General features: G+C 47.3%; 3 protein-coding genes, 1 non-coding gene and 1 pseudogene across 5 annotated transcripts; 3 read left to right on the forward strand and 2 right to left on the reverse strand.

Moving 5' to 3' along the window:
• Nucleotides 1–15,553: 15,553 nt before the first annotated feature.
• On the forward strand, nt 15,554–77,331 carry BUB1B (BUB1 mitotic checkpoint serine/threonine kinase B). Its single transcript, XM_049785006.1, has 23 exons — nt 15,554–15,585; nt 18,908–19,054; nt 25,375–25,434; nt 26,430–26,574; nt 30,404–30,600; nt 39,220–39,389; nt 40,379–40,593; nt 40,772–40,863; nt 42,314–42,540; nt 46,457–46,566; nt 47,694–47,806; nt 49,305–49,354; nt 51,044–51,104; nt 51,225–51,327; nt 54,584–54,840; nt 58,597–58,727; nt 59,777–59,917; nt 60,389–60,489; nt 63,187–63,336; nt 66,996–67,138; nt 72,368–72,539; nt 73,379–73,485; nt 77,094–77,331. The coding sequence occupies exons 1-23, from the start codon at nt 15,554–15,556 to the stop codon at nt 77,329–77,331; spliced, it is 3,162 nt and encodes a 1,053-aa protein (XP_049640963.1).
• On the forward strand, nt 71,075–71,194 carry LOC126025428 (small Cajal body-specific RNA 15). The gene has a single exon (XR_007501433.1). It is a non-coding gene; the product is annotated as a small Cajal body-specific RNA 15 (non-coding RNA).
• A 4,843-nt stretch (nt 77,332–82,174) lies between the features above and the next one.
• On the reverse strand, nt 82,175–82,292 carry LOC126025073 (uncharacterized; annotated as a pseudogene).
• A 21,475-nt stretch (nt 82,293–103,767) lies between these two features.
• PAK6 (p21 (RAC1) activated kinase 6) lies at nt 103,768–129,741 on the forward strand. 2 transcript variants are annotated; one of them, XM_049785175.1, is made up of 9 exons: nt 103,768–103,909; nt 119,362–119,570; nt 120,316–120,948; nt 124,165–124,650; nt 124,777–124,910; nt 125,255–125,381; nt 125,532–125,657; nt 126,194–126,328; nt 128,410–129,741. In XM_049785175.1, the coding sequence occupies exons 2-9, from the start codon at nt 119,367–119,369 to the stop codon at nt 128,575–128,577; spliced, it is 2,013 nt and encodes a 670-aa protein (XP_049641132.1). In that variant the 5' UTR covers nt 103,768–103,909; nt 119,362–119,366; the 3' UTR covers nt 128,578–129,741. The 2 variants fall into 2 exon arrangements, with proteins under 2 accessions (XP_049641132.1, XP_049641133.1); XM_049785176.1 differs by having other exon boundaries at nt 103,806–103,889.
• A 4,609-nt stretch (nt 129,742–134,350) lies between these two features.
• ANKRD63 (ankyrin repeat domain 63) lies at nt 134,351–135,603 on the reverse strand. The gene is given in 3 exon segments (XM_049785188.1): nt 134,351–134,602; nt 134,604–134,865; nt 134,867–135,603. Coding segments are annotated over 3 exon segments (1,251 nt in total).
• Nucleotides 135,604–141,832: the final 6,229 nt, after the last annotated feature.

Here is a 141,832-nt window from a genome sequence, read left to right on the forward strand (position 1 = left end):
CTGGGACGTGGAGTTGCAACCAGGAATCAAGCATCTTCATTGTGGAACGAAGTCACCAAGCCCTGAATGGCCTGTCTGCCTCCCAACAGTAGTTATGAGAGAAATAGCTTCTCTCTTGTTGAAGTTGTGGTTAGTTTGTATATCTGTTAGCCACAGCGCAACCTAATCCAGACAGAAGTATGTGAAGGCTTCTGTTCACACTCCACTTATTTCCAAAAATAATTTGAGACAACTTTAAAGACAAAGAACAAGTGTGAGAGAGAGAGAAAAAAAATCAAGCAAAGAGAAATGAATAGGAGGCCTAGAATAAAAATGGAAAGACAGTTCCCCCGCCCCCGAAAATGAGCATTAGGGTAATTACTGTAACAGCAAGCTATATTACTTCCTGGCAGCTGACTGAAAACTACTTGGTAACTGCAAGTCCCCTCATTATCAGTGTGGGTGGTCAAGAGAAAAAGGTTTTTCCAGGATGACCCCTGGACACAGTACACCCCTGAAATACTACAACGCAAACTGTTCTCAACAGCATTACCCACAGTGGGTTGAGATGAGGAAGAAGCACTGAATGGGGTGCTGCATCATCTTCTATGTGTCCCACCAGACCTCTCTTCCACTCATTCCCTAATTCTCTTGCCCTATCACTTCCTTTGGTGGGGCCATGGGGTGGCTCTGATGGCTGGTCAAAAGATGGAAGGAGAGGCTGGAACATTTGTCCTTCTTCGGGGCTGAGCTTTTGGAGCTCTATGTTCAGCTAGATCTTTCATCAGACTCTCAGTTTGGGACCTGTAGAAACAATGCCCAATAGAACTGGGACTCCTAGCATCCCGCTATCACTAGTTCCTAAATGTCTTTTTTTTTTTTTTTTTTTGGTTTTTTTTGGGTCACACCCGGCGTTGCTCAGAGGTTACTCCTGGCTGTCTGCTCAGAAATAGCTCCTGGCAGGCACCGGGGACCATATGGGACACCGGGATTCGAACCAACTACCTTTGGTCCTGGATCGGCTGCTTGCAAGGCAAACACCGCTGCGCTATCTCTCCGGGCCCGTTCCTAAATGTCTTTACCCCTGTGCTTACCATTATGAATCATTCTCCTCAGGGATGCAGACAGACTTAAGAGTCATCTATGCCAATGTGCCTTTTATCTGCGTACATCTGGATAGAGTGATCTAGAGTCAAAGAAATGGCTACAGAATCATTACTACACTTCAATTTAAATGTTACCAAATTAAGTCTGGACAGATAGTAAGGCAGATAAGGCACTTGCCCTGCAAGCAACTGTCCTAGGTGATATCTCCATTAGCTCATATGGTTCCTGCAAACACCACCAGCAATGAGTCCTGAGCACCACTGAGTGTGGCCCCAAAACTAAAGAATAAAACAAAACAAAAAGCAGGGGACTGAAGAAATAGTACAGCAGGTCAAGTGCTTCTCTTGCATGGCTCTGATGTGGGTTCAATCCCCAAAACCACATACGGTCACCTGAGCCCCAGTGGGAATGATTCCTGAGCACAGAATCAGGAGTAAGCCCTGAGCACCTGCTGGTTATAGCCCCCAAGCCAAAAAGGAATAAAATAGAATGAGTCCTAGGCATGTGGCTCAGTGGTCAGACATCTGTCTCTTAGGCTCGAGACTGCTGAGTTAAAGCCCTCATGCAGGGATCACCATGGCACTGTCATTTGGGATCCCCAGTGCCACAGGACACCAGCAGAAAGTGCCTCATCACAACAACAAAAAGGGAAGGGATAGGGAAACCACCAGCTTCTCTCAGAAGTGATTTGAGAAAGGGAACAGAAGAGGCAAGATTTGCTATGGGCAGCAAAGAAAGTTTGAACAAGTGTGTTGGCCAGGTACTCCAAACAGGTATTCTGAGCCAATATTCTGAGTAGTTTCTGACCATGTGGGATTAATTGAGATAACTGAGACAGAGAGGGAGCAGGGAGCCTGGGAAATTGGGACAGAGGACTTATGGGGACATTGAGGGGCACACAAAGTTGTCAAAGAGAAGGCCATTGATTGCCAGTTTCTATCAAGTGAGTGGAATAGCCAGGTAGGAGGAGTTAGGCTGTGGTAGGCCAAGGCAAAGCCAGGACTGTGTGTCCAGCTCAGGAGGACAGGCTGCTGTGCATCTGCGAGAGACTCTTCAAGGCTGCAGGGGATCCAGAGTGGCCTGCAGTCACAGGCTTTCACCGTGCTAGCCCCCGGACAGCCCTGCTTCCCTGTGTGACTGAACAGAAGGCATGAGAGCAGGGGCTGGAGCAATAGCGCAGCAGTAGGACACTTGCCTTGCACGCGGCTGATCCAGTATGGATGTGGGTTCAATCCTCAGCGTCGCATATGGTCCCGCAAGCCAGGAGTGATTTTTGAGGGCATAGCCAGGAGTAACTCGAGAGTCACTGGGTATGGCCCCCAAACAAACAAACAAAGCAAAACAAAACAAAACAAAAAAGAAGGCATGAGAGCAGAGTTTCTCTCTTCTGCCTTCCGGTCCCCACTTACTCTGGCATATGCAGGGAGCATCCTTCTCAACTCCTGAGGTGTTCTTCCCACGGTGCCTACTTGAGTCTTTTTGCAGAGCCTGTCACATTCTTCCCCCTCATAGATATTTTTGCCACGAGTATGATGGCATTGCTATAATATTAGGCAATCACCCTAAAATTCTTTTTTTGTATTACCCCCAGGATGTTAGAGTTATTACAATCCTAAATCCAATGCTGTCTTTACTCACCCAGGGTAGTCTATGTTGTGTTTATTTAGATTTAATTCGTTATTTACTTCTCAAAATAACAGAAATAACCCAGGAACACCCAACAGTAGAAATAAATAAAAGAGTAAGTGTGCCTGCATACCCTTAATCTAGCCCAGCTATTTTCATTGGAGGCTATGTGAGTCTATATGAGCCCCTAGCACAGGGGTGGCGAACAAGTTCGACACAAGAGCCAAAATTTTAAACTGTGAGTGTCAGAGAGCCACACCACACAGTGACTTGACAGAACAGACAAACACTCACACACAAAAGCATCTAATTTTAACAATAATCTATTCAACACATATTGCATTTTGCCATTTTGAGTGAGGGTCAATATCCTGCAGTGACGGTGAGGGTGTGCTGCGTCCTCCACACTGAGAACTAACGGCCAGATGTGACCCAACATGTGCCACACGGGTCCCCCGCTCACTGGCCCGTGCAGTTGTTTCCGAGGGATGGGAGACGGGAGGACGCAGCCTTGGGTGGGACTGCACGCTCAGAGATCTCTCCTCAGAAGCAGCAGAACAAAAGCCAAACTTGGCAAAGAGCCACAGTATACAAAATACTGCGAAGAGGCAAAGAGCCGCATTCATTTTGGCCGGGAGCCGCCTGTGGCTCAAGAGCCGCGTGTTCGCGCCACCCCTGCCCTAGCATATTCCAAAGGAGCCCTTGGTTAAAAGCAATGGGGGGAGAGGTGTCCTAGTACAAGACTGGGTGGCCAAATGGTAAGAGGGAAACAAGGTCGGGAAAAGGTTGAGAAACTCTGATTTAATTTCCTAGCAGCTCTCTATACATTTTTGGGGGGAAAGGGAGTCTCATTCAACATTGCACTGGGGTCCATTTATTTTTCTTTCTTTCATCCTTCCTTCTTTCCTTCTTTCTTCCTCTCTCTTCCCTTCTTCCTCTCTTCCTTCATTCTCTTTCCTTCCTTCCTCTTTTTTCTTTCTTTCTCTTTTTCTTCTTTCTTTTCTATTTCTTTCTTATTTCTTTCTCTTTCCTCCTTCCTTCTTCTCTCCCTCCCTCCTTCCTTCCTTCCTTTCTTTTTCTTTCTTTCTTTCTCCTTTTCTTTCCTTCCTCCCTCCCTTCCTCCATCTCTTTTCTTTCTTTCTTTCTTTCTTTCTTTCTTTCTTTCTTTCTTTCTTTCTTTCTTTCTTTCTTTCTTTCTTTCTTTCTTTCTTTCTCCTTTTCTTTCTTTCCTCCCTCCCTCCCTCCCTCTGTCTTTCTTTCTTTCTCTCTCTCTTTCTCTTTCTTTCTTTCTTTCTTTCTTTCTTTCTTTCTTTCTTTCTTTCTTTCTTTCTTTCTTTCTTTCTTTCTCCTTTTCTTTCTTTCCTTCCTCCCTCCCTCCATCTCTCTTTCTTTTTCTTTCTTTCTTTCTTTCTTTCTTTCTTTCTTTCTTTCTTTCTTTCTTTCTTTCTTTCTTTCTTTCTTTCTTTCTTTCTTTCTTTCTTCTTTCTTTCTTTCTTCCTTCCTTCCTTCCTTCCTTCCTTCCTTCCTTCCTTCCGTCCTTCCTTCCTTCCTTCCTTCCTTCCTTTCTTTCTTTCTTTCTTTCTTTCTTTCTCCTCCCTTTCATTTCTTTCTTTCCTGTGTTGGGCTACACTTGATGACACTCTCACAGAAACTACTCTTGGCAGGTTCAGGTGATGATAAGGGATGCTGAGGCTCAAACTTGGTTTGGCAGCATGCCAGTCAAACACCTTATCCACTATGCTATCTCTGGCCACAGGGGGTCACTTCTTTTTCTTCTTCTTCTTCTTCTTCTTCTTCTTCTTCTTCTTCTTCTTCTTCTTCTTCTTCTTCTTCTTCTTTTTTTGGTTTTATAGGTCACACCGGCAGCGCTCAGATGTTACTCTTGCTCCTGCACTCAGAAATCTCTCCTGGCAGGGTCGGGGATCATCGGAGAAACTGGGGATAGAACCCAGGTTCGTCCTGGGTCAGCCACATGCAAGGCAAACACCCTACCGCTGTGCTATATCACTCCAGTCCCTGCTAGAAAGATTAAGGCACTTGCCTTGCACAGAGCTAACCCAGGTTTGATCCTCAGGGCTGCATATAGTGCTTGAGCACTGCCGGGAGTGACACCTGAGAAAAGAGCAAAGAGAAAGTTCTGAGTACCACTGGGTGTGGCCCAAAAACTAAAAAGAAATAAAAAGAAAAGTGAAAGAAGAATGTTGGTTAACTCTAGAAGGACTGATGACTCCAAACAAAGCAGAAAAGGAGGGTAGAGGTGGGAACAGAGGCCACGGGATTTGTTGCCTTCTTCAGTTCTTCTCTGTCGTTGCTCACATTTAGCCACGATCAGCTTTGCACTGTGTGAGCCAAATATTTCCGTGCTTGAGTCCCTGACGAGCCAAATGACGTTGTTTCCAATCGTCCCAGTGGGGATGACCTCTGGTGGTTTCTTGGAAGACAAGATGCACAGTCCAGCTCTACAGGAATGCTGCCACAGCTGAGCCCCTCAGAATGTCAGAGGCCAGCTTTCCACAGTCTGCACTGGCCAGGAAGTCATCATCTGAATAGCATCTCTTGTGAAGATGGTGAGCCCTAAGACTCCCTTGCCCCACATCAACTGTCAACATTGGGGGGAGGGGAGCTCTTCTCTGAGCCATCCCAGGGCTGCTCATCAACCACCGCCTCTCCCCTGGGAACCCACCAATCTAACTTCTTTTCTTAGACGTCAACACAGAATGGCTGCATCCAGACATGGACTGAGAATAACCAGGCTCATCCATAAGTCCTCTGGGCCCAGGGCCACCCACATATAGTGCACATATATGTGTGGATCTGAAAAAGAACCCCCTGGGCAGATGAATGGCAAACAGAATTGTGCGTAGACATGTGTGAGTGTGGTGTCAGGGTTCAAACCTGGGACCTTTCACTTGCAAGGCATCTACTACTACTAAGTTGAGGGGTGGGGTGCAACAGTACTAGAAGCCTAGATGGCCACACTCAGCCATATTCGGCCAAAGTGTGACCTGAGCAGTGTTCAGATCCAGCAGTGCTGATAAGAAGGGAGGTAAACAGAGCCACAATCAGAGGGACTTGGGGGTAGGGCAAGGTATACAGAACTAGGGATCCAACTCCCGGCCTGCACTCACTCTCTACCCATCCAGATAAACTTCTAAAGGTGCCTCTCTGAGTGGACAAAACAGAAAGTTTCCCCAATTCATGCCAGGAGCTTTGGGCATAGGATCATTTGTATACTACCTTGACTCAGCTTGCTTTTTCCAGTCTCCTCAGGCAGTCTGCAGTGTTTTCCCCAACTCTAGTGTTTATCATTCCATGCTGTTCACAGGCAACTTCCCAGCTTTTATTTTTCTCTGTAGTTCCCTGAGTGGCACCTCTCTCTGAGTCTCCTGCAGATTCTGCTGCAAGGATACTGTTGTCTAGGTCTGGGACAGGCTTCCCAGCACTCTTAGAATGACCAATTCTTGAAATGTTGGTATTAGCCCTACCCTCAAAATTTGCTGGAAACAAGCCTCATGCAGAACCAACATTCTCAGCCTCTGCCTGCAAGTCCAGGACTCCTAGAGGTCAGGCCAAGGCAGAACTGCTGGTTTAAGTGGAACATAGCAACTCTCCAAGATCCCTGGCAAACCCTCCCTCTTCATCAGCTCCCTTCCACCAAAGCAGCCAATTGGGCTGTGGAGATCCTGCCAGTCCACTCCAGGGAAGTACCTACAAGTTGAAATAAGAGAAGTTTCTTTCTAGATATGATGTTGAGATCCTTAATCTTATCCCACTCAGAAGTGAAAATATACTAAACATTAGAACATTGAAGTCCTTAGTTGCGTGCGTGCGCGTGTGTTGTGTGTGTTGTGTGTGTGTGTGTGTGTGTGTGTGTGTGTGTGTGTGATGGTTGTGGTGCCAGGATATGGTGAAGAGCTGGCAGCAGCTCCTCCTCCTGGAGATTCTCTCACAATTGTTTTACTCTAAGGACTTGGGTCTCCTCAGATGTAGATTGAGCAGTGATGAATCCTTGGGGACTCTTGATTTACCCAGACACTTCTCAAGAACAAAACTTTGCTCAGGATTATGTAAACCAGTTTAATTTTGCACTTCCTACCAGATACATTGCATGTTTAGGCTTACATGGTACCTTGTTTTTAATGTCCTGCCTTAGGAACACTTCTGAATTCAGTTTGAGGAGCTGGAGATGATGTGGCTCAGTGGCAGAGCAAAATACTGTGTTGTAGAAGGCCCTGGTTAGATTCCTGACATTGATCACTAAAAAGAAAAAGTAATACATCAATTTAATGAGCTGGGATAGTTCAGCAGTAGTGTGCTTACCTTGCTGAATTTGATTCCCAACAGTACAAACATATTAGAAGTTAGAAAATGGGGCCGGCATGGTGGCGCTAGAGGTAAGGTGCCTGCCTTGCCTGCGCTAGCCTAGGATGGACCACGGTTCGATCCCCTGGTGTCCCATATGGTCCCTCAAGCCAGGAGCGACTGACTTCTGAGCGCATAGCCAGGAGTAACCCCTGAGCGTCACCGGGTGTGGCACAAAATCAAAAAAAAAAAAAAAAAAAAAAAAGAAAAGAAAAGAAGTTAGAAAATAAGTAAAACAAATTCTTTCCAGATTATGGTCCATTACAATTGTCCTTTCTCTTCCTTCCTTCCTTCCTTCCTTCCTTCCTTCCTTCCTTCCTTCCTTCCTTCCTTCCTTCTTTCTTTTTCTTTCTTTCGTTCCTTTCTTTCTCTCTCTTCCCTCCCTCCCTCCCCCTCTCTCTCTTTATTTCTTTATTTCTCTTTCTTTCTGTCCAATGCAGAAGTAGCTGGTAATTCCTCATTTAGTGCTTTTATATATTTGCATGCATCATGTGGAAATTCTGAGTGACTCAGGCTATTTCCAATGGCTTGAGAAGATTCATGGAAAGAAGTGTACTACTGTAGAAAAGAAAAAGAAAGAATGAATGAAAGAAAGAAGAGAGAAAGAAAGAGGGAAAGAAGGAAGGAAGGTAGGAAGGAAGGAAGGAAGGAAGGAAGGTGTGGTGTACCCTAAGACCCACCCATTTCTGGGAGGGGTCTGAACCGGATAGTAGGTGTAACTTTACCTGCAAGCCCCTCCCATTCCTGGGAGGGGTTTGGAAAAAGGTAGATAAGGCTGGGACCAAGGGAATTCGGCCCTTTTGGCTCTTTGCCCTTTTTGCCGTTTCTCTCTTGGCCCGGCTTGGCTTCCTGGCTTTTGGATCTTTGGGCCGCATGGAGCCCAAAGGGAAGATGGCTAACAGGAGATAAGATGCAGGGCTAGCAAAATATAGCTGAATGCTTAAAAGGTTGACATAGGCCACACACCTGTGGTGGCTAGGGCATAAATAAAGATGATTCTTCCTGAAGCATGCATGTGAGTGAGTCTTGATTACGCCAACTACCTGGGCCTGGAACTGGCCAGCTGGATGGGGGATGAAGCCACGTGGCTGGGGCCTAAGCACAAAGGCCTCCATCCACCGCCATCCAGCCCCATCGTTAATTATTGGAAGGAAGGAAGGAAGGAAGGAAGGAAGGAAGGAAGGAAGGAAGGAAGGAAGGAAGGAAGCATGGTTCCCAAAGGAGTTTCCATAGAATCAGAGAGAAACCCATATCTTTGAACGGTTCCCTGAAACACTGTCAGCTACAACTGTCGGCGATATCTGCAATTGGCACCCACCAGCAACAAGCAGCTCAACCGTGGATGAATGTAGGGCTTCACGTACATTATCTCCCTTCCTCCTGGCCACATAAAATGATTTGGATGAACACGTTCCCTTCCCCTCACCTGGTTCCTCCCTCCTCCTGCAGCCACAGTCAACCAGCAACTCCATCCAAAAGTTCTCCGGAGACCAAGAGCTTTTCAGAACCTCGCTGTGTTTGTCTAGACCGCTAGAGTAGGACTGGGTATGAACTTGTGGCAGTCCAGGACCTGGGAAGCAAACAGACGTTTTTCTTTTCCTGCAGATTGAGAGAAAAATCACAATCATTGTGGAGGGAGATTTGGGGTATTGGTGACGGGAATGTGGCCCTGGTGAAGGGGGTGTTCTTTACATGACCGGAAGCCAAGCACAATCATGGTCGTGATCAAGGTGTTCATCTGACGATAGTGATCAAGAAGAAAGACAGTTGTGATTGGGACCTGAGCTAGTAGCGCCCAGAGCCCAGGGCCGTGTGGCCCAGAAACTCCTGGGGCCGGTCTTCCTTGCAGGTGGAAGCCCAGAGCCCGAGACCTGTGAAGCCCGGGCTGGAACGGGGCTGGCGGGGAGCGCGCGCGAGGCCGGGCGCGCGGGGCGGGAAGCCTCGGGCGTCGCTCGCCGGCTCCGTCCGTCCGGCTGGGGTCGGCGGGGCCGGGCGCGTGGCGTGGCGTGGCGTGGCGTGGCGTGGCGTGGCGTGCGTCGCCATGGACGCCAAGCAGCCTGCGGCCTCGGCCAAGGAGCTGGCGCGGCGGGTGGAGCAGCGGCGCGAGCAGGCCCAGCAGCCCTGGCCGGGAGCCCCGTCCGACGTGCGCGGCCGGTCCCCGGACCTCGCGGGCTGCTCGGCCTGGGCGGCCTCTTCCCTCTTCCCGGCGCCCGCCCGGTGGCGGCGGCGACGCTCCCCGTCCCCGAGCGCGTCGGCCTCCCGCGCGGCCCCCGCGAGAGCCGCCGGGGGACGCGGGCGGGCGGACGGCTGCCCGACGAGTGCCCGCGCGAGGACGCCGACCCCTTCGTTGGACCGCCGGGCGCTCGCCGCGCGTCCACGGCCGCGGCCTCTCTCTCCGATCTCTCTCTCTCTCTCTCTCTCTCTCTCTCTCTCTCTCTCTCTCTCTCTCTCTCTCTCTCTCTCTCTCTCTCCTCTCCTCTCTCTCTCTCTCTCTCTCTCTCTCTCTCTCTCTCTCTCTCTCCTCCTCTCTCTCTCTCTCTCTCTCTCTCTCTCTCTCTCTCTCTCTCTCTCTCTCTCTCTCTCTCTCTCTCTCGCCGTCCGCCCACGCGCTCCACCGCATCCGCGTCCCGCCCCCCCCCCCCGGCCCCGCGTGCGCCCTGCGCCGGGACGACCCCGACGGCCTCGCCGTGTCCGAGGCTTCCACCGCGCCGACGGCCTCGCCCTGCCCGCGCGCGCCCCAGCCGCCGACGGACGGCCACGCGGCCCCGTCTTGGGCGCGCCACGCCCGCGACCGCTGCGGACAGCGGGCCGCCGTCGTGGAGCGGGCCGACGCGCGCCAGGCTCCTCCCTGCGCTCCCACCCGGCGCCCCCGGACCGCGCCCTCGAGCCTCTCCTCGGGAACGGAGAGCGCCTGCCTTCGTCGGTGCGAGGACAGGGGGCTTCAAAACGTAGACTTGTACTTGAAAAGAAAAGCGAGAAAGGCCACAGCAGCGTGCCTTTGTACGTGGAAGGAGATTGCTTTCTAAGAGACATGTCATCAGAAAGAAAACCAAAAAGCGATACTAACGTGCCTTTGTATGTGGAAGGAGACTGGGCTTTAAAATACACATATATTAAAAAGAAAACCGAGAAAAGCTATAGTAACGTGCCTTTGTGTGCAGAAGGAGATTGGTTTTTTAAAAATACATATAATTAAAAAGAAAACCGAGAAAAGCCATAGCAACGTGCCTTTGTATGCGGAAGGAGATTGGGCTTTAACAAAATACATACTTTTAAAAAGAAATCAAAAAGCAACAGTCCCCCGTTTCTGTAACAAACTGGGGTCTATGTCGGCGTCATGACGACCACATCATATACCAAAATGTGCCATTCTTATGGATGAGCTGGAGACTGAAATGAGTCCCGTGTGTTCTAGATCAGTCTTGATGGTCTTACTCTAGATCAGATCTTAATCGTTTGCCTGCTATTTGTAGTCACTATTTTCTTCTGGACCGTTCCAACAACAACAATAAGGGGGTAGCTAACTCCTTCATTTCCTCTTGAACTCACTTGGCAGTTTTAGTGGATAGTGTTTAATTGGCAAGGATTGATAGAGTTGGACTTTTATTTTTAAGGAAAACTCACAGGATGACCCATTTAATTTATTACCCTTGATTTTATTGAAATTATAACTAACTGAAGAGAAGATTCTTTTGGGGGGTATATTGTCATAATATTTAAAGAGATTTTCCTTCATTCTAAATTAAATTACTGATTTATTTTAATTTACCTATCTCTGTATATTTGTCCTGATAGTGCTTGTTGTAGCTATCCTATTTGGTGTACCAAACAAATAAATCTTCCATTGTAAACAAACGAACAAAAAGAATATCGAGAGAAGACTATCAACAAGCAATCTCCCTAGCAGTGGACTTTGGGCGTTCTTTTATAAAAACGATATATAACTAGTTTGGCAGAGCAAAAAAAAAGTTGTGCATTTGACTGCATCTCTGCCTGAGACATGTATTTTCTTTCTTTTATCTGAGGGTGCATGTGCCTGCCTCTCCCCCTGAGAAGTATACCATATTATCTGAAGACTGCTTTCCCCAGCATCCCTCTTATGGATGTGTACTTTGCTCTTTCCATTCTGGAGAAGCCCATGTTCTTCCTGGAGCATGTACCTTATTCCCTTTCTCACCCCTTCCTCAATAAACTTATTTTACTTCATTATTCATCATTTCCTGGGAGGGAACGGAAGTGGACCTGGACAGCCTGGGTAAGATTTAGGTCTGACTTATGGTACATTTTCTGCAAAGAGCAATTCCTCTCTTCAGCCTGAGTTCCATGACTCCCCAAGAAATTGAGTGATAAGGATAATCTCTCCTGCCATGTACAACAAGTGGGATTTGGGAGCAGTTGGATGACCACTTGGAGGAGCTGGTGACACATCAGATGTGTATCATGCAGGCTCTCATCAGCCTTAGATTTAGATTTAGATTTCTCCAGGCACTCCCAGGCACCTGAGGTGGATTGAGAGAGAAATAGTAAATGTTGCCACCTATTTCTTCCCCGCTTCACATAAGCCTCTTGGGGAACCCCACTCCTTCTGATGGAGGTCTTGTCTCTCACGGGTAACACTGTAAAGTCAAAGTTATGGGAAAACAATTTCTACACAAGCAAGAACACCTACATCTCCACAGGACCAAACTAGAGGATACACATTATCTGCTTCCAGAATTTCTCTAAAAGTCACCGGTACAACAAAGTATGGTTCTTCCTATAAAGCAAATGAGTGGAACTGAAGAGCTGGCTAGTCTCCAATTACGACCAGTTGCTAATGTGCCTGAAATTTCACCATTAAGATTTATTCCAAGGACTGGAGCAATAGCAAAGCAGGTAGGGCATTTTCCTTGCACATGGCCAACCTGGGACTGACCTAGATTCAATTCCCTAGCATCCCACATGGTCCCTCCCCTGAGCCTGCCAGGAGTGATTTCTGAGTGCAGAGCTAGGAGTAACCCCTGAGTGCCACTGGGTGTGGCCTCCAAATCTAACTAACTAACTAACTAAATGTTAAAAAAAAAAAAAAGAAAATTTATTCCATTAGGGGCCCAAGCAATAGTATAGCAGATAAGGTGCCAACATAGGTTTGATCCCTGAAACACCATGAGGCCTCCTAAGAACTGGCAGGAGTAATTATTGAGTACAGATTCAGGTGTAACTCCTGAGAATCAATGTGTATAGACTCACCCTCAAAATCCACAAACAAGATCTATTTCTTTAGTTTCTTCTGGTTTACTTAACAGAGCCCAACGTTCATTCTGGGAGATAAATGTATGAAGACATTTCTTTAAGGTAAAGAACGTTCAGAGACAGCAATGCATTTTAGTATAAGTGTGTGTATGAATAATACCCCCTCTCAATGTCCGTGTCTTAATCTACAGATTCTGTCAACATGATACTATATGTGGCAAAAGGACTTAGCAGGGGTTGGAGAGACAGTACAGACTACCTGAGTTCATTCTCCAGCAACACCATATGGTCTTCTGAGCCCTGCCAGGGGTGACCCTGAGTGCAGAACCAGAAGTAAGCCCTGAATATTTCTCGTTGTGACCCCAAAACAAAAAGGAACAGATGTGACAGATATGATTAGGGTTTAAGTTTCCTTAGACTATATTTGTGTGGGGGGGGCTTGCTCAGGGCTTCTTCCTGGCTTTATATTCAATGCTCAGACCATTATGTTTTCTCTCTGGCCCAGCATAGGTAAGTTTTTTTGTTGTGTGTGTTTTATATTTTTAATTGATTAATTGAGGTTCAGTGATTTACAATACTGTTAATGATGGTTTCCCATGTACATAATTCCACTGTCATTCCTTCCCATCACCAGTGTTAACTCCTTCTTCTCCCAACTGCCCTAATGCTCCTCACTTTCAATCCCCACCCCTCTATCCACCCAATTGTATTGTCTTTGACCATCTCTTTCTGCTATTTGTGGTGTAAGTCACACAATAGTGAGGTCATTCTAATTCCCTTTCCTTTGCTAACTGACTTCACTCTACCTGTAGACTCTAGCATAGAAAGGCAGGCAATGTTATCACCACATAGAAAACTTAAGGTCAGAGAGATAATGTTGCTTGACCTAAGGTTGTACACTTGATATATTTGTGTGGGTATGAGCTTGTGTGTTGTGTGAAGCAAGATAGTTTTTAAAGAACAAAACTTACTTAGATTGAGAAACAATTTTTTTTCTTTTTTCCTTTTGTCTTTTATTTTTGGGCCATGCCCAGCACCACTACACAGGGATTACTCCTGGCTCTGCACTCAGAAATTACTCCTGGCAGGCTTGGGGGACCATTTGTGATTCTGGGGATTAAACCTGGGCCAGCCCCATGCAAGGTAAATGCTCTTATCTGCTGTGCTATTGCTCTGGCCCCACTTATCAGTAGTTCAATGGGAACTATAGGCATGGTGAAATGGTAGGGTGTTTGCCTTGTATGAGGCTGTCCTAGCACAGACCTTGGTTCGTTTTCCAGGATCCCATATGGTCTCCTTAGCCAGAAGCTATTTTTTTTTGTTTGTTTGTTTTTGTTTTTGGGCCACACCCTGTGACGCTCAGGGGTTACTCCTGGCTATGTGCTCAGAAGTTGCTCCTGGCTTCTTGGGGGACCATATGGGACGCCGGGGGATCGAACCGCGGTCCGTCCTAGGCTAGCACAGGCAAGGCAGGCACCTTACCTCCAGCGCCACCGCCCGGCCCCTGAAGCTATTTTTTTATTAATTTTTTTATTTTGAATTATGGGAACAAAAGATGCAAAGAAAGAGGACAAGGTAAAGTTACAGTGGAAGGACAATCACCCATAACATAATTCTCAGAAGAAGTCCCCTTGCTGATATCTTAACTTTGAACTTTCAGCCAAAGAACGTTAAGATAAAATAAAACAGAATCCATGTGTGATTATTTTGTCCCTTGAGTCCCCAGATTGTAGCACATTATAATATTTCTTAACAGCACACAAAGCAATCTAAAGCCATCAAACTTACGTAACTCCTTTAACATTAGAGGAATAGTATTTTTTACATTTTCATGTACATGAATATTAGCTTAAATTAACCTCAAATTTTAAGTGGGTGCGTTTTAAGGATTAGAGTCAAAGGAGCACAGTAAAAACGTTGTTAGAGTGGCAATTGTTGTTTGCATAGGCCCACCAAAATATGAGAGGCATGGAAAGGAATAACCTTGGCCTAAATACAAAGAGATCCTACCCCTGAAGTTTCCTGGCATAAGACCAGCTCTAGGCTTCAGGCAAGTTATCGTCCGATCCAAGACATTGTCCGTAGTGCTAACACACTTTTCACACAGTCTCTGTTGTTGGTATCATGTTTCTGTATTAAAGATTCTGGAATCTGTATGTCCTACATTGAAGTCATGATGTGGAGTGTCTTCTCGTTTCACCTCACCATGAAAGGGCAATGCAGGAAGCCCTTTCCTGTAAGCAGGTTGTTGTTGTTGTTACGTCTTCTCAGTGTTAAGGGAAGTCTCTTTTGAGCAGGACGATGTCTGAGCAGTGGTAGGGTCTTCCGTGGTAGAGGATTGCTTCCAGGTGATGTTATAGACAAACCTCACCATTAAGGGGCAATACAGCAAGCCCTGTCCAGTAAGCAGGTCATTGTTCTTGTTGTCTTCTCAGTGAGAAACAATTTTTAACAAAAATTATAAACAAAATTTACTTAGAAAGAGGAATATGTGTTTAACAAAGAGCATGTGCTTCTCCAGACGGAAAAAAAAAGTAAAGAAACAAATATGTGTTTAAGGAAGAAAATGCCCTTGGGAGAGCAAACCTATATAGTATTTTAAGCCATAACTTAATTTTACTAAATTTTCTTTTATAGGGGCCAAACCCCAGTGGTGCTGGAAGTGGGGGTTCAGAGAATTTAGTACCAGGATTGAACTCTGGTTATCCATTATGGTGGGAAGAGTGCCTACCATTTTGAACTACATTAACGACTTCAATGTAACATTTTATACACATTCCAGCTTTTTTTTTTTTTTTTAAGATCCAGAGGTTAGGCAGTAAACCGTTGGATAAAAAAACAAAAAACAAAACCGAAATACTCAAATTCAGTGCAAGACTTGGAGACATAGATGGGGATCATGGTCAATTGTCCTAGAAAAGTCAGGCCAGATAAATAAATGCTAGCGACAGATAGGGAGCTATACTAAAAAACATGAAAGAAATGCTAGTGCCTAAGGCTCCCTGATTAGGTTTGGAAAATGGCCTTAAGCCCGAAGGACTGGGAGTAGGTACACCTGGAGTGAAGTCACAGTCCTGACGACTACAACTCCCACCCTGCACCACTACTTCCTAGAGGAGACGCGATGCAGGGGAAACTACAAGTCCCAGAATGCCTTGCGCGGGCCGCGCACGCGCGGAGGAGCGAGGAGGTGGAGCCCCGTCGTCCGCGCGGGACCGTTAAATTTGAACTCGGCGGCGATTGCACCATGGCTGCTGCGAGCGAGGAAGGTGCGCCCAGGTAGGTGCAAGGAAATGGCCCCGGGAGCTGGGCCGGCTCGGGTGCGAGTCCAGGGTCCCCCCGCAGAGCAGGGTCAGGGGCTGGAGGCGTGCTGGCCACGGTGACTTCTACCTGGGGCAGTGGAACCACAGGGGTGGGAGGCGTGCAAGAGCCTGGATCTCACACTCACCTGCTTGGGGACAGACGTGGGCAGGTCCCGTTGCCAGCAGCTTTTGAAAATGCAAAGGACTGAAACCCAATGATAATCATATTTGTAATCCAGGGGTTTAAATAAAGATATTAATTAAAAATGTAAATTAAAATAAATAAATTGAACGGAAGAGAAAAAATAAAAAAGAAAATGCAAAGGAGAGAGAGACCCAGAGTTTGAAATCTGCAGTGTTGGCCCCAGCTATTCATTTGCTTTCTGACCTTGGGCACGTCTTTATAGGAGAAAAGGTTATTTTTGTGTGTAAATTTACCACCTCCAAAGGAAGGCTCCAAAAATAAAATGCAGGTGATGTTATTCATGTCCCCTTAAGGAATTGGAATCTTAGAAATATCATGCATAGCTTGCCTTTTTAAATTTTTATTGTATAAGACGGTATCGAGTATTGGGTTGGAATTCTGTTTCCATTTTGAGGCCTACAGACCTTAGGTAAATGCTCTATACAACTTTTCTTTTCTTGGGGTGGGGTGGGGGCATACCCGGTGGTGCTCAGGGGTTCCTCCTGGTTATATGCTCAGAAATCGCTCCTGGCAGGCTCCGGGGACCCTATGGGATAACAGGATTCGAATCACCGTCCTTCTGCATGCAAGCCAAATGCCCTACATCTATGCTATCTCTACTGTCCCTGCCCCACATGACTTTTAAATTTATGTCACAAATCTTTATTGATCACCTGCTGATTCTTCAGTGCAGTTAATAAAATCAAAACCCCCTCTACTCGTGAGCCTACTGAAGCCTACTTAAGTTAAAGTTAGGCTGGGGTCCAGGTGGGTCTAAACTGAAATAGAGCAGGAAAAACTGAAATTCTTTAGATGATAGTCAATTCATAAAATAGACCACGTAGGAATAGTCCTGTAAAGCGGTTTGCACTTTTGCAATTTTGAACTGGGGTCTTTACTACAGAGTTGTCCTTTGGGTCAAGATTTGAAGGAAACGGAGGCATCTGCTTGGGGTATTATGAAGGCTGGGAAGGATGAAGCACCTGACAAGTTGCTGAGAGAAGCAAGTGAAGAAGTGGAGTGAAACTAATACAAGCATTGTTAAGGACCTGCCTTTTACTCTGTTCAAAAGTCTTGGGCAGGTTTTTAAGTGAAACAGACTTGATCTGGCATAGATTTAAGTGATCCTTTGGCTACAGGGCTGAAAAAAATTGAAGGCAGAACAGAATGGAAGCAGAAAGACCAGTTTGTAAAGGGATCCAGGCACCAGAAGGAGTCACACTGGGAGCGAGGTTGGTTTTTAACTGTATTTTGAAGGCAGAAACAATTGTATTTGCCAGCGAAAGGGTGGAAGAATGAAATTACCTGGTATTTATTTGGAGGATTGAAGACTGGAGGGAGGGAGCCAGCTGCAGTTGACTTTAGGGCATTCAGTTGAGATCATGGGTTGTTTCCCTCCTGCCTTCCCCTCCTGCCCTCTCCCCTGCCTGCCTTCTGTGACCAACGTTTTTCTAAGCTTGCCACAAATAGTGGGGGAGTGCAGTTAGGCACAGAGGGACCACTATGACAGTGATAGTTGGAAATGATCACTCTGGACAAGAACCAAATGCTGAAAGGAGATTGATGTGCCTGACACCATATTTTGGGTGGATCACACTCAGCAGAGCTCAGGGTTTACTTCTCTGCTTAGGGATCAATTCTGACAGGCTGGGGGCACTATATGAAGTGCCAGGTATTTAACCCAGATTGGCTGTGGCAATACAAGTGCCTTACCCACTGTATCCAGCCCCTATGTAATGTGATGTTCTTTGGGAGTTGGGTTGAGGTTCCCAGAAAGGAAAGGGATATCCCATACCCCCTATCCAGGGAGAATAGGAGAAGCTGGTTCGGTAACAGTTCTCTGCAATAAGTATTCCACAGATATGGAGGATATAGCAGACAAGAAAACTCACACTGCAAGCTATTCACCCACAAGCCAGTTGCTCCAACACACAGAACCTCAAGCCTAGATGACAGCCCCAGCTAAGCTTTTCTGCCTTCCATTTATTAAAATCCAAATTCAAGTCCCTCCCCAAGGGGAGGGGAAAAAACCAGATGAAAGGCAATGGGAAAACAAGACCAAAAGAAAATAATTGAGACACAAATGAGAAATATTTGACGCACATGGGAACTATTTCAAAGGCCTCAATTTACCTCAAACCCCTATAGAAAACAGTTTTTGTTTTTCACCACACCTGTCATGTTCAGGGGTTATTCCTGGCTCTGGGCACAGGAATTACTACTAATGGGGCTCATGGGACCATATTGGAGATCGAGGATCTAACTCAGGTCTGCTGCATGCAATGCCAAGTGTCCTACTTGTTGTACTGTCTCTCCAGCTCCATAAAAGTTTTAAGTCATCAGGGGCCAGAGTGGTAACATAATGGGTAGGGAGTTTGCTTTGCATGCAGCCAACCTGGTTCAATCCCTGGCATCCCATATGATCCCCTGAGCCCCCTGGAGTAATTTCTGAATCCAGAACCAGAAGTAACCCCTGAGTGTAGCCTGGTGTAGCCTCAAAACAAAAACAAGTAAAAAGTTTTAAGTCATCATCTGAAAGAGTGTTGGTCTGACCAACAGTTTTCTAGTTTGTTTTTGTTTGGTTTTGGTTTTTGGGCCACGCACGGTGGTGCTCAGGGGTTACTCCTGGCTATGAGCTCAGAAATCGCTCCTGGCTTGGTGGGGGGGGGGGGCTATATGGGATGCTGGGGATCGAACCGCGGTCCATCCTGGGTCAGCCACACGCAAGGCAAATACTGTACCGCTACGCTATGGCTCCGGTCCGTTTTCTAATTTTTAATTCAATATGATGTGTTCAGTGATAGGTATAAAATTATTGCCTGTTCCTTTGTTATTGCCAAATGTGTTTTCCCACTTTTATGACAATGCTTATTCTTATTAGAACATTAGGCCCAGTACCCTCACCACATTTCTTTTCCATTACGTAATATGATAGGCACACACGTAGAAATGCAAACCAGGTCACAGTGTCTAGAAGCTCGGGAATAATACTAAAGCGCCAGCCTACCATTTTCAACCCGAGATCACGAATTATTATGTACTCAGACCACTGCCAATAAGCTGGTGATATAATAATGTTGTATTGCTATGACATTTACTTTTGTTCTCTTCTCAGTGAAGCCGTGTCACTGGAGGGAGATGAATGGGAGCTGAGTAAGGAAAATGTCCAACCCTTACGGCAGGGGCGCATCATGTCCACACTCCAGGGAGTTTTGGCACAGCAAGAATCTGCTTGTAACACTACTCTTCAGCGCCAGAAACGGTTTGATTTGATTTCCCCTTCCTTCACTCCTGTGGGTTGCACGTAACCGGGTTGTGATACTTGTTGAGAATTCCTGGGGACCGGACACCGGGTTGTGGTATCAGGGCTCCTGATCACAGAGCTTCAGTAGCTAGGCATATGTGGGTGGCATCAGGGGTGGGACTCGCAACCTCATGCAGGCGGTTTTCTGTGGCAGGAGCATCCCTGGGCTCCCCGTTGAATTCGTGGCGTGCTGGGGGAGGGAGGACTGACCAGTGTGGAGCCTCCTGTGGTGCCAGAACCCAACCTCCTCCGAGGCCTTCTGCAGGCAAAGCATATGATCCAGTCATCAGCGCATCATCATTTCGATTTGTTTGGTTATGGGATCACTGCAGACTCAGTGCCCAGAGCGATTGAGACTGATTTGGGAGGGTGAAGGGAACCGCGTGCAGCGCGGGCAGATCCTGGGCTCCCATGCAGAGCGCGTGCTCCAAAACATCCAACGTTACCGTTTTCTTTCAGAGATACCCTGAGCTTTTCTTCCTAGCTTTTGTGGCATTTATTGTTCTAGCTTCCCACTTCTCTGACTGAGCTTCCTTACGGTATCTCGTACACTCAGTCTCTGTTCTTTTACCGTTCTTTGTACTTACATGGTCAAATTTTCCCTGGTCGTTTAGAACTAGATACTATTTTAAGTGTCTTTTTCTAGACCTGCCACATGTAACTAGGGAAAATGTTCATGTAATGAATAGTACATTTCTGCTCATACGTTACCTTCCTTTCTCTATTCCACCAAGTTTAATAGTATCTCAATTCATGTGAAGAACGTACTGCCTACACTTAATTTAGTGAGTTAGAACTTGACTCTCCCATTGGCCTACATCCCCTGCCTTGAATTTGTTTCGGTTTGTTTGACAGCCACACCTGGTGATGCTCAGTGCTTGCTTTGGCCCTGTTCTTCTCACAGGGCTAGAGGGAAATATATAGTATCAGAGTTGGAACCCAGGTCGGCCATATCATGAGGTCCCACTCAGCTAGCTGATTTTCAGTTATAATTGAAAAAACTTATAGTGCAGTGCCTTTCACTCATAGGCACCAAGTTTCAAGTTTGGCCCATTGGGGCGGGTTTAATACTTCCTAGGAGCTGTAAACTGGAACCTAGATTTCTTTTTACTTTATTGAAAGAAAATGCATCACATGTATTGACCATAATACATTTGTTTCCAGATAAGTGAAAGCAAAGTTATTGAAAATAAAATAGAACAAAAAGGGAGAGAAGTTCAAAACTAAAACTAAAAAATAAAAAGTATATCTGTGGAAAAGTATTGTATCTCCAATGAGGTCATTAATACAGTGTCAGGTTTAGTAAGCTCTGTCCATTCTGTTAAATTGGAATGTTGCTAGAGGGATGATGACATCAAATAAGTGAAGTTCAGAAATTCAAAGCATTACTACTGACACTTTTAGGGGTGTGTAGTCAGCTGCCGGGCCTCCTAGAAGAAGGAAGATGGGGTGCAGGTGGGGGGGCACCTCACTTGTTCCAAAAAGCTTTGTGATATCAACCCCAAAACTGGCATCCCTGAGGTTGGGTCAGATTGCTGCTCCCAAAGAAATCATAGAGTGGTGATAAGGCAGGGCCAATGAAAACCAGTGAAAACCATGATTCTGAGTGATGGAGGAAGCGGGTATGACCTCTGCAGGGTAGTGTCTTGGCCAACCCTCTCCTCCAGAGATAGCCAGCTTTCTGTAGGCCAGTGTCCCCATGATCTTTCATGGCTTGGTTTATATCTTGTGATCTTGTGTGAGAAAAGAATGAGTCTATGGGGCTGGCCTGGTTTGAACATGGCTGTAAGTCAGTTACTTTTATAAATCACGGTTTTTCAGCATATTTTGGTATCCTTTTTATGTTGTGCATATCAGTAATACCTGTTCATTTTTCAGTGGTGTTTTGTCTATTCACCAATTGCTGGCCTATTTAGATTCTTTTTGTTGCTACATTCTTGTACATGACTGTTTTGTGTGGTGCTGGGAATAGAACTCATATGTCCTGGGATTGGGGCATGAAGCTGCCGCTTTACCTGGCACCCAGACAGACATACAAATCCATTCTAGCTTTTGATGTTATCAGTCGTTTTCCAATTCAGTCATTTTAGTGGGCATGAAATAGTATTTCGTTATTCATTTGCATCCTATTTTCCTGGTGACTTATGATGGTGAGACTTTTTTGTTTGTTTTTGTTTGGGGGCCACCTTGCTATGCTCAGGTATTACTCCTGGCAGTGCTCAACTGCATGCAAAAATGCCTTACGCCTTACTCCCAATGCTAACCCAATGGTGACACTTTTACACATGCTTATTGACATTTTTAAAAATAGCTTATGTAGTGTAGTGATGTATTTGGGTTTTGATTTGGGGCGGGGGCGATCACACCTGGCAGCGCTCAGGGATTACTTCTGGTTTTGTGCTCAGAAGTCACCCCTGGCAGGCTGGAGGGACCAGATGGGATGCTGGGATTCAAACCAGTTGGCTGTGTGCAAGGCAAACACCTAACCTGCTGTGCTATCACTCCAGCCCCGTTTTTTTTGTTGTTGTATTTTGTTTTGTTTTGGGTCACACCCGGTGGCGTTCAGGGGTTACTCCTGGCTCTGTGCTCTGAAGTCGCACCTGGCAGGCTCGGGGGAATCTTATGGAATTCCGGGAATCGACCCATTGTCCATCCTGCTCCGGCCCAGATGTATTTATTTAGATATCTTGCTCAGTTTTTAAATTAGATTATAGGAGGTCTTTGAATAGTCTGTTTACTTTATCAACTGAATGTCTTTGAAATATTTTCTCCAACTCAAGTACTCTTATTTTCTTTGTGGTATTTTCCTTTGTTTTTACTTTGACCCACACCTGGTGGTATTTGTTCTTGTCCTGTTCTTTCTTTCTCTTTCTTTCTTTCTTTCTTTCTTTCTTTCTTTCTTTCTTTCTTTCTTTCTTTCTTTCTTTCTTTCTTTCTTTCTTTCTTTCTTTCTTTCTTTCTTTCTTTCTTTCTTTCTTTCTTTCTTCTCTCTCTTTCTCTCTTTCTCTCTCTCTTTCTTTCTTTCTTTCTTTCTTTCTTTCTTTCTTTCTTTCTTTCTTTCTTTCTTTCTTTCTTTCTTTCTTTCTTTCTTTCTTTCTTTCTTTCTTTCTTTCTTCCTTCCTTCCTTCCTTCCTTCCTTTCTTTCTCTCTTCCTCCCTCTCTTCCTTCCTCCCTCTCTTCCTTCCTCCCTCTCTCCCTCCCTCCCTCCCTCCCTCCCTCCCTTCCTTCCTTCCTTCCTTCCTTCCTTCCTTCCTTCCTTCCTTCCTTCCTTCCTTCCTTCCTTCCTTCCTTCCTTCCTTTCTTCCTTCCTTCCTTTCGTCCTTTTCTTTCTTTTTTTTGCATTTTGGGCCATACCTGTCAGCACTCGGGGGTTACTCTTGGTTCTCAGAAATTACGGGGCTGGGAAGGTGGCGCTAGAGGTAAGGTGTCTGCCTTGCAAGCGCTAGCGTAGGATGGACCACGGTTCGATCCCCCAGCGTCCCATATGGTCCCCCCAAGCCAGAGGCGATTTCTGAGCGCATAAATCACATAGCCAGGAGTAACCCCTGAGTGTCAAACGGGTGTGGCCCAAAAACCAAAAAAAAAAAAAAAAAAAAGAATTTCTCCTGGTCTACAGGAGGGGACTACATGGGATGCTGGAAACTACATGGGATGCTGAACTCAGTTCCTTTTGTGCAAAACAAATGCCCTACCCACTCTGCTATTGCTCCAATCATTCATCTTTTTTTTTTTTTTTTTTTTTTTGGTTTTTGGTTTTTGGGCCACACCTGGTGATGCTCAGGGGTTACTCCTGGCTATGTGCCCAGAAATCGCTCCTGGCTTGGCGGACCATATGGGCCGCCACGTGCAAGGCAAATGCCCTATCGCTTGTGCCACCTCTCCGGCCCCTCATCTTCATTTTTTACTTGTTGCCTTTGCTGCATTTTTTTGTTGGAATAATGTGGGCAGCACCAGGGATTGATCTTGCAGTTTCATGCATTTAAACCAGGGACTTTTGGGGGCCAGAGTGTTTGTTGGACAGGTTGGGGGTAGGGCAGCAATCCCAAAGAACAGTGCCATGTCACTGGGATCAGTTAGTCATGTGGAACTGTAACTAGAGATCTGACTCAACACCTCCCAGTTACCAGGCAGACACTCCCTCCAAGCTCTCCCTGGATCCTTCTGTTTATCTCCCACCACCAAGTTTATATCTGATTATCCTACCTCCTTTTGTAGAGATTTTTTTTTCCTTTTGCTTTCATTACTGAATTGTTTCAAGACCCTTGTCACATAGGCTTACTGCATACAAGTAGATTGTTCTGGATTTTATTCTGTTTGTTTGATCTAATTGTTTTTCCTTTTGCCAATAGCACATTTTGATTACCTTAATGCAGTAAGTCTTGAAATTAGAGTGAGTTCTCCAATTTTTGGTTCTTTTGAAATTGGTTTAGGCTATTTTCAAAATCTATTTGCCTTTCCAAAAATTTTTTTTGAACTATCTTGTCTTATTTTACTATTATTAATTTATCTTGTCTTATTTTACTATTAATAATATTATTAAAATAAGATAACTATTTTATCTTATTATTTTGTAGACATAATGCTGAAGTTTTGGTTGGATTGCATTGAATCTATAGATAAATCTGGAAGGTTGCTGATCTTTATCTGGAATGTCTTAGATTCATTTCTTTTTTTGACATTTCTGCACTTAAGCCCCCATTATTTTGTACTTAAATTACCATATGTTTCATAACTGATTTCTCTTTCCTATTGTAAGCTTGCTTGATACTCTTCAATTAAAGTACTAATAATGAGGACCAGGGAGATAACTAGCAGAGCTCATGCACAGCATGTCCATCCCTTAATTCGATCCCTGGCACTGCCTGGTCCCTTGAGTACCAGTGCCCTGAGCATTGAACTGTCATGTCAGGCTGATACTGCTAGCTTAAGTACTGCTGAGTGTGGCTCCTGGCTTAGAGGACCATGTGGAATGTCAGAGATCTAACCCAGGTTGGCTGTGTGCAAGGCAAATGCCTTACCCACGGTACTACCACTTTAGTCCTGAATAAAATAAATTTAATGTAAGAAAAAGGTTCAGCAATGTCACTCAGCAGTAGGGTTTAAATCCCTTTGTCAGGAACTTCTTTTTTTTTTTTTTGAGAGGGCTACACCTGACTATGCTTGAGCTGTTCCTGGCTCTATATTCAGAAATGATCCATGGTGGTGCTCAGGGGACCAGGTATTAGGGATTTGAACTAGGGTTGGCTTATGCAGGCAGCAACTTACCTCCTGTACTATCTCCAGCCTTGAGATTTTATTCTTTATATCAAACATAATCTCTTATTTAGTCTTTTTGACTCTTTAATCTAAATTATAGTTTTTTTACCCAATATTTTTCCTGCTTTCTAACTAGTCAGGGGTTACTCCTGGCTCTGCACTCAGAAATCACTGCCGGGGGTGGGGGCAGAAAAAAAAAAAAGAAATCACTCTTGGCAGGCATGAGGGACTATATGGGATATTGGAATTCGAACCACCATCTATCCTGGATCGGCTGCATGCAAGGATGCAAGGCAAATGCCCTACCACTGTGCTATCTCTCCGGCCCCCATTTTGTATTGTTTTTGTTTGTTTTTTGAGGAATCATTTCTGCTGGGAGTGGAGACCATAAGGGATGTCAAACCCAGGTCAGCCATGTGCAAAGCAAATGCCCTACCCACTGTACTACCATTCTGGCCACTCTTTAGTACTCTTAAACCTAATAAGATAGGTACAAATATTATTTCAAAGATATGTACTATTACTCTACTTTTCAGATGATCAAACTGAAATCGATTTGTCCTTCAGACAGTGCATTGACTTAGATCTAGATTTGAGCCGTAGGGAACTTTGTTTCAGAGCTTTAAACTGCTTATTGATTTTGGTTTAGGGGACACACCTGGCAGTACTCCAGGCTTATTCCTGGCTCTGCACTCAGGGTGCAGTATGTGATGCTGTGGATTGAATCCATATCTGCTGCTTACAAGGCAAACACCTTATCTCTTGTATTACCTCTCTAGCCTAAACTGCTATATAATATTGCTTTTCTATGTATTACCTTGAAACTTCTTTCTCTAGTTTCGACAGGCTTTATTTCCTCTGTTGCCAGCAGAAGCTAATTATTTGTAAGTTTTTTGTTTGTTAAACCAATTAACAACTGAATCAACTAGGTTTGCTAATTTACTTAATAAAAGAGAGATAAGACTTATTTACTTGACTGTGATCACTGTTGCTAATGCCATCATTTTCTGTTTCAATTTCAGGGCCTTTGAATCTGAAATTCGATTTTACACTGGAAATGACCCTCTGGATGTTTGGGATAGGTGGGTCTTTTTTATTACTGACATAACTACAACTTATCAGTTAAGTTTTGAGGCAATGCTCCTCAAGGGGGTTAATGAGCAGTATGTCACAGAAAAAAATGACATTGTGGGGACATAGAAAGCCAAAAAAATTACAGTGTGTCTTTCTGAGGTGCTCAGGACAGAAAACTGAACTACCATATTTTCCAGCATATAAGATGCCTTTTGAAACGGAAAAAAAGTCAACCAAAAATCAGGGGTCGTCTTATACACCTAGTATATTGCCATGAAACGAATTTTCCAGGTCAGCCATGTGCTGACCTGCACCAGTCACTGCAAGGCTGCTCGGACCACTTCTCTAACTCAGCCAATCCAAGCAGGCTTTGGATGCATGCAAATTAGACAATGTTCTGTACTGAATCTACACTGTCAAAAGCCTGCTCAGATGGGCCAGAGTCAGGAAGTCTATTCTGGGCCTGGAGAGATAGCACAGCGGCGTTTGCCTTGCAAGCAGCCAATCCAGGACCAAAGGTGGTTGGTTCGAATCCCGGTGTCCCATATGGTCCCTGCCAGGAGCTATTTCTGAGCAGACAGCCTGGAGTAACCCCTGAGCACTGCCGGGTGTGACCCAAAAACCAAAAAAAAAAAAAAAGGAAGTCTATTCCAGTATAACCTTCGAACCTTTGCTTGTTGGGATTGGCTCACTTTGGTACATACAGCGAATATAGGCCTAAACCTCTGTTTTAACTGTAAAATTAGGGGTCGTCTTAATATGCCCAGTCGTCTTATACTCTGGAAAATACGGTACACACCTCTAATCCCCATTGCCATTTTTCCCCAGAGATGTCTTAGAGATGTTTGGAAAAAGTTTGAGGGTCATAGATTGAGGGCATGTCATTGAGAGCCTCGAAATAGACAATCAGTAGATTAGCTATTTCTGTGTAAAGATATCCAGAATGGGACTTAGAGCAAAAGTACCTGTTAAACTGAAAATTTTTGTTTGTTTGTTTCCTCAGGTATATTAACTGGACAGAGCAGAATTACCCTCAAGGTGGGAAGGAGAGTAACATGTCAACATTATTAGAAAGAGCTATGGAAGCACTACAAGGAGAAAAGCGGTACTATAATGATCCTCGATTTCTCAGTCTCTGGCTTAAATTGGTAAGTCTTTTTCTCAAGTACCTTTTGAGTTTAAAATATTAAGCATGGGGGTGGGGAGTGAGAGCTCAGTGTTAGAGCTGGAATGTCTGAAGCCCTGAGTTCAGTTCCTGGATCTGCAGGGCCACACATTGAACTGTCAGATCCTTACCACACAAGCCTCGCCTTGCATTGTTGAGAGTGGACCCCATTTTTCAAAAGTATGTATTAAATAAATACTTTGTCTAGAAGTATGTAGTGCATCAGAAATACCAAAACCGGAGAAGCCCAGTAGATACTACACATGTAATAGGTATTTAGTATTTGTTAAACTAAGTCTGCTTAAATACTTTATTCAGAGGAACCAGTCTTGTAAAGTTACCAAAGGCCATAGAGATGATATCATCCCTTGCACACATCCAGCCTCGGTCTATCCCCAGACCCACCAGGAGTGATCCCAGAGCCTGTGCACAGAGCCAGGAGTAGGCCTTGAGGACTGCTGGGGGTGGTTCTGAAAGAACAAAAGATTGATCACAAGGCCTCCTTTTCTCTCAATGGGAATAGGCTATTTTTTAAAAATATAATTGGGTCATGGAACTATTGAAGGAGCCTGCACAGAGCAGTTGCTGTACAGTTATTTGGGGAAAAGCTTTTACAAGTGTCTCTGTATTTTTCCTCTGTTGGAATGTCACCATCAAAAAGTGATGTGGTTAGAGATCCTGGTTTCTGTACAGATCCTATATTGAAGTCAGGGTGATGCAGAAAGTCTTCTGGTTTCGTCTCACCATTAGGTGGCAATGTAGAAAACCCTGCCCTGAAAGCATATTGTTGCTGTTACCAAGTCATCAGGGTGACATATGAACCTACTCTGGAGCAAGTTGATGCAGGGCAGCATTAAGGCCTTCCCTGGTAGGAGTCTGGTTACTGGTACTGGTGTAGAAAACCGTGCTAGTTCCATACATAGATAGGATCCAAGGTTCAGGGGTGAATGGCCAGTGTCCGGTCTTTTGAAGCCTAAGCCAAGTCGCTATGACATGTGCTTAGGGTGTAAGGCCCCACTGCAATATACAATTTACGTGTTCCTATCCCTATTAGGTAAGAACTTGTTTGCACACGTAAGATTTTTCCATTTTAATGTGCCTATGCAAAAAGGAACAATGCACATGGTACTACTGGTACATGTGGGGGTAAAAATAACAAGCTAATCATAATGACCTGGTTCTAACATGAAGTTGGAACACTAGAGAAATTTATTTACTAGAATTTTTTACTAAATAGATCCAATAAAAAGAATGGGGAAAAGAAGATAGACAATGAGTTATACCTATTAAAGAAACACATCTAAAGAAATATTCAAAAGAGATAGACACGGGGCCGGAGAGATAGCATGGAGGTAAGGCGTTTGCCTTTCATGTAGAAGGTCATTGGTTTGAATCCCGGCATCCCATGTGGTCCCCCGAGACTGCCAGGAGCGATTTCTGAGCATGGAGCCAGGAGGAACCCCTGAGTGCTACCGGGTGTGACCCAAAAACCAAAAAAAAAAAAAAACAAAAAGGAGATAGACACGTCCCCTTTAAGTCTTTTGAAATAGCCTAGAAACCTGACCGCAACAACCATGATTGTGAAGACCTTTTACTGAGACCACAGCGAAAGACTTTGGGTTAGACAACTTATGCCTAGTCTTATAAGTATGAGAAAAGATGGGGAAGGAAGATTTTAAAGAAGTCTTTTTTTTTTTTTTTTTTTTTTGGAGGGGAGCCCACATCCGGTGATGCTGAGGGATTACTCCTGGCTATGTGCTCAGAAATCGCTCCTGACTTGGGGGACCATACAGGTACTTATCTAGTCTTCTAAGTATGCCCAGAGCCTGTAGTTGGTCTTATACCAGGATGCTTCATAGATAAGGTCTCCCTGGTTTTAGGCCAAAGGTTTTTCCTTTATATTTTCCCCTTATTTTGTTGTGCCTATGCAAAACAAAACTGCCACACACATACCGTTTTTATTGTACTTTATTTTAATCTCATCTTTTAAATTGAGGCTCCCACCTTTTTCTTAGAACCATGGACACAATTACTTTATTTTACCACATATTCCTACATTTTTCTATAGAACTAAAAGGAAAGGTGTTGGTGTACGTACCTGAGACCCTGGATCTGGGTGTAGCTACCTGAGACCCACCCATTTCTGGGAGGGGTTTTGGGAACTGAATATTAGGTGTTACCTTACTTGCAGGACCCCGCCCATTCCTGGGAGGGGTCTTGGAAAAGTTAGATAAGCCTTGGACCGAGGGAATTCGCCCCTTTCGGCCTGAGCTGAGCTGAGGCGTTCCCTCGCCGCTTTTCCCCTCTGGGCGGCACTTAGCAAGCAAGTTTTCGGCCACACCTTTACAGGGCGCTTTTGGATGTTCAGAGTTGTAAAAGTTCAGTCCGAAGTTTTTAAAGTCGAAATCCAAATTCAAGCCAAAGGTTATTTTTAGAAAACCAGTTCATTTTCAAGTCTTTTTTTTCTCCTCCGTTTCCAATTTAGACTTTTAATCAGTGTTTGAGGAGGCCGAGGTTTTTGTTTATTGTAACAAAGTTTTAGTTTTAGGCCTGGGCCTGGATGGGAGTGATACAAGTTTTCAACTCCCCTGTATTACTGAAATTTCAGCTGGGGGCCAGGGGCCAAGAGGTCTTGAATGCATTGGCGGGGAAATAAATAAGGACAACTAAATATGGGTCTGCTACAGTAGCACAGTGGGTAGGGTGCTTGCTTTGCATGCAGCCAACCTAGGTCTGAGCCCTGGTACCCCATATGGTCCCCTAAGCACCACCAGGAGTGATTCCTGAGCACAGAGCCAGAAATAAGTCCTGAGCATTGTTGTGGGTGTGAATCAAAAACAAAAAGGAATGATAAAAATATCTTGAGTAAATAAACGCTGAGGAAAATATGTCATACTGTTATGCGGGTTTATTATTATATCTGAGCGCATTCTTTTTCATTTTCTATTTCTTACAATAATTATCTATATTGTATCTAGTCATATAAATTTCTCTAAAATATAGATTTGACCAGGCCATTCCTTTGCTTAATAGTTTCCCTACGCAACACTCAAGACATTGACTGCTATGTAATTGAAAATAGATTAGCTTAGTTTTTAAGATTTTTTCCCCCAATCTCCTATGTGAACTTTAACCCCTGCACCTTTATAGTCTTCTCTTCTTTTGCACATGTTGTTTCTCTGTCTAGAGTGCCTTTTCTTTCTCTTCTGAGATACTGATACTCGTCCTTTAAAGCCTTACTCAGATGCTATACTTCTTTATTTTGGGGTGGGAGGAAGGAGGTTGGGGCATACCTGGTCTGGCAGAACTTCAGGGTTATTCCTGGATCTGCGCTCAGGAATTACTCATGGATGCTAGGGATCAAACCTTGGTTAGCTGCATGCAAGGCAAGTGCCCACCTGCTGTACTGTCAAGACTTCTTTAAGGAGCCGGAGCGATGGCGCAGCGGTAGGGTGTTTGCCTTGCACGCGGCTGACCCAGGCCAGATTGCAGTTTGATCCCCCCAGCATCCCTGTATGGTCCCCCAAGCCAGGAGCAATTTCTGAGTGCATAGCCAGGAGTAACCTTCAACATGACCGGATGTGGGCTCCCCCACAAAAAAAAAAAGACTTCTTTAAAATCTTCCTTCCCCCTCTTTTCTCAAAAATACTTCTCTTTTATTTTGGCCTGCTTTTGTTTTCTTAGATATTTTGCAGTAAATCTGTATAACATTGTGTTGTAATTTTCAGTGGAAGTATTATACGTTGGGGACTCCTGTTAGCCACTCGGTGACTAGAAATTGTTTGACTGTTAAAACTTTTCATCTGTTCCAGGGACATTTGTGTAACGAGCCTTTGGAAATGTACAGTTATTTACACAACCAAGGGATTGGCATTTTACTTGCTCAGTTCTATATTTCATGGGCCGAAGAATATGAAAATCGAGAAAATTTTAAGAAAGCAGATATGGTGTTTCAAGAGGGGATTCAGCGGAAGGCTGAGCCACTGGAAAGGCTGCAGTCCCAGCACCGGTAAGTTGCTTCTCTGGGGCTTGTTCCAGTTCTTAAAACGAATAGCTAAAGAGGTGGGTGGGGGGTGTATAGTACAGGTGGTCAGCCACTTGCCTTCCTGATGGCTGACTTCGCTTCAGATCCACTATATCACATATGAGCACAGCCAAGAATAGCTTCTGAGCACAGCAAAAAAGAATAAGAGAAAAAAAAGAAAATTTACTAGATATAAACGGTCACTTTTACATGTGAATAAAGTGCTCTCCATGGATTAGTAGTTTACTTCATCATCATTACATTTTAGAAGGCATATTACATTTTAATAAAATAAAATTTACTCTTTGGTATGTGTTCTTTAAATTTGCACAAATAGAAGTGTAGCTAGTCACATGATCACTATAAAGACTAGCAATAAAAGAAAGACTAGTTCTATCACTTGGTAGAATGTGATTTTTGGGGTCACAACCACTCGTGCTGATCTTACTAGTACTTCCAGGGTCTTGGGGAATGAAGATTGAAAGCAAATAACTTGAGAGGCAGTGGCCCAATTCAGTAGGAACTTTATTTGAAGAATGGAAGGGAAGGGTGGAGAGGCTGGAGTCTTCTTAAGATGCCAGGGAGGGGAGGAGGGTGGGCAGATGTCTGGCTTCCGGTTCTCTACCAAATCCTTTTTGGTTCTGGAGGCTAGCTCTTGCCAGGCATGGGGTTTGGGGAGGCCCCAGGCCGGAGGCTTTTTCCCTAGCTTGGGGGGTGCTGGGGGCTTGGCAGGCCCCCAGCCGTCCCCCTTTTTCTCCCTTGGACTCCAGGCCTTCCCTGGGTGCTGGCCCAGGTGACCAGAGAGGTCTGTGCCAGGTGGACTCTATACGGGCCCCAGGCCTCTCCCCCCTCCCTACACAAGGGGGGAGGGGCACAGGGAGGAGGGCAGGCAAAAAAAAAAAAAGATGCCAGGGAAAGGTGACGAATCCTCTTAACATTTTCTTTCCTTTTGGGGGGACTTTTGGGGCACATGCTGCAATGCTTAGGGTTATTCCTGGCTCAGAAATTAATTCTGGTGGTCTTGGGAACCATATGAGATGCCAGAGATCAATCCCAGGTTAGCCAGTTCAAGGCAAGCTCCCTGTCTACTGTATTTTATATTTCTCTTTGGTCCTTTCTTACTTTTTTTAACTAGAGGTTTAGTTGAGCTCTTTGCATTGGGTTTAAGGCACACAAGGTGATGAGACAGAAGTGTCAGGGAAGAGCAGGATGTTTGAAAGAATCATCTTCTGTAGATCTTGGGCTCATTCTCCTGACTTTCCACCTCCTGGAATTTTTCCTCTGGGGATATTCTCATCAACCCCTACCTATTTCTCTACTGTCCCTCTTGCACTGTATCTTTGGGGAGGGGACTGGATATTATATCATTGCTTGGAGGTTCACTTTGAGCAGTGTTACTGGATGCGGGGATCGAGTTGGGGCCTCTAGCATGCGGAGCATGTATTCCAGCCTATGGGCCTATCTCTGTGGCCCAAGAATAATATGTGTAACTTGATAGTAAGTCTGGAAATCAACAAATATGAGGCCTTTAACAGTGTTTTTGTTTTTGTTTGTTTGGGGCCAAATTTAGTAGAACCTTTATTTGAGGAAAGGAAGGGAAACTGGGCAATGGGGTATCCTTATTTAGGAAATCTCTGTGTTTTTGGATTTGTTTTTAAGCCACACCTGCCAATATCCAGAGGTGACTCCCATTCTGCACTTAAGAGTTACTTCTGGCAGGGCACGTGGAACCATATGGGATGCTGAGGAATCAAACCCAGGCAAGAATCCAATCACGGTGCCATTGTTTTGGCTCCCGCTTTGTTTTTAAAAGCTGACTTTCTCTATAAATTTTAGAGTTAGTTTTCTGGGCCTTTAATTAGTATTGTTCATAAACATGATATATTTCTCAATTATGATATATTATGTGTTCACATAATATATTTTCTCTATTACAATATATTGTCTATTATTTTCAAGAATTCCCTTCAGGGTCCGAAGAGATATCATGGAGGTAAGGCATTTGCCTTTCATGCAGGAGGTCAGTGGTTTGAATCCTGGCATCCCATATGGTCCCCTGAGTCTGCCAAGAGCAGTTTCTGAGCATAGAGCCAGGTGTGACCCAAAAACTCAAAAAAAAAAAAAATCCCTTCAAGTTTAATATTAGAGTTATTTATAGTTTTTATTTTTATCATTATTAAAAATAATCATTAGGGCCCAAAGCAGTGGTACAAGCAGTAGGATGTCTGCCTTGCATGTTCTAGCCGAGGACGGACTGTGGTTCGAACCTCTGGCGTCCCATATGGTCCCCCAAGCCAAGAGCAACTTCTGAGTGCATAGCCAGGAGTAACCCCTGAGCATCACCGGGTGTGGCCTCCCAGAAACAAAACAAAGAATAATCATTAACTTTTAATGTACATTTAGCAATTCTGGGACATTTTCACATAGTGAGTTCCCTCCATTTTGAGGGGATGGAGTTAGGGAGGGGTACTTGGAATCCATCCCAGGGCCTCAAGTGCGCAAGGCAAATACTCTCCAGCTCTGCCACTTCCCCTGCTCCCCCACTGACCTGCCTTCTTACTGATATTGATAATTTGTGTCATTTTTTAATTTTATTTTGGGGCCACATCTGGCTCTGCACAGGTCTTAGTTATTCCTGACTCTTTTTCAGGGTTCACTCCAGTTAGGACTTGGGGGGTTATATTGAGTTCTTTTGAATTGGCATACATACTGTTGGGTACGTATGAATTTAGATTTGATACCTATATCATTATATAACGTTCATCTTGATTCTTGATTCATACCCATTCTGGTGTATTTGGGTTTGTCTTTTTTTTATGTTCTGTTTGGACCACAGTTAGATTATACCTTATTTTACTCAAAGCAAAGATCATCCCTGGTTCCTTTCTATTTGTTTGCAGCTTGGTTTTACCCAACACAGAGATGTTTTATATGTAAACCTGGGTGGGACTGACTCAGGATAGTTTGAGCTATCTGCCCTCACTCTGTTCTGACTCCCCCACCTGGGAGTGGACGTTGTACTCAATAAAAGCGACAGTTCTGGCAGGCAGCTGGCTCTCCTTACCAGGGAGAAGTTGCCAGACTACCTGTGTTTCACCCTCAGCCTGGTTTGGATTATTACATGTGCAACCCTGCTTCAGATCTGTCTGGAGTTGAAGATACGGTGTGTGGGGGTTAACTCGCAATTCATGGGCTTTTATTTTACAGACCTGTCTGGCATTACTCAGGCCCCTTGTTTTGTGCTCAGGAACCACACTTCTGGTAGTGCTCAGGGGGCATTTGGGATGCTGATTTGGGTTGGCCACTTGCAAGGCAAATATCTTACCTGCTGAACTATTGCTATGGCCCCATTCTTCGTCTATTTCTTTTTGTTTTTTGTTTTGTTTTGGTTTTTGGGCTACACTCAGTGACGCTCAGGGGTTACTCCTGGCTACGCGCTCAGAAATTGCTCCTGGCTTGGGAGATCATACGGGACACCGGGTGATCGAACCCACGGTCCATCCTAAGCTAGTGCGGGCAAGGTAGATGCCTTACTGCTTGCACCATGGCTCCAGCTCCTTCTTTTTGTTTTTTAGTGGTTAAAAAAAAAAGTATATTTAGAATTAGCATTCTGAACTCACTTTAGATGATCCCAGTTTTGTTGACAGCATGCAAACATCATCAGGTCTGAACAGGGTACTGACTGTGGCCACATCAGTGCCAGAAATTCTTCATAGCCTGCTTAGTCTGCTGCCTGTGGGCCTTGGCCTCCACTGTGATCACTGTTGTTTTCTATCTCTTCATGGCTAATGCAGGGGTAAGATGGAAGTTGACCGTACAGTGCTCAAATATCTTCAGAGGATATTTGGGCCACTTTCAGAGCAGCAGAAGCTTTGATGGTTTGGAGGTGCTGAGGTGAAGGTCTTCAGTTTATTTTTGTTGACCCCATTCAGCCTTGCTTCACTGGCTTTCCAAATTTTGCTTTGGCTTCAGCTTTGGGAGAAGGGACTTGGGTTTGCTTCTCTGTTTTTACTGCCACCTCCCTGAAAGGCTGGCTTGGTCTATTTTTTTTTATTAAATATATTTTTTTATTTAAGTAACATGATCATATTTGGGTTACAGTCATAACCAGAATACTCCCCTTCACCAGTGCAACATTACCCCCTCCCCCCTTCCCACCCCCTGCCTGTATTCGAGACAGGCATTCTACTACAGTAATTTGTTTTTAAGATCAGTAAGTTGTATTTTTTTTCCTTAAAGGATAAGAGTAAAAAAATATAGTAAAGGTGTAATAGTGGCAATCGCCAATGTTTGCATAGGTCCAGAAAAATGGAGAAAATGGAAAAAAAAAATCCTTGACCTGATTACAAAAAGGCCTCACCCCAGAAGTTTATTGGCATAAGACAGACTCTGGGTTCCAGGCATTCTCAAGGTCCCAGTAAAACTTTTTCACACTTTAGCTATAGTTGGTACAGACTTTTATATTTAAAGACTCTGGATTCTGTGCATTTCTTTCGTCGATGTCAGGCTGATGTGGAGCATCCTCTAGTTTCAGCATATCATTAAATGCAGAGCGATCTGCCCTGCATGCAGACAGTTGCTGAGTCGCCTGGGTGTTGGGAGTACTCTTTGGAGTCAGTCAATGCCAAAGCAGTGATAGGTCTTCTCTGGTAGAGGCTTGGATCCTGGGAATGTTAAAGACAATTGTGGTTGTTTCCATAGTTCAGGTGTGTGTGGGCGGTGCCTATTCTTCAGAGGCCTGAGCCAAATCATTTTGCCAATGTTCAGGGTAAAAGGCCTAATTACATTACCAAATTTGTGTTCCCATCTCTATTAGATAAGAACTTGTTTGCATGTATATTATTTTCCCATTTTAATGTGCCTATGCAAAAGAGAAGCAATGCCACAAGATATTGTTGGTGCATTTGGGGGCCAACGAATAAAGTCCAACATTTCCCGTAACTTGGTATAAACGTGAAATTTGTACAGAGTTACTCTTCTACCAGTATTGCTTATAAAACAGATCTCACAGGGGGAAAATCAAACAATCAAATAACTAATCTAGTGGGCAAAATTGTCACTATATGAGGATATTTGAAAAGAGTTATAGATGTTAAGGGAATACATCTGAGATATACAAAAGAGATACATGTGACCCTTTTATGTTTTAAAAAGAAAAAAAAAAAGAAAGAAAACAAGGGTATTTGAAGACAACAGGTGATAGTTGAGCTTGAGACATGTTTTGCGGCATTACGGAACCCTAATTGTCCTTGAACTAGGGGTTATGCTGAAGGTGATTCCGGTATCATGCAACAGTCCATAGTTTGATCGGGGCATGAGGGGCCACCAAGCATGGGTCAACAGGCGTGTTGGTTGCAGTTGTTTGTATAGGCATGAGCTGGGGACCGAGAGGGTGTCATTCAATGAGGAGCTGGATGGTGGTGTTGGAGCAGAAGGTCAGTCTTGGTGTCTACCCAATTAGGAACTGAGGATAAGGAGGGTTGAATAAGGGGAAGATAATGGTTCAGGGTTTGGGTATGAGGAGGTAGGAGAGACAAAGGGGTGAGGGGAGAGGCAATACATAAAAGACTAGACAATAAAGGTCAATTTGAGCTTTTTATCAGAATCTTGGGCATCCTGATTCTGTTCCTAGGAACAGTCTAGGATCAGGAACGTTTTTGGATAATGCTTAAAACGTATATTTGGTTTATTCTTAATTCAGCGACTTCAACTTTCTTGTATATCTTTTCCATTTTGGTTTGGTTTTGTTTTGGTTTTTGGGCAATGCTCAGGGGTTATTCCTGGCTCTCGAATCACTCCTGGAAGGCTTGAGGACCATATGGGATGCCAGGGGTTGAATCCAGGTCAGCTGTGTACAAGTCAGACGCCCTTTTGTGCTATCGCTGTGGCTATTGCTGTGCTATTGCTCTGGCCCCTTTTCCCTTCCCTTTTCAAATAGCTTTTAAATTGTGCGACCATCGCTGCAATCTAATTTTAGAACATTTGAACACCAAAAATGAACCCTGTACTCATTAGCATTCACTCCCTGTTGATACTCACCCCAGTTCCAGGAAGCCCTTAGTCTGCTTTCTGCTAGGTGAGAATCGCAACCACTCAGTCATTCATATACCTAATCTGCTTTAAGTCTCTGGATTTTACTGTTCTTGATATATCACTTACATGGAATTTTACATTGGAATTGCTTTTTACATGCCTTTTGCACCTACTGCTTTATCTTTTCTTCTAGGACTCCAGTTATACAACTTTTTTTTTTTAAACACCACAGTTATTTATTTTGGATTTTTGGTTTGTTTGTTTATTTTGGGGGGTGTATGTGTTTACACCCAGCGGTGCTCAGGCTTTATTCCTAGTTCTGTGCTCAGAAATCACTCGTGGAAGGCTTAGGGAACCGTATGGGATGCCAGGAATCGAACCAGGGTCTGTCCTGTGTTGGCCGCATGCAAGGCAAAAACACTCTACTGCTGTGCTATTGCTCTGGCCTCTACAACTTTTTAATATTGTATCACAGGTCCCCCTCCTTTATGTTCTATTCCTTTTAAAATTTACAAAATTACTCTCTATTCTTCAGAGTGGCCAATTGTTACTACCCTGTCTTCATTTACTTTTTTCATTTTCATTACATTTCCCTGGTTCATTTCCTTTTTCCTTTACTTACATTCTGATTTTGTCATACAGCAAATGTTTGATGTTGTCCTACAGTAAATATTTTTCTTTTTTCTTTTTGTTTTTGGGTTGATTTTTGTGCTTCCTCCTGGTGGTACACAGGAATATATGAGATACCAGGGATTGAAGCATGGTCAGCTGCATAAAAGGCATCTCTTTAGTCCCTGTACTGTCTCTTGGCTTGTTTTTAGTTCAGATACTATTTTTATGGGTGTAGAATCTCTATTTCTTTTTTTTTTTTTATAGTTTCTATCTCTGCAAAGAAGAGAAAATCTGTTTGTTTCGAATTATTTTTACCGGTTCTCACTTTGGCAGCACATATACAATTTATTTTTACCCGTGTATCATGGAGTACAAGTATAATAACTGCTCTAAGATACTTCTCTCTGACTTTTGGGTAAAAATGATATGTTGCTAGTTGATCATTTTCTTTTTGAAAATTGGTCACATTTTCCTGGTTCCTCAGTAGTACCAGAATTTTGGGTTCTATTTTGAACATTCGTCCTGTTAACTATGTCGATCTAGTACAGTATGGGTCCTATAGCTTGACACTCTCTGGGGAATGTTCTAGATCTCCAAGGCAGTCAGTCTCTTGATAAAAGTTCTTTTTCATTTTCTGTGAGTGTTGGATCGATCCAGTATTGGTGCAGTTTTCAGGATGTTTGGTATCTTCCACCTATATCTGGGGTCCAGGCAATTTTCTATCCCATAACTCAATTCTCAGAATCCTTTTAGTGCTATATAGTTCAAAATTGAGGCCAGATTTAGTGCCAATTCATGTATAAAGTTGGGAAAATCCTCTTTTTCAATTCATCCTTGAGTATTTCTCCAGTTATCATGGACTCTTAGAGTTCCCTTTCCCAGACCCCTGGCCCCAAAATTAGCAATTGCTTCTGGGAGTTTCAGCTTCCCACATCACTGTTTAATTTTAAACAAATCATCAGAGAAAAGAGAAGACGAAATAAAACAGGAACAGCATTGTATGAGTTGTTTCAAGTTTGACTCCTGTTAACAGTTCACTTGTTTTTAATTACTTTTGAGAAAGTTTGGTGTTTTTTTTTTTTTTAAATATATATTGGGTAGAATTTTTTAATTCCAATCAGTAAGAGAGGCTATCCTGGACGTTTTACATTTTAACTACCACTTTGAGTTTATTCAGGATTCTTACCCTTTTGATAATACTTAAATCTGTGGCAGCTTTGCTTACGTAAAATGTGTTAGGTGGAATTTAATTTGTATTTTGAAAAAGTGCAGGTGAATAGTATGTGTAGAAAGACATAATGATTAGATGTATAAGATATTAACAATTGTTAATCATATATGTTCACAAGTTCTACTTCTGGTATTATATATATTTTAATTTTTTTAATAGTAAGTTGGTGGAAATATAACACAGTTCTTAATAAACTTTGAAGGCTTAGCCTTAAGTCTCCTCCATCTGGCATTTTTTGGGGTTTTTGTTGTTGTTTTGTTTGTTTGTTTTTTGTGTTTGGGGTTTTTTTGGGGAGGGGGTCAGTTTGTTATTTTTTGGTTTGGTTTTTGGGCCACACCCAGTGGTGCTTAGGGCTTATTCCTGGCTCTGTTCTTAGGGATCATTCCTTGCAAACTTGAGGGACCATATGGGAGATGGGGATTGAATCCAGGCCAGTTGTAGTCAAGGCAAGTACACTACCTGCTGTACTATATTGCTCTGGCCCCCTTCATCATCTCCATTTCTTATTCAGCCTAATGTAGAACTTGAGAGTAATTTTTTATTGATCAAATGTGGATATTTAAGGTATATGGGGGAGGTTCTAACTCAATCCAGACAAAACCTTCTCTAATCTTTTATGTTTGCATTTCTCCCACAGTATTCTTCCTCGTTATGTTAACAAGATAAATTGTAATCTGGTGGCTAATGCTTATCACAATAAAAGTCAATTGTCCCTTCTCTTACTGTAGGCAATTCCAAGCCCGAGTGTCTAGGCAAACTATGTTGGCACTCGGGCAAGAAGAGGAAGATGAAGTTTCTGGATCTTCTGTACCTCAAAGAAGCACGCTGGCTGAACTGAAGAGTAAAGGGAAAAAGATAGCAAGAGCTCCAGTCAGCCGTGTAGGAAGTGTTCTCAAGGGTAACTGCTCATTGTTATTATGAGAAACTTAGTCTCCTGGGGTAGGCAAATTATGTAAGGATCTAATGTATAAATATATATGGGGACACTGTCCTAGTTTTCTAAGTAGTCTGTAGATGTGAAGAAAGTCCAAGGAGAGATGAGATCAGAGTGTGCAGTAAAATGGAAATGTCAGCAACTTTATGTCTTAATTAAGAAAATCTTAATATAGAAAGCATCAGGATTTTCTGAGTCTGGGTTGTTAGTGGGAAGGTGATAGGCAATAGATATAGTGTATTATCCCAAGGTTTCAGAGTTTTAATTAAATGTTCTTCAGCCTTTTGGGGCCAGAAATTGGATTCTCTATTTACCTAAAGATGATTAACAATAACCTTTTAATATCCATTCTGTATGGACTGCCAGATATTAAACCTGGGTTAGCTCCATGCAAGGAAAGCACCCTACCCATTGTACAATCTCTGTAGCTTCATACCATCAAATTTTTTGAAAATTAGGGCCAGAGAGATTGCAGGAGGTAAGGGCTTGCTTGCCTTGTATACATCCTTGCAATGACCCCAGTTCTGTTCCAAGCATTCCATGTGGTCCCCTGAATACCTCCATGGGTCACTACTGAGCACAGAGCCCGGAATAGTCCAGGAGCTCCATTCTGCATGGCCCACCCCACCCCTAAAAATATTAGTCTTTCAAAATTTTTGTCGTAATGGTAGAAGTACTTGACCCTGTGGGAGAAGTAATCTCACTGATATGAGGAATTAAGTGTAGCATACATTATTGGATGTTTAATTTTAGTTTGTTTGCTTTGGGGCTGCACCCAGCTTTGCTCAAGGGTTCGGGTTCTGCACTCAGGAATTACCCTCGGAACTTAGGGGACCACATGGAATGCCGGGGATTGAACTCAGTCTTCCATGTGCGAGGCAAACACCCTACCCATTGTACTATCGCTCCGACCAGAATACATTGTTGATGAAGTCTTTTTGTTTTTCCCCTAGCTCAGAGCCATAGTCGAGTAATCCAAAATCCACTTACTCAGCAGATGCAAAGTAATTCTAGAATTACTGTTTTTGATGAAAATGCTGATGAGACCTGTAGCGCAGAGTTGGCTGTGCCTACACTTGAGCCATGGATTGCATGCCCTGTGTCCAGGGCCAAAGAGAATGAATTGCAAGCAGGTCCTTGGAATACAGGCAGGCCTTTGGATGCCAGGGTAAGAACTTTGGTTTCAACCTCTCTGTACGGGGTAAGAACTCTTCCATCCATTGGATACGCCCACATGAACAGATTTCCAATTTAGAGCAAAGCATGTTCTGAACACCTCTTAAGTCCTCCTGAATGATCAGGCCTGGCTGTATAAGTACGATCATACTAGTTTTCTTCATCACCAGCCTCGTCGCAATGTAGCTTCTGTGTCCACTGAACCACCCAGGCTTCCCAGCTTTACTCCATATGTGGAAGAGACTGCACAACAGCCAGCTATGTGAGTTTTATTTCCAGATATTTTGAATTGGGAATTATTAGAGGCTAAGGGCATTTGTCTAGATCCCCCAAATATTGTCTTCTTTGTGAGGAGAGGAGAAAATAAACAAAGTTAGGCGGGGGAGATAATAGTTCCAAGGGGCGGGTCCCCCAAGCCAGGAGCAATTTCTGAGCTCATAGCCAAGAGTAACCCCTGAGCATCACCGGGTGTGGCCCAAAAACCAAAAAAAAAAAAAAAAAAGGTACATAAGAGAGGGCTGGAGAGACAACACAGTCAACAGTTGCCTTGCACATGGGTGACCCAGGTTAGATCCCCAGCATCCTAAATGGTCCCCAGAGTCCTCTAACACCCAAGCATCACCAGGTGGCACACCCCCCCCCACAAAAGCTACATAAGAAAATAAAAGATGAATCTGAAATGTAATCCAGGCCAGAGAGAGTACAGGAGGAAAGACGTTTACCTAGAATCTATCTTCAGCGCCACTCAGGGTCCCTAGGCACTGTCAGGAGTGATCTCTAAACATAAGCCAGGAATCAGCCCTAAGTGCAGCCAGGTGTGGCCCCAAAACAAGAAAATAAATTTTTTTTTTTTTTTTTTTAAGAAAATAAATTTGGGGGCCGGGTAGGTGGCGCTGGAGGTAAGGTGTCTGCCTTGCAAGCGCTAGCCAAGGAAGGACCTCGGTTCGATCCCCCGGCGTCCCATATGGTCCACCCAAGCCAGGGGCGATTTCTGAGCACATAGCCAGGAGTAACCCCTGAGCGTCAAACGGGTGTGGCCCAAAAACCAAAAAAAAAAAAAAAAAAAAAAGAAAATAAATTTGACCCACAGCCAGGATTGAGAACATCTGCCCTACCCTGACTGAGGTGCTTTATGTTTCATTCATTTCAAACCTATAAGACCTTTCATCTTCTCTTCAGCTGAGAACCCTGAACCCTGAGGAGTCCCCTTTATACGATACGAATGCCAGTTCTTTTGAGTGCTGTGCCACGAGAAATGAACTGTATCATCTAGGTTAATTTTCTTTAAGTTTAGTTAAGATGTGATGTTAAGATTTATTTTCACTTAAAAGGAATATAAATTATTTTATGGCTAATTTCCTTCCTCAGAGGAGATTAGTAGTCATTCACAGCATAATCAGTGATGACCCATCTGAATTACTTTTCAGCTGCTTATTCCATAGTCTTGTTTTTGTCTTTGAAATTTGCTACCATACCATCTTTGTAATGGTGTCCTTGTCTTGTAAAAACATGAAAATGGGCCAGAGAGATGATAGAGATAAGGCCCTTGTCTTGCACGGGGCCTACTCCAGTTTGATCCCTGCTGCCACATTGGCTCCCTGAGCCCAGAGCCCTCAACTCTGTTAGGTATTCCCCACTTTAATGGGGGGGGGGGGCACAGACACGAAAAAGGACTTATTTGGACTATATGGCAAATCGTTTTTCTCTTTTAGGACTCCATGTAAAATTGAACCCAGTATCAATCATATTCTAAGCACAAGAAAACCTGGAAAGGAGGAAGCAGATCTCATGCAAAGAGTTCAAAACCATCATCAAGACTCTGGGGAGAAGGTGAAGGTGATGTATTGCAAGGAGAAGATTTATGCAGGGGTGGGCGAGTTTTCTTTTGAAGAGATCCGGGCTGAAGCTTTCCGGAAGAAATTAAAAGAGCAAAGGGAAGGTACGTATAGATTTGTCAAATAATTTATGAATTATTTTACAAAATTATAAAAAAGTTCACAAAGTAAGTGAAAAATAACTTACACATTTTTTTTAAAAAAATTGTAAAAATAATTTAACTTAATTGCCAGAAGGTTGAACTAATAGATAGATGATGAAGATTGCCCCTTGTACCTTTCCAGGTTTCTCCTATTTCGGTATATTTGTTTCTTTGTCGATTTTCTTTGGGCCACAGCTAATGGTGCTCAAAGATCTGTTAAATGCTGGGGATAGAACCCAGCACTCTTGTATACAATAAATCCCAGCCTCATGATTGATATTTTCCCTTTTAGTAGGCCGCATCTGGCTGTGCTCAGGACTTACTCTTGGTTCTGCACTCAGTAATCACTCCTGCTGGACATGAGGGACCATAGGACCATATTGGGTGTGGGGGATTGAACCTAACAAGGCAAGCACCTTTCTGCCCCCTTCCCCACACCCATCTTATTTCTCTGGCTCCATCTTTCTTCTTTCCTCCTAGCGATAAGGGGGACGGGGGATTGAACCTGAGTTGGCCACATGCAAGGCAAGAACCTTACCCTGCATACTATCTTTCCGGTCCCAACTTTCTTCCTTCTTTTCTTCCTTGTCACATCAGCTGTGTTCATGGCTTACTTCTGGCTCTGTACATAGGGGTCACTCCTGGAGGAACTTAGGGGTTGCCAGGATCAGACCTGGGTGGCTGCATGCAAGGCAAAGTGCCTTACCCATTGTACTCTCACTTCAGTTCTAATGTTCTTCTTTTCTCATTTGTTCATTGTTTTTGTTTTGTTTTATATTGTTTGTTTTGGGGCCACTCCCTGTGGCACTCAGGGTTCACTTCTGGCTCTGCCCTCGAATTTACTCCTAGCAGGCTCAGGGGACCATATGGGATGCCAGGGATTAAAGTCAGGTTGGCCATGTGCAAGGCAAATGCCCTATTCACTATGTTATCACTCCAGCCCCTACTTTGTTATTGCTGGTTTTTTGTTTTGTTTGTTTGTTTGGGGGCCATACCCGGCAGCGCTCAGGGGTTACTTCTGGCTCTGTGCTCAGAAATTGTTCCTGGCAGGCTCAGGGTACCATGTGGGATGCCAGGGATCGGATCATGAGTGCAAAGCAAATGCTCTAACTGCTGTGATATCGCTCTGCCTCGTGCTTATTTTTTATTGTTTCTCTGTTTAAGCTGAAACCCCATAAATGTTTTTCATTAAAAACAAACACACAACTTATGTTATTCAAAAGTAAAGAAACAGCTCTCAAAAAAAAAAAAAGCAGTTCTGAATTAAAGGGACATTCCTATTTCCCAGCATTCTAGGCAGCTACTATGATTTCTCTTGAATGCAGAACATAGATGGCTTCCCTTTTAATTAAGTCTCTTTTCTATTACTGCCTGAAATATTTCACTTTATTTTCAATACTCTGCCTATAAATTTCTCAAAGTGCTTATTTAGGTTAACATCCAATATCACACCTCATGTCACTTAAGTGTTAGTTATTTGTATCGCTTTTTAAAGCATCTTTCTAAATTGAAGAACGTGCTTTTACTATAAATGGAGCAACTGAGAAGATGGAAGGAATGTAATTTTCTTCCACCAAATCAACCATATCTGAAATTTGTGTGTACCTATATTTTCTTTTTTTTTTTTTTTTTTTTTGGTTTTTGGTTTTTGGGTCACACCTGGCAGTGCTCAGGGGTTATTCCTGGTTCCAGGCTCAGAAATTGCTCCTGGCAGGCACGGGGGACCATATGGGGCACTGGGATTCGAACCGATGATCTCCTGCATGAAAGGCAAACGCCTTACCTCCTCTCTGGCCCCAGAAATCATTATTTTCATAGTCTCTTGTTCCTCGCTGCCCCTTCTTTCCAAGCAAAGTGCTCTGGTTGTGGTTACTAGAAATCACCTTTTGGCCAAATTAAGTTGCCATTTCTGTGTTTTGTTTTGTTTTTGTTTTTTGGGTCACACACGGCAGCTCTCAGGGGTTACTCCTGACTCTATGCTCAGAAATCGCTCCTGGCAGGCTAAGGGGACCATGTGGGATGCCGGGATTCAAACCACCAACCTTCTGCACGCAAGGCAAACGCCTTACTTCCATGCTATCTCTCCGGCCCCAAGTTGCCATTTCTGATCTTAACATTTATGGACCTTATGACAGCTTTATTCAGCATAGGCAGTGAAATGCTTCTGGATAAAATCCCCTTCTTGGCTATTTCCTTGATGTGTGTTTCTTCATCATGTCCTTTATAAACAGCTTTTCTTATCCAGGAGCCCTTCCTGACACTGGGATAAGAGCCCTAGAATATCCCAGTCATCTTTTCTTTCAACAGTTATCTATCTCTAAGTATTACTGTATACCAGGGACTCTCAAGTTTATATCCACAGCCCTAGCATTTCTTCAGAACCTCAAGTCCATATTCAATGCATGCATCCCTTATGCTTCTATCCTAACAGGCATTTAATTCAAGACAACCAAAACAAATACTAATTTCTGTACAAACCACATCCCAAAACACATGTATTGTAGGCTTTCCCATCTCAATAAAAAGCATCACCATACAGACACCTAGTTGTTCAAACCAACAAAATCTAGAATTAATTCTTTGTGTGTGTGTAGGGGTGGGGAGGGTTTGAGTCACACTCAGTCATGCTTTTTCCTGGTTCTGTTCTCGGGGCCACTTCTGCACAGAGTGATGGCGAACCAGGTGCTGGAGAGTAAACCCTTCCCAGCCCCTTAGATGGGACCTTTGGTCCTCCTTTATCGTTCTCATCCAAATGAACTACAGATATAATAAATAACTCACTTTACTAACACAAAAATTTCCCCCAATTTTAATTTATCATTATTTCTATTATCCTTTAAGGCGTAACTTTTAGCTAGACTATTACCACTTGATTTTCTGCCTTCATTCTGGTTTGGGCCTGAAGGGTGGGTTCTGCCATATCAGTTCTGTGGTTAGGAATCATTCCTGCCATTGCTCATGGAACCACATGTGGTGCTGGGGATTGAACCTGGGGTTTGTGTGCCTGCAAATTAAGTGCCCTGCCTGCTCTTCTCTTTGGTGTGACTGTAATCAGTTTCTCTTACAGCACTGTTTTGTTTTGTTGTATTTTGTTTAGAGGGACGTGGTTTGGGCCACACTTAATGCTCATGCTCTCTTTCTGACTGTATGCTCAGGCTTCATTCCCTACAATTCTCTGGGGACCATATGGTATTGGGGATCCAGTCAGAGTCATCAATATGCAAGACAAGTGTTTTAACTCCCATGTGCTGACCAGCCCCCAGTCCTTTTGGTTTTTAGCTGCAGGACCTCTCTTAGTATTTTAAAGGCCCACCAACCTATTTATGACTGTCCTTAGAGGCCACGATCACATTTGTGTACATAATAGAATAAAATGATAGACTGTGGGGCCAGAGCAATAGCATAGCAGTAGGGCATTTGCCCTGCACACAGCAACCCGGAATGAACCCGGTTCAATTCCCGCTATCCCATCTGTCCCCTGAGCACCCCAGGATATGGCCCCAAAACAACAACAACAAAATGATAGCCTAGTTCTCAAATTGAGGACTTTATTTATTTATCATTTTTATCTTTAATATTAATATATATTCATTGATGTGATACATACAATCACCAAAACAGCTTTTGACAAAATAAATTGCTAAAATGGCGGGGGGGGGGGCACGGAGTAGTAACACAGTGGTAGGTCATTTGCCTTGCACATAGCTGACCGAGACAGACCCAGGTTCTATCCTCTGGATCCCAAATGGTTCCCCGAGCCTGCCAGGAATGATTTCTGAGCACAGAGCCAGAGTAACCCCCGAGCGCCACCAGGTGCGTCCCAAAAAGCGAAAAGAAGAAAATAAATAACTTGCTTAACTAGCTTTATTGTTAGTAGCTGAGCTGCTGACCAGCTCAAAGAAGAGAGCAGAAATGCAGAGACAGATCGAAGAGATGGAGAAGAAGCTAAAAGAAATCCAAGCTACTCGACAAGAAGAAGCTTGTGAGGTCATTGCTCTTTATTATTGGCGTGTGTTTTGTTTGGGGCCACACCCAGTGATGCTCAGGACCTACTCCTGGCTCTGCACTAAGGAATTACCCATGGCAGGGGTCAGGTGACTATGTATGATGCCAAGAACCAAACTTGAGTCTGCCACGTGTAAGACAACACGCCCTGACTAATGTACTATAGCTCTCACCCTTACTTCTCTCTTTAATACAGAAAACTGATTCTTACTGAAACATTTAAAATTATAAAATCATGAGTTACGTCTTCCTAACCGCTCGTTCAGAGGGTTTTGTACTTTCTTAGCGATTAGTACAAACTGAATTGAGCAGACAGTAAATTAGCAGGCAGTTTCAAAAGGGTTTGTCAGACAATCGATGCCATTTATGGACTAGTTAAACACTCAAAACTATTTTTCTGTTACTTTTGACTTAAGTTGTTCATTCTTGGGCTGGGAGAGATAGCACAGCGGCGTTTGCCTTGCAAGCAGCCGATCCAGAACCAAAGGTGGTTGGTTCGAATCCCGGTGTCCCATATGGTCCCACGTGCCTGCCAGGAGCTATTTCTGAGCAGACAGCCAGGAGTAACCCCTGAGCCCCGCCGGGTGTGGCCCAAAAACCAAAAAAAAAAAAAGTTGTTCATTTTTTTTTTTTTTCGGGCCACACCCGTTTGATGCTCAGGGGTTACTCCTGGCTGTCTGCTCAGAAATCGCTCCTGGCAGGCACGGGGGACCATATGGGATGCGGGGGATCGAACCGCGGTTGCAATCTTTCCTTGGCTAGCGCTTGCAAGGCAGACACCTTACCTCTAGCGCCACCAAGTTGTTCATTCTTGTTGTGACAAAATAAATTGTCACAAAATAAATTGACAAAAAAGAATGTCACTTAGAAGGATCCAAATGTAAATAGAGATTGAGTATATGTTTGGCATTGCTCATCTGAGAATAACAATATCAGTTTAGACTAGAAATTTAAGTGACTGAAAAGATACTTGGCTGGTAAGACATGATATATGGTTAGTGGATATGTAGAGGAAGAATAAGGTATGGCTAATTTGAGAGTAAAATCTTGAAAATAACAGTTTCTAAATCGGAGGGACACATTGACCTTTATTTATTTCCTGCAAATAGAAAGAAGAGGAGATGCCTACAAAGGAGATAGATGGCCTGGGAATAGCTTCTGTGCCTCAAGGAGCAACAGGCACAAGTCTGTCCAGAACTGAATGTCCAGTAAACCTGACCAGGTAGGATCACATTGGTGGGTGGATAATGCTTGTAGGGGCATCACTGGAAACCAGCCCTCGACAGCCCAGTGATCTGTGTCTTCTTGACTTTTACATTATCAGACATTGGTTATTGCAAGTCTCCCTCACAGCATAAGATTTGCCTTTAAGAGAGGATGGGATACTAATTTCTTTTCAGATAAAAAAAAATGTTTATTATAAAGAAAATGGAATAATTCTCTTAACTCATTAAATTTTCCACTACGATGACTATTATAGCATAGGTACATTTCTCCTTATGTTTGTTTTGATTAAAATTTTTATTTTCGGGGCCAGAGTGATAGCAAAGCAGTAGGGCATTTGCCTTTGCACATGGTCAACCTGGGACAGATCTGGTTTTGATCCCTCGTATCCCATATGGTGTCCCGAGCCTGCCAGGAATGGTTTCTAAGTGCAGAGCCAAAAGTGATGCCTAAGTGCCACCTGGTGTGGCCTCCAAAAATAAACTTCCCCCAAAATTAAAATTTATTTTAGATGCCATGATTTACAGTATTATCAATAGACATGCATACATTCATACATGTTTTTTTTTTTTTTTTTGTCACATCCAGCAGCACTCAGGGGTTGCTCCTGGCTCTACACTCATAAATCGCTCCTAGCAGGTTCAGGGGACCATATGGAATGCTGGGATTCGAACTACCATCCTTCTGCATGCAAGGCAAATGCCCTACCTCCAAAGCATTCCATATTTTAATATCAGACCTCCTACCAGAGCACTGTCCCACTCCTCTATATCTATCCCATTCCCATTTTGCTTTTTAAAATTGAGAGCTTAATATTTTATAATAGCTTGCATGTTAATACAGCTCATCAGATAGACATTTATAAAATTTTAATGACTGATCCATCTTTAAAATTTTATATTGGTGGCCCGGAGAGATAGCACAGCGGCATTTGCCTTGCAAGCAGCCGATCCAGGACCAAAGGTGGTTGGTTCGAATCCCGGTGTCCCATATGGTCCCCCATGCCTGCCAGGAGCTATTTATCTGAGCAGACAGCCAGGAGTATCCTCTGAGCACCGCCGTGTGTGGCCCAAAAACCAAAAAAAAAATTTTTTATATTGGTAAAATATAAAATAAAACAAAATTTTATATTGGTGTTATTAGAATATTTTCTTTATGCGATTTTTTTTTTTTTTGTGGTTTTTGGGTCCCACCCAGCAGTGCTCAGGGGTTATTCCTGGCTCCATGCTCAGAAATTGCTCCTGGCAGGCATGGGGGACCCTATGGGATGCCGGGATTCGAACTGATGACCTCCCGTATGAAAGGCAAACGCCTTACCTCCATGCTATCTCTCCAGCCCCTTCTTTATGCAATTTTAAGAATTCAGTGTAACATGGGCCAGAGTGGTGGTGCAAGTGGTAGGGTGTCTGCCTGAGCATCACCGGGTGTGACCCAAAAACCAAAAAAAAAAAAAAAAAATTAGTGAACAATATATGTTTTAAAACATTTCTTCACAGGGAAACTACTTCAACAGAAAACATTTGTCAGGACCAGCCTCCTTGTAAAAGTGAGTCGCATTTGACAATCTTACGTAGAAACAGATTGTAAGGACTGCTAACTACTTTTCTTTGTCATGTTTTAAATTGTCTCTTCCAGAATTAAGAATGAGGTGCTGAAGAGGTAGTACAGAGGTTAAGGCAACTTGTCTTGTACGCAGCCTCATTTATTCAATACCTGGTACTAAAACACTATCAGGAGTGAACCTAAGCAGGCACAGAAGCAGGAATAAGCTTTGAGCACTGCTAGGTGTAGACACACACACAAGAGTAGAAAAGGAAGCTGAGGTATTCTAGTTATAATGGAATTTAATTATAAATATGATTGTGCTAGAGTAAAAATTATTTTTTAAGATTCTTCTGTGCTTTGATATCCTGAGTTTTAATTTAATTTCACAGTGCCAAGTAACTTTGCATTTACCTGCTGTCAGCTGAATGAGACATTTAAGCCACTAAGCCAGGGAAGTGGGTTTTAGGGGAAAAATGCTCGGAACAAGAGTTATTTTGCATTCAAGTTGGTTTGCTTTCTTTTCATTCAGAGGTGATTGGGGAGGGAGGTAGAGCGATAGAACAGTGGGTTAGGTGCTTGCTTGCCTTGCATACAGCCAACCCAAGTTCAGTCTCCAGCATCCTATCTGGTCCCTAAAGCACTGCCAGGAGTAACCCCTGAGCATCACCAGGTGTGACCTTCCCCCCACCCGAAAAAGTGATGGGGGAGCCAGACCAATATTACAGTGGATAAGGTACTTGCCTTGGATGTTGGATACCTGAGTTGGATCCTAGCACCCCAGGTGGTCTCCCAAGCCTGCCAGGAGTGAGTCCTGAGCACCACTGGGTATGACATCTCTCCCCGCCCACAAGAGAAAGAAATGTTAAAAGTAGTGAAACCAAGGGCGGGAGCGGTGGCGCCAGTGGTAAGGCATCTGCCTTGCACACACTTACCTAGGACAGACCTCAGTTTGCTCCCGGAGTCCCATACGGTGCCCTGAGCCAGGAGCAACTTCTGAGCGCATAGCCAGGAGTAACCCCTGAGCGTCACTGGGTGTGGCCCGAAAAGCAAAACAAAAAAAAAAAGATAAAAGTAGTGAAACCATTAATATCCACCTCTTTTTTTTTTTTTTTTTTTTTTTTGGTTTTTGGGCCACACACGGCAGTGCTCAGGGGTTACTCCTGGCTGTCTGCTCAGAAATAGCTCCTGGCAGGCACGGGGGACCCTATGGGACACCGGGATTCGAACCAACCACCTTAGGTCCTGGATCGGCTGCTTGCAAGGCAAACGCCGCTGTGCTATCTCTCCGGGCCCATATCCACCTCTTTTTAAGTTTTGTTTCTTTATTCTGGTTGTTGTTTTCAAGGAAGTGCAAGACAGGGAAATGTATTAACACAGAAAGTGATGAGTACCTTTTATCAGTGAAATGATAAAGGTGTCTTGAGATTTTGCTTCAGAATAACTTAAGAGTTGGTTTGAAGTTTGAGAGTGATAGTGATGGGGGAACAAAGATGAAACAAGCTATATAGAAAATAAAAAAATAAATATATGTAGATAATTAAGTTATTAAATATCTTCAATTTTTGTGTTTAAATCTTTGTCCTAGAAAGATCAGATTGCCTTTCTGCTTTCCAGTAACAAAACATTCAGCGAGTTGCTGAAGAATGATCATTTATTCCTCAATTTACAAAGCTGATCTCTTTACCTGTAGGTCCCAGTGTACCATTCACCATTTTTGATGAGTTTCTTCCGTCAGAGAAAAAGAATATCAGGTCTGAAGCTTCTGTCGTTACACCAGAGAAGCTTTTTGCTGTTATAAGTGGGAATGAGTTTGGGGCTCCCTCCCGCTCTGCACAGGGAATACGGATGCTACCTCGAATGTCTTTTTCCAGTCCTGCAGGTTCTACGTGGGCTTCAAGCCAACGAAGACCCCTTTCCATTCTCAAGACTTCAGAAAACGCCGCCTCGCATGAGGATGTGTCTCCAGATGTTTGTGTAAGAATCACTGTCCCTGCATTTATAGACACAAAGCGTGGATTTCGTTGATCAGATCTCACAAAAGTTCACAGTTAAAATCACAGGTTGAAATGACACATGTAGATGAGTGCATCATCCTCTGAGAATGCAGGTCAGCGTCACAAAGAGAAACTTTACACCCACCGGATGGCCAAAAAAAGAGTCAGCTGGGGCTGGAGCGGTGGTGCAGCGAGTAGGGCGTTTGCCTTGCTGACCTAGGACGGACCAAGGTTCGACCCCCCCGCGTCCCATATGGTCCCCCAAGCCAGGAGTAACCCCTGAGCATCGCCTGGTGTGGCCCCCCCCAAAAAAACACCAAGAGTTAACAAGTGTTGGTGGGGGTTTGAAGAAATTAAGAGTCCTTTTATATTGCCAGAACTAAATAAAAGCACAAGCGGCATTGGAATTTGGTGGTTTCTTAAAATGTTGCCATTTTATGGTAACATAGTTACCATATAATTTAGCAAGTTTTGTATATTTATGATCCATCCATGTCTAGAAATTTAACATTTTAATTTTATATTTCTAGAATGGAATAGACTTGATATGTATCTAGAATATAATTTATTTTCTATGTTTTATGTCGTTTTATTTTCTAAATATGCTTTATTTCCTTATCTATCTAGGACATAATGTATTTAGAGAATGAGACTGGTGCATAGATAGCAAGATGTTATTTATGCATTCGTTGGACTATTATTTGACTTTAACAGGAATGAAAATACTTCACTAAATAAATGAAACCAAACACCAAAGACCACATACTGTATGATTCCATTTATCTTAAATGTCCAGAATAGGCACCTATATAAAGACAACATAGATTAGGGATATTCAGGAAGTTACGAAAAGAGAGGGATGGAAAGTGACTGCTAGTGGGGTGATGAAAATGTTCTGGAATGAGATGGTGGTAATGATTGAACAACTTATTGGTTTGCTAAGTGCTATATTGTAGGATAATGAATAGTGAGTGGGTGAATCTTTGGTACATGAGTTGCATACATGTCTTTTAGTTGGGATATAATCATCATCTCAAGACTTAAATTTTGTAGCAAAGGGTTCTTATTACAGCAAATTCCTGTGATGACAGAAAAAATATGTAGGCTTTTAAAATATTATTTGATTGTAGATGCTAGGGACTAATGACAGGATAAGTGGTAATAAAACCCTGCATACACTTGCAAGTCCATGTAAATAACCTTAATTGTTGACATTTTAAGGAAGGAAATCATCTCTCTTCAAACCAGTGTCTTGAAATTTGAAGTTGAAGAAAGCTGAATATTTAACGAACCCTCCCCTTTTTTTTAAATCTTGCTGGACAATGATGGAATCCAGAGCCCTAGTAAACTACATCCACCACCTTCAGGAATACCTGAAGGACTTTTTTGCCTCAGGGGTCCATGCAGTAGTGAAGATCAAACTTGGAGCCTTGTGCATACGAAGTTTGCATTCCACCCCTTTAAAATACTTCCCAGCTTTTTTAAGAATATGAATAGTTCATCTGAAGACTTTTTTGGGGGGGTCACATCTGGCAGCACTCAGGAGTTACTCCTGGTTCTATGCTGAGAAGTTGCTCCTGGCAGGCTCGGGGGACCATATGGGATACCAGGATTCAAACCAGGGTTCGTTCGTCCTGTGTTGGCTGCATGCAAGGCAAATGCCTTACTGCTGTGCTATTGCTCCAGCCCCTAATTTGAAGATTTTTTGTTTGTGTGTTTGGCTTTGGGCCACACCCGGTGACGTTCAGGGCTTACTCTTGGCTCTTCGCTCGGACATCACTCCTGGCCTGGAGGACCGTATGGGACACTGGGGATCCAAACTGAGGTCTGTCCTGGGTCAGCTGTGTGCAAGGCAAGCGCCCTACCACTGTGCTACTGCTCCAGCCCTGTAATCTGAAGACTTTTAAAAGAGGAAAATTAAGTTACAGAATAACTTACAACAGTGTATTTTTCATATTTTAGTGAATGATTCCCCCAGTAAAACATTTGTAAATAAGTTACTTGTTAGTTAGTTAATTTTGGGCATGTCTAGTTGTGGTCAGGGCTTACTCCTGGCTCTGCACTCAGGGATCATTCCTGGTAGGTCTAAGGGAACAAATATGGTGCTTGGGAATTGAACCTCTTCAGCTGCATATAAGGCAAGTAAGTGCCATACCAACAATATTATCACTCTGGCCTCAACATGTTCTTAAATTTCTGTTCATTAAACTACACAAATATAATTGTATAGCTAGATCTTTTTCTTTTCTTATTTTTTTAAAACAAAATCCTCATTTTGCTTTAATACCCTCTACCTTTTCTCCTGTTGTCCACTCAGGAAATCTTAGTTCAGAGTTCACTATGTTTTTTTATTTAATTTTATCTGTTCATAAATGTATCTGCTTTTATTGTACACATTGGCCAATTTCTTCAATACCTGTCTTTTCAATTTACCTTTGATAATCCCTTGAGTTTATTTTAATTTGCTTAAATGGCATATTCCGTCTTTTATCATAGCTGGATAGTAGTATTCCATTATGTTTATGTACTTTATGCAGTCACTTACCCACAGCCACTTCCGTTTAACTATTATAAATATTATTTCAGGGGCCGGAGCAGTAATCTGCCTTGCCCACGCTAGCCTAGGGCAGATCACGGTTCGATTCCCCGGCATCCCATATGGTCCCCCAAGCCAGGGGTGACTTCTGAACCCATAGCCAGGAGTAACCCAAGGAGTGTCACCGGGCGTGGCCCAAAAGCCAAAAAATAAAATATTATTTCAGTAAGCATTGCAGGAATAGCCCCCAATTTGAGTATATAGCACCTCATGAGCAGCACTTCGTGTAACTCAAAATAATTTAGAAAGTGCCCTAGAATGTCTCTTTTCTTTGAAGAACCATTATATTTGGGGAGTCAAATAACTTGTTTTCAATAATGTGAAAGCTCTTTCTTCAGACGTTATGATGTTATTTTGAAAGTTGTCCTTGGAGCCAGAGAGACAGTGTAAGAAGCAGGTCATTTGTCTTACACACAACTGACCGTTCCATCCCCAGCATGCCATCTGGCCTCCCGAGCAGAGTCAGGAGTAGCCCCTTGAACATCGCCAGATGTGGTCCAAAATCACAAAAAAAAAAGGTCCACTCCTATAGATTCAGATGTTTTTGAAAATCTTATGTTGTCTAATGTGTGGCTAAGTAAAAATAAAGTATTCACATTCTTTGAAATGTTTTAAAACATTTATGTGGTTTTTATTTCAGGACGAATTGAGTGAGGAGCCTATTATCACGGGTTTCAGGAATGTCACCATTTGTCCCAATCCAGAAGACACTTGTGACTTTGCGAGAGCAACTCGTTTTGTTTCCACTCCTTCCCATGAGATAGTGCCCTTGAAGGATCTCTCTCCCGATTCTGAGAGACTATTGCAAGAAGAGGATCTAGACGTGAAGACCTGTGAGGACCAGCAGATCACTTGTGTCTCTAGCTACCATCCACCTCTGAGCACCAAGAAGCTGAGGTATGTGGTGGCTCCGGATGGGAAATGTGCCAGTGCTAAGTCCTATGCTAAGTGCATATGTAACAGTCAGGTTACCATTGAAGGCTGTGGCCCTGCTTCCTCCTGGCAACGCTCGGGATGGCCTTTATCCCAAGAAATCACATTAGATCAAAACATTACATGCCAACTATTAAGGGGGAAAATACACAAACATTTTAATATTAGAGAATGATGATGTGAACCAGAGTGATAATACAGTGGGTAACATGCTTTGCACATGGCTGACATTGTTTGATCCCCGACATCCCATATGGTCCCCAAACCCACCAGGAGTGATCTCTGAGCACACAGTCAGGAGTAACCCCTGATACGGCCAGATGTGGCCAATGATTTCTTTAAAGTAATGGTAGTATGCTTGATACTCATTTCAAGTAGGCAGCAAGTAACATCTTTCAAGAGTTGTTGCTAGAATGAGAGGGAAATGAATTATGTATAGGTTTGAGGGAATGGCATGGAAAGTTCGGCGCCAAGCCTTGTGACCTATCCATATTAAAAGTAGGCTAATGGAAACAAATTCTAGTTTTAGGGATTAGTTGGGATATGAGAGAGGGTTGTTTCGTGTTGTGATTTTGTTGTCATTTTTGTTTGTTGTTTAGTTGGTTTGGTTGGGGTCCACATATGGAAGTGCTCAGGGAGACCTTATAGGATGCCAGAAATTGAACTCAGGTTGGCCACATACATACAGAGCAAACGTTCTACCACTGTACTGTCTCTCTGGCCCCAATAGGGTGTGTTTAAAAAAAAAAACAAAAACTGATTTCATAGGGGCTGGAGCAGTAGTGCAGGTGGTAGGGCGTTTGCCTTGCAATGTGCTAACTTGGGACGGGCCACGGTTCGATCCCCAGTGTCCCAAGCCAGGAGCCGTTTCTGAGTGCATAGCCAGGAGGAACCCCTCTGAATATCACCGGATGTGATTAAAAAAAAAACTGATTCATAATACAGTTATTTCACCGTCACTAATCTCACCATCAGTTATCTTTCCTTCCATCATTGTCCCTAGGTGTCTCTGTCTGTCTGACACACACACACACACACACACACACACACACACACACACACACACACACACACCCCTCTGCAATGGCTAATGGAATTACTGAAAAATACTTCAATAAAAGGGGAATTTGTGAAAGTTATATCTCACAGTGGGTCCATTAAAGTCCTTGATGGTTTCCTAAGCTGTTTGTTGCTAGTTGAACCTTCAGTGCTACTGTTTTTGTTTACTGAGCGTCTTTGGTTTCTATGCTACTTTGCCAGCATTTGGTTTACTCCTACTTGGCTGTCAGTGTAGTGGAATTTGGCGGTCCATGAACTCCAGGATCTCTAGAACTGGGCCAGTGAGTTTCTGGGTCTTGGCTTGCATCTCCTCCGAGATCAGTCATGAAGCTGGGCCCTGCTTACGTGGTGGCTCTTGTGAGATGTGGGTATGGCTGCCCACCTTCATTTGAGAAGATGGAGAGTTCTCAGCTTCACCTCCCTGCAGAGATTAGTCATGAAGCGGTGAAGTTATGCCCTTTACTTGTGTATGTGGAGTTCTCAGCTTCACCTCCCTGCAGAGATCAGTCAGGAAGCGGTGAAGTCATGCCCTTTGCATGGTGGCAGCTTTGGGGTGGGTATGGCTGCCTGGACTGGGCAGGGCGGGACTGGGCCCTCCCCCACTCAAGAGCACCCCAGACTTTTCACCCAAAGAGTCATTTTGTTTGTTTTTTGTTTGGGGGCCACACCCAGTTACGCTCAGGGGTGACTCCTGGCTGTGCGCTCAGAAATGGCTCCTGGCTTGGGGGACCAATTTGGACGCCAGGGGACCGAACCGCGGTCTGTCCTAGATCATCGTGTGCAAGGCAAACACCGTACTGCTTGAGCACCACTCCGGCCCCTGTACCCATGAGTTTTAGCAGCTCGGTTTGCATCTCCTCCAAGATCAGTGGTGAAGCTGTGAAGTTGGGTTGTTACATGGCTGCAGCTGTGGGACGTCAGGAATTAGTTTTAATTTGGCAAATTGTGATTTTTTTTTTGATTGCCTTTTTTAGGAGTAGAAAAGATAATGCAGTGGATAGGCACTTGCCTTGCAAGCACTTGACCTGAGTTTAATCCCTGGTACCCATATGGTGCCTTGATCCTGCCAGGGGTGATTCCTGAGCACAAAACCAGGACTAATCCCTGCCAGAACTGATCTCTGAGTGCAGAGCCAGGAGTCAACCCTGAGCACTGCCAGGTATGGCCCCAAAGCCAAAAAAGTTTTAAAAAATTCACTTTTTTCGTGTTTTACATGTGAGAGGCCCTGAGTTTAATACCCAGCGCCAAAGGAAAAACAAATTTCCCTTTCAAAGTTTTATTTATAAGTAGGGCCAGAGAGATGGCACAGTGGTAGGGCATTTGCCTTACACGCAGTCAACCTAGGACCAACGGTGGTTCGAATCCCGGCATCCCGTATGGTCCCCTGTGCCTGCCAGGAGTGATTTATAAGCGCAGAGTCAGGAGTAACACCTGAGCGCCACTGAGTGTGCCCCAAACCAAAAAAAAATTTTTTTATAAGTAAAACAGGGTTTATTCAGAGATACTGAAGAAGAAAGGGAAAGACTGACACTCAAGAAAGCAAGGCTTCTCCAAAGGCAGAGAACCCCAGAGAGCCCCTACCCAGCATGAGTAGGAAAGTCCACATCTCAAGAGGGGAGATGTGGGCAACCTGTGCATGAGGGAGCCAAGTTCATGGACCCAAGGAGCACCGCATATACTCCCCTTTCAACATTTTTCTCTAACTTTTTAATTTTATTTTTTGGGGGGTCACACCCGGCGGTGCTTAGAGGTCATCTTTGGCAGGCACGGGGACCATGTGGGATGCCGGGATTCGAACCACCATTGGTCTTAGGTTGACTGCGTGCAAGGCAAACGCCCTACCACTGTGCTACCTCTCTGGCCCCCAACTTTATTTAAAATTTTTTTTTAATTTATTGATTGGTTTTCGGGCCACACCCAGCAGCGCTCAGGGGTCGCTCCTGGCTCTGCACTCAGTAATTGTCCTTGGCAGGCTGGGGGACCTTATGGGATCCCGGGTTGGTCACATGTAAAGCAAACACCCCACCGCTGTGCTAGCTCTCTAGTCCCATTTTTTCTCTAACTTTTAATCACATTCCCCAGCATGTGTTCATGCTAAGTGATTTTACATATTTTTTTCTTGATATTTTCTTCCGCAGGCTACTGCAGACCAAATCTAGAGCTTTGTGCACTGCTGCTTTGTTCCATCCCTGGCTGATCTTTTCTTAATGAAGGATTAAAAAGGAATATTCAAAGACAAGGAATAAAGAGAAAGTCAGTGTTGGAGCCAGGGCAGTAGAACAATGGGTCGGGCATTTGTCTTGCACATGGCTGACCCAGGTTCGATCCCCAGCATCTCATAATGTCCTGGAGCCCACCAGGAGTAATTTCGGAATATAAAGCCAGGAGTAATCCCAGACCACCTGGGGTGTCGCCTAAATAAACAATAAATAAATAAAATAATAAGTTTAAAATAAAAAAAGGAAAGTGTCTTTTTTTAAATTTCCATATAGTTTAGAATGGATGTGTAGCATTTACTGTAAATTAAGTTCAAGAGTTTAGTGCTGGGAATTGCTTGTTAATCAGGGTACAGTTATGTAGATCCTGATCATGGATTTTACAGAGAGTCGAAGATCAAATGAAGTTTCTCCCTACGAGGAGTGACGTTTGTGTTTCTTTCAGCCCGATCATCGAAGACAGCCGAGAAGCCACACACTCCTCCGGGTTCTCTGGCTCTTCCACCTCAGGTGCAAGTACCTCCTCCAAGTGTCTCCAAATTCTTGAGAAACTGGAGCTTACCAGTGATAATTCAGGTAAACTCTTAGGCACTCGAACTTTTTTGGGGGGAGGGGGGGGGTTGCGCTACACCCGGTAATGCTAAGGGGTTACTCCTGGCTATGTGCTCAGAAATCACTCCAGGCTTGGGGGACCATATGGCACTCTGGGGGCTCAAACTGCGGTTCGTCCTAGGCTAGTGCAGGCAAGGCAGATGCTGTACCGCTTGTGTCATGGCTCTGGCCCCTGCACTCTTACTTCTTAAACTGGCTTAATGGAGAGATTGCAAGAAATTTGTTTTTAGATAAGCATATGGCTTATTGCCAATAAATGTTCGATTTATATCGTCTTTTTATACTTGGGGTCTCATAAAAGGTTCTTGGTCCAAATTGGGTCTCTAGTAGAAAAGTAGGAAGCCTTGATCTGTCACTTAGAAATATGCATCCTTGCCCAGTGATCACATAGCAAATTGGAACATAGGGTTTTCCTTCTCCCTTTTTATCATAGTTTAGGTAACTACAGTTGCAGTAGTGTTCACATTTATGGTTTTAATGTAGATAGATAGTTACTGCACCTTCACCACCCAGAGTGTCCAAGATCCTCCACCGAAGTGCTTATATCACTTCTAGATCACTGAAATATATTTTCTTCTCTAGAAAAGTTGCTATAGGGCAGCAGTATGGCTCGGCAGTCAAGTTGCTTGTCTCGGACACATGTAAGACTCTGGATTTATTTCCTAGCGTGCAAAAAAAGGGCAGGGGTTTGACAGTTATTTGGGCCAGGGACAGAGCTCAAAGGACTGGAGTGAATGCAGTATATACAGGAGCTCAGGTTCAGTCTCTTGGAGCATCAGTTCTCCGGGCCTCACAGGTATGCCTACCTGCAAAGGAAGAATTGCCACAAAATGTGAAGTTTCTAAACCAACAGGACTTACTAAACCTAATGTCATAAAGACGAGATATATCATTATTGTCAAATTAACCCTGTTAATTGTGCATTTTACGTTTTCTGCCTCTTGCCGCTCTGTTTGTTATAATACCCATTTTGGAATTTTGAGTGATTTTTTTTCCCACTTTCCCCGCTCTAGACAGCCCCATTCAATCACCTTGGTGTTCACAGTATCGAAGACAACTTCTAAAATCACTTCCAGGTTGGTGTGCCTCAGCAGAGTTTTTTGTAGAAGACAGACCAATGCCTAAGTTGGAAATAGAGGGGGAAATTGAATTAGGTAAGTGATTATTTGTACTTTGTTGGGGGGAGGTTTGATCACATCTGGCAGTGGCGGCACTCAGGTTACTCCTGGCTCTGTGCTCAGAAATCACCCCTGGCAGGTTCGGGGGACCATATGGGATGCCAGGATTCGAACTGCCATCCATCCGTGTTGGTTGCGTGCAAGGCAAAGGCCTTACTGCTGTTCTATCACTCCGGCCCCGATTATTTGTACTTTTGATGAGTGCTTGAGCACTCTATTTTTTAGAAGCCTATAAGAAACAATAACTGGAAGTTGACATATTGATGAGTTCATATCTGAGTTACAATAGGAATTCTTTCAGTTTTTAACAGATGATTTTGAAAAGTATTTTAAATGCTACTAATGGGCAAAGATAAAGTGCCTATAAGCCCTAAAATAGGAGGTTGATAAAGCTTGGGGACTACATGTATTTATGTGAGTTTTATCTGGAATTTAACCTTTCAACAGGTAATGATGACTATGCCATTAAACAAGAATATCTGATATATGGGGATCACAAATTATTTTGGGTGTCACCTAGAAACTCCGAGGAATTAACTATAATAAAGGTGAGACTGATTCTTTTGTCATTTTAATTAGCGTATATTCCTATACGTGATTGGTTCCGTAGCTGTGGTCCTGTGATGTACTTAGGGCTTTCTAATCCTCTGCAAACTTCCTTCCAGGGAAAGTCAGGGATGCCTCAAGAATCCTCACCATCATAGGCCAGCATTGAATATCCTTGTGAGGTGTTACAGTAAAACCTCTCGTATTTCCAGGGTCTTTATTATCAGTCTTAATGTTTAGAGGAAATCTAGAAAAGTCTAGCTTCTGCAATCTGGACATAGTATCATCTAAGTTTCACACGTATGTGCAGGCACCTTGGAATTTCCAACGAACTGTCATCCTAGGGTTTGACAGTGACTCTTTTGCCTGTCCAGTTTCCTGGATCTCATTTTGAGGGGGTGATGCCCTGTGACTTAGGTGGTGGTGGTTTGATACAATTTAGGATTATACAGTGTTAATGAGCCCACGTTCCTCATATTTCATTAGCTTCCTAAGAGAAGATGTATAGACTACATTTTTGGAAACCATGTAGATAAACATTTCTTTTTTTTTTTTTTTTTGTGGTTTTGGGTCACTCGGGTTTCGCTCAGGGGTTACTCCTGGCTACATGCTCAGAAATTGCTCCTGGTAGGCACAGGGGACCCTATGGGACGCCGGGATTCGAACCGATGACCTTCTGCATGAAAGGCAAACGCCTTCCCTCCAGCCCCAGATCAACATTTCTTATTCCACATCTTTATTTGATAATTTTGCTTAGTGTTCACATCCTCAGTTCAGGACCTCTTTCCTTTTAATTTTGAAGCTGAACATTATTTTCTTTTGACTTCTAATCTTGCTTTTGAAGTCTTGCTATTCTTTATGTGAGACTATTTTTACCTTTTTAATCTTATGTTTGTCCCCATTTGTCTGAAATTTCACAACTTCTTGGTTTGGTAAAATTCTCCTAATCTTTTTTTTTTTTTTTTTTTTTGGTTTTTGGGTCACACCCGGTAACGCTCAGGGGTTACTCCTGGCTATGTGCTCAGAAGTTGCTCCTGGCTTGGGGGACCATATGGGACACCGGGGGATCGAACCGCTGTCCGTCCAAGGCTAGCGCAGGCAAGGCAGGCACCTTACCTTTAGCGCCACCGCCCAGCCCCTCTCCTAATCTTTTAATATAAAATCAGTAAACATTTCAGCCTAGAAACTTCTTCTGTTCTGAGATATTTTCTTCAGGGAAAACAATTGTTTTTGTCTTCTCTGTTTCTCACATTTTTGAAGTTTTTTCATTAGGACATGAAGTCTTCCAGGTAGGGTAGATCCTTTGAAAAGTTTACCTTTTTGCTGAGAGTCAGAGTGATAGCCACAATGGTAGGGTTTTTGCCTTGCACACAGCTGACCCAGGACAGACCTAGGTTCAATCCCCAGCATCCCATATGGTCCTCCAAGCCTGCCAGAGCAATTTCTGAGCACAGCCAAGAGTAATCCCTAAGTGCTGCTGGGTGTGACCCCAAAACAACCCCCAAACAAGTACCTTTTTTCTCTTATGTTCTTTTTTTTTTTTTGGTTTGTTTGTTTTTTTGTTTTTGTTTTTGTTTTTGGGTCACACCCGGCAGTGCTCAGGGGATACTCCTGGCTGTCTGCTCAGATATAGCTCCTGGCAGGCACGGGGGACCATATGGCACACCGGGATTCGAACCAACCACCTTTGGTCCTGGATCTTGGCTGCTTATAAGGCAAACGCCACTGTGCTATCTCTTCGGGCCCCTTTTCTCTTATATTCTGTCTCTATCATTTCTCTTTTTGGAATGTTTTGCCAACTTTATTGTTTGTCTTTTTGTAAGCTTGGTGGGGGCAGAATGTCCTTTCATGTGGTCTGCAAGGGGTTCTGGGAACAATCCCAGCAATAGCTATTCAGGCTAGTGCTATGCTCTAGGCCTCGTGAATTCATTGCTGGAGTCCTCCAGGGCCACATTCAGTGATGCTGGGAGGGGAGGGGAGGGCAGGGGCTATGACAGCTCCAACCCTAATCCTGGCACTGTCTTCCTGGCCCCAGTAGTGAGTTGTTTTGATTTGGTTTGGGCGCTTGGCCAAACCTTTTTATTGGAAATTGGCCTTTTTATTGGAAATACCTTCTCCCCCCAACCCCACTGATCCAATCTCTCAGAGAAAACTTTTTTAATTTCCTGCCTGGATCTTCAAAGCAGGTTGCTAGGTTTCTGAAAACTGAATGAGGAAATGAGTCTGGAGAGTAGAAGGGGGAACGAGGGCAGTACTACATGTTAACATTGAAGTGTAAGCTTTTTATTTTCTTCTTTTCCACTCTGGTATTAACACTCTTGTCCACAATCTCCATAGTTCTTCTCTTTTATACTCCTTTACAATGAACAGTCTGTTTTTTGGAGGAGGCCATTGGGAGGCTGGACGCAACCTTCCCCTTTTCAGAGTTTTCCCTTTACCCTCCTATCGTTATCAGTACTGCCAGTTTCATACTCTTGAGAAACCATTTTGTAGTATAAACTTGCTTGCTCTCAGCTTCCCTTGAATTGGCTAGGTGGGTTGTTGACTCATTGTTCTTTTCAGCTCCTTGTTGCTGTTGTGTCTTCAAGTATAGACACTCTTTCTGTCAGGCATTAGAAGGACTAGAGAGGACGTTTTCAATCAACCTGTCACAGCTATAGATTCTGATTGCTCCATTTCTTAAATGTAATTTGTTACAGGTATTGTCTCAGCCCATCCCATGGGATTTTTATATCAGCCTCAAGTTAAAGGAACGTTTAAATGAGGAATCTGAACATTTCTGCAACTGTTATCAGTATCAAGATGGCTGCATTATTTGGTACCAGTATATAAACTGCCTCACGCTACAGGTTTGCAAGAATCTAAACACGTTAAAGTCTTTAAGTAGAGAAATTTGTGATTTATTCAACAAAGGAATTTAGTACAAAATTTCTATTACTCTTCCAGAAATAGAATAATTAAGTTGAAATTAAGGAATTGATCATTTCTTTTCCCAAGTATTTTCTCACCAAGACTCTGTTGTCTTATTTTTGTTTTCCCCCTAAACCTGGTAGTGCTCAGGGGCTACTCTTTTCTTTGTACTCAGGAAATACTCCTGACAACGCCTGGATAATTGGACAATTGAATAGGGGACCATAGAGGATGGTAGGAATCAAACCCTGGTTGGCCCCTTGCAGGACAAGTTCCCTGCCCTCTTCTATCTCTCTGGCACTTACATTTTTATTATAATGTATTAGAATTTAATTCTTTTTTGGACCTCTCCAATAGTGCTCAGAATTCCAGGGAATTCTCCTGATGACACAATGCTGTTCATCCTAGCTGTATTAGAGACCAATGCTTTTAGTTTGTTTTGTTTTGTTTTGTTGTTGTTTTTTTTTTTTATTTTTATATTGGGGGACACATCTAGCAGCACTCAGAAATTATTTCTGGCAGGTTCACGGGACCATGTGGGCTACCGAGGATTGAATCCAGATTGACCGTGTGCAAGGCAAACACCCTACCTGCTATGCTATCGCTGGAGTTGTTTTGTTGTTGTTGTTGTTGCTTTTAATTATTGGTTTTTGGGTCACACCCAGAGCTCAGGGGTTACTCCTGGCTCTACGCTCAGAAGTCGCTCCTGGCAGGCTCGGGGGACCATATGGAATGCTGGGATTTGAACCATCGTCCTTCTGTATGCAAGGCAAACACCCTACCTCCATGCTGTTTCTCCGGCCCCTGTTGTTTTTAAGTGATATATCGGCTATTAAACATAACAAAAACAGGGTCCTGAGTGATGGCACAGCTGTAGGGCATTTACCTTGCACGTGGCTGACCCAGGATGGACCACAGTTTGATTCCCTGTTGTCCCATATGGTCCCCCAAGCCAGGAGCGATTTCTGAGCGCATAGCCAGGAGTAACCCCTGAGCATCACTGGTAGGCCCAAAATAAAACAAAATAAAATAAACATAACAAAAACAGAATTATATGATGATCTTATCACCTAATTTATAATTAACTGTTTAACCTAGTCTGATTGTTGCAGCTCCTTGTTTTGGTTGGTTCTGATACATGCTCTGTCTCTTCAGATTGTGTTTTTTGTCTTTTAGTATGCCTTGATGCCTTGTAGTATTTTTCTTAATAGCTCGATATGGGATGCTGATTAGAGTAGCTGTGGTAATGTGCCTGAGCAGGGTGTACGGGGGAGAGAGGACCCTTGTGGTCCGATGACTCACAGAAACTCTGCTCCTAAGGACTGTGAATGTCTCGAGTATTTCTCGGTTGTGTTCCTATTTGCCTTGTGACAGGAGGACTAGACCAATTGTAGGTGATTTCAGTTCTCCAGATTGGATCAGCAGTGATAAAACCCCAGAAGCAACTGCTGTTTCCCCGGTGGTAGACCTTGACAGAACAGAGTTGCTGTGGACTGGAGCCATAGTCCAGTGAGTGAGTGGGGCTGGAGCTTGCCGGTCTTGCAGCTGACTCAGGTCGATCCCCTGAGCCAGCTGGGAGCGAATCCTGAGTGCAGAGCGTAGCTGGGTTTGTCCCTACCCCAAGCAAAACCAGCACAAGAACAGAGTTGGTGCAGCACATTCCAAAATAAGTCCTCCTGCTAAGGGAGATGGTTCTCTGATGCTTGCTTAAGAGACCCTGTCCTCTGCTTGCAGGACCTGCCTTCCTCTCCTTCTCCTCTTTCTCCTCCTTTCCTTCTTTTCTTCCTCCTCTTCTCCTCCTCCATCTCCCTCTCCTCCTTTTTCTTCCTCCTGTTTCTCCTCCTTTCCTTCCTTTTTCTCTGTTCCATCTTCCTCTCCTTTTTCTTTTTTTTTCTTTTTTTTTTTTTTTTTTTTGGTTTTTGGGCCACACCCGGCGGGGCTCAGGGGTTACTCCTGGCTGTCTGCTCAGAAATAGCTCCTGGCAGGCACGGGGGACCATATGGGACACCGGGATTCGAACCAACCACCTTTGGTCCTGGATCGGCTGCTTGCAAGGCAAACGCCACTGTGCTATATCTCCGGGCCCTTCCTCTCCTTTTTCTTCCTCCTCTTTCTCCTCTTTCTTTCCTTCCTTTCCTCCTCCTCTTCTCCTCCTGCATCTCCCTCTCCTCCTCTTTTTCTTCTTTTTCTCCTCCTTTCCTTCCTCTCCTCTTTCTCTTCTCCTCCATCTCCCTCTCCTTTTTCTTTCTCCTCTTTCTCCTCCCTTCCTTCCTCTCTTCTTCATCTCCCTCTCCTTTTTCTTTCTCCTCTTTCCTTCCTTTCCTCCTTCTCCTCCTCCTGCATCTCCCTCTCCTCCTCCTCTTTTTCTTCCTCCTCTTTCTCCTCCTTTTCTCCTCCTCTTTTCTTCCTCTTTTCAAAAAAACAAAGAAGAAGATAATTAAAAAAAAAAAAAAAGGAAGAGATCCTGTCCTGCACATGGAGTGAACTTAAGGGAAGGGTGCCTTTCTCCCTCTTTCCCCTCCTAATTTCACACTCAGTTCTCACCCCTGTCTCCACACCCCCAATCATTTGTCAGGTAGAGTCCAGCAGTTACTCTGGCACTGTTCCCCCAGCAGTGTGTGCTCAGAGTGTGCCAGTGAGCCAGGGCTCTATCCGTTTGCCTTCTTTCTGATCTTGGCGCCGGTTTGCCCTTTGTCCTCATTGTTCTGTGGACTCTAGAAATACCGTCTCATCTACCTTTTTCATGTGAGTGGTTACATCCCAGTTTCTTCTATAAGGAATGGAAACTGGAGAGCTACAGGTCTCTTTTTTGTATCTCTTATCTTTCTCTTTCTCTCTTTTCTTTCTCTTTCTCTCTCTCTTTCTTTTCTTTATCTGATTTCTTCCATACCTAGCAGTGCTCAGGGGTTGGTTACTCCTGACTCTGCACTCTGAAATCATTCCTGGCTGGCTCAGGGAACCATATTGGATGCTAGGAATTAAACCCGGGTCAGCTGCTTGCAAGGCAACTTGTGTTGTTGCTCCAGCCCCTCTCTTGTCTTTCTGTGCTACTTCCCCCATTGGATGATTTTTAGAGCTCAAGCACAATATCATACTTCAAATTTCCGGGGGTGGGGGGTATGGGTTGGGCTTTGGGGCCATAATGTCCAAGGGACCATATGGTATGCCAGAAATTGAAACCATGTTGGCTCTATAAGACAAGCACCCTGCCCAGTGCACTATCCTTCTGGCCCTCATTTGAAATATTCTTAAAGCGGTTTTACCACACATCTAAGAATAATATATATTTTCTGAAATGATGGGAATGTTAGTGTATTAAAGCTACCATGTATAGAGCCATATTCTAAGCTCATTATTGATGCTTGTGTGTGTTGGGGGCTTCTTCTGGTTTACTAAATGCTTGTTATCCATTATTCTGTAATGTTTTTACAGTTTTGTAGAAGAGCAGTGCTGAAACAAGGTTAAAGTATTAACCTACAAAGAAGCCCACAATCCAGTAGAGAATAAGGAAGGCTCCTAAACAAGATAGGAGCATATGAAATACCGGTCACCTCAAAGTCAAAGATAAGGATTAGTGAGTTTTGTTTTCTATTTCCAGGATCTTCTTCAGCACCGTGAATTTCTTACTCATGAAATAGTAGTGTTCATTACTTATAATCTTTTGACGATAGTAGAGGAACTACACACAGCAGAAATAGTCCATGGGGATCTGAGTCCACGAAGTCTGGTTCTTAGAAACAGGTGGGTGGATTCTTGCCATCTTTTGAAATTTTTGGCTTTCTCTTAGAATATATATAAAATGTCATTTTCTTTTGATAGTTGATAAATACTACAGTGATAAACACAGCATATTAAGAAAATATGTACTAGCTAAAAGTTATTGATGAGGGCCAGAGAGATAGCACAGCAGTAGGGCATTTGCCTTGCATGCAGCCGACCAAGGATGGATGTAAGTTTGATTTCTGGCACCCCATATGTCCCCCAAGTCTACCAGGAGTGATTTCTGATCACAAAGCCAGGAGTGATCCCTGAATGCTGCCGGGTGTGGCCCAAACTCTCCCCCCCCCCCCCAAATAATAATAAAAATAAAAAATAAGAGTTATTGACAGTAGTTTAAAAGAATAAAAAGAGCAGGCTGGAGAGAGAGTGCAGAGATTAAGGCACTTGCCTTGCTTGCATCCTATTGTGGTATCCCTGGTACTACATGTGGTCTCCAGGCACCACCAGGACTAGCCCTGAGAACCACTGGGTTTGGCCCAAAAAACTTAGAAATAAGTGAAGAAATCTATAATGCATTTTCTAAAGTATTCAAAGAAAAAAATAATATATTGATTGTAATTTAGACGCGCAAAAAAATTCACCTATTATATATATATATCCTGTTAAGATACTTGAATTGGAAAATATAGACGCCAGTCAGATTGCTGACCCTTTCTTTGAGTTGAGCCAGGACAGATCCAGCAAAGATGTTAATAAAAACCCTAAACATTACTTGGTTTCTCATACTGAAACTTAAGTCAGACTAGCTTGGAGTAATTTCCTAAAGAAGTAGGTAGAACAAGATTGTGTCCAGATTGTGCCACGAAATGGGACTTAAGTGTTCAAATTAAATCCAGTGGAGCCATCATATTCAAGGAATAAATCAAAAGTAGGAAATAATGAAGCCCAAATTCTAAGAACCAAGCGGGGGAAAAAAATTGAAGCATCAACCAAGCACAGACATTCTGTGATTTATCTCTTTCTTGAAAAGGACAAGAAAACAGCACATCCTTTTAGTGTCATTCAGGTCCCTGGTGCTTTCATAGAGCCACATTAAGAAATGCTTTGTTCGGGCCCGGAGAGATAGCACAGCGGTGTTTGCCTTGCAAGCAGCCAATCCAGGACCAAAGGTGGTTGGTTTGAATCCCGGTGTCCCATATGGTCCCCCGTGCCTACCAGGAGCTATTTCTGAGCAGACAGCCAGGAGTAACCCCTGAGCACCGCCCGGTGTGGCCCAAAAACCAAAAAAAAAAAAAAAAAGAAATGCTTTGTTCCAACACTGGATTTTAGGGTCACATTTTTGATGTGTTTCTTCAGGTATAACCAAACACTTAGAGGCGGGGAGGGTTCCACCTTCTTCCCTAAAAGTTTTTCCAGGCATAACTCAGCAAGGTTTCTTTTGTTTTGTCTTGAGGCCACCCCCAGTGGAACTCAGGGATGACTCCTGCCTCTCTGTTCAAGCAGCACTCCTGGTGATAGGCTTGGGAGACCATCTGGGGTGCCAGGAATCGAAGACAAGGCAGCCATATGCAGGACAAGCGCCCTACCTGCTGTCCTATCACACCAGGCCCTTAGTAACGTTTCTTTATCCAGGCCACTGTAGGTATTTTGGTTGAGACTTCATGTGGATTTGTTTAAGCCTTTCAGGATCATCAACCTGCTGATGACTCCTCCCCATTCAGTTAAGTTAAATTACATAGCATATTTCCCACCATTGTGGCCACCAAAAATTCCTCTATGTGGAAATTCCTGGTAAAGGGTTGATTTTTATTTCTCTTGCACATGGAAAATTCTAGGATAGTTCTAGATTTTGAAAAGTGCAGCCAAAGACTTTGTCTGACCCTTTTAAGCTGGTCAATGAACTGGGGCCAGAGTGATAGCACAGTGGTTAGGTTGTTTGCCTTGCACACGGCTGACCCAGGATGGACCTGGGTTCAATTCCCGATGTCCCATATGGTTCCCCCAAGCCAGGAGCAATTTCTGAATACATAGCCAGGAGTAAACCCTAAGCATCACCGGGTGTGTCCCAAAAGCAAAAAAAAAGTCAATATACTGATATATATTCAGATATTTCTTCTTTTTTATGGGGAGGAAGTCACACAGTGCTCAGCGGTTACTCCTAGCTCTGTGCTCAGAAGTTCCTCCTGGCAGGCTCGGGGGACCATATGTGATACCGGAAATTGAACCAGGATCCGTCTGTTGGCCATGTTTAAGGCAAACGCCCTACTGCTGAGCTATCGCTCCAGCCCCTCAGATAATTTCTTCTTAAGTCACCTGAGGACTCTAGGAAAGAACATGGCTTAAAGAAATATTGCCTTCACCTTTATGATTTAGAAAATGAAATAAATAAATTTCGGGGGCCAGAGCAGTGGCGCTAGAGGTTCCTTGCAAATGCTAGCCTAGGATGAGCTGCAGTTTGATCCCCCAGTGTCCCATATGGTCCCCCAAGCCAGGAGCAATTTCTGAGCGCATAGCTAGGAGTAACCCCTGAGCGTTAACAGTGTGGCCCCAAAACAAAAGAAAACAAACAAACAAAAGATTTCCAATAAATTAAGAAGCCTTTTTGGGGGCCAGTGAGGTGGCGCTAGAGGTAAGGTGTCTGTCTTGCAAGCGCTAGCCAAGGAAGGACCGCGGTTTGATCCCCCGGCATCCCATATGGTCCCCCCAAGCCAGGGACAATCTCTGAGCGCTTAGCCAGGAGTAACCCCTGAGCATCAAACGGGTTGTGACCCGAAAAAAAAAACCTGTTAAAATTAAGAAGCCTTTTAAAATCATTTAAGGCAATTTCTAATATTTCTTGTTGGAGAAATGAGTTCCAAAATAAAGGAATGTTGGGGCCAAAGCAATAGTACAGTGGGTAGGCTATTTGCCTTGCATGCAACTGAATCCAGGTTCAATCCCTGGCATCCCATATGGTCTCCCAAGCACCAACCAGGAGTGGTCTTGAGTGCAAAGCCAGGAGTAACCCTGCTGGATATGGCCCAAAACCAAAAAGAAAAGAAACATTGGTACATCTACATGGAATATTATGCAGTTGTTAGGAAAAATGAGGTCAGAAAAGTTGCTTCTGAACGAATATGAAGAGTATTATGCTGAGCAAAATGAGTCAAGGAGAACAGGCAGAATGATTGTACTCACTTGTGGAATATTAAAGTAGTGGGGGATATTATGGTAATCATACCCCAAAACAAGAGAGACTAAAAAAGGCCAGTAGGACCAGTTCATGGTAGGAAGCGTGCCACAAATAGTGGGGTTGCAGTTAGGGCAGAGAAGGGACAAGAAGTGGAGGCTGAAAGGAGATAAAGTAATATGAATGATAACCCCTTCAGTAGCAGTATTGGAAACCACAGTGTCTAAAAGGAAGAGCTAGACATGAAAATGTCTGCCATAGAAGCAGGCGGGGTGGGGGAGGAAAACAGGGTTATTGGTGACGGAAATGTGCACTGGTGAAACGTGTTGGACATTGTATGACTAAAGCTCAATCATATAGAACTTTGTAACTATTGCGGAGATCAATAAAGAATTTGTTTTTGGAGACTGTAGGCATTTGCCAGGCACATAACTGGCTTAGATTTCTTTTCTTTCTTTTTTTTTTTTTTTTTTGGTTTTTGGGTCACACACAGCTGCGCTCAGGGGTTATTCCTGGCTCTATGCTCAGAAATTGCTTCTGGCAGGCTCGAGGGACCATATGGGATGCCGGGATTCAAACCACTGACCTTCTGATTGCAAGGCAAATGCCTTACCTGCGTGCTATCTCTTCGGCCCCCTGGCTTAGATTTCAATCCCTTGCATCCCATATGGTCCCCCGAGCTTGCCAGGACTAATTGCAGAGCCAGGAGTAACCCCAGAGCCCCGCTGGTGTGGCCCAAAAGCAAAGAAATAAAAAGAATTTATAATTTTTTAAAAGTTGGAATAACTCTTGAGACCAAGCACATGGAGTCCTTGAAGTCAAGTTACTCTGCTACGAGCCTCCAAAATGAACAGGTAGATTGGACAGGTCTTGTGTGCACAGTAACACCTACTGATCTACCTACAACACAGGGTGGGGCGGGTTGGGGTTGGAGTAGCAGATAAAGGACAATGTGCTTTAATCTAATCAGGGATTATAATACAGATGACAACTGTACCTAAGAAAATAGACCATGTATTGTTTCAATTAAATTCTGGGGTGAAGGAATGTGAGCATTTTGAAAGCCTAATCTCAAATAATAATCCTATGCTACTTGTAAAACATAATTGCCTTCCTCACTGTTTTTATCAAAGTTTAAATCTTGGCTCTTCATTACATGTATTGAATATAGAGTACAAGGCAGAGAGGCCTGCTTTTTACTACCAGTTCTTTATGCAATATGGATATGTGAGGACTGGTGTATCTTGACCCTTGAACAACACAGGAGTTATGGATACTGATAGCTTTTATTTCTTAGCTGGAGAGCATGTGTTAAGTTTTTGCACCCAAAACTGAGTTGTTAAGGTTGAAAAGAGGGGCCAGATGGATAGTACAGTGGGAAGGTTGCTTGCTTTTCACTCAGCCCACTTTCTATCCCCAGCTTCCCATTTGGTCCACCGCCGGGAATAACAACTAAGCATTGCGAGGTGTGCCCTCTCCCCAAAATAAAAAGGAATAAAATGAAGTAGATCAGAAAATTGACATAGTTGATTAACACGTCATTATTATATGTATTGTTTGCTGTATTCTTTCAGTAAAAAAGTAAGGGTAATAGTAAAAAGCTTAGGGTAATAAGAACAAAAAAGATCAGGGGCCAAAGAGATAGTACAATGGGTAAGACACTTTCCTTGTACATAGCCAACCTGGGATAAACCCCTAGAACCCCACATGATGCCCTGAGTACTGCCATATATGGCCCCCAAATCAAAAGGAAAGTGCATTAATTTGATTAATAATGTATTTGTCCATCCTGTAAGTTTACGTTGGGAAGCATCTGTAAACAGGTGGACCATTTGTCAGTGCCTGAGGTGTCTAACATGACAAAACACTGTCGGTATTTTGTGTATGACTGACACTCATAAATCTGCTTAATTTCCTGAGGCAACTTCATTTGGCGGGAATAAACTGCATTGCCAATCCCCCTTAGATGAAGCGGCCACTCCTCGTAGTCAACCACCAGAGGGAGCCATCAGCACAGCTAAAATACCTGCAGCTTCTTTCATGGCCTACTTTTGTTCTCTTTCTCTCCAATCTGGGCGCAGAATCCATGACCCCTATGATTTAAATAAGCGCAATGAAGCTGTGAAAATAGTGGACTTCTCCTACAGCGTCGACCTTAGAACACAGCCAGACATCTGCACCCTGAGTGGCTTTCGGACTGTGCAGATCCTGGAAGGACAAAAGATCCTGGCTAACTGTTCTTCTCCCTACCAGGTAAGTGTGAGACACGCCTGAGCAAGCAGGGCCGCTTAACCCCTGCCTCGCCTAAATTAGTGGTGGAAGCTTGAATTCACTCAAAGCGTCTCTCATTTTCCGACATCACCACGTTGAGCAAAATGTGCCATTCTTCGGTCACAGCACTGAAGCAGACAGACACACGTGCAGGCTCCTGGCTAACTCAGTCCTTGATGTCAGGGCCATCTCTGTCACTTCACCATGTAGCCTTTGAGGAGTCATTTTCTGTGCTCTCCAAAAATTCAGAATAGCAATCTGCTTGTATGGGTCACAATTGTGAGTATTAAGTGAAACATTGGTGTAGAAAGAACACAAGAAACAGAGGAAGTGTTCTGTACAGTGGCATTCTGTGCAAAAATTCCTTCTGACTCAGTGTTGGACATCTGGTATTTACTGCTGAACCCAACTTAGTCGTGTAGACCACATTTAGATCACAGCTGGAGTTCATACAAATTTAGCGAGTCTGCAAATTCAGATTTGACAATAGAAAATAATTTTGTCGTTGTTCTTAAGGCTGATTCTTAGTTGGTGCTACTTAAAGGATGTCTCCCTTTCCTGTAAGAATAAGGAACAGCTTACCAACAAGTATGTCAAAAGATAAACTTGCTTGGGACCAGAGCAGGGAGAACCCTTTCTTGCATTCAGCTGACCTGGCTTCTGTCCTCAGCACCCCATGTGGTTCCCTGATCACTGCTGGGTGTGGACCCCCTCCCCCCAAAAAAAGAAGCATTAGCTAGCCATTTCAATTTCCTGTGCAAATAAACTGCTAGTATAGTAATGGAGAATTATTTAGCTGATGGTGTTTTTTGTGATTTCAGGTAGATCTGTTTGGTATAGCAGATTTAGCACATTTACTGTTGTTCAAGGAACACCTAGAGGTCATCTGGGATGGGTCTCTCTGGAAACTTAGCCAAAATATCTCTGAGTAAGTATTGGTGATTTCAGGGGTTTTGTCTAGCCATATTATTTTCTCTTTATTGGGTGTCTTCTCTGCTTTGACAGGCTTAGTTTCTCTGAAAATGTCATGATTCCATTAACTTCAACCCGTTTTTGTCAGAGTATGCCTAGTGCAGGACAAATACATTGCTGATTAAAAATAAGAAACTACTCAGATTCTCAAGTTATATTTTTGAATCTAGATTGTATCCTATAGACCAAATGTGTACGAAAGCATCTCTTTTTTTAGAAACATTAATAGAGGATGGCATCCAGAGAGAGATAGTACAGTGGTACTTGCCTTTCCAGCAGCCAACCCAGATTCAATCTCAGGCATCCCATATGGTCCCCCAGGTACTGCCGAGTGTAACTCAAAACTAAAAAATCAATAAAAGTGTTCATAGAAACACTTTGAGAATAATTTCCTAATGAACTGGTATTAGTCTGATGGTCATTTTTAATAACTATTGTTATTAAAAAGTGATTGAGCATTTAAAGAGTTAAATTTCTAAATTATACAATAATTTGTGCCATTTATTTGTTTGTTTTTTGGGTTTTTGGGGGGGGGCCACACCCGTTTGATGCTCAGGGGTTACTCCTGGCTAAGCGCTCAGAAATCGCCCCTGGCTTAGGGGTACCATATGGGAAGCCGGGGTATTGAACCGTGGACCTTCCTTGGCTAGCACTTGCAAGGCAAACACCTCACCTCTAGCGCCACCTCTCTGGCCCCCTTGTGCCATTTATTTAATGAATAGGTGGAACCAAAGAGAACTGACTTTTAGTGAAGAAGTAAAATGCTTTCAGGGCTGGAGAGAGAGTGCACTAGGTACGATGCTTGCCTTACATGTCGTCAACCTGGGTTCAATCCCCGAGCACTGTATGGTTCCCCGGCTTTATTAGAAGTGATCCCTGAGCACATAGCCAGGAGTAGCCCTGAACATTGCCAGGTGTGACCTCCAATAAAAGAAATAAATGTTTGCTTAGAAAAACATTCTGCGGGCCAAAGAGATAGCACAGCAGTAGGGTGTTTGACTTGCACACAGCCAATCCAGGCTGGATGGTGATTTGAATCCCAGCTTCCCTTATGGTCCCCTTTGCCTGCCAGGAGTAATTTCCAAGCACAGAGCCAGTAATAACCCCTGAGACTTCCAGGTTGCCCCCCTCCAATAAAAATCCATATCAATATGAGATAATAAGCTTATCCTGACAAATTTTAAATATGTAAAGTTAAGGTAGAAGCTAAGATAGGAGCAGGCTTGATGGGATCCAGGATTTCAGATCAAGCAGAATTGGAGGGGGAGGCACGTCACACCCGGTGGCACTCAAGGGTTACTCCTGGCTCTGTGCTCCGAAATCATTCCTGGCAGGCTTGGGGGACCACATGGGACGCCAGGGATAGAACCCAGGTCTATCCCAGGTCAGCAGCATACAAGGCAAATGCCCCACTGCTATGTTATCTCTCCGGCCCCTGCTATGGGTATTTTTTGTTGTTGTTATTATTTGTTTTGTTTTGGGGTTATCTCTGATGTTTTTGGGCTTTCTCCTGGCTCTGTTCTCTGGAATCACTCCTGGCAGGCTCAGGGGACCATATTAGGTACCGAGAATCAAACCTGTGTGAATCGTGTGCAAGATAAGTGTCCTACCTGCTGTACTAGCTATCTGGACCCTTATTGGTATGTTTTTAAAGCAGTCATTGTCAAAGATTTTTTGTCTTGTTTTGGGGCCACACACAGCTGTGCTGAGGGCTTACTCCTGGCTCTGCACTCAGGAATCACTCCTGGTGGGTTCTGGGATTATAATGGGTATTGAAGATTGAACTCAAGTCAACTGTGTGCAAGGTAAGTACCTTGCTCACTGTACTCTCCAGTCCATCAATGTGAAAATGTAATTTTCTGCTCCTCCCTCCCAACAGTTAAATCATGGGAGGTTTAAGCATTTGCCTTGGACATGCAGACTCTAGTTTGATCCCCAACACTGCATATAGTTCCCCCAAATCTGCACAGAGTCAGAAGTGAGGCCTGAATACTGATGGGTATGAACCAAAAACAATGAATAGAAAACAAAATTAGGGGCTGGAGAAATAACACAGCGGTAGAGCATTTGCCTTGCATGCGGCTGACCCGGGAGGGACCTGATTCGATTCCCGGCATCCCATATGGTGCCCTGAGCCTGACGGGCAATATCTGAGCAGAGAATAGAGCCGAGAATAACCCTTGAGCACTGCTGGGTGTGATCCAAAAACCAAAAAAATAAATAAATAAAATAAAATTAGGCATAAGATAATTTTAAGCATTAAACTAAGCCCTTCAGTTAATTTCCGGGCTCTCCTGTTGGTTATAGTCATAGGTGGATCTAAAACCAACAACAGAAACAGGTGCATCCACGTAAGTTCTAGCATCTCTAGTCAATTTAGATGACACTTTACTTTGCGTGCTTTTGTATTGACTTTTCCAAATATGATAGTTCTTCTTTTCCTTTTTTTTTTCCACCTGTTTCTGTATCTAATTTTCTTTTTTTTCTTTATTTAAACATCTTGATTACATAAATGATTGTGATTAGGTTTCAGTCATGTAAAGAACACCCCCCTTCACCAGTGCAACGTTCCCACCACCAATGTCTCCAATCTCCCTCCATCCCACCCCACCCCCACCTGTACTCCAGACAGGCTTTCCAGTTCCCTCATTCATTCACTTGATTGTGGTAGTTCTCTGTGTAGTTATTTCTATAGCTGCACTCACCACTCTTTGTGGTGAGCTTCATGGAGTGAGCTGGAAGTTCCAGCCCTCCTCTCATTGTCTCTGAGGATTGTTGCAAAAATGACTTATTTTTCTTAAAACCCATAGATGAGTAAGACTATTCTGCGTCTCTCTCTCTCTCTCTCTCTCTCTCTCTCTCTCTCTCTCTCTCTCTCTCTCTCTCTCTCTCTCCCTCTCCCTCTGACTTACTTCACTCAACATAATAGAATCCATGTACATCCATGTATAGGAAAATTTCATGACTTCATCTCTCCTGACGGCTGCATATATTCCATTGTGTATATGTACCACATTTTCTTTAGCCATTCGTCTGTTGAAGGGCATCTTGGTTGTTTCCAGAACCTGGCTATTATGAATAGTGCTGCAATAAATATAGGTGTGAGGAAGGGGTTTTTGTATTGTGTTCTTGTGTTCTTAGGGTATATCCATAGGAGTGGAATAGCTGGGTCGAATGGGAGCTCAATTTCCAGATTTTGGAGGAATCTCCATATCACTTTCCATAGAGGTTGGACTAGACGGCATTCCCATCAGCAGTGGATAAGAGTTCCTTTCTCTCCACATCCCTGCCAGCACTGATTGTTCTCATTCTTTGTGATGTGCACCAATCTCTGTTTCTCTTCAGATGACATAAATCTTTCGCTTTTACTTCTTTCCCTTTTTTATATTTCTTTCTTCACTCTGGGCTTTCAAAGGTTTTACTTGAGTGATCTCTAATCTTAGAGGTCAGGGCATTATTACTTTAAATCGTCTTGATGTACAAATGTGCCACTAAGTTAAGTGTAGAAATAAGTCTAACTTTGGCATACCTTAACTCGATGGAAATGATTTTGTATATTTTTAGGCTAAAAGATGGTGACCTGTGGAATAAATTCTTTGTGCGGATTCTGAATGCCCGTGATGAGTCCACAGTATTTGTTCTGAAGGAACTTGCAGCACAAATGAACAGGGTGTTTGATACCACATTCCAAGGTCATCTGAACAAAGCTTTATGGAAGGTGGGGAAGCTATTCGGACCTGTGACTGCTCTCCCCAGCGAGAAAGACAAGCAAATCTCTTCAATTTCTAAGACAAATGGTTGAATTTTTGGAATAACATACCTATCTAAGCAATAGTTTTATGTAGATACATTTAGATACACTATCAATACATTTTCCTCTACTCTTCTATAAAGGGGTATTTCCAGATTTCTGGCATTTGTACACAGCAGTGTGGTCTTTAATAATTTTGACAATGAGCTGTTTTTGTAGTTGGACTCCTTGTTTTTTAATGTCTCCTCCCTTTTGAATTTGTCACTTGATCCCTCATATTCACTTTGTATTTTGTAAATAATAAAGAATATTAAATATTTTTTGCTTCTAACATTTTATTTGCTTTTTCAAAATTAAATTAGCAAATGATTTGATTTTGTCGGTGGAAGCAACCATAGAAATCTGTGTCAACTTAACATGGCACTCTTAGGATCGGAAGAAGACAGAAAAGCCAACCATTTCTTTGTGCTCCTTATCACTGTCGGTGGTCTAGACTGAAAACTAGATGAAGTGACTAAGTACACGTGTTCTTAACAGCAACTTTTCACTTGAAATGCTCTTGGTCTGCTTCATCTAATGGTGGTGTGCGGCAGAGTTTCTGCATGTGGCTGTCAGAAAGGAAAAGAATCATTTTCGTGGGGTTTGACAATCTTCCCAACCATTCCGTTACATGCAGAATGTCTTAGTGAAGACACAGATTATTGAAGAGAAATCAAAAGATGAGGTTGAGGGGATGGAGTGACAACATTGGGGAAGGCACTTGCCTTGCACATAGCCAGCCCGAATTCCATCCCCAGAACCACCTATGTTCCCCTGAGCACAGAGCCTGGAGTAAGCCCTAGACAACACTAGGTGGGCCCAAAAGCCAAAGGGGGCAAGGGGTTGACCCAGGTTTGAGAGAGAGGACAGAGGGTGAGATGTCTGCTTGCCTTCATATAGCACACAAAAAATTCAACCACAGTACCATTGAGAGCTTATTTGGAGGTTCTGGCAGGAACATAGACCCTCAACAAAAGAACGGTGTGTACCTCTTCAGGGAAGGCTATCCTCTGACCAAGTAAGCACACAGCTTTCGGAGGGTCTTGCATGGAGCAGTGAGGGAGGAAGGAGACTCCCGCCTCAAAAGCCAGACCAGCTGAACCAACCTTGGCAAGCAGATGGGGTGGCAGATGTTGCCCTCACATTCTAAACCACTTAACTTTGAAACAGAGAACAATCAGAGAGAAGATCCGGGTGAAGTGTTCAGCTAACAATCAGAGGCAGGAATTACACCTGACTTTGAACATAGTTTTCCGCCAATTTTCTTCCCTATCTATATCATATATAAATATCAAATTACCCCTTTATTGTCTCCATGCTGGTTCTTAATTTTTCATTCTAGTTGTCACTATTACTGCTCTAATAAAGCAGAAAATTATATCACAATTAAAAATATCAGTGTTTATATACATATATGTGTGTGTGTGTGTGTGTGTGTGAATATATATCGTTGAAGCACTGAATGTGACTAAGAACTGAAAGATAATCAACTTGGGAAATTTTCCTTTTAACCCAAATACAAATTTTCAGATATGTTTGCAGAATGATACTGCAGTGGGTAGGTTGTTTGCTTAGCACACAGATGGCCCAGGTTCAATCCCTGACATCCCATCTGGACCTGAAGCATTGCCAGAAGTAATCACTGAGTACTACTGGTGTGGTCCCAAAACAGGACAAAACAAAATAAAATCATGTTTATGGGCCAAGGTAGATTGCTTGACTTTTATTTGTGAAGTCTTTAGTTTGATCCTCAACACAGCAAGGAAAAAGAGAAAGAAAAGAAAACACAAATAATATACCTGGCTTTTTGTTCGGTTTTTTTTTTTTTTTCCCCCCTTTGGTGGCATTCAGAGGTTACTCCTGGCTCTGCACTCAGAAATTGCTCCTGTCAGGCTCAGGGGACTATATGGTATTCCTGGAATCAAACCTGTGTTCGTCCTGGGTCAGCCCCATGCAAGGTAAACACTCTAGCTGTGCTATATCTCCAGCCCCTAGACCTGCTTTAAATACAACTTAGAAAGCTAAAGATCAGTTTTCCAGTTTGGGCAGGGACCAACCAAGTTATTTTGGGGTATTTGGGGGGGGGTTACACCTGGCTCTGCACTCAGGAATCACTTCTGATAGGCTTTGGGGGGACCTTATGGGATTCTTGGTTCAAACCTGGGTTGGCTATGGTGCAAGGCAAGTGCCCTACCTGCTGTACAATCACTGATGCCCCAAGTTAGTGTTTCAGAGGAATTCTACACATTTTTAGCTCATGTTTGGGGACCAGGAGAGAATGTGGGCCTCAGAGATGTAGCTTAAAGGGCTGGGCGGGAGTACATGCTGCTTTGTGGGAAAGTGAGATAGTCCTAGCACTACTGATCCTCTGAACACCACTGGGAGTAGCCCATGATCACCACTGGATGTGCGTCCCTCTTCCCCCCAATTAAAAAGCTGAAGGGAAAAGCTCCTTTGAGAGCTTTCTACTTTTTTGTTGTTGCTGTTTTTTGTTTTGGGGGCCACACCCAGTGACACTCAGGGGTCACTCCTGGCTTTGTACTCAGAAATCATTGCTCCTGTCTTGAGGGACCATATGTAATGCCGGGGATCAAACCCAGGTCCATCCATGGTCATCTGCGTGCAAAACAAACCCCCTACCTCTGTGCTATCACTCCGGCCCTATCCTTTCTACTTTTGTACATTTCTAAACAGTGAGATTTTGGGCCATGGTTTTATTTTGTAATATATCTGGGGATAAACTAGTTTTCTCTACATCATCAAAAAAAAAAAAAAAAACTAGTTATTTTTTTTTAAAATGGTTGATTGGGTTTTTTAAAGAAAAAATTGGGGGATTTTTTTTCACTTGCCTATAAAATAAGATTGGTATCGGATCAATAGTACAGCAGATAGGGCACTTGCCTTCATATGGTTGACCTAGGTTCAATTTCCAGTATGTCATTTGACCCCACCACCACCATGAATGATCCCTGGAGTCCAAAGTGCCAGGGGTAGGCCCTGAGCACAGCAAGGGTTAGCCCTAAAACTTAAAAAGATTAATTTCGGATTGAGATGATATTGTGGGGTCAGGGCTATATATATCTCGGTGGTAGGCCAAATGCCTCACATATATTCCATCCCTGGGTTCCTTTCCCAACACACAAAAAATAAATAATTAAACTTTTTTAAAGATGATGTTAATTACATTTTTATTTTTAGTACATTAAAAAAAGTTAAACATACTCTTGTCAAGATATGCTTTATAAAATTACCAGCTTCCCATTATTACAGCCTTTGTCTGTGAACAAGGAATTAAATTACATAAAGCAACATTTTAAAAACACTTCATGGCTTCTATATGAAAACCAGTGCTTTCACAAAGTGACACTGTATGGTTAAGAAAGGAGCAAATGAGCTGAACGAGCCAGGGGTCCTCAAATTTTTTAAACAGGGGCCAGTTCACTGTCCCTCAGACCATTGGAGGGTCTGACTCTAGTAAAAACAAAACTTATGAACGAATTCTTATGCACACTGAATATGTCTTATTTTGCAATGAAGAAACAAAACAGATACAAATACAATATGTATAGTTTGAGGACCACTGAGCTGGAGAAATAGTTCAGCTGGTAAGACACTTGCTTTGTATTCAGCTAGTCTCTGTTCGATCCCTGGCACTCCATCTGGTCCTGCTAGTAATGGTTCCTGAACACAGAGCCACGAGTAAGCCCTGAGCAGAGCCAGGTATGATCCCAAAACAAAAGAGGTGCAAAAGTGATGAACTTGGAACTTAAGCTAAACATCCATAAATTAGAGTATATACATATATATATATATATATATATATATATATATATTTTTATATATTGGTTTGTTTTTTCACATAACTCTGTGGGCTCTGGCTGACTGGCCTCTGAGCTTCAGTTGTTCCATCAGCTCAACTTGGCTCTGGGAAATGGCACTTCCCTACTCTAACTGCTAATTTTCAGATCACTTGTGAGCAAAAGATTGTCTTGTTGGTTATTTTTAGGGGGTTCAAGAGGTCATACCCAGCAGTGCAAATCCTGGCTGTGTTCAGGAGTGACCCCTGGTAGTGTTTCATCGATCTTTTGGTGCTAAGGATCAAACGGGGTGGTGGGATATACAGTAACTATCTTAACCCTTGTTCTTTCACTTTGGCCCCATATGTCTCTTATTTTCATATACTCCCAGAAAATAGCAAAAGTAAATAATGAGAGAGGCCGGAGAGATAGCACAGCAGTAGGGTGTTTACCTTGCATGCAGCCGATTCAGGACAGACAGTGGTTCAAATCCCGGCATCCCATATGATCCCCTAGGCCTGCCAGGTGGGATTTCTGAGCGCAAAGCCAGGAGTAACCCCTGAGTGCCACTGGATGTGGCCCAAAAACCAAAATAATTAAATAGTGAGAGTACAGCAGGTAGGGCACTTGCCTTGCATGCAGCCAACCCAGGTCCAATCCTGATATCCCATATGGTCCCCTGAGCCTGGTCAGGAGTGATCCCTAAGCACAGAGCCAGGAGTAAGTCCTGAGCACACCCTGCCCAAAGAAAGGAGTGGACTGGAATATTGATAAAGAATAGCCTCATGTTCAAAAATGGTTATAGTGGAGCCTTGGTAAGGGAAAAGAAAAACTTCTGTATGTTGGGGCCGGAGTGGATAGCACAGTGGTAGGGCATTTGCCTTGCACACAGTTGACCCAGGATGGGCCTGGGTTCTATCCCCAGTGTCCCATATGGTCTCCCAAGCCATAGCCAGGAGTAACCAGTGAGTGTCAACGGGTGTGGCCCCCCCCAAAAAAAATTTCTTTATGTTCCTGAAAATGTCATCTCACTTTCTTGTCATGTTTTTTTTTTCCTAAGCCTACAGCACCCGATATTCCCAGGCGGTCTCCCATCCAGGTGCTAACCAGGCCCGACCCTACTTAGCTTCCAAGATTAGACGAGATCAGGCGCGTTCGGGATGTCTGGCTGTAGACTCTTGTCATGTTTTACTGTGTTTCTTTCACCTCCTTTGGAGCTGATTGCTTACATTGTGTTGTGCTACATCATTGTCCTACTTCTTTCCCATCTAAAAGTTGATTTTTAGGTGAAGTCATTCCCTCAGAGATGTACTTCCTCTACTGCCCACTGTGTTCACGAGTTCAGCCGAATGTTCATTCTGTGACTCACTGTATGAGAGGAATTAAGTCTTCTTGGCCTGGTCAGGTGGTGCCTTTTCTTTAATTCCCTCAATTCTGCAATGAGCAAATGAGTGTGACCTTTCCTAAAAACAAATACCCATTAAAATCTGTGAACATAAAGATGAATATGCATTTGTTGGCTTTTTTACATTTTAAAAATAATGTTGAGAGATAAATCTGGTAACATGGAATGCTATAATTAAAAAATATACTGAAAATGGGCCAGGGATATAGCTTAGCAGTAGAGCAGTAAGCTTGCATTTCTGAAGGCCTAGATTTGATCCCCAGCACTGAAAATGAAGAAAAGAAAAAGCAGGAAGGAGGGAAGGAAAGGAAGAGGGGGTAAGGAGGGAGGGAGGGAGGGAGAGAGAGAGAGAGAGAGAGAGAGAGAGAGAGAGAGAGAGAGAGAGAGAGAGAGAGAGAGAGAGAGAGAGAGAGAGAGAGAGAGAGAGAGAGAGAGAGAATGACACGAAGCTTGAGAGTGAATCAGCTCATTCCAGGGAACGATCAAGTGGGTGTGTGGTGCAGTGAGTCAGTTTGGGCGAGTTCAGAATGCTAAGTCGGCATAAATCTCTGAGCTCGGCAGAATGGCCAAGAGTGAAGCAGGCTCTCTCACTTCGCTGAACCCCTTGGGACAAGGTGTTTGTCGCACATTGCATGAGACCAAACCTCACAGAGTGGGCCCATCCTCTGCTGTAGTGGCCAGCACAAATCCTGACCTTGTGGTTTAGGGCAGCCAGCCCTTGGTTTCCTTGAGCCATGACCTCGTGGTAGTAAACAAGCTCCTTCACCACTCTGCTCCAGCATGCTCCATGAAATGCAGGTACGTTACATACCTGCTTTACAGAGGATTGAGAAATCAACCTTGCTAGACAGAAACTTGTAGCAGCTTGTTATGATTTCTAACGTATCAATAGTCTGAGGTTCATTGGAATCTGTTCAGTCCATTGGAATCCCAGCTGGATGGTTAGAACTTTGTTGTGGAATTCAGTCAGTCCAAAGTGCCAGTAAATCTGTCTTATGATAAAAATTGGTGCCAAATATATGTTGTTCAGCGCCCAGCACGACAGTACAGCAGGTAGGGCTGCTTGTCAACCTAGGTTCAATCCCTGGCATCCTATATGGTCCCCCCAGCATCACCAGACACGGCCACTGAGCATCTCTGCTTGTTCCCCCAAAGCAAAACAAAGCGAACATAAACATAGTGTTTTGTAATCTACAAATAAGGTGAAATGTTTGTATTCAGACTTTCAAGTAATCCAGTTTGACATTTGAGGCTACAAGTGAGGCTAAAGATGGTCTCCAGATCAGGTAGCAGGAAAGTCTTCACAGGATCATTTCCAATCAGGGCACCTCTGGTACTACTAGCTCTGATGTGTCAGGAAGGTCCCAGTAGGAAAGCTGAACACTTACTAAGTCGCATCCTCCAGCTGCCCCACCGTCTACCCAGATGATGTACCTTCCCCCCTCTGCTTTCTCTTCTTCTTCCCTACCTGGAGAAAGACCTGGTTTGGGAACAGGGCACACTCAGCCCATGTAAGGCAAACAACAGTTTCTTCCGGACACTCCATGGGACCAAGGGTTTTGGGTTTTTTTGGTTTTGGTTTTTGGGCCATACCCAATGGTGCTCAGGGATTACTCCTGGCTCTGCACTCAGAAATCACTCCCTGCAGGCTTAGGGGACAACATGGGATGCTGGAAATCAAACTTGGGTTCGTCCAGGATCGGCCGCATACAAGGCAAGTGCCCTACCACTGTGCTATCTCTCCAGCCCCCAAGGACCTAGGCTTTTGAAACTGTCTATTACATTCACTATTCCATCCCCTCTAGAGCTGACTAAGAAAGGGGACTATTGCATTTATAGGAAGAAGGGAAGGAGAGCATGGAAAGCACTGAATCTGCCTTTCAGGAGCTGCAAATCCTGAGCTCCAACCACAGACCTGATCTTCAACAGCTGCTTCATACAGGCAGCTCAATGCACCTTCATTTCCCGTCAATAAACTGCTGGCTTCTGCCCCAAAAGGCTGCCGGGAGAGTCCTAAGCGCTAAGTGGCAACCGAATCTGCATGAAAACTCCTTGGCTCACAGCACACCCGCTTACAGCTGGGCACACAAGGGGCCATTGGGTCTGGTGTGATCCATTGTGGAATCTGAACGATTGAGGTGCCTGACATGCTGACTCAGGCCTCTAGATTCAGCCTGTTGACTCCTGTTTTCCTCCTCATTGAAACGTGTTCCCTTACACCCTCTAGGGCAGCACAGTCTCTTGAAACGTGTCAAAGAAGATTAACCAATAAGTATTTATGAAGCTCTATTAGAGTGCAACATTAGTGGTAAGGCCCTACAGAGGCTGTAAAGAAATATGTGGCATGTACAGTCCCTCCGGGACATTTGTGATTTAGAGAAATGGGATAGTGCAGGTGAAAAGGCAAGGGACTGTCAAGAGAAATCAAAGATGACCGAGAAAGAAGGGAGCAGATACTTATGTTGGGGGACTCAAGAAGTTAGGGCCTGGGGCCGGAGCAATAGTACAATTGCTAGAGCACTTGCCTTACATGTAGCTGACCCAGTTCAATCCCCGGTATCACGTATGGCTTCCCCAGCTACAGAAGTGCTCCCTGAGTACAGGAATAACTCCTGAGCACCAACCAAAAACAAAACAAAAAGAAATGAGGGCAAGTATAAATTAGAGTATCCCAGAAAATACTCGAATTAGAGCCATCGCAACATGGCAGAGATTGGAACTGGCTTGGATTGAGTTTTCAGCGGCCAAAGAAAAAGAGATAATATTGAGAGAAAGAAATATCTGCTCTTGAGCAAATTAGATGCTTGCCTTGCTAACCACTCACCCCTCTTTGATCCCTAGCACCTCACACGGTTCCCTGAGCACCGCCAAGACTGACCTCCACAGAGCCTGGAATAAACCTTGACCATCACCAAGTGTGGCCCAAAATGCATCCGCCCCCATAAAAAGGGTAGAGTGTATCTGTTCTCTTGGATGCCAAGAAGAGTTTGTGGAGAACCCAGGATGGAAACTTCTGCCTTTCTTGGCATATTGGCTTTGTCCTCAGGCTAGTCCCCTTCCTTGCCCCAACTGGCTGTCACGGTTTCAGGGCAATAACTTGGAGAAATACAAGAAGACTTTTCCCAGAAATCCTCCCAGCAAACTTCTTGTCTCTTGGCTGGATTGCCACATTCCTAGGGCCTGAGCCAATCCCTGGCAAAGAGAAAGGAATTACCAAAATTGGGCTAAACTAATTCGAGACACTAATCAAGTTGAGGGCTGGCACTGGGCATCCAGGTAAGAGAAGGAGTGCACCCATAGAAATGGGTTCTTTCAGCAGATAAGAAGAGCGGAGATGGGGTCTAGAGTCATAATACAGCAGGGAGGGTGCTTGCCTTGCATGGAGTTGCCCTGGATTTGATTCCCAACATTCCATATGGTCCTAGGAGAGATCCCTGAGTGTAGAACCAAGAACGACCAAAGAAAGCAAACAAGGGCCCGGAGAGATAGCACAGCGGTGTTTGCCTTGCAAGCAGCCGATCCAGGACCAAAGGTGGTTGGCTCGAATCCCGGTGTCCCATAGGGTCCCCCGTGCCTGCCAGGAGCTATTTCTGAGCAGACAGCCAGGAGTAACCCCTGAGCACCGTCGGGTGTGGCCCAAAAACCAAAAAAAAAAAAAAAAAAGAAAGCAAACAACAAAAGAGATGCAACCAACATTGTCTATTGCACACATGGAGGAAAAAATTTTACTAGCAAAAAAATCACATTCTGCGCTCTGACAGACTGGATCACACCTATGTCCTGCCTGAGGACTAAAGAACTAACTCAGGAAGTTTAGATTTCCGCAGTGGAAACACTTTCTACCTGGATTATATCTCATTAGTCCTGGGGTTTGCCATGTTTACCAACTACCCTGGACCTATCACTGAGGCTGCCCTTAGCTGACCTGTAGATTAAATGAGCGCATATCAGGAAGAGCAGTTAGGTTTCTGAGGACAGCGTCCTAAAAGCCACATTGCATTAGAGACCTTGGATCCTTCCCCATGTCCCTTTGCACCGCTTCTGGCCTCAGATGGACACCAGACCTTGCTTGATGCAAGGGAAGGGAAAGAGGTAAGAGGGATAGAAGGAAGGGAGGAGAGAAGGAGGAAAGGAAGGATGAAAAAAGAAAGGAGGGAAGGGAAAAGAATAAAGAAAAAATATCACATTTAGCTTGAACTCATCTCACCAAAATAGAGAGCAGATGAGTGAGGCAAGCTCCTTGGGAAGTGTCACAACTATGTCCATTCACAAAAATATAAACTGAGTGAAAGATTTAATTAAGAAACTGTAAGTCACCCTGCATGACTGAGATCCCTGGAGGCAAGATTCCATGGCAAGCACCCACATGGTGACAGCTGCTGAGCACTGCATCCCAGATCCACAGGCAGATCTCTTGGCAGGGTTAGGGCCAGTGTGGGTCCCGTTCCCACTCTGCCTCTCATTTCCTTTGCTAAGTCAATCAACTGTTTTCTCATCATCCAAGGGGTTGGGGCTAATGATCTAAAGAACTTTCAGCCTTAGGATGATTCCTGGAAGTGTAGGTGTCCCGGATTGGAGCCTGAGCTTTGTGTGCTAGAATCCAGCTGTAACCCAAGGCACCTCATGGTCCCCGAGTCACCCCACAGCACAGAGCTGCAGGTGCTACTGCCACTGTGGCCCAAAAGTCAAAAAATAAAGCGAGAGGATTGAAAGGACAGAGCCTGGGAGCCTAGGAAGCATCTGCCCTACTCTGGGTACCGCGCTGTCTCCCTTACCTTAGAAGTAGTGGCCTGTTGGAATAAGCAGAGGTGCTAGAAGAGAAGCAGGGACAGGGCATGGCACCAATCCAGAATATGAGCATCTGCCAGGCAGGGAAGGGTGAGGATGAGGACATTGGTCCAGGTGCCTGCAACTCTCTATCAGTCCTACCTCTTTCACCCCTGAATATCACTGAGAGTAGCGCCTATATTTGAAGAAAGAAAGAAAGAAAGAAAGAAAGAAAGAAAGAAAGAAAGAAAGAAAGAAAGAAAGAAAGAAAGAAAGAAAGAAAGAAAGAAAGAAAGAAAGAAAGAAAGAAAGAAAGAAAGAAAGAAAGAAAGAGAGAGAGAGAGGGGCCGGGCGGTGGCGCTGGAGGTAAGGTGCCTGCCTTACCTGCACTAGCCTAGGAGACGGACCGCGGTTCGATCCCCCGGCGTCCCATATGGTCCCCCCAAGCCAGGAGCGACTTCTGAGCGCATAGCCAGGAGTAACCCCTGAGCGGTACCGGGTGTGGCCCAAAAACCAAAAAAAAAAAAAAAAAAAAAAAAAAAAAAGAAAGAGAGAGAGAGAGAGAGAGAGAAAGAAAGAAAGAAAGAAAGAAAGAAAGAAAGAAAGAAAGAAAGAAAGAAATAAATAAAGAAAGAAAGAAATAAAGAAAGAAACAAAGAAAGAAAGAAAGAGAGAGAGAGAGAAAGAGAGAAAGAAAGAAAGAAAGAAAGAAAGAAAGAGAGAGAGAAAGAGAAAGAGAGAAAGAGAGAAAGAAAGAAAGAAAGAAAGAAAGAAGAAAAGAAAGAAAGAAAGAAAGAAAGAAAGAAAGAGAAGAAAAGAAAGAAAGAAGAGAAAGAGAGAAAAGAAGAGAAAGGAAGGAAGGGAAAAAGAAAGAAAGAAAGAAAGAAAGAAAGAAAGAAAGAAAGAAAGAAAGAAAGAAAGAAAGAAAGAAAGAAAGAAAGAAAGAAAGAAAGAAAGAAAGAAAGAAAGAAAGAAAGAAAAGAAAGAAAGAAAGAGAAAGAAAGGAAGGAAGGGAAAAAGAAAGAAGAAAGAGAAAGAAAGAAAGAAAGAAAGAAAGAAAAGAAGAAAGAAAGAAAAAAGAAAGAAGGAAGGGAAGGAAGGAAGGAAGGAAGGAAGGAAGGAAGGAAGGAAGGAAAGAAGGAAGGAAGGAAGGAAGGAAAGAAGGCAGGAAGGAAGGAAGGAAAAGGAAGGAAGGAAGGAAGGAAGGAAAAGGAAGGAAGGAAGGAAGGAAGGAAGGAAGGAAGGAAGGAAGGAAGGAAGGAAGGAAGGAAGGAAGGAAGGAAGGAAGGGATGGAAATATACTCATGGGGTAGGGCAGAGGGAAGTGTTTTCTTTGCATATCTTAGTCCCTAGTTTGAATGTGCAGTACCGACATGGTCACCTGAGTGAGCAACACCAGGGGTCCCTGCTGAGCACAGAGCCTGGAATAGCCCCTGAACACCAATCTTCCCCTAACTCCTCCCCGAAACAAAGAAACATCTCAATGGAGAGAGGAGAAGGATAAGTGTCACTCACTGAAAAAAGAAAAACCCCTTTTTTCCAGTTCCAGATGGAGGAAGATGGGTCCCCTGGTTACTTGTTAGGGACATGACTAGAGCCTCGGGGGAGGAAGCTTTGTTCTCAGATCCGTCAAAAAAAAGGCTGTTATCTATCTGCACTTGCTAGGTGCTGAAGCAGAAAACTGTACTACAAGATTTTACTCTGTGTGGTATTGGTGATTGTATCTCTTTACTTCCCAGAAGCTGGCAAAAAGTTAGAAATGCTCCACATTTCTAAGATATCCATTTCATAAAGAAAGTACTTGGAACTTTTTTGGGGGGTCACACTCGGTGGTGCTCAGGGGTCATTCCTGGCTCTGTGCTCAGAAATCGCTCCTGGCAGTCTTGGAGGACTATACGGGATTTGAACCACTGTCTGTCCTGGGTCACTGTGTGCAAGGTAAACACCCTACAGCTGTGCTATAGCTCCAGCCCCAGGTACTTGGAACTTTTATCTGAATAAATTGTTTAAATTCAATATAAGAAAACAGGATCCTTGAAGTGTCCCTCAAGAGAAAACATTTTTGGAATTTGAAGAAAACATATTTTCCTCTCACTATATTACATGGAATTGGGGGCAGGGTTTGTGTAGAATGTCCATATACAAAATTGTAAGTAATCTTTACAGTTCTTGGATTTATTGGTTGAAAAATTTGGTACTCTTAGCTGTTTTCAACATATTAATTTTATCTTTGCTCAGGGGTCACTCCTGGTGGACTCTGGGGACCATATGGGATGCAGAGGACCTAACCCAGGTCAGCTCCATTGCGACTTTCTATTGCTTCCGCCTCTCGCGAGGGACATTCTTCGGATCCGCATAAATTCCCACATGAGTATTTGCCAGATGAAGTTGGAGCACATTTCAAATGTTGATGCAGGGCCAGGAAGATAGCTCAAAAGAACAGTGTGCTCAGGCGGTCCTTTGATTTGATTTTGAAGTTTCCAGACCACTGAGCAAAAATGGGCTATTTCTAGCTAAGTTTACTCATAAAATTATGTCATATTTTAACTGCCGATTTCCTCTCCAAAAGAACTGAGGGGGAAGAGAATTAGCATAGAGATTAAGGCACATGCCTTGCATCAGCCAATCCAAGTTCAGTCCCCAGTGCCACACAGTCCTCTGTGTATTTCCAGATGCAGCCCCAGAGACCCCCTCCCCGCCCAAGTACTGCCAGAGTGGCCTCAGTAAACTGGAGCACTGCTAGGCACAAGAAGCACCACTCCCAGGGCCGGAGAGATAGCATGGAGGTAGGCGTTTGCCTTGCATGCAGAAGGACAGTATCCCGGCATGCCAGGGGCGCTTTCTGAGCATATAGCCAGGAGTAACCCCTGAGTGCTGCCGGGTGTGACCCCCCCAAAAAAGCACCACACCCATGGCCACTGGCTCTTCAATTGGGAGCCCACCCACACCAAATTGGAGGCCTCCCCTGAAAAATAAAAGTCTGCCAGCCCAACGAAAGAAAAACTCAAATTTGCTCAAGGTTCATCTGAAAGCAGAATTTAATATTCTTTATTAGATGGAATTTGTAAAGAGCCCAGCTCGAAAGGAAACTTGCTTTGTTTCGAGCTGTGCTCGGGTGTCTACAAGATTTCTTCAGAAATGATCTTGAGCTTCTTGACCAAGAAGCAGCAGGTAAAAACACCATCACAATGGTGGCCTGCAGGCCCCTTAGAGAGACTGAAGCATTTCCACACTGAGGCTGGTGTCACCGGGGAGGGAACCATCCTGGACTGGCAGCGAGCAATTTAGGAAGTGATTGTGCCTAACGAATTTTGGGGTTGTTCACCATGCAACCTACAGGACTGGATGCTTTCTGTTTGATTGTAGGTTCTTTGTTCCCCGCAAATGCCAACTGTGAGAAAGCTGCCTGGCCTTCTGATGTTATCTTCTATGTCCATAAAATGTTCATTAGGAATAGCATCATTGTTAAGGTGAAACTTGAGCAAACGAGGTAGTTTGTATGATCATGATTATCAGTGGGCGATTTTTTCCAGTCTGCAGTTTTAAGGAACAAGTATTACTAGTTTAGTGTATAAACTGATTTGAGTTTAGCATTTGCACTATTTGGATAATTTTAGATATTTTGAATGGCACTGTGGAGACTTTGTAACTAATTTGTTTCGAATCTGCTTCCTCTTTTTTTTACTCATCATTGGTATTGTCCTTCACTTTTGGGGGGGGATCTCTTGTTTAAGTTGCCAGGAAACACATTTTTGTAGTTTTACATCTGTAACCGACCATAAAAGAGCCCTAAAATATATTCTTTAACAAAAGGAACGAAAAAACTTTCAGGCCAGAGAGATAGTACAATGGGTAGGGCACTTGCCTTGCTTGTGGCCCACCAAGTTTGATTGCTGGCATCTCAGATGGTCCACCAGGAGGGACCCGTGAGCACAGAGACAGATCCCTGTGTATTACGGAAGGAAGGAAGGAAGGAAGGAAGGAAGGAAGGAAGGAAGGAAGGAAGGAAGGAAGGAAGGAAGGAAGGAAGGAAGGAAGGAAGGAAGGAAGGAAGGAAGGAAGGGGGAGGGACGGATGGAGGGAGGGAGGAGGGAGGGAGGAAGGGAGAGAAGGAAGAAGGGAGGGGGAGAGAGAGGGAGGGAGGGGGAGAGGGAGGGAGGGAAGGAAGTAAGGAAGGAAGGAAGGAAGTAATGAAGAAAGAAAGAAATAAAGAAAGAAAAAAAGAAAGAAAGAAAGAAAGAAAGAAAGAAAGAAAGAAAGAAAGAAAGAAAGAAAGAAAGAAAGAAAGAAAGAAAGAAAGAAAGAAAGAGACTATAATGCAGGCCACTAATCAAGATTGTATGGTTAATGCCATGTAGCTCAACATTGTGCAAATCCATCAAATGTGTGCTCGATACCCCTAGTCAGGGTGGTCGGGCCACAGAGCTGGAAGGCTAGTGCATGTGTGTGTTCTGTTGGCGAGTGGACCAGAACGAGAAACAACACAGCACACAAAAACCGAGAAGAGAATCAGTGAGTTTTCTTGCTTGGGTTTGGGAGCCAGGCCCGGCCGTGCTCGGGTGACTGCAGTTCCTAGTGTGGAGCCCAGTTGCCTGCATGCAAGGCCTTGTGCTGTCTTTGAGCCCGAGACCATGGACGTTGCGCAGTCTCAGGATGAGCGCCCCGGCACCGGGACCTTATTTCTTTGATTCCCACCTCCCCGGTGAGGCTGGTGAAGTCACCCCACTTCGTTGACGGGGAAACTGAGGCTGACTTGGTTCCACAACACCTTCCCCCTTCCCCAAGGTTACCAGTCGGAGTGTGAGCGGAGCAAGGGAACCCAGGAACCCCGGGCTGTGGACGGGCCCGATGCGGCTTCGCAGGAGGCACAGCGGAGGCGGGGGCATGTCGCGGGCACCGCGAGGGGCATTCCCCTGGCTGGGCGTTGGGAGGGGGTGAGAGGCCCGCAGGGGCCCAGGTACGTGGGAGAGGGAGGCCGGCCTGGGGAGGGGAAAGGCAGGGCCGCAAGAGTGCGGCTGGGGGAAGAGGGGAAGGCCCAGGGGCAGAGGGCAGCGCCAGAGGGAAAGGGCTGCACCTGGAGGGGGCCGGAGGGCCTCCCCACGGGCCCTCGAAGGCGGCAGCTCGGGCAAGGCGGAGGGGGTAGGCACGCACCCTTCCTCCTCCCAGCCAGGCAGGGGGAAACGGGGTGTGATAAATAGCCCCAGCCGATTTGTAAATCCAGTGGGTTGTGCGCGGTGCGTGTGCGTGCGTGTGTGTGTGTGAGAGAGAGTGTGTGCGTGTGTGAGTGTGCGTGAGTGTGTGCGAGTGCGCGCGCGCGTGCCAATGACATCACCGTCCTCCCCATGGCAACCCCCGACGAGCTCGCCATCGCCAGGCAACGCCGGAGCCGGCCGCGCGTGTTTCATGGGGGCAGCCCGGAGCGCGCGGGGCTGCCGGGCGGGGGCGGACGAGGGGCGCTCGGGGCCGGGGCGCGAGGCCGCGGCCCGCCCACGCCGCCCGCACCGCCGCGCGCCCCGGAGCCCCGGCAGGGCTCGCGCCCTGGGGCCCCGCGCGCGCTGACCGGCCCCGGGCCCCGGCAGTGGGGCCGTGCGGGGAGCCCCCCGCCCCCGGCGACGCAGCCGCCGCCGCCTCCGAGTCCCGGCCGCCCGTCTCGCTCGCGCTGCCCACCTCGGGGGCCCCTGAGGCCCGCCCTGCCCTCGGCCCGGCCCGCGCCCGGCTCGCGGGCGATGGCCGGCGGCCGCCCGCACCCCCGAGGGCGAGGCGAGGCCCCGGGAGGGCCGTAGGCGATGGCGCTGGGCAGGGGCCCGGCGGCGCGGGGCGAGGGCGGCCGGGCGGGAAGGAAGCCCCGTCCGGGAGCGGCTGCGGGGCCGCGGGCGAGCAGGTAGGTGGCTCCGCGCTTGGGCGTGGCCCACGTGCCCGGGGCTGTGGGCGGGGCGCTGGCCTTGGGGCCCGAAGCCGGGCAGGGGACGGGCCACCGGGTCCCCCAAGGACCGGCCGGGCAGGAGGGCAGAGGCGTGGCTCCCGCGCCGCCAGCGCCCAGCTCGCGGTGCCAGGCTGCGTGCGGTCGGCACGGCGCCCCCCGTGTCCCCCTTCCTCCGGCCAGCCAGGTTGTCAGGCAGCCCCTTTCCCCCCCAGTGCCCGGTCCCGCTGCTCGGAAGCCCCGGCACTCACCGGCGAGTAAGCCGGCTGCGCTGCCCGCCCTGCCAGGGAGGCGAGGCCGTGCCCACGGAGCAAGCTTCGCCAGCCGGCACTGAGACCCTTCCCTTTCCTCCTTCCCCCCCCGAAGGGAGAGCCGCTGCCCCTGGAGCCACCAAGGTAACTCTCCCCGCCCGGTCCCCCCACCCACTCCGCCGCTTTGGCCTCTCGGTGGGGTGGGCTCCGGTGCAGAGGCCGCCCGCCCCCCGAACAATGCAGGGCTCTGGTTTCCTAGCTGGGCCACGCACACTCCCTAACCTACTCTCCCTGGCCAGTAGTTGGAAATATTCTGCCCAGCAGGCCTTGGGCAGACTTGGGGAAAGTCTTGCTTCTCTTTCTGCCCTTATCTGGCCCTTGGCTGGAATGTGCTGCTGCTGCTGCTGCTGCTGCTGCTGCTGCTGCTGCTGCTGCTGCTGCTGCTGCTGCTGCTGCTGCTGCTGCTGCTGCTGCTGGGACACCCCTCCGCCGGCTTCTCTCCCCCACTGCCTCTGAGATGCCCCCTTCCTGCGTTCACCTACAGATATATCTGAGGCTTCCACAGGCTCCCACTTGGCCTGTGTGTGGAACTTGGCCTGGCACCGACGTTGAACTGACCCGGGCGACCTGGGGCCTCCTGACCGAGCGAGCGCCTTTCTTCCTCCAGTGCCCTGCCGGGCTGTGGGGTTTAAGACAAGGCTGGACCCGGATAAGGCACTAGGGCACCAGCAAGAAGCCAAGGTAACACTACATTGTCTATTCCTGCCCTGATTTGCACATCCAGGATGGGGGATTCATCTGCTGGGAAAGGGGGAAATGGCTGTGTGCCCCCCAGGTGGGCTGCGCTGGAGGTCCCACCCGGCAGCAGCTCATCCAGGGGAAGGAAAACGTGGTGATAATGAACTCCAGTAACGAGTCCCTGGGCAGGACTGGGTTGACTGAGGTGATCCAGAAGCCAAACTTCCAGAGTGGCTGGTTTGGGGGACCCAGAGAGTGGGCAGGAGGGGGTCACTGCCCCCCCCAACTGTAATCTGAAATCTGGACCATTCCAGGGACAGGGAAGATCTACAGGTAGACCTGGGGTCTCCCCAAACCATGGATACCCTCTTCTGCACGACCCCCAGGGATGTCAAGGGAGACCCCTCTAAAATGCATGTGTGTACCTAGAGTCAGGTTGAACTTCCCAGAACCTCCCACTCCCTGCTCCTATGATGCAGATGGGAACTGACCCAGCCATGGAGATGCTGCCTCTTCAAAAAGGGGATCACAATTGGGGGTCCTCTGTGTGTGTGCAGCAGCTCGCGCTGAAGGAGTTGGACAAGGGGCAAGGCTGCCTGGGCTCTGAGCAGGCCACAGTGGGCTCTGCTGTTTGTACATACGTGCTTCTGTGTCAGTTCAGCGGGGAGGAGGCAGAGACACTGCAAGGCTGCATTCCTTACCCAAGGAGCCCGGTGCCAGTGCCACCGCTGTGCTATATGCGTTATTTGGGGGGTACAGCAGACAGGAAGGTCTCTGGGGAAGTTGTCCTGGCCTGAAGCAGGGCTCTTCTCAAAGGAGGGATCCTTGCCACAATGCAAGGGCAAGACCAGAACTTGGGCGTAGTGCCTAAGTCGAGGCAGGCATCCTAGATTTCTGGACGCAGCCTGGTCCCAAAGAAACAGGCAGGCCTACAGCATAGGCTGAAACAGGGAGGGTGGAATTTTGGCAGCAGCCAGAGCTCTCAACTGGCCCTGCCTTCCCGCAGGGAGAGCAAGCTGACAGGTCTGGGGAGCTGAGTTCTGCCCCAGGGTTCGTAAGTGGCTATGATGCTGGGTGATGCCTGAGATGAAGGAAGTTGGTATCTTTTCTTGGCAAGCAGGCAGTGCTGTGAGATGGCATTTGGCACACTGTGTCTCCTGCACCAGTAGGCAGGGAGCAATTGCTTGATACTGAGTATAAAAGGGTGGCAGAGACAGGGGTGGAAAAATGCTGAGAAGTAAGTGGGGTAGAACCCCTGGGAGTTTCAAAGGGTTAGGAGTTGGGTGGCCCCTGACAGTTCAGGTACAGACCCTGTCTCAACATCAATATGGGGTGGGGGGGGATACCCTCATTCATCACATTCATGACCCATCTAGTTTAGATGATGAATTTGGACACATGCCCTGGGATGACTCTTAACATTGAAAAGAAAGTTATTGTTTGTTTTTGTTTTTTGGGCCACACCCAGTGGCAATCAAGAGATATTCCTGGCTCTGTGCTCAGAAATCATTCGTGGCAGGCTTTGGAGACCATGTGAGATGCCGGGAATCAAATCCAGGTCTATCTTGGGTCAGCCGCATGCAAGGCAACCGCCCTACCACTGTGCTATTGCTCCTGCCCCCGTAACATTGAACTTTAAAGTGATGGATGATAAGCAGATTTGCGGAGAACAAGAAACCAAGGAAGAAACAGCTTCTGCAAGACCGGGTACAAACTGCTCAGGAGGCTGCAGGAAAAGGCAGCATGACGTGTGGTTAACAGGGCAGCTGAGCATAACGGCTGGTGGCAGGTCCAGCCTTCTGCCCCGGCGCACCAGGGCCAACTCAGAGAACTCACCGCCCTGTTCTAGGTCTCAGTCTCCTCTCATGCTAATACCGCTGAAAAAAGATTGTGGAGAGGATTGAATAAGTCAATCCTTGGACATTTAGCAGCCTGGTTGCTCACCAAAAATACCTCATCACAGGGTTAAGTCCTGCATCCTTATCACCATTTCCTAATAATGTGTTAGAGTTGCTACTTGGGTGCTGGATTAATAAAAGTAGAAAGAAATCTTGAGCCAGAGGGACTTGCTTTACACTTGCCTTGCACCTGGCCAACCTAGCTTTGAGTCTCAATATTAATGACCATTTCCAAGCCTACCAAGAGTGACCCTGAGTGGAGAGAGTCTGGGAGTAAGCTCTGAGCACATCCTGGTGTTGCCCCCAAACAACAACAACAAAACAAAAAGGAGGTCGTCTCAAGGAAGCTTTAGTGCTACTTTTGGCCTCCAAGTGGATTGTTTTAGTTTATCTTTTTCTTTCTCTTATTACTTGTTTCTTATTGGCTGGCAATGCTTTGGGATTTCAGGGATTTAACTGTTGCACCGTGTGTGTGATGCTCTACCAAAGTTCCAGGGCCACATGATCACCATCCCCCTGACTCCCACCCTGTTTGTTCCCCTTTTCTTTGCTCAACACCATGGTTTCCACCAAGTCTCTGATCTGATTTAGTAGTGTTCTGCCAGTTGGTTTACTCTCGCCATTTATATTCCGCATGAGTGAAGCCTTATTTCTCTTGACCTAATCACCTCAAGATCCATCACCTTGACCCCCCAAGATCCAATTTCATCTTTTTCAATTCAGGAGTAATGTTCCATTGAATGCAAAATACTATCACGGCTCCGTCCACTCATAAGTCCAGGCATTTAGGGTGATTCTATGCTTTAGTTGCTTTGAATAATGCTGTTATGAACACTGGAGTGCAAATAGCTATTTAAATTAGTGAATATGAATTCACTAATTAATTGAATTTTAATAATTTATTTGGATAAATGCCTATGAATAGTACTTCTGGATCACTTGGGTTTTCCATAGGAATGTAAGGGAGCTGAGTCACACCCAGAAGTTCTCAGGGCTTACTCCTGGCTCTGTGCTCAGAGATTACTGCTGGTAATGTTCAGAGACCATGTGAGGTACCGGGGGATTGAACCAGGGTTGGCTGCATGCAGGTCAGTACTTTTTCTGTTAATACTATCTCTCCACCTCTCAATTTTGCTTTTTAAAAAATGTCCACACCATTTCCCATAGTACCACATGTAAAGTGCACCTGGATTTTGCTTTCTCCACCAATACTTGTTTCCAATCTGTTTGACATAGGCCGTTCCACCCTGTGAGGGTTTCAATTTGCAGTTCCCTAATATAAGTGATATCAAGCATTTTCACTTTTCTTTTCTTTTCTTTTTTGTCACTTGTATATCTTTGGAGATTTGTCATTGAGGTTCTTTATCTATTTTTTAGAATGGGTTGCTTACTGGGACTAGAGTGTTAGCACAGTGAGGAGGGCTTTTGCCTTGCATGTGGCCAACCCAGGTTCAATCTCTGGTATCCCATATGGTCCCCCAAGTTTGCCAGGAGTGATTCTTGAGCAGGAAGCCATGATAAGCCCTGAGTACCACCCGGTGTGGCCCAAAAAACAAAGAAACAGAAAAGGTTTGCTACTATTTTGGTTCAAGTTATGTGAATTCTTCATATGCTTTGGATATTAACCCCTGGATTATGATACTTATTTGTGTTAGAGGAACAAAGCAAAAGGGAATCAGAAGAGAATTCATGGTATAGGAAATCATGCTTTGCATATGGAAACCTTGGATTCATTAAACAGCACCACACAGTCTCCTGGGCAGCACTCGAATGACCCCAAGAGCTGAGCGACGGAGTAGTCCCCTGAGCACCCCCAAGGATGGACTAAAGAAAGAAAAGAAATCTAAAGACCTCATGGAGGAGGTAGTTTTGGGAAAAAATGTGCCCTTTTGGTTCCAGAAAAGGAAGATCTCAGGACACTGCAGACCTGCAACACCAGGCAAAACTCAAATACCACATCCTATTTTTCCCAAATCACGATTGCTTTTTGGGTCTTATTATGCTTTCTGTTTGTGTGGGGGCTATACCTGTTGGTACTCAGGGATCACTCCTGGCTCTGCATGTCTAGGGTAGTGATATAGTCAGGGGACTATATAAATGTGTCTTACCCACTGTACTATCTCTCCAGCCCCCTTTCATTTTTTTCTTTTTTTGGTATGGGGGCACACCCGGTGGCACTCAGAAATTACTCCTGGCAGGCTTGGGGGACCATATGAAATGCCAGGGATCAAACCCAAGTAGGCAGCATGCAAGGCGAATGCCCTACCCACAGTGCTCTCTCTCCAACCCCAGCCCCATCTCATTTCAAAGGTGATCTATGAATTTGAAAAGGTAACCCCAGATTACCCCCAGGAACCCCAAGTCACAAAAAGTAGAAAACCCAGAACATGTCAGATTTGCCTTTGTTAGGGGAATTAGCAAAAGGGCCAGCTTCCTTCCTAACTCTAAGACTCCATATGTGCCTGGCCCTGCTGGTCAGCATTTTCTACAAAACATCCTGTGACCCAGTCATGCCTACAGAGACCTAACCTATACAAAGGGATGTGTTTTATACACCTGGGGGCCCTCTGGGGCAACCTCTTCTCGTCCAGTTGTCACTTTGGTTTTCAGTGGTGGCAGCTTTCTGTTTGCACTTAGGTCGTCAAAACCTTGGAGCTTACTGAGGTCCCCTGGGACCTCAGAGTGTCTGGAACCTATAGCTCAGCACATTCTGGCTGTTTGGGACCTGGAGGTAGGGCATGAGTGCAGAAGCATGAGAAGCTCAGGTCAGCTAGTGCTTTGTCCATCAGCCTGAGCCCTGGCACGAAGACCCAACCCACTCGCTCTAGGTTAACGAGGAATAGCATAACAAGGAACCAGTCACCTTGCGAACATGCCTAATGCCTGGTGCCTGTTCCCAGAGCCTGGGGTTAAAACCAGAACAACTGGTTCTCAGCTTCAACTTCCTGAGACCTGCCAGGAACTTACAGCCCCGTTCCCTATTTTCTCCTCTGCTTCAAAGGAGGCTCCCAATGGAAGTGGGCAAGAAGGTGTAGGGGATGAGGTGAGGGGGCAAAGAGGAGACCTCCCCAACTCAGCCCCGATCAGAGAGGATAAGCACGGAGTCATCCCAACCTCACTGTGCCCATGTGGGACTCAGGGCTGTCTCTGGGAGTGGATGAATGCACTTGGGTTGGTAGCCGGTGCTCCTGGACAAACACTAGCATTCTGCTAGTGTACCACATGGGGACCACATGGACCCAACACACCCAATGGTAGCTGCATGCATGGTATGGGGACAAAAGTTCCACATAGTTTTTGTTTTGTTTTGTTCTGGGCCACACCTGTAGTGCTCAGGACTTACTCATGGATCTGTGCTTGGGGGACCACTTCTCTTAGGACTTGAGGTACCATATGGGATGCTAGAGACCAAACCCAGGTCAGCCACGTGCAAGGCAAGTGCCTTCTCCGGTCTACTCTCTCCAGCCCCTGGAAGTGCCTGCTTGAATCTCAGTTGACTGATGGGGCTCAGGTTCCCACACTTCACTCTGTTTGGAGGTGGTTAGAGTCCCTTTACACTAAAGCTCTAGACCAGAGGTTATTTGTTCCACTACCTCTTTGCAGAAGTCCTCAAACTATGGCCCGCGGGCCACATATTGTATTTGTATCTGTTTTGTTTCTTCATTGCAAAATAAGATATATGCAGTGTGCATAAGAATTCGTTCATAAGTTTGTTTTTACTATAGTCAGACCCTCCGATGGTCTGAGGGACAGTGAACTGGCCCCCTGTTTAAAAAAGTTTGAGGACCCCTGCTTAGGAACAAACAACTTCGCATCTCCATAATTCCTTCCTCCTTTAAGCAAAAACAGAAAGCATACCCAGTAGCTCCCAAGTTTAAAACACTCTCTCTCTCTCTCTCTCTCTCTCTCTCTCTCTCTCTCTCTCTCTCTCTCTCTCTCTCTCTCTCTCTCTCTCTCTCTCTTACTCACTAAGGTTAGTTATTCTTTATTCCAGGCTTCCACAGAAAGGGGTCCCTCCCAAACTCTGCTCGGCAGGAAACAAAGGCAGATATTGGCTGGAGGTCTAGGGGGACAGAAGGGCCCCAGCCAACAAGAATCATGGATGGTCCCCTCCCTCCAATCAAAGGACCCCCAGACTTGGTTGCATGCCTCAGCTCATACAGGTTCCCTCTGCCCTCAGACTCACTGCTGGGCAGAACTGGGCAGGGTGAGGGACACTGACCCAGACCACCCTGCACTAGAAAGGGACTTGATAACCTGGGTGAGAGGTGGCTACGCTGTCAGGGATATGTCAATGCCTTGTGGCTGAGGCTACCCAATTCCCTCTCTTGGTGCTCTTCCTGGCAGTGTCAGCTGCCCCTGTAGGTAGCCTGAAAGGTGTGCCCCTCCAGGTCTGAGGACAGATGTCTCAGTACAGGGACTTCAGGGGGACGCTGTCCTGCGACTATGGAGGGTAGAGCATTGGTTCCTGGCACTCAGTGCCAGCATGGGGGGGGGAGCCCCAGGCACCTTTTGCCCCTCATACCATGTGGGGATTCTCATGAGAGCATTGCAGGGAGACACCCCCCACCCCCCACACACACCTCTGCCTTACAGGACCCGCCCTTCCTAGATGGCAGCTGGAGTTGGGACCAGGAGGTCACTGCTACCAATTGTCCCAGGCAGTGGGCCTCAGCCAGGCAAATTGACAGCAGACAATCCTTGGAACCGGGAACCTCTGAGCAGATCTGCCTAAGTCCGGGTGGGGGTCCATACACTAGGGTTGAAATTCTGGCTCCACAACTCAGTAACAAGATATTGAGCAAGTTCCAGAGCCCTGAACCTCAGGTTCCTCATCCCTCAAAAGCAAATCATCGCAGGATTATTCTTCAGTGCCAGGGATGAAGACCTGAGCAGAAAATGGGCACTAATGGCTGAACTTTGAGGCGGGGGAAGGAGATGAGGTTAGAGGTGAGTGTGGATAGTAGACAGCTTGCTGGAGAAGAGGGCAGAGCTGCTCCACAGAAAGGTGTTCTAGAAGGACAGAGCTTGTCAGCAGCATTGATCCCCAGGTAGCCTTTCAAATCCACAGAGCAGAAAAGTGCAAGGAAGGGCTAATGCGTTTGTGTTTCTAACCACAAGGTGATCCTTATCTCTCCTCTTTGGCCCTCACCTGGGCTCACAGCCCTGGCTGTGTGTAGATGCTCAGGTGTCACAACACGCCCAACAGCCAGAGGCTGAGAGAGAGCTGGGAAGAGAGCTGGCCGCCACACCCAGGGTGCCCGTCCTAGTGCTCAGGCAGATGGGCTGGGAGGGGGCATGGCCCCAGGAACCATGGTTCTGGGTAAAAGAACTCTGGGATCCCAGCCAGAGTGCCTGGCCGGTTGGTAGAAAGACAGTGAGGTTCCTCAGAAGTGCATGCTGCTGCCATTCATTCCCTGAGCTAGGCACAGCCCCTAGGAACTGGCCCTGCAGGGAGGCCAGAGGTTCTGTCCCCAGCTGTTCCCGCCACTTCCTGTTGGCTGAGGTGGGCACAGATGCGAGGAGAATAGAAATGGAAGAGAAGCACAAACAGGTGCTGCTAGTCCTGTCATCCTGGCGGGCAGTGGCCTCAGGCCTGACTATTGCTGATCCACCTGAAACTAGGACTGGAAATACGGAGCTGAGTTTGGAGCTGCTGAGATCCAGTCTGGCAGCCTTTGTCTAGCTTTTCTGAATGATGCGTATCTGCTTTCTCAAATAGCGCCAGAGTTTGAGACACATTACTAGAGGCCCCAGGCTTTTGGTAGGGAGACCCCAAGGTTTCTAGACCACTCCCTACAGAAGGCCTGGATCCAGCTCATCACCCTAGGAAAAACGCTGAATTCAGGTCAAATGAAGCTCCTGTTCATCTCAGATCACCTTCGGTACTGTGGGGTGAGCTGTGGGCTGAGTATAGAATGTTGTCTTCTCTGATGTTGCTTCACTGTGAAGCTGGAGTAAGGAAAGCAATCCTGGCCTTGTAAGAGCGCCTCAAAACCACAGCGCTGTCAGATGTGGGTCTGCATTTTCCATGAGCCTGTAGATGACATTAATTGACGACGTAACTGCGTAAGGAATTTATAGGAGAAGAACACATTGTGAGTCAGTGCCAAGCAATTTAGGGTGTTGATTCTAGGCTCAACAGTGGAATGCATTCCTTGTTCAAATCCTCAGAAACGAATTCCTGTGCCACCCCAGCCTAGCTGCCTCCTGTGTCGAGCTCGGCTTTCGTGGACCCTGGACCCGTAATTGAGCTGTAGAGACTATTAAGCTCCATCACTCGCTCACTTGTCCTCCTTGCTTCAGGGGCCACTTTTGGGAGACACAGGAAATTGGGAATTGGCTAGTTGTGGAGCCTGGTGGGAAAGAAAAGGACTTGGGTGCCATATAGAGAGAAATGGTGAGTAGGGTTGAGACGGCCTTAATTTCTGACTTCCACACCATCTTCTCAGGACACTGCGGCTCAAGGGATTCCCCCACCCCAGCACTGATACCTTTTCCTCAGGGACCCAGTGGTACGAGAACTTGGGGTCCAGTCAGACAGAGGCAGCAGTTCTGCTGACCCCCACAGCTCTGTTTCTGGGGAGCGCCCAGTGACCTAGAAAAGCACTACATCCCCTAGCCCCACCCAAGACTATCCAGAAACTGCGCTGAAGCACTTGAAGACTCTTGCTTGGCCCTCGATGGGGAGGAGAAACACACCCCTGACCTTTTACCCCAGTGTCCTTGCCCTAGAAACCCTTCTGTCACCCCAAAGCAGCAAGAACAGTCTGTGCAACCTCTGGGGCACCTTCTTGGCCTGGTGACAGGTGGGGCAGTGGGTGCAAGTATGGTGGACCATCCTGTTTGGTGAGGTTAGGGTTCCTGGAAGCTAGCTTTCCATCCCCACCCAGGTTCTTAGCCTTGAAACCCGAGTGGGCCAGGGATCTGCATTTGTGAGGGGGCGCCCCAAGGACTACAGGCAGGCTGGTCAGCACATCCCCGTGGCCCCCAGATCAGCACTGCTTGGTGTTTTAATGACTTGATGACTCAGAGAGACTCTGTGGATGCACTGCAGCGCTGCCCAGGGGTTGGGGGCCACAGGCAGGTCGTAACCAGCCTGTAACTCGGGTCCAGGACTTGGGGCGAAGGGCGGGTGGGTGGGGGCTGAATTCAAGTGTTTTCCCGACCCGACTGAGTGCAGTAGGAGTTGGGGGCTCACCCCACTGGTAGAGAAAGTAAGAGCCGCGGCCCTGTGCCCCATAACCAGTTCCTTTCCGGGAGCTGCGTTCCTGGGGTGCTCACAGGAGCCCCACCCCGCCTTCCCGCCAGGTGCGGCTGGTGCTGCTGCAACTTGTCGGAGGCGCAGCCGCTGCTTGTTCTTCCCGCGGGCCGGGCCAGGCTGGGCCGGTCCCAAGCGACTCAGCACTTGGGGGGCTTCTTGCTCCACAGGTGAGTGCGGGGCTCTCGGGGCAGGACCGGGGATGTTGCTGGGGGGGGGGGCGTCCCTGGACTGGCTCCAGGACTGGAGAGACAGGCCTTCCTGCCCCCGGCTTCTCATTTCCAAGCCCTCTCCTCCTAACTGGGAAGGTGGCCCGGTGGGGGAGGAGCCTGGGGACTAGGGGTGGGAATGGCGGGCTGTTCAGATATCCCCCCTGGTTCCTGTCTCCACACAGGCCGGCCAGGAGGACTGGCCCAGGGAAGACTGGCCCCGGGGGGACGAGCCCAGGGGAGATCCTCAGCCACTGCTGCTGTCGCTGCTATCCAGCCTGGTGCTCTACCAGGCCAAGTGTTAGTCGTGGGAAGAAAGAAGAGGTGAGGAAGGCAGCCCAGAGGTGAGTGAACCCTTGCAGGAGGACCGGGAGCTCCTCAAAGGACAGGCTAGACCGGACAGTGGGCGGCCAGCCTTCTCCCAAGCCAGACTTAGTGCGACCATAGGCACCAGCCAGGCACCTTTCTCAATCCTTGCTGGATTATTCCTTCTGCTTGCTCACCCCCAGCCCCAGCAGGATAGGATGCCTGGTGCCCCCCACCCGATTGCTGGCTCAGCCTGGTCCTCAGGTTTGGTTCCTGTTGAGGCGCTGAGCAGGGCTGTGTTACTGAGGCCGCGTGGAGTGGAATTCTCGCCTGAGAAGGAAGGGGCTTGCGGAGCAGGAATTCAGGCCAGGTGCTGTGCTGGCTGAGCTGCCACGGCACATCCCAGCCTGCCAGCCCATTGCCACATCTCAGCCTGCTCCTCGCTGAGCCCGCTTTGTCCACAGCATGCCAGCAGCACCCACCTAGTCCAGACTGCTGGGGGTTTTATCCTGCACCGACACACAGAGTCCCCACCATGTAGGACGGACTTTTGGCCTCTGGCAGGTGTTCTGGCTCTGACTTGCTTGTCTAAGTGGAAAAACAAGGTTTATATTGTGCTTGGACCTTTTTAATTGGAGGAAGGAACTCCCGAGCAATATTCGGGCCCTGAAATACTGGGCCAGCCAGGCTGGGAAGTTCAGTGCTTGGTCATGTTATTTGCTGTTCAGTCACAGAGGTGCTTGGGGCCACATAGGTCTCCTTGGCAATGCTGGTGGAGAGGGTTGAGGCCCACATGGAGCTGGGGGTGGAATTTAGGGCAGGTACTCCAACCCTTTGAGTGTGTTCCTGGTCCCACCATCTTTTTGGTACCAAGGATCAAACCAAGGCCTCCTGCAGATTATGCAGTGTTTCTATCCTTGATGCATGTGATTTGGTTAGTGCTCAGATTTATTTGGGGGGGGGTGCAAGGGAAGCATGCTCAGTGCTCCCCAAGGCTGTGCTGCAGTTCTAGGCTAACTGAGCCTGTGGTTTAGTGTGAGGGCCTGAGGATGCAGTGCTGGGATTACCAGGGCCACTATGGCAGTGCTCACAAGATCTTTAGAGGTATCAGCGCCTCCAGGCATCTGGCAATGCTCTAGAGACCATGTGGCACCAGGAATCAAACCAGCATTCGCATCATTCGAGGCCTATGCCATACTCTCCAATCCCTGTTTTATTGCTATGTCCCCAGAGCTCAGTAATTTTGTGGCCAGGATGAGAAATATTTCAATGCTGTGAGCTCTCTTTAGGCCAAACATAGGACATTTGGAACAAGATGGAGCTGGGTCCAAATTTTCATTTTGTCTTTAATTTCTGTGTGTGTGTGTGTGTGTGTGTGTGTGTGTGTGTGTGTGTGTGTGTGTGTGTGTGAGTGGGTATAGGGGCATTGTGGCCATATCCAGCAGTGCTTAGGGGTTTCTACAGCTCCATATATGGGCATCTCTCTTGTACAGACTCAGATGCCAGGGTTCAAATTGGGGTCTCCTGCATGCAAATTATGCACTTAGCACATTAATCTCTTGCTCTGCATTTGATTTTTTTCTTCAGTTTTTCTGGTTTGTTTGTTTTGGGGCCACACCAAAAAAGCAGCAATTCTCAGGGGGTACTCCTGGCTCTCACCCAGAGATCAGTACTGATGGGCTCAGGGCACCATATAGAATGCCAGGACCAAACCCCAATTGGCTGTCTGCAAGTCAAATAGCCTTTCTACTGTATTATTGCTCTGGCACCTGCTTTTGATTCTTTAGAAAAAATTGTTTTACTTCTCTCCAAACCTTTATCTTGAATATATCACTCATAAAGTAAGGGTTTGGGTGCTAGTTTTCTTCTAGGACAATTGTGAGATGTTGGTGTAAGGATTCACAAGGACAGTCTAAACCAGGTGTCACCTCTGAGTCTTTAGTTTCTGGTCCTGGGGAAGACTAAGCTCCCTCCACCCCCACGCTCTCTCAAGAACTTTTTGAGAATGGTCTGGCTCCTGCCTTCTGGTTGTGGAGGTGTGAACAGAAAGTTGCTGGAAACAGATGAAGTTGCAGCGGACAGCCTAACAAGCTGGGGAGGGGCCAATTCTGGAAGGGATTAGTCCCTAGATTCATGCTCAGGTGCTCAGATTGACTACCAGGCTGTGCCTGGGTCCAAGGGTGCCTTTGACTGGATCTTTGCAGCCCTGTCTCTATTCTAAGCAGCTGTGTGGTCTGGAGCAGGTTGTTTGACTTCTGGAAGCCCTGGGGCTTAGATCTCGCAGGTCTTAATTGGATCCCTGTTCCATCCTCCCCTTCCTGGGCAATTCTCTCTAAAATCTTCACCATCAACCATAAAAGAGAACTCATAATATCCACCTCCTAGAGTTGCCTATGAAATGCACTAATAAAAAGCACCTAACTTGGTGTCTGACCTGTGACAGGCCCTGGTTATGTGTATAGGATATATATAGTTCCTATCCTGGCTCTCCCTTCCCCTGCCCAGCTGCCTTCCTTCCTTAAAATGTAATGGGAGGGGGAAGTTAAGGGGAGGCAATGAGATAGTCAATGGATAGAAGGACACTTTCCGTACATGTAACAACTTGAGTTCAATCCTTCACCTGCCATGTGGTCGTCTAATGGCCTGCAAGGAGTGATCCTTGAACACAGAACCAGGAGTAAGCCCTGAGCACTGCCACAAGAGCCCTCCTCCCCTCAAAAATAAAAGCTAGAGAGCCAAAAAGCTGAGGCTCATGCTTTGCATCCAGGGGGGCTCAGATTCAATCCCTGTCACTGCATGATCTCCTGACACAGAGATAGATGTAGCCCCCAGTGCCGTCTGGATGTGTTTCCCCAAACAAACAAAATTAATAAATAAATGCAACCAGAAAAGCAGGCTGAGCCTATCACACAAGTGGATTGTGAGTATAAAGTGAAGAGGAAACAAAAAAGACATAGAAGTAAGTGTTATGGGCCGGGAAGGTGGGCGCTAGAGGTAAGGTGTCTGCCTTACAAGCGCTAGCGTAGGACGGACGGCGGTTCGATCCCCCGCGTCCCATATGGTCTCCCCAAGCCAGGGCGATTTCTGAGCTCATAGCCAGGAGTAACCCCGAGCGTCAAACGGGTGTGGCCCAAAAACCAAAAAAAAAAAAAAAAAAAAAAAAAAAAAGAAGTGAAGTGTTATGAATGAAAAATATTTTGTATGATCAGGGGACTAATTCTTGGTGTCCATGAGTTCGAGAGGATCTTTCTGGTTGGCACTGAGGAGCCTGAGCTGTGGCACACATGCATTTAGGAAAGTGAAGAGGTACCAGGCTGCACACATTCTGCAAGCCAAGGTGCACTCTCCCCCTGCACCCCTGTGCCCTGAAAAGCCCAGGGCTTCTGGTGGGGGGTCTAGTCCCAAAGGCAATTGGCAGAGGGCAGAGGCCAGTCTGGAGTCACTGCATGCTTGCAGGCTGGAGTCAGGCTGGAGCCAGCCAGGTGAGTCAATATTGACCTTCCCCCAGTGGCCAGCCTGGCCTCTCATCTGCTGGAGTGTTGACATTTCGACTGAACAAGTTTTATTATCAATTCTTCTCAGCAGCAGCAGCCTCATTCTCTCGCTCTGGGTCTTCACTGTCCTGTAGCGTGTGTGGGAAAGCTGGGAACCCAGATATTTGGGGTAATTCTATATGACCTGCCCTCTGCTCTGCCACTCAGCTCTGCATTGGGGCAGAACCTCAGGGTGCTGGGGACCCTCCTCACTTCAAACAGAGTCCCTGGAAAGTGAAAGAACTTCCAGACCTAAAGGCCATGTCTGGGAGGTCCGCAATCTGGGTGTGGTACTCTGCGGTGAGCAGAAAAGCAATCATTTCATATGCTTCTGTGGGGGGTGGGGAGGGCTTAACCACCAGGCTGACTCCTAGCTCTGAGCTCAGGCAATCACGCCTGCAGGGGATCAAGAAAGCATATAGGGGGCTAGGGATTGAACCTGGAACAACAGCATATAAGGCAAGCACCTTATGATTATCTGTTGTACTATTGCTCCTGACCCTGGATTTTTTTCTTTCCCAGGGTTCCCAGATTCCCAAATAGATAATATTTATTCGAATTAATAAATACATTATGTAATTGTATAGAGAAATGAACTTAGAAAGTACAGTTTGAGTGCAACCTTTATGGCCAGTGAGAACCCTTGAAAACAAAAGTGACTCAATGGGGCCATGGCTAATGGGTGGCTGAGTTCACACCAGGTCAAGCTGGACAGATGTGAGCCTGCCCCTTTTTCGGTTGACATGTCATAGAAGCTCACCGCACCTGGGTTTCTCTGACAGCAGAGCAGCCCTGTGGCCCTCGTTTCACCAATGGTGGTGATGAGAACTCAGCAGCGACACGCTCTGTGCACTGTGCTGCTCCCTCTGGGTGCTCTCTGAAAACACCCCACATGCCCTCCACTACTCATGCTGGACCAGATGCTGGTTCTTTCATCACTGTATTCAGAGAGCCTGTACCAGCGGGGTGAGTTCATGTCTTTATTAGCATCAGGACTGCCAAAGCCACAAGCTGGGACCTCAACAGGAACATCCCAGACTCCTTGGAGTCAGAAATTAGCACTGATGAGTAGACCCAAGCCTCCCACTCGAGGAAGTTGGAGGTGCTCCCTCCCCTGTTCTCCTCATGGTGGGTCTGGCCCCCCCAGGGGGCACCACCTCCTCAGAGTAGAGGTGTATCCCACTCCCCACATCCCTAATACCACACATTGCAGAACGCACACTTCAACTCAGACCTGCTGCCCCCCATCCAGTTCTGGATGAGCCATGCTGGCGGTGTAATATACCCCTGAGACTCCTGCCAGTGGGGCCTTCACCCTAAATAGGCTTCTAGTGAGTCATAGCAAACTCTCTCCTGGAAGCAGGCAGGAGACTCCGGTGAGCAGCCCAATAGGACCCTGGCCAGTCCGGAGGGAAAGCAGGGGTGGACAGATTAGAGAGGACAGTTGATATTGGCTCAAGACCAGCCCCCATGATGGGAAACTGTTCTGCATGTCCCCAGGTGGGTGTAAAGTGAGTGTCATTCCCGAGGATCTGCAGGAAGGCAAGAGGGCATGTTTTGCATGTCTGAGTTGTGCTTGAGGCTTGAGGTTTAAGTGCAGGGTTTTTTCCTGAGAACTCTGCCGGGATTGGTGCAGCCCCAGAAGCTTGTGGCCCTGGCATCCTGGGTATGCCCTCCCTCTGAAAATAAGAGGTGACCCCGGGCCCCGGAGAGATAGCACAGCGGCGTTTGCCTTGCAAGCAGCCGATCCAGGACCAAAGGTGGTTGGTTCCAATCCCGGTGTCCCATATGGTCCCCCCGTGCCTGCCAGGAGCTATTTCTGAGCAGACAGCCAGGAGTGACCCCTGAGCACCACCGGGTGTGGCCCAAAAACCAAAAAAAAAAAAAAAAAAAAAAAAGAGGTGACCCACTGTAGTAGACCATAGACCAGCCAAGTTATAGTCCCCTCTGTCCATAACTGCAGCGAGGCGCTGCCCCAATGCCTTGACTTAGTATCAACTAGAACATCCTGCCCTCTGTAGAGCCATGTGAAGTGTTTGGCTTCAGGAGTACCTGGGCTTATGCTGGAGGGTACAGCCTTGCTTGTTCTAGGCCCTGGCATTGTAGCCATGCCTGGCAGGCTAAAACAAACAAAATAAAGAAATAAGGGGCTGGGGGCTGGAGAAATAGCATGGAGGTGTAGGACATTTGCCTTGCATGCAGAAGGATGATGGTTCAAATCCCGGCATCCCATATGATCCCCCGAGCCTGCCAGGAGTGATTTCTGAGCATAGAGCCCCTCAGCACTGCTGGTGTGACCCAAAAACCAAAAAACGAGAGAGACAGAGAGAGAGAGAGAGAGAGAGAGAGAGAGAGAGAGAGAGACAGAGACAGAGACAGAGACAGAGAGACAGAGAGAGAGAGAGGAGAGAGAGGAGAGAGGGAGAGAGAGGTGAGATGGAGAGAGAGGAGAGAGAGAGGAGAAAGAAAGAGAGAGGAGAGAGAGGAGAGAGAAGGGGCTGGAGACACAGCATAGCAGGTATAGCATTTGCCTTGCATGCAGCCGATCCAGGTTCTGTCCTCTGGCATCACATATGGTTCCCTGAGCCTGCCAGGAGTAATTTCTGAGTGCAGAGCCATGAGTGCTGCCAGGAATGGCCCCAAAACAAAGAAGAAATGGAAGCCTGCAGGGCAAGGCAGCTCCACGGGGGGTGGGGGGTGGGGGTGGGGCTTGGCTCTCACTCCCAGAGCAGCTACCTGAGCTGAGAGTCTGAAGAACATGAACAAGGCTACAATTTTTATCCTTCCCCAGCTCCAAATGGATCCCCAGCACTGTCAGTGCAATCCTCGAGTCTCTACTGAGGCTGGATATAGGTGTAAGGGCACCAATCACAAGATCCCAGCCTGAACCCTCAGGCCCTGGGTGGCCTGGTACCATTGGGAGTGGCCCCTGGGTCCCCTGAATACTGCTCAAAATCCCACCTACCTCCCAACACACACACACACACACACACACACACACACACACACACACACACACACACACACCCCTTGGATAAAGCAAACCCAACAGCCTGGCTGGAGCAATTGACTGTAGCACTCCTGTCCCACACATGCCTTCAGCTTTATCAGGCTGCTCAGCCCTTGTTGGGGGTCATTTTTAAACTGTGAAGTGCCTGGGGCCTGCTCAGTCCCACGGCCCATTTGTAAAGGCCCTAGGAAGGAGATTCACTACAGCCCCACTCCCTCAGGTCAGGTGTGCAGAATGGAGCAGGGCTTCAGAACCAGCTCTGGGTTCTATCTGGAACCAGTTATTGGTTGGTTCTGTGAGCTGGGTTGGCCAATCTTAGATAGGACCCAGCACATCATAGATACTAAAAGTCCTTCCTTCTGTCTCAGGTCCTGACCAATCAGTGACCCCTGGCCTGGCATTTCCTAAACAGTCCCAAGCTCCATCTTGGTACTTCCTCTCTGCCAGGGATTTTCTGAACCCCAGGCGCCCAGCTGGTCTGGGCCAAGCCCCTTTCTGCTACTGGGCATCCATGCCGTCCCTGACCAAATAAGAGTGTTTGTTCACCACGATACATTCCAGCCCTGGCATCACACCCCTGGTGTTGGAGTGCCTTCCAGGGCAGTTTTGACAGAAGCCCCATCAGGGACAGAAAGAGGTCATTCTGCACCTGAGCTGGGGCCCCATTCTTTTCCCCTCTGCGGTCTCGGGAACCCTCGTGTATGTCAAGAGAGACAAAAGGACAGACAGGGACCATGCGTCTGGAGGAGAAAGCTGGTCCTTCTTCCTACTGAGGATCTCTGAGGAAAGCCACTTCACCAGAGGAATAGGCCACAGGGCAGAAATCTGAATTCATGTACCCAGCAGCTCCCTCCTGCCCCCAGTCCTGGGGACCCTGAGGTCTCAGGACCCAGAGTCAAAAGGTAGAAGAAGTAGAACTGGAAATGGTGACCTAGAAATGGTTGGGTGCATGCCTTGTCTGGGCTGGCAGGGGTGCTCCTGGGTTACCAGAGGGATTCTGGTGTCTTGACAGGTTCACATTAGACCTGTCAACACTGGAGTATCTCATAGGAATTCAATCTTGATGGGCAATTCTTTTCTTTACTTAAAAACATTCTGTTTTGGAGGGCCAGAGTCATAGGACAATGGGTAAAGCACTGTTAACTAGGTTCAACCCTTGGCATCCTATATGACCCCTGAGCCCACCAGGATGATCCCTGAGCACTGCTGGATGTGGGGTTCCCAAACCAAAAAAATACATATTTATATAAGAATCACATTTGTACACGAGTTACAAACTAATCTAGGAGAATTATGTATTTACTTACTTATTTTTACTCGTTCCTTAAGAATAAGCACTTATTGGGATAGAGAGATATAGTACAGAGGGTAAGTAAGGTTCTTGCTTGCACACAAAAGCCCAGATTTAATCTCCAAAATCCCATGGACCCCCTAAGCACACCCGGAGTGATCCCTGAACACAGATCACAGAGAAAGGACCACCAAGTGTGGCCAGAAAATATTAAAAAAGAATAAGCACTTATTCACATTTATAATGTGGTTACTGACTTATATGAACTTTTCTGCTCCCCAATTATTTATTTATTTATTTATTTGTTTGTTTGTTTTTTGGGGCCACACCCGTTTGATGCTCAGGGGTTACTCCTGGCTAAACGCTCAGAAATTGCCCCTGGCTTGGGGGGACCATATGGGACACCGGGGGAATCGAACTGTGGTCCTTCCTTGGCTAGCGCTTGCAAGGCAGACACCTTACCTCTAGTACCACCTCGCCAGCTCCAATTTCTTATTTTTTTTGTTTTGGGGCAACACCTGGAGGTGCTCAGGGGTTACTTCTAGTTCTGCTCTCAGAAGTCACTCCTGGCAGGCTCGGGGAACCAAATGGGATGCCAGGGCAAACGCCCTCCCTGCTGTGCTATCGCTCCAGCTCCACCCCCGATTTATTTTCTATTTTAATTTCTCAGCCTTCATTTGACCTCTCTTCCTATCCTCTTGGGGAAAAGTCTCTTGTTCACTTCCTTTTCTTCTGGCAACCAAGAAGTTGTGGTGGCATTTTGTTTCTTTTCTTCCATTTTTGGTTTTTTACTTTAGTATTAATGGTGCCACCTCATCCCTTCCCACCCCCTGGCCTCTCCTCTCAATAACCTCAGTTCTGTTGTCAGAATCCGAGGGTTTGTTTTCATTTGCCATTGTGCCTTCCCTTTCTTTGTTTCTTTATATACCACATGCTTTAGGAGTGAGATCATCAGCATTTGTCCTATGGGAAATCTTTAGAAATAATCCCCTACTTCTAATCTGTGTCATCAAGAGCTTTGTCTTGGACAAAGAAAACCCTGACTGCTTCATTTGTCTCTGGGACTCTTGGTGTGGGCAGGTGTGGCCCCTCGTAGGTGGGGGTGTCAGTAGAACCCATCATCACACCGCTCATTCATTTGACTGGTATAGGCACGGCCAAACTGTGGAGTTCCTCCTTCTTCTGTCCCCATCACTCTCAACTCCTGCATTCAATTCCATCTTTCACATTTAGATCCCTTTACTTTGGGGATCTGATACTAATTCATTTTGCAGAATTTTTTCCCTATGGAATATGATTGTATCACTAAGTGTTTGGAGAAATCCTCTTGTTTCTCACCTCGTTGCAGTGTCAGCTCTGTCACAGTAGGTGGCCTTCTATGTGCTGGTCTATTTCTGGAGACTTTCTCTTGTTTCATTGGTCCTAACGTTACTGTCCCTTTACAAACTAATATTCTAGATATGTAATAAAATGATCTTCCAACTCTATGCTTTGTGTGCTGTGCATGGGTTTTCAGGCCACACCTGGCAGTATTCAAGGCTTACTCCTGGCTCTGTGCTCAGGAATCATTCCTAGTAGGGCCCAGAGGATCAGATACAGTATCAGATAGGGAGCTTCAGACTGAATCTGGATTAATCAATGCAAGAAAGCACTTTACCTACTGAAATCAACTCTCCTGGCCTCAACTACATTCTTCAAGAATGTCTTGCCTCTTCTGGTTTCTTTTTTTTTTTTTTTTTTTTTTTTTTTTGGTTTTTGGGCCACACCCAGTGACGCTCAGGGGTTACTTCTGGCTATGCGCTCAGAAGTCGCTCCTGGCTTGGGGGACCATATGGGACACCGGGGGATCGAACCGCGGTCCGTCCTAGGCTAGCGCTAGCAAGGCAGACACCTTACCTCTAGCGCCACCGCCCGGCCCCGCCTCTTCTGGTTTCTTATGGTTTTTGTTTGTTTGTTTGTTTGTTTGGGGGCCCTGGTGTGCTTAAGGCTTATTCCCAGCTCTGTCCTTAGGGATTGCTTCTGGCAATGCTCAAGTCTGAGAAACATATGCAGTGCTGGGTTTCAACCAAGGTTGGCTACATGAAAAACAAATACCTTAAAAAAAAAAAAAAACACCTTGACTATCCTATATCCCTGGCCATGAGCTAGGCAATCTAAAAGTTAAAAGTTCCAGGACAGCTCTCCAGAACTAAAAATTTCTATCTATAGAGGGCATTTCTGGCACCACATTTTGATCAACCTCTTTCTCCACACTGCATAAAGTCCCAAACTTCTTTGGCCACTGCCTTCTTTTTGGAAAAATAAAATCACTCAGCACCCCAAGGAAATCTACATTCTTTCAGTAAACAAACAGAAAAGTCCCCCGAATATACCAAAATCTACTCCATAGATTCCCACGTCCCTGCTCTGGGAAACAATGATCCATAGAGAAACTTTTCTCTTCCCCAACCTTAACAAAGTTTTGTACAGAGTCATTCCCCTGGTTTTGTAGTGCTTCAATTTTTGTCCAGATTTCCATACCCTTCAGTCTGTACAAATCTAGACTAAGTTTCTCAGATTTGGCTTGAAAAGTTTTGACCACATCCAGAAGAATCAGGATGATGTCGCTCTTTTCAGGGTTAAGAGGTCCCTTTGTGGCTCTGTTGTGAACAAGGTGTGCAAGTACTGAACCCATCAAACCCCCATTACAGAGGTGACCAAGTCCTCATAGCTTCCTTTCATATCTTCCTGTGTGACTTAGAGGCAAGACCAGCCTGAAACAGGACTAATCCATGAGTCACTGCTGGATCTGGTCCTGGCAACCAGCCATAATTCCTTTTGCATAGCAGTATTAAAGAAAGACGAGAGTGTTCTTGCTGTTACAGCCTCTTCTCATTGGTCCCAATAACAGTATGTCCTGTGGCTTTGAGTATGGGAGTCACAATGGGTGATTCAGTAGCTCCTAGGAGCTTCACAAAATGGGCCACAACTCCCATTTTCATGATCATTTTGATCCACTCTTTCATCAGCGAGGTTTAAAGTGGCTCTGCAGGTACCTGCCAGTATTTCAGCATCACTGTGAGGCGGGAGGCAAATTTAAGTGAAAAAAAAATTTTTTTTTGCCTACTAGCTAGTGGAGTGGAATAGGAGAGTTTGCTGTCCTTATTGCAACAAAGCTGGAGAAATGATAACATAGCAAAAGTTGCCAGAAGCCCCCATCTTGAAGCAGCAGATTAATTGTACTGCCCTTGACAGCTGAATCTCAGAAAACTGTTCTCAGCTGTGAGATTCCCTGGTGCACAGGCCACTTGTCCCCAGATGTGCATACCGGGAGGTGGCAAGAGAGAAGTGAATGCTGAGCCAGCACCTCATCTGCCACAGCCTGGCTCTCTTCCCATGTTCCGGAAGGATTGCTGGTGGGTGCCCAAGTGGATTCAAAGGGAACTGGATTGCCCAGGGATGCAAGCCCAAATTATATTGTCATGGTTGGGGGTTGGGGAGGCTGCTTTTCTCTAGAAAGCTAGAGTTAGCAGAGCCACCTGGAGCTGGCTTTCCAGATTGCGCTTCTTTGCGCTTTTGACAGTGCCTAGATGGACCCACTCACAATGGTCTGCCTATGTGGGTTTTCTGCAGCAGACTGGGGTGTCTGCAGGAAAAATGACATTTCTCCTTTCCTGCTGGACTTCATCCCAGCCCTGCTGCTGCTCAGTCCAGCTGCAGTTCTGTACCACCTTTTCCTTGATTCTCTGTGACGTGGATGGTGTAGCCTGGTTTGTAGGCCACAGCTGTGAGAAAGAAGGAACTTTCAGCCAGCTCAGGGCTCCACAGCTGGTGGTGCTGCTCTCAGATGTCCCCCACAACCATAGCATTGGTTCCAGCTCTTTGCGTTGTTTCGTTTTTGTTTAGGGGGGTCATAACTGGCTGTACCCAAGGCTTGATTCTAGGTATGTACTTAGAGACCACTCCTAACAGTGCTTACAAGACCATATGGGGTGCCATGTATCAAATGCAGGTGGTAGCACACAAGGAAAATGCTTATCCATTGTTCTATTGCTCCCACCCCGACCACTTATTAAGGGGCTACAATCCAGATCTTCCTGTGTGGCCAAAGCTAGGAACTCAGGAACATAGCGAGAGCTGGGGAGATGGATTCTCTAGGGGTGCAGGGAGAAGATTGTTTCTTGTTTAGCTCTCTGGGGAGCCCTGACTTCTCAGGAATGGGAAGAGGTAAGAAATTCACTAAGATCTCTGGAGCAAGGGTCTTTGAGGTCTGTGAGGGCAAAGGCTGAGGAGGAAAGTCTGAGACAAGAGAAGAAGGTGGAAAGGATAGGTCAAGCTTTACCAAACTGTGGACTAATGGGTGAGCACTGCATTCCTGTGACCCTCTGGTGCCCTGTGCCACTCCTCCCACCCACCCTAATGAATCCTGCTATCCATGCAAAAAAAAAAAAAAAATATATATATATATATATATATATTTATACTTTTTTTTTTGTTTTTTTGGGACCACACAGTAGCACTCAGGGGTTACTTCTGGCTCTGCACTCAGAAATCACTCCTGGCAGGTCCGGGGCACCATATGGGACACCTGGGATTGAACCAAGTCTATCCCAGGTCCACCTTGTTGCAAGGCAAAGCCCTACCATTATGCTTTCACTTTGTCCCTATACATACTTGTTTTTAAAAAAAGAAATGGTGAAGATGGGCCAGAGAGATAGCACAGTAGTAGGGCATTTGCCTTGCATGTGGGCAACCCAGGAGGGACCCAGATCAGTTCCCAGCATCTCATATGGTCCCCCAGCCTGCAAGGGGCAATCCTGAGTGCAGAAGCCAGGAGTGACTCCTGAGCGCCACTGGGTGTGAACCAGAAACCAATTAATCAAAAAAGAAAAAGTAAAAAAAAAAAATGGTGAAGAGTGCAGAGTAGAGCAATGAGAGGGTACCAGGCCCCAGAAGACAGGCATGGTTGCTCCATGCCAACTGCTATGAGAGAAAGGTGTCTAGCTGTGCTCTCAGCATCATGTCTGCTCTGTTCCCTGTCTGCGGCCTGAGACTAGGGACAAGAATGCACAGAGCAGAACCCAGCAAGAGAAACTGCCTTCGTTTCCAGGGAATCGACTCCCCTATGTTCCCCAGACCCACTAACTGACATTTTTTTACACTTTATGGAGTGAGTCTTTTCCCTCATGTCCTTTCTTTGGTTCATCACCATGTTCATTATTGTTGTCATGGTGACTGGAGCTTGTGCATGGGGTCACAGTGCTCTCTGAGGATCACACACCTTTAGTGGCATTACACACGCTTGCTCGGGGGCATCATACTGTTTAGCTGCAGGGCTCAAATGCATTCATCCAGGGCCTGTCCGGTGGCTAACTCCATTTTGAGCTAAAGAACAGAGGGGCTCAAATCACTTAGATGACTTGTTCAAAGCTTTCCAAATTAGTGAAAGATGGTCTAGCACTGAGGAGTGTTATTTCATTTCATTCCAAAGGCCTTAGTCCTTGGGGAGCCTGACCAAGTGGCTTAAATAGAGTGGTAACGGGAACAGATTGAGTAAAATTAGAAAGAATGGATTGAAAGGAAAGCTCCTAATCTGGACTAGAATAGGATGTGCCCAAGATATGCAGAAGATAATCGTCTTAAACAGCCTGCTCTTTCCAATCTCTTTGTCGTACCACTTTGCATGTCTTAAACACATGCAGAATGATCACTCAGCACCCCCCAGCCCAGAAGATATTAAAAGAGGTTTTTCACTTTGCCTATCCTACTGAAAACACCCCCAAATCCCCAGTTTTCCTTCCTTTCTGCAAATGAAAGTTCTATTAAATTCATCCATCTCATCTCCCATCCTTGCTTCCAATCTTGGTTGCTGTAGGACAAGGGTCTATACCCACTTTGCCAGCTTTGCCTATAGGAAGTGTGGGTTGAACATTTGAACCCTGAGGTCCTGAAACAGTTTCACTGACGTTCCAAGAGTTCCAGCCTGGAGTTTGATTGATTGGTGATGATTGACTCATGCATGGTGACTTTTACTGGCTGTTTGTGTCTCCTTCCTATCTGAATGAAACCCAGTGGCCACCCAGTTCTGAGCCTGCTCTAGTGCTCACTCACTGGGATAGGAATACTTTTTGCCAGAGCAGGAGCTGAGAAACAACACCATGGGCTCCTGATTTTGGGCTGATTAATGACCCAGATGTCCAGTCCAAAAAACTGAGGCATTGCTTCTTGAAATCTAGAAGTGACCTTTCCAGAAATTTGAGTCATGGAGTATATTTTCACACATACCAAAACAAACAAACAAATAAAAAGCCTATTGAGATATTTCAAGTCACTTCAGATATGAAAGTTTTTTTTTGTTTGTTTGTTTTTTCTTTTGTGGTTTTTGGGTCACACCCGGCAGTGCTCAGAGGTTACTCCTGGCTCCAGGCTCAGAAATTGCTCCTGGCAGGCACGGGGGACCATACGGGATGCCAGGATTCGAACCAATGACCTCCTGCATGAAAGGCAAACGCCTTACCTCCATGCTATCTCTCTGACCCCTCATATACGAAAGTTTACAGGGGTCGCTCCTGCTCTGTCTTGCAACAGCATATGGGCTCAGCTTCACCACAGGCGAGTTGGGTGGTCCTTTGGTCCCTCCGACTCCTGGGTTTCTTGTTCCCAAGTGCACAGAGCTTATTAGGATATGGGCGATCCAAGACCATGAGGCGGGCAAGAGGACTGTGCTGAGGCAGCGTATGGAGAATATCTGAACCTGGAGAGAAATGGCCCTGCAGAGTTTTGCCCCAAAGAGGCTGCATCTCAGAGCCCCAGAGTGTCCCATACTCACTCAGGACCATTCTGTAAGGAGGCCTGAACTGCTGGAGACCATAATGACCCTGCTAGGGCACATGGTTTTGGAGCCATACCTGGTCATGCTCCGGGCTTCTCCTGGCTCTGCACCCAGGGATCACTGCTCGCTGGAGTTGAGGGACTATTTGGTGTCAGAATTGAACTGGGTTTTGCTGCAAGCACCTTCCTCCTATACTATCTCTCCAGCCCAGTATCAGCTTTCCATGAAAGTTGAATGTCACGATAATGGAATTTCTGTGCAGCCATCCTGGACCAGCCCATGGTCGAATGCAACATGAAACAAAAAGCAAGCAAACAAGAAGCTTTGCCACGTGGCCAAATTCAGCCTGCTGGCTTGTTTCCCCATCAGGACTCAGGCTCATAGAGACGGTCCTGATTCTCCTTGTCTCATATCTGCTTGTCTACTTATCTGCTTTGAGAATCAAGGCCGCATCACTTCATAAAATGAATCTGCCTGCTCTCTTCCCTTCTTCTCCCACGTTGAATCATTTGACAGTGGGCTTTGCAGCTGATAAAAACACCCCAGGCATCTGCCTGTTCCTCAGGCCACAGACATTAAGACAAACACCCCTTTTTCCTTGCTTTTTCATCTGTGCTGATTTATTTATGACATTTGTGTTATTTCTGAAAGATTTTGCTGAGAGTTGGTTACTTCCCTGAGGAAGTGAGGGTGAGAGGGGAGGGGACCCTGACCAGGCCCAGGAGAGGGGGGTACATGGAGGAGCAGATGCTCAGATCCTGAGGCCCAGGGCCCACTGCTCTCAGGCTGGGCCCCAGCTCCAGCGAGGCCTTGGACATTACTCAGCAGATCCCTCCTCTCCATAGGCACCATGTTCCGCAAGAAGAAGAAGAAACGCCCCGAGATCTCAGCCCCACAAAACTTCCAGCACCGTGTCCATACCTCCTTCGACCCCAAAGAAGGCAAGTTTGTTGGCTTACCCCCACAATGGCAGAACATCCTGGACACGCTGCGGCGCCCCAAGCCTGTGGTGGACCCCTCACGTATCACGAGGGTGCAGCTGCAGCCCATGAAGGTAAGGGAGTAGGAGATGGGAGACCTACCCCAAGACAGCCATGTTGGAGACTGGGGATGTGGTTCAAACATTGAGCACATGCCCAGCATGCAAGAGGCCCTGGGCTCAGTGGTAAGACACTTGCCTGGCACGTGTGAGGCCGAGGTTCAACCCCCAGTGCTGTGGTATAATTACATATAGCATGCAATACAGAGAATGAGGGAGGCCATTACCGTCACTTCCTGAGTGATCTGGGTCTGGGGGAGCCCCTCTCTTTTCAGTACACCCAGTAACGTGGCTCAGAGAACAGTGGAGTTTCTTCAGAATGAGTGTGTCCACCAGGGTTTGGACCTGTGGCCAAGCTGTGGGCTTTTCCCTCGGGCAAGGGGCGTCCTGTTAGGGTGAAGGGAGAGAGATCCAGGAGTTTGGAGACTGGGTTCAGGGTGCAGGCTCAGTATGTCCCCTCAAAGGCCACACAGAGCAATGCAAGCTCCCCTCATATTGACTGACTAGCTGGATGCTCAGTCCATGGTCACTGTCTGTGCTTCAGTGCTGCACACCCCAAAGAACCAGCATCCCCGCCCCGTAGCCTCATAGCATAGGTGGAGCCGCTGTGCGTCTTGGTTAGCGAATAACTGCTTAACTGAGGGCGGCCAGGAGGCAGGCGAGGGCCTCGGGGGCTCCTCCCTGCGCCCCCCCCAGCCTCTTGGGCCTGCCCAGGCCCTCTGCTTCCCCCGCGGCTCACCACCGCGTCCCCTCCCTCCAGACGGTGGTTCGAGGCAGCTCGGTGCCCATGGAGGGCTACATCTTAGGGCTGCTCAGCGACATCCAGAAGTTATCTGTCACCAGCTCCAACACGCTTCGAGGCCGCAGCCCCACCAGCAGGCGGCGGGCCCAGTCCCTCGGGCTGCTAGGGGACGAGCACTGGGCCGCTGACCCGGACATGTACCTGCAGAGCCCCCACTCTGAGCGCACTGACCCCCACGGCCTCTACCTCAGCTGCAACGGGGGCGCCCCAGCGGGCTACCGGCAGGCGCCGTGGCCGGAACCGCAGGCCCCACGGGTGCTGCCCAATGGGCTGGCCACGAAGGCACAGTCCCTGGGCCCCGCCGACTTCCAGGGCGACTCGCAGCGCTGCCTGCAGCTGGGCGCCTGCCTGCAGTCCTCCCCACCCGCGGCCTCCAGCAGGCACGGGACCAGGGCTGCCAGGCACGGCTCCGAGGAGGCCCGGCAGCAGTCCAGCCTGGTGGGCCCGGCACCAGGCAGGCCCGGCGGGGAAGGCAGCCCGAGCCCCAAAGCCCGGGAGAGCAGCCTGAAGCGCAGGCTCTTCCGGACCATGTTCCTGTCCTCTACCACCGCCCCTCCCAGCAGCAAGCCTGGCCCCCCTCCGCAGAGCAAGGTAGGTCACACTCAGGGTGGGGAGGCTGGCCTGGCCTGGCCTGGCAGGCCATGAGAACTGGGCACACAGCCTATGTGGCCGTCCCCACTGCTAGGGCCAGATTGAACAAGGAGAGGAAGCCATCAGGGAGTCCGTGCAGATCTGCGTCCTGTTGCTGTGAGCTCTAGGTGATGGAGAAAGTGGAGAAAGAGAAAGAGGGGGAAGAGATGGAGAAAGGGAGGAGGAGGGCCATGTTGGGCACACAGGGGCTGTGATTTCTAGCTGCTCCCTAAGGTTGGGGTCAGGAAGTCTCGGAGCCCAGGGACTCCTCGACGAATGAGTTCTTCCAGCCTGACGAGAACCTACAACCGCCACTCCTCTAAGGGCAGCTGTAGACTTCGGGCACCCCTTGCTTTTTCCCCTGCTCCCAGACAAGGCTCTGAGGGGCCCGAGGGTGAGATTTGGGGGCTGGACAGAGATGTGACTTGGTGTATTCGTATGAGAAACATGAGCTGAGGAGGTCTCTGAAAGGTGGAGCCCACAAACACAGTCCCCACGTCACCACCAGAAAACAGGGCAGTCCGAGAGCACCCGGCCTGGGGATCCCACCCACTGACAGCAGGACCAAAAACTCACCAGCTCTCCACAGCAGATTATAGCCCTCAGATGATGGATGTGTGTGTGGGAGGGGCGCACCAGTCATCCAAGGAGGTAGGGTGGTCATCTCAGGCAGGGAAACTCCAGAGCCTGGAGCACCGCTCCCCCTTGAGTGCTCTGGGCTAAGGAGCCCCCTGAGCAGAAGCTAGGGGACATCAGCAGATGGTGAGTACTGGCAGAAGGGCTTCCTTTGGATGGGGGCACCCTGCACGTGGGGGCGGCAGCCGAGCACAGCGTCAGATGCTCACAGGGTCCCATGCCTGCCCCACTCCACTGGGGTGCTCAGAGCAAGAAGAGGTGTCAGATTAGGGCCTCTCCACAGACCAGCAGGCAACTCTTACAAAGCTCTGTGGGGCCAGAGTGGGAGACAATGAGGACAGTATGCCCAGGATCCTTGTCTTGGGAACAGTTTCAGGGGTGGCCTTGATTCATCTCTCCCTGGCTCCCCATCACCAGCAGCTGCCTGCAGAACAGTCACAGCCCCCTCCTCTGGGACACCTTTGCAGCCACACCTAGCATCTGCACTGTGCCCCTGTAGCTTCCTAGTAGGCTGTGTCCAGACACAAGTAGAGACAGTAGAAGTGTCCAGCTTCTCAGGGCAGAGCCGCCAGCCCTGAACTTCATGCTCCCACAGCCCCATTCCAGGGCAGGGAGAGTGTGGGTGGGAAAGAGGTCAGCAGGTCTCTGGCCCTGACCTGAGGTCCCTGACTCACAGCTCTGCCCTGGAAGTTACCCCAGGCAGTGGGCAGGTTGGAAAGTTCAAAGAGCTGAGTATATGCTTTGCATGTATGAGGTCCCAAGTTTGATTTGCCCCACATGGACACCCATATGCTGTTGCATGTAACCCTGGAGACCCCCAGCACAGCTGCATGGGACCATCTGATCCACTAGGAGGGGCCTCTCTGCCCTCTGAGCATTGCTTGGGAGACCCATTCCAAATATGTAAGAATAAAGAGCAGAGGGAAATGGTACCGAGTGAGTGTGCCCTAACCCTGACCCAGTTCCTGGTACCTCATGCCTTCAGGAGAGCTCCAGAAAAGTCTCCGCAGCCTGGGGAAATGGGCAGAAGCTGGCTAAAATCTGAGGATCCCATACAGCAGTGGGGAAGGATAAAGAACCCTGTGGGGGGAACTATGAGAGCCAGTGGTGGCCCTGTGTCTATTGCACTGCACAGTCAGCTCAGTTGGCCCAAGTTTTGCTGCACTTGGGTCCCATATGCACCACTTTGGAAGCCCACCACCCACAATTAAAAAAATAAAGGACTGGGGCTGAATAAATAGCACAGTAGAAGGGTATTTACCTTGCACGTGACTGACCCTGGACGGACCCAGGTTCCATTTCCAGCATTCCACATGGTCCCTTGAGCCTGCCAGGAGTAATTTCTGAGCACAGCCAGGAGTAATCCCTGAGTGCTGCTGGGTGTGAGCCCCCCCAAAAAAGAACTGAGCACATGTTTTGAATGAGGAAAGCCCAAGTTCAAGCCCAACACCATGAAGTCCCCCAACTACTACCCAGGCAACCCCTGAGCACCACTGGGTGTGGGTTAAAATATAATAATACTATTAAAATATAATAATTAAATATTTATGAAATATAATAGTTAATATAGAATTTATGTTTAATGGCTTTAAATATGACATCTATTATATTTATAGTAACATTTAGTTATTATTCTATTATTAATGACCATATTAATATATCATATTATTACCAGGACCCACTAGGCCTAGACAGCAACAAGGTGTTCCCATCAGGTGTCATATGCCCCTTTTCAGATATTCCTATTAAACATCTGCAACCCTTGGCAAAATCAACATCAGACTGCAGGGAGCTCTTGGCTCTGGGCCCCTTTCTGGTACCTGGCCTAATCAGGGTTCACCAGGGCCCAGAGTGCAACAGGCACTCTACCACCACAGCACAGACCCCCGACCCCACCCCAACGCCCTCCCTTGTAATGGCTCATCCACCAGGTGTGAGGTGCTCAGAGAAACATGTAGGCTCTGGCCCTGCCCTCTTTTTTTGGTTTGTTTGATTTTGGACCACACCCAGCAGTGCTCAGGGGTTACTCCTGGCTCCATGTTCAGAAATCGCTTCTGGCAAGCTCAGGGGACCATATGAGATGTCTAGAATCGAGCCTGGGTTGATCCCATGTTGGCCACGTGCAAGGCAAACGTCCTGCCACTGTGCTACCACTCTGTCCCCTGCCCTACCTTCCTAATTCCCGGTCTCTGCAGCCAGATCCCCACCCCAATGACCCAGGGACATAATTCCACCAGGCACCCTTGTGGACCCTCTGTTGCCTGGCACCATGACTTTCAGACTGCGGGGGTGTTGGGGTCCCCGTGCCTCCGCTGTTGTGGGAGAGAGCCCAGGACTGAAGATGGACTCTGGCCCCATCCCAGGAGAAACACCCACACTCAGGTCCCCCATAGAGCAACTAGGGGTCACTGAGGGTTGTGGGGGTGTTGCTAGCACTGGGGCTTGGCTTCAGCTGCGTCTGAGAGCTTTGGCCTCTGCACCTGTCCAGCGGCCAGGGATGGACACAGCCACAATTCATCCTCTGCTCTTTTCTGCCTGCAGCCCAGCACCTCATTCAGACCGCCCCAGAAAGACTCGCCACCCAGCCTGGTGGCCAAGGCCCAGTCCTTGCCACCGGACCAGCCCACAGGGCCCTTCAGCCCCCTGCCCGCCTCTGACACCAGCAGTCCCCAGAAGCCCCCACACACGGTGACCGTCGCCAGCCGCTCATCCCCTGCCGGGTCTCCCCGCACCCGGCATGCCCAGATCAGCACCAGCAACCTGTACCTGCCCCAGGACCCCGCTGCGGCCAGGGGGGCCCTGGCCAGCGAGGACCCAGGAGTGGTGACACACGAGCAGTTCAAGGCTGCGCTCAGAATGGTGGTGGACCAGGGCGACCCCCGGCTGCTGCTGGACAGCTACGTGAAGATCGGCGAGGGCTCCACCGGCATCGTCTGCCTAGCCCGGGAGAAGCACTCGGGGCGCCAGGTGGCCGTGAAGATGATGGACCTCAGGAAGCAGCAGCGCAGGGAGCTGCTCTTCAATGAGGTGGGGGCGCAGGGATGGGTGGGATGGGATGGGATGGGCAGTGACGGCTGCAGGCTGGGTCTTGGGGCCTGTGCTGGACACTCAGGGGCCTCTGCCTCCATCCTACTGCCCCCCCCCCCGCCCCAGGTGGTGATCATGCGGGACTACCAGCACCTCAATGTGGTGGAGATGTACAAAAGCTACCTGGTGGGCGAGGAGCTGTGGGTGCTGATGGAGTTCCTGCAGGGTGGGGCCCTCACCGACATCGTCTCTCAAGTCCGGTGAGCAAGTGGGGTGCGGTCCAGGGGGCCGGCTGCTCTCATCAGTTCTGCGGTAGGGGATGGAGCAGCTTGAGGTCACCCTAGACTCCCCCAACTCCCACATATTAGGATTAATACTATCAAAAGATGGATGGGAAAGCCTGGACTCGGGATTTCTGCAGGGGTTGTGCATGGCCAAGAAAATGGGGTGCTTGGGAAGGATGAACCAGGGGTATCCACTTCGACTAACCCCTATGCCCAGCCACCCCAAACAACGCCCATTCGAGGCAAGAGTCCTACTTGCTGTTCCAGCTCTCTGCCCCAACCTCACACTCGCCCCCGTGGCCCTTCCTCTTCCGCTGCAGGCTGAGTGAAGAGCAGATCGCCACGGTGTGCGAGGCTGTGCTGCAGGCGCTGGCTTACCTGCATGCTCAGGGCGTCATCCATCGGGACATCAAGAGTGACTCCATCCTGCTGACTCTGGATGGCAGGGTAGGGCCCTTCCTCTGCACGACACGCATGCACAAGTACATGCATTGACGCATGCCCCTCCTGTGCTCCCCCACGCCCCACTTCTCTGTTCCCAGTGTGACTTGTAGTTCACCGTTCACACCGTTTTCTCCTGCTCTACCTCAACCCCAGGTGAAACTTTCAGATTTTGGATTCTGTGCTCAGATCAGCAAAGATGTCCCCAAGAGGAAGTCCCTGGTGGGTACACCCTACTGGATGGCTCCTGAAGTGATCTCCCGGTCCCTGTACGCCACTGAGGTAACACTCCCTCACACACACCTGCACACTTTCCAACAGAGGCCCTTCCTGGAGAGAGGTTCCCCTCTCTCACCACCTCCCCACATTTCCACCTGACCCCTACCCTCTGCCCATTGCCTCACACATCCTGGTGTGTTTGTTTGTTTGTTTCAGCCACACCCAGCTGTGCTCAGGGGTTACTCCTGCACTCAGGATCACGGATCCCTGCAGTACTCAGGGAACCATATGGTGTGCCAGGGATTAAATCTGAGCCAGCTAAACCCAATACACTGTACTAATGCTCTAACCCCACTCTTACCTGAAACTTCGCTACCTTGCTACCAGACCAGAGACCAAGATGCTCCCCTCCTGGCTCTAAGCTGGGCAGTCTTCCCTGGGGCTGGCGATGGACAGCTGCATCTCTGTAGCCAGTAGGACCTTGTCTAGGGAAGGTGCAGGGAAGATGCCAACTCCTGGGACACACCCTCGCTTTGCAACCACACATGGCTACCAAGAGGCCAGATGTTCTGTGAGTCCAGAACTGTCTCCCCCTCCAGGTGGACATCTGGTCTCTGGGCATCATGGTGATTGAGATGGTGGACGGAGAGCCCCCCTACTTCAGCGACTCCCCTGTGCAAGCCATGAAGAGGCTCCGGGACAGTCCCCCGCCCAAGCTGAAGTATTCTCACAAGGTCAGTGGGACATGCGCTGTGGCCAGCACACACGCTTCTCCCTGGGCATAGAGAGCCAGAAGCCTGGCACCCCACCCAGCTCTCCCTCCCGAGAAAGCCAGAGGGCCAGGGCTTCTCCCTCCCTCACAGAAGTGGGCATGGGGCCACCCACATCTCCACAGGATCACTGTAAATCTCCCTGCGGCAGCTACAGTCATTTCCTGTAGGTCAATGTCAGGAGCTGTGAAAGGAAAGTAAGGCTTCCAGGAATCCCCCATAGCCCAAAAGAATCCAGAAAAGCTAAGGAAGGACCCCTTTCACCCCGTGGTCAGGAGCACCCACTTGTGGCATTGTACCTGCTGGTATTCCCTGTCTAAGGCAGTGGCTTACAAACTACGGCCCGCAGGCCACATTGTATTTGTTCCCATTTGGTTTCTTCACTTCAAAATAAGATATATGCAGTGTGGATAGGAATTTGTTCATATTTTTTGTTTTTACTAAAATTTACTAAAATTTTTTACAAAAACAAGATATTTTTGTTTTTAGTCCGGTCCTCCAACGGTCCTCCAACTTTAAAAAGTTCGAGGGCCACTGGGTAAGGCCTCCATGTCAGATAATGTCTGTGAGTGAACAGCACTGCCGCCTGGTGGGGAAAAGTGAGAAATGTCCCAGAGGATGTCAAGTAAAATAGTTTCCGGACATGAGAGGACAGACAGAAAATGCCTGTTGAGACATCTCGCTTGCCCTTGGAGCCTGGCCTGCTAACTCCAAGATATTCTGATCAGGGAGAACTCCATCTGCCTAATGCCCAGCAGGTGTTTTCTTCAAGTCGTCCTAGACAAGCTCATTCCTCATTGTTAGAGCAAAATGCAGCAACATTAAACCTTGGACTTCAAGTCTATGACTTAGAGCAAATCATCTTCCCTTTCAGGTTCTACTTTTATTTTAACCCTGTTTTTCAAATGACTTCTTCATCCCCCTGGACATTTTTGGGGGGGTCATACCTGGCTGCGGTCAGGGATTATGCCTGGCTCTGTGCTCAGAAATTGCTCCTGGCAGGCTCGGGAGACCATATGAAATGCTGGGATTCAAACCACTGTCCAGTCCTGGGTTGGCTGCGTGTTATCACTCCAGTCCCCTGAACTTTTTAAATAATAGGTGAGACTGGGGTATCTTCAGGTAACGCTTAATCTGTGACGCAGACCTGATAGTTGGAATCTCAGCCCACCAAGGTGGTGCCAATTGACTCGTCTCGTTTCTCTATCTTCAAATGGAAGACAGGGCACCCACATCATCATTAGCTCATTTTGTTGGTAAGAAAGCTGAAATCCAGAGAAAAACAGTGTGTTTGAGATCAGGGCTCAACTCAGGACTGAATCCATTATTACAATCTATGCCCTTCTGCAGAATACTGAGAGCCTTGAGAAGAGGGTAGAGATGAGGGGCTGTATTCTGCATTTGGGTTTGGTTTTTTTTTCTTGGTTTTGGGGTCACACCTGCCAGCGCTCAGGTGTTACTCCTGGCTCTATGCTCAGAAATCGCTCCTGACAGGCTCGGGGGACCACATGGGATGCTGGAATTGAAACCACTGTCCTTCTGCATGCACCCTACCTCCATGATATCTCTCCAGCCCCGGGTTTGGGGGTTTTTTTAATGGAAAAAAAGTCCTCACCCTCCCCAGGACCATCCCCAGCAAAATCTGGCCAATCTGGAAGACAGTTCAGTGCTCAGATCTAACAGTGATGAGAGCCAGGAGGGTCACACCTGTTGGTGATTAAGGCGGGCACATGGTACTGGGGATCAAAGTTGAGTTTATGAGCATGAAAGACATGCAGCCCTGATCTTTTTTGGCAATGGTCCATATTTATAACCTGGCACCCCATTGTCCCTGGCATCCTAGTTCCATTACTCAACAGCACCCACCATCTGCAGGTGGACACACCACTTTTACAGTACTGATGCCCACCTTGACTATCCAGAATTAAGCCTAGGAGGAAGCAGGCAATAAGACAGCAGAAAATTCCAGACTTTCAAAGGTTGGCAGGTCTGGGCAGACAGAGCCTGTACATGGTGGCTTCCCTTCCGGTGCCCTGTCTCCACAGGTTTCCCCAGTGTTGCGAGATTTCCTGGATCGGATGCTGGTGCGGGACCCCCAGGAGAGAGCCACAGCCCAGGAGCTCCTGGACCACCCTTTCCTGCTGCAGACGGGGCTCCCTGAGTGCCTGGTGCCCCTAATCCAGCTCTACCGAAAGCAGACCTCTGCTTGTTGAGTCCCCAGAGTGAACCTGCGCCCAAGGCAGGGGACGTGGCAGCTGCCCCCTGGCACCATCTCAGTATTTTCTCTCCAAAGATGGAATGTGAAACTCACCCCTCCCCATCCCTCAGCGCACTGGGCCAGGCTGGACCTGCCCCTTCGGTCTCTTCCTCCTGAGTGGTAGCCCCGCTGCCTTCTGCAGAGTGATCCTTCATATTCATGCAAGGATATTTCTGGGGCCACCGCAGCAGAGGCTACAGCATTTTTAAAGGTCATTGTGTCCCCACATCCCAGGCCACCCCCAATGGCAGACCACCAAGATGACCACGATTCCCAGTCCAGGTTCAAACTCGTTGGTTCCAGAAGGGTCGTTGGGATACCCAAATCCATCTTCCTCAGGTCTGCCACCCTGAAGACAAAGGCCCCCCTGTACCCACTGCCCACCTCCCACTATAAGCACTGACTCCCTTAGCCTGCTCCTAAGTGTCCACTGCCTGCCTGGACACCACAGAGAGGAAGGGGGAATTGTGGGAGCAAGAGAAAGAACGGGGCTGGCAGCGAGGGAGATTGGAGCCCCTCAAAGGATGGGGAGAATGTGTGTGCATGTTGGAAAGTGATCCAACAGCCCGTCTCTGTGAGCTGTACTGTCCTCTCTCCCACTAAGTTCTGCTGGAGCAGACCTGGGAGGTCTGCGGTGAGGCTCCAGCCCCGGGCCAAGGCAGGCTCTACATTTCTCCTGCACCCCGGAGCCCAACGTGTAGGAGGGACAACAGTGAGTCCCAGCTGTGAGCCTGATCTCAGGAACCAGCATTCAGGGACCTGTTTCTTTTTTTCAATGTTCTGGTCTGGGGGAGGTGATGTGCACATGTCCGGAAGATGGGCATCCTGCTTGTCCATCTGCCCCCACCCAATACGTCCTCAGACCCCTGTCTCCTTGTCCTCTTCTGTGTTTAGGGCTGTAACGAGACAGGGAATTCCAGGGAGGAACTCTAGGTGTCTGGACCCTATCCAGATGACATTTTTATTTCTGCTCCCATGAGGACTGCTTTGGGGCAAAAAAAAAAAAAAAAAAAAAAAAGACTTTTTTTTAAGAGTTTTAAAAACAAAAGTCTCTTCCCTAAAACCTTTTGTGAACTGTTTGCACTTGTGCCTGTTTTAAATTAAATTGAGTGTTCAAAGACTCTGGCATTCCTGTCATATTTGGGGCTGCAGCAGGGAAGTCTTTCATCTTCAAGTTGGACACCCTAGAGTGCAGATCTGCAGGTCCTTCTGGCTCCCTTATGTGAGCACCGTCAGTGGTTGCTCTGGTGCACAGAATGTAGTTTCCTGCGGCCCCTGAGCCTGAAAAGAGGGAAACAGGAAGTGAGGGGCTTTGTATGCTGGGGATCACCAGTTGACTGACCTTGCCAGTTTCTGACTCCCTCACCCTACCCCCTTGGCCCCTGCTTGGAAATCAGTACTGAAGGGGTCCAGGGGTAGGTGTGAGAGAGCAGGGCAGTGGCCAGAAATCAAGAAGCCAGGGCTCAGGTCTCAGGGCAAGGGAAGTGCTATATAAAATTATCTTTAAACTCGCTTTGGCGCTGAGTCCAGAATTTCTCTCCTGAGATCTCAGCTCACTGAAACGAGATCATGCAGACCAGTTCATATTTCCATATTGTCCACCTGGGGAGAGTCAAGGGGCTCAGTGGAGAAACTGAGAGGCCACCTGGGGTTGAAGCAGGGATGAAAGCTGCTCTCTTGCCAGCCAGCCCCCTTTCCCACGGGAGTTCTGAGTGGCTGCAGAGGCAAAGAGAGACCAGTTCTAACCACTGAATAATACTGGATTTATTCACTTCTGATGGATTCCATAGTCCCTCCACCAACGTTATTCCAAACGCATGTGTGAGTGCTGTGCAGATCATAAGCAGACCTGCTCTGAGTTTGCGCTTGGGATCCAGAGGCCTGGGTGATTCTTCTTAAAGATGACAGTGATGACAAAGACAGGAAAGCAACATGAGTTGGAAAGCAAAATATTTGGAGAAATCTCTTCTAGAAAAGTGGAGAGAGCCAGAAGGGACCCAAGCCTCATTACCTTGGGGCTAACAGAGAAGGTGAGGACACAGAACAGTGGTGAGATGGCAGGGCTTCCTCGGCACAGAACTGGGGGTCTGGGGAGAACCTTCAGAAACAGGGAACTGGCCTCACACTATTCAGTTCAGGTGGGCAAGACATGCTTCATGTTTACAAACCTCACTTTAGTTACCCAATAAAGAGATTGAAGGTGAGGCTGAGTCCCCAAGCCTCATTGTCAGCAACACTTGAATCATAGCAGCTCCTTTCTGCAGAAAGTGCCACCTGAACCTCACAGAATTTTTAGTGTTCTTACACTTTCTTTAAAAAGAGAAAGAAAGGGCCCGGAGAGATAGCACAGCGGAGTTTGCCTTGCAAGCAGCCAATCCAGGACCAAAGGTGGTTGGTTCGAATCCCGGCGTCCCATATGGTCCCCCGTGCCTGCCAGGAGCTATTTCTGAGCAGACAGCCAGGAGTAACCCCTGAGAACCGCCGGGTGTGACCCAAAAACCAAAAAAAAAAAAAAGAGAGAGAGAGAGAGAAAGAAAGAATGAAAGAAAGAAAGAAAGAAAGACAGACAGAAAGAAAGAAAGAAAGAAAGAAAGAAAGAAAGAAAGAAAGAAAGAAAGAAAGAAGAAAGAAAGAAAAAGAAAGAAAGAAGAAAGAAAGAAAGAAAGAAGAAAGAAAAAGAAAGAAAGAAGAAAGAAAGAATGAAAGAAAGAAAGAAAGAAAGAAAGAAAGAAAGAAAGAAAGAAAGAAAGAAAGAAAGAAAGAAAGAAAGAAAGAAAGAAAAGAAAGAAAGAAAATTAGAGATAGCGCAGCAGTAGGGCGTTTGCTTTGCATGCAGCCGACCCAGGAAGGATGTGGTTTGAATCCCGGCATTTCATATTGTCCTCCAAGCCTGCCAGGAGTGACTTCTGCATGAAGAGCCAGGAGTACCTTGAGCACCACGGGGTGTGGCCCAAAAACAAACGAGAGAGAGAGAGAGAGAGAGAGAGAGAGAGAGAGAGAGAGAGAGAGAGAGAGAGAGAGAGAAAGAAATGTACTTGAAAAAGAATAAGCAGTCAAGTATTGTCGAGGAAGAGTTTGAACTCAGAGTGCCTTATTATTGTCCCTCATCACAACTCAGACATTCTCCTCCAGCTGTTTTGGGGAAGGGCTATATACAGCCCAGACTGTAGGGCTGAGGAGAGGCAGATGAGGAGGCAGAAAGGAGTAGGGGGTGAGGTGGAGCGATAGCACAAGGGTAGGGCGTTTGCCTTGCTCACGGGATACCTGGGATAAAGCCAAGTTAGATTCCTGACATTCCATGTGGTCCCCCATTTCTGAGCACGGAACCAGGAGTAAACCCTGAGCACCACCAGGTGTGCCCCAAAAAACCAAAGAGAAAAGAAAAGTGTAGGGGGAAGGCTGAAAAACCCTGTGGGAAGGGGAGCAAATCTCACCGGGAGGAAACCACAAAATTAGTAGGTCTCTGGGTTTAGCAGTTGCCAGTGAGATCTGTGGTTCTCGAGTGGCACAAGCCAGTAGGGCTCTAAAACATAGTTTCCACTGGGCGCTCAAGGGAATGGTCTGACCTCCTGCTACTCCACAGGTACGTCTTTTGTTGCTCATGCTCCCGCTCTTCACAACTGGGAAAAAACTTCAAGTATCTGGATTTAATAGATGACGCAAGGAAGAAGAATCCTGGGGGTGAATGCACACAGAAGGAGAAGCAAGAGATCCCACTCTTACTTTCTCAGCGGAGATCTCTCAGCAGAGATCCCACTTGAAATTCAGAACTCCAAGGGAGCGCAACCGGGAGCACAACCAAGAGCGCCTTGCCACCAGGGGGTACCAGAGATCACGTCCAGTATAGGGACCCTTAAGAGACTGGAGCGGTGGAAGGATGGGGGGAATGGTACCTACCCCTAAACTAGACCCTTTCCCTCTTCTCCCACCACCCCTATCCTGGCCTCCTTTCTCAGTTCCGTGACCAACTTCCTAGGGAGTGTGGCTCGGGGCAGGTCGCTTGATTCCTTTCTTGCACAGACCAACAGCTGCAGTCTAGGAAAGAGGTCGCCCCTCCTGGGTGTGAGTGAGGGGTTGCTCGCTCGCAGACCCTTCCAGGTTCACGAAAGCAGCACCACCGCCCTAGTCCCAAGGGCTGGCACGGGGCTGGAGATGCTGGCATTGCAAGGGATTGGTAAGACTCCGTGAGGTGAGCAACGGCTGGGCCTGGCCAAAGAACCAAGCTGTGCCAAGGTCCTACCCACCTGGGCAGGCTGGCTTCTGACTCTCTGATCTCCCGCCCAGTTGATGAAGACCCGCAGTCCAGTCCCATTTGGGGTCCCCAGCGGGTCCTCCACAGCCGAGTCCACTTCCATCCTCTCCGCCCGCCCTCCATCAACTGCCCAGGAGCAGGCTCTTTTACCAGCCCCTCTCAGCTCTTTCCGGAGCTGGATGGGATTAAAATCCAGACCTTGCGGGGTTCGGGGTTCGTGTGGGCTCCGGGAGCCAAGCCGAGCACCATTTAACAGAGCAAACACTCCAGTCAATTATCCCCTCGCGGAGCTTCTATTTAAAGAGACATTCATTGTCAAGTTCTTAAGCCTCGGATCAGACCGGCTGCTTTCTGCTTCGCGTACGGAGCTCTGGGAGCTCTGGAAGAAATGCAATGAAGCGAAGCCTTCCAAGCAAGCGTTCCACCCCGCAGGGCACCCACGTGCGGGGATGGGAGCCGGGAGGCGGTGGCGGTGGGGTGGGAAGTGCTGAGTCCTTTCCATTTCTGGCCTCTGAGAGAGGGAGTGGGATCCAGAGAGTGGATCTGAGAGAGACCAGGAGTGGGAGACCTGGCCGCGCCGTGGGATAGGGAGCACAGTCCAGCTTGAGGTACAGGCTGGCTGGTTGGCCTAAACCCAGCTCAGTGTCATCGAACTGGACGTGGCCACATTTTAGCCATGAAGTGGGAGCTAAACCCTTGGGCGGGCCTGGGCAGAGACAGCTGGATCTGGAATTAGCAATAAACTGGGGGAAACCTCTGCCACCCCAGCCCCCCAAGTATGCTTTGTCTGAGTCAGGAGTTTCTCATCCCCTTTCGCCCTAAAAACCAAAACCAAAAGTCTCTGGATTCCTTCTTCATCAGCCTTCCTGTGCAGAAAGTGGGTAAGGCTCTCTTGCCTGGTAGGAAACCCACCTAGGTTTGATCCCCAGCACCGACAGGAGTGATTCCTGAGAGCAAAGCCAGGAGTAACCTATGAGCATCGCCAGGTTCGGCCCCCAAACAAAAACAAAAACAAAAACAAAAAACCAGAAAGGTTCTGAGGCCCGTGTCCACACTCCCTGTCTCCGACACTCTTAACGGGAGGTTTTCTTAGGTCTGAGCCACACAACCGTTTTTGCTGTTGTTCCATCTTCTGGCTACCTGGGGAAGGACACCGGGCCGGAATCAGGGCCGAGGGAAGGGGGAGTGGGAGGGTGGGTGTCTAGCTTCCAAGCTAAAAAAAAGCTGTAGCTGGTGGAACCAGAAGACTTCTACTCCTCGCATTCAGGCCATCTCTGGGGACGTGGACAAGCACAAGTCGAAGACAGGTCCCCGCTTCCGAGAGAAGCCAGCTGCCTCGGCCGGCCTCGGACAGTTTGAAAGCGGCCAGGAGAGTGGGGGGCGTAGAGGAGAACAAAATCACAGCCGGGCGGCGGCGGCGGGAAGGAGGGCGGGCGGTGGGGCCCCGCGCTCCGGGCCTGGACGCCGCGGTGCCCGTTTACTGCTGAGCACGCAGCGCCACGGCCTCCTCCGGGCCCTCCCGCCAGGCCTGGGGCTGAGGCCCGGGCGCCACGGGGCCGGAGACGGGTGGCAGCGGCAGCGCGTCGGCCGCCGCCTCCGCCTCGGGGCCGCTCCGGGCGCCCGTCGCCTCCCCGACCAGGCTGGGGATGTCCGGCGCGGTGGAGCGTCGGCGCAGGCCCAGCCGGCCACAGCCCGCGGCTCCGTCGGGGTGGGGGCTCAGCCCGGCGGGGGGGCGCGGGCGCGAAGGCCGGGGGCGCAGCCTCGAGCCCCAGGTGCGAGCGCCAGCGCCCGGAGGAGGCGGCGGCGGCGCAGGAGCCGGCGGCCGGGGCCCGGGCGCCGGGCGAGTCCGGGGGCGCCCGCAGGGCCTCGGCGCGCAGCCGGGCCGCCTCCTGCTCGGTCACGGAGCCCAGGGCCAGGCTGAGGCTGCGGCCCAGCTCGGGGCGCTCGCCGCCCTGCGGCCGGGGCCGGCCGTGGCCGGGGCCGGGGCCGTGGGGCGCCGTCGTGGCCGTGGGCGCGGTCGTGGGCGCCGTCGTGGCCGTGGCCGCCGCCGCCGCCCGCCGCGCGCGCGAACCTGGCCAGCAGCGGCCGGGGCAGGCGGCGCGGGCTCGGCCGCCGGCGCTCGGGGCTGCGGGGCCCCGGGCCGGGCGGGCTGTCGGCGCGCGGCGCGGCCCTGGCGGCGGCCGCGGCGGCCGCGCGGCCCCAGGGCCCGGTGAGCGCCTGCACGCAGCGGCCGTGGCCCCGCGCGGCGGCCAGCTGCAGCGCCGTGAGGCCGGCGCGGTTGGTGCGGTCGAGGCGCAGCCCCAGGCGGCGGAAGGAGCGCACCAGGAACTCGAGCACCGCGCCGTGGCCGCAGGCCGCCGCCCACATGACCGGGCTGTTGCCCGCCGCGTCGGCCGCCTCGGGGTCGCCGCTGAACTGCACCAGCAGCTGCACGGCGTCCAGGTGGCCGCGCTCGCACGCCAGGCTCAGCGCCGTGCGGCCGCGCTCGTCGCGCAGGTTCACCGCCGCGCCCTGCTCCAGCAGCAGCCGCACGAAGCGGCCGCGCAGCGCCGGGTCCGGCAGCGCCACGGCCTCCATGAGCGGCGTGCGGCCCTGCTCGGCGCGCCCGTCGATGATGCTGCGGTCCAGCGCGTCCAGCACGAAGCGCGCCAGGTGCAGCTTGCCCGCCTGCATGGCCTCCAGGAAGGTGCGCGTGCCCGCGCGGGGGCACAGGTCCTTGGGCTTGAGCATCGCGGGGCGCCCGCCCTGGACGACGCCCGGCCCGCTCGGTCCCGCCTGGGTCGGACCCGGGAGCGGAGGCGGCGACGGACGCGGACACGGACACGGACACGGAGACGGGCGCGGGCTTGGCTCCTCCAGCTGCTGGCGCCGCCGCTTCTCCTCCTCCTCCTCCTTCTCGCTCTCTCCGCAGCGGGGCCGGGCGCGCGCTGCTTTCTCGGGAAGCCGAGCGGGACCTCAGCGGACAGGGGACCCGGCTCTATCGTCTCCTTGGGGGCTCTCCATGGCGCTGGCGGGCCGCCTGCCTGCCTGGGGAAGGGGGCTGAGCCAGTCCGTCAGTCGGGGCAGACACGCGCGCGGTGCGATGGGGAGCCCGCCCCGGGCCTCCTCCTCCTCCTCCTCCTCCTCCTCCTCTCCTCCTCCACCTCTTCACGCGCGGACCACGAAGTCGGGGAGCGGCAGCACCTCCTCCGCGCTCCCCTGGGGCTGCTTCTCGAGTGGGGGGCGCATGGAGCCGATGCAACCAATCCCCACGGCCCAGGTTTCTCTCTTCTCTCCTTTTCTTCTCTCCTTTCCTCTTCTTTCTTCTCTGTCTCTGTGTCTCTCTGTCTCTGTCTGTCTGTCTGTCTCTCTCCCTCTCTCCCTCTCCCTCCCTCCCTCCCTCCCTCCCCCTCCTCTCCACTCCAGTCTTCGGGCGCCCGAGCTCCTTAGAAACTCTCGGGACCTCGGCCCGTCAGGGAACACCCAAGGCCGCTCTGCTCTCCAGCAGGTGCGGTGCGAGCAAGCCGGACCCGGAGCCCAGAACAAGCTCCGCCTCCAACGGAGGCGGATGGCCGAGAAAGGGCGGTGGGGGCCACTGGGGCGAGGGTCCCTGCGCGGGTGGCGCTCAGTCTGGCGGGGAACCCGGTGCTCTGGGTGCAGCGAATCACGCACTCACGATTGTTCCCGGGCACACGCTGGCGAGGCGAGGCGAGGCGCGGGGGCGGAGCGGAGCAGAGCAGAGAGCGCGCTCGGTTCGCAGACGGTTCCTGCTGGGCCGAGCTGCTGGCCTAGTAGCCGCGGGAGACTTAAGATCCTGAGTGCTGCGCCCACGTAGTAGTGGCCTGGTGTCACCCCAGGATTCACCGCCACCCCTCCGCGCGCGCGCGCGCGCGCACACACACACACACACACACACACACACACACACACACTCACTCACTCACTCACTCACTCACACGCGCTAGGCTCCCCTAACACCCTCTTCAAGTTTTCCTCTTGACCACACCTCCATGCCAAGGAGTCTCATCTTGACTGCTAGCTGACCACTTGGGGGAGGAAGACAACTCGAGTCAGGAAGGTCTGGGAAAAACCACCTCTCCCCTCTGGCCCAGGCTCCAAGCTGGGAGGATAGGCAAGAAATGGCTGGAGGTTAGGACGCCTCTGACCAGGCTGGGTGGCACAGTGTGCAAGGAAGGTTGCAGCAGATTGGTGCAAGTAAGAAGTGGGCCAGGCTTCAACTATAGAATTTATTGAGACTTTTTGAGCCGGATCATGTGTTCCTAACTTGGGACATACAGAGTCCAGATAAAGGTTTTGGACTCGAGGTCTAAAATATGAGAACCGAGACTAGAATTCCTACAGGCAGAGATGAACGCCTTTTCCCCAGCCCATGACAAAATCCTTGAGCACATGATCTAGAGGCGGGGGAAGAGCACCCTGGGGTATGCTGAAGATGGGACTTATTTTTTTGGTGGGGAGAAGCCACACCTGGGAGTGCGCAGGACTTACTCCTGGTTCTGCACTCAGGTATCATTCCTAGTAGGTTCTAGGATTCATGGATTGAACACGTGCTCAGCCATCGCAAGGCAATAGCTACACTATACTACCTGCTGTATATATTATAGCTCTGGCCCCTGGAGATGGGACTTCAGAGATCCTTTAAGATTGGGTTGCTAAGAAATAACAAGGAAGGGTTGGGGCTGTAGCTCAGTGGCTGAGCTCATGCCTGGAATGTGTCTGGCTCTGGGTTCCACCCGCAGCAGCACGATAAGGCAAGTTCCAGACTAGACTACTGTACCAGGCTCCTGGAGTGTTCGATAAGGCCTGGATGCCCCTTCTGGTGATTCTCTGCCAACTGGCAGAAGATTCTTTGTCTCTCAGGGCTCAGTGCTCAGGTCCCATTCCCAATAGTCTTTTTCACATAACCTGGGGTACTTAGGATAGAACCATCATTGAGATATGCACCTTAACCCTGTACTATCTCTCTCCAAAAAAAAAAAAATCCTGAATTTGGTTTAATGAGACTCAGCCTTGCAAGACGAGAGACCTCAAGTTCCACCCAATACTTGCCTGTACATAACACACATGATAGCAATGTGTGTTGGGGGCCCTCAGGGTCATAGTACAGTGTAAAGTCTCACCACAAACTGCAAGCTCAAATGTGTGAGCACTGAGACAAGTATGTCCCAGCTCTGTCATCACAGCTAGCAGCAACCACAACAAAAAGAGAGGGGAAGGGGAATAGAAAAAGAAATATGCTTTTAGGGGCAGGCAGTATGGGTCTGGGGCCCACAGGGAACAGGGTCCTCATTCCCCTCTATTCTGTGGAGCAAGTAAATTCCTGCAAGGTGCTGGTCACCAGCACGCATTGTGGAGTCTACTTTTTTTTTGGGGGGGGGGGGCATACCCGGTGATGCTCAGGGGTTACTCCTGGCTCTGCACTCAGAAATTGCTCCTGGCAGGCTCAGGGGACCATATGGCATGCTAGGGGATCGAACCTCAGTTCATCCTGGGTCAGCTGCGTGCAAGGCAAATGCCCTATCGCTGCGCCATCCCTCCGGTCCCTACTTTTTTCTTTCTGTACTTCTCCCTATGACAGTGCTGCTGGGTATTGAAGGTGGTGTCACCTACCGCCCCCTTAGTGTCCTCTTCATGCTCTGCCAGTTTCCTCTATGGCTGTCACAGAAAACGTTCTATATGCCATCCCCTAGGAGGCATTTATCAGTACTAGCACTGCAAGCTTCATAGCTACACACAAAGTGAGGCTGGTAGCAATAGTCCTGCATACTCCACTAGAATTCCACTAGAAAGTATCAGGGATCAGGAAAGGTTCCAGGTTCCAGGCCCAGGGTCCCTCCTAGAGTGGCTATAAATCTCTACCCCCAGTACAGATGGGCATAGAAATCTGCTGCTCCCTTTTGCCCCAGATAGCAGAAGAATGCTTTGCTTCCTTTCACGACTCAATTTCTCTTTCTGCAGCACACAGAAAAGCAATTTTTTTTCTCTTTGGTGTTTGGGGTTGTTTAGGTTTGAGAATCACACTGGGGATGCTCAGTGGCTGCTCACTGCAGAATGCTTAGGAGTCAGTCACTTCTGGCACAGCACGGGGACCATGTGGGTGCTGGGGATCTAACCTGGGCCTCCTTCATGCAAAGCACTTTCACAAGCCCTTGGAATTATCCCCTTGACCTGTTCTCTCCTCTTCTTTCTCAGTTTCCAGGATCAGGAGAGGGAATCGCCCAGAATTCTGGCTGTGATGGCAAGTCAGGCAGGGCTACTTCCTAGGGGAGGGGAGAAAAGGGCCTCAGGGTCAAGAGCTGGCACTTTATGGCTTCTGAGGAGCCCTGCCTGCCTTCCTGAGACCACACCACCTCCTGCAGAGGGGCCAGGGCCAGCAAAGGGTCTGACAGGTGCTATGCTGGGTACTCTGGAAGAAGCACACCGTTCCATCAGGCCCAGCTGCCTTGAGGCAGGGGTGGCACTGGGTCTCAGAGCCCTGAGCCTTTGCTCTGACTTCCTGTGGGCTCATCATGTTCTGAACAGAAAAGAAATAGCAAAGCTGAAAAAAAGCTGAGACTCCGCTGCAGAGCACAGAAGCACCAACAGCCGGAATTAGAAACTGTCGCTTAGGGAGTGGAGGGCTGACAGGAGACGGAGCCCAGGCAGGCAGGGGCAGGCGCAACGTCTCCACCCTGCCCCCCACAGAGCCTCTCAGGGTGCCGGGTGGGTGCAGGCTGGCAAAGGGCTTCCTCCGTGTCAGCAGGAAGCAACAGTCTCTCACTGTCTGCAGCTGTCCCCAGCCCCAGGCCCCCTACTTTCCTCCTCAAGTGTCACCAGCCCCCACACCTAGTCACGTTGCAGTCGCTCAGCAGGGCTGGGCCTGGTGGCACAGGGCTGGCTGGGAGATCCTGAAAGCTGCTGGGATGGAGCGAGGGGAGGTGCAGGGGGGGGGGCGGGTGAGTCAGCAGTGGGCTGGAAGGAGGGAGTACACAAAAGTGAAACTGAGGGCCCGGAGGGATAGCACAGCGGTGTTTGCCTTGCAAGCAGCCGATCCAGCACCAAAGGTGGTTGGTTCGAATCCCGGTCTCCCATAGGGTCCCCCGTGCCTGCCAGGAGCTATTTCTGAGCAGACAGCCAGGAGTAACCCTTGAGCACTGTCGGGTGTGGCCCAAAAACCAAAAAAAAAAAAAAAAAAAAGTGAAACTGAGGCATGGCCAGCAGCAGATGGAGTCCAGCTGCAGCCCAGCAGGAATGAAACCCAGGTACCCTTATATCTGCCCATGTCAACTTCTCCCCCCCCCTCCTTTACACATCTCCTGGACCCCCTAGGGCCCAAAATTGGAGAATTCCAGTAGGTACTCTCCTCCCCCCCCCCCACTTTTTTTTTCTTTTGAGCCACACTTGGCAAAGCTCAGAGGTTATCCCTGTCTCGGCACTCAGGAATTAATTCTGGAGGTGCCCTAGGAGACAATATAGGATGCTTGAGGATCAAGCCCAGATGGGCCATGTGCAAGGCAAGTGCCCTCCGTACCTGCTGTACTACCTCTCTGACCTCACCTGTCTTATTTTACTTTATTTTTTTGGTTTTTGGGTCACACCCGGCAGCACTCGGGGGTTACTCCTGGCTCTTCGCTCAGAAATCGCTCCTGGCAGGCTCAGGGGACCACATGGGATGCCAGGATTCAAACCACTGTCCTTCTTGCATGCAAGGCAAATGCCTTACCTGTCTCTCCAGCCCTGTCTTTCTTTTGAGAGAACAGAAGTGAAAGACGAAGCTTTCTAGCCCATTGAGAACCTTCCTCCCTGCTCCTCACCCTGCTGAGGCCTTTCCCCATATCAGCTCAAGAAGGGTGATCCTGAATCAGGCCTGGACTCTATGGGTTGGGTTGAGGGAAATGGTGGCTTCTCTCCTCAGCAATCACAGGAAACTGCCCACCAAGGGGATTATGGCCTGGGCCAGTTCCTGTGCTTTGGGTCTGAATCCTCATCCTGACACGGTTATCCCTTGGGTTTGGGCAGTGGTCGGCAACCCTTTTTTTCAACTGAGCCAAATCTCGCCAAAACCACGATTGAAATTTATTTTGAGAGCCACACAGGGCGTGCACTGACAGAGGCTATGAGCAGAGTCCTGACTCCTGGAGTGGCCGCCCGGCACACAGAAGAGTCAAATTAAAATTTGTAAAGAGCCCCATGTGGCTCACGAGCCGCAGGATGCCGACCACTGGGTTTGGGGAAAGATGGGCCCATCAGTTCCCAGTGTGGCTATGGCTGTGGGGTCCTGCCCTTGTGCGTGCAGATTGAGAAGACAGGCCTATCCCTGAGAGCGAGCAGACCCTGGCCTCTTCACCACTAGTCCCTGGGACAATCCCCAAGGAATGGGTGTAGGGGAGTTACTGTTTGTTTTCTGAAGGCACAGGTGCTCATAGCTAATGGCCTGTGCTGGAACTCTCCCCAAAGAAAACAGCCTCTTCCCAGAATCAGCTTCCACTCATTCTCATTGGGACTCAGTACCCAGCTGCCCCAGGAAAGCCATGTTGGAATGTCCGGCAGTCTCCACTCTGTCTACCTAATGGGACTAGGGTCTGAAGGCCGAAATTTCCTGGAGGAGAGGGGGCATCTTTGCACCCAGCACTGAGTTAGCAGCCCGAGGGTCACCTGGAGAGGCCACATCTGGGAGACTGGAGGACCCCGCCGTCCTGGGAACACTGGGAAACAGTGTTTGTAGCATGGGGCAAGCAAAAGAGGGACTCTTTACAGTCAGAGACAGTATTGTCGCCGGGCCCCAGAGGGTCTCCAGTCAGGGCCTGCCCCCGAAGATATTCCTTCTCCCCCAAACCCACTCCATTTTGGGGGGAAACTCCTCCCTGGCTCCATTTCTGAGCTGTAAAAGGGAGCCCAGTCCTAGGCCGGAAATAGCAGGACTGGGTTGTTGAGGATTAGGGAGAAGAAAGATAAACAAGTTTCATAAACTCAGGAGACA

The sequence above is a fragment of the Suncus etruscus genome, chromosome 12 (assembly GCF_024139225.1).
Source record: "Suncus etruscus isolate mSunEtr1 chromosome 12, mSunEtr1.pri.cur, whole genome shotgun sequence".
NCBI lineage: Eukaryota > Metazoa > Chordata > Mammalia > Eulipotyphla > Soricidae > Suncus > Suncus etruscus.

Excerpts from the sequence above, each read along its gene's own strand:
- PAK6 (XM_049785175.1), top strand. The coding sequence starts at position 119,367 with ATGTTCCGCAAGAAGAAGAAGAAACGCCCCGAGATCTCAGCCCCACAA. Across the intron at positions 124,651-124,776 it reads GGGAGCTGCTCTTCAATGAG|GTGGTGATCATGCGGGACTA; the intron begins GTGGGGGCGCAG and ends CCCCCGCCCCAG. Across the intron at positions 126,329-128,409 it reads AGCTGAAGTATTCTCACAAG|GTTTCCCCAGTGTTGCGAGA; the intron begins GTCAGTGGGACA and ends CTGTCTCCACAG.
- BUB1B (XM_049785006.1), top strand. The coding sequence starts at position 15,554 with ATGGCTGCTGCGAGCGAGGAAGGTGCGCCCAG. Across the intron at positions 30,601-39,219 it reads AGGCTGCAGTCCCAGCACCG|GCAATTCCAAGCCCGAGTGT; the intron begins GTAAGTTGCTTC and ends CTCTTACTGTAG. Across the intron at positions 51,105-51,224 it reads TCAGAGAAAAAGAATATCAG|TCCTGCAGGTTCTACGTGGG; the intron begins GTCTGAAGCTTC and ends GTCTTTTTCCAG.